Raw genomic sequence first — 144,179 nt, 5'->3', positions numbered from 1 at the left:
CAAAGGGCTGCTCTTCAGACTGACACTGATGTGCACTGCATTATACCAATGTACTTGACTTGTTGGTCTGCAAGTGCTTACATAGTGACCTTCTCTAAATTTTCCTAGAAGTATGATCAGTCAATAATCTCTATCATATGACCAGTGTTACTGCAGATTTTGCATGAGGTAAATAGACTGTGTTTACTACAACATGGTGTTGATTAGAATGATATTCTATCAACCTTTGGACTTCACCAGATTTAGGCCAAAACATATGTGAACTGTCAACATAATAATAGCCACGTCTGAAGTTTTATTAAAAAAACAAAAAAAACAAAACAAACAAAATACAAATCAAACATCACAGTTGTGGATGGACCAATAATCTCAGAATTTGCTGAATCAGGATTGTGGGCTCAGCTTATGTCAATTAAAAAATTTCTTGAATTATTGGTCATCATTCATCATGACTTCAAAATGATAAACTTATAATTTGATCTTATCATCTTCCTTGGACTTTGTCCCTGTTGGGTGTACAATTTGAATAAGTCTGATGTAAAAATGTTGCATCTGACTAAACATCAAACCCTCAACTCAAGAATTCTACCTTTCCTTGTTAAATATTCAGAAGTTTCATCAGTTAATTACCCTCAGTTCATACTCACTGATACATTACCATGATGGGCATCTTGTTATTTGAGAGTTGTTTTATGTATTTATTAATTTATTTTTTTGAGCATGAACATGAAATCAGGTTTGTTGTGCAGATGAGACAGACAAGGACAAGCCACAAAGCAATGCTTTCTACACCCTCTGAGGGAAAGTACCCGAAAACACAAGAAAGGGGAAACTCACCACCATGTTCGGCATACTTGGCATTGGACAGGATCTGCTTGGCAAATTTCAGTCCATTCTTGTACTGCTTCTGCTCATAGCATTTCTGGAGATAAGAGATAGAGAAAAAAAAAATGGAGCATGAAACACACAAGTTGTTGCTTTTGGGTTGATGGGGCAGAGAATGTATCTGCTGGTGCTTTCTGATATCATATGTCACATTTTACAAATTATTCTTTTTTTGACACTGCCTTGCTGACCTCTGAAACTCAATTGCCACTCGTATTTGGCAATGCTTGCTGATTGCAATGGTTTTATTCACTGCCATCATGGAGACGGCTATTCTACATGTACAGCGTGTACATTGCACTTAAGTTACGGAAAGATGATTTTACCATGGAGAAACACAGAAACGATCAAATCTGTTGCTTCTTCTTGAGAGTGATGGGGAAAAAAAAAGGGAAGAAAACGGAATAAGCAAAACTTCAGCAGTCAGCCATCAAGAGCGAGCATTACAGGCCACCATAGAGTGTATGATGTTCACAATGAAGCTGCAGTGCAGACGCTAGTAGCAGTTTAGTACTACATTACTACAATCAATGTATCATACAATATCTGTGAGCATCCAGCAAATTTGTTCAAGTTGCAGATTGCACAGAAGAAACAAAGTGTGATTGCACTGACATCAATGGAAAACTGAAACCTATGAAAATAAGTTACCATCAGTATATTATGTACAATGAAATATCTAAACCTATCATCTTGATACCCATGGAGTTGAGTCCTCAGTAAAGTTAATTGAGGTAAAGTGTCGCCTATTTCGATTTCATTTTCTTGATCAGTAGCAACGATTGTAGACCGAGTGTAGATGATGAGTGCAAGCATCAGTTGGTGTTCCACTTCCAATGACAAATTAAAGATTAGAAGTTAACTTGTACTTTGTTGAACTAGGGTTAGGGTAAAACACAAAATATCTTCCTCAGCTGGTGCTATTGTCAATCAGTACCTGCTTAGACAGAAAAATAGTCTGTCCAGAAGTTTTTTAACACTTTTTTTTACTTTGAAGGTTCTCTTCCAGAAACAGACTGAAGCCTAAAATATGCATCGCTGTGTGGGGGATGCTTAACCACTTTTTTGGGCGCTCTGTCTACTACTTTACTGCTGTAACGTTACATCTTCAAATATCAATGAATAAACAAAAATAAATACAATCAAACAGACAATGTTAAATGTCATGTCCAATACCACCAGGTGTGAGACACCAAATACTTAACATAACACGCATTCAGGCTGGTCGCAGTTTGATGGTGAAGCCATAAAATACCTGACCTGCACTGCAGTCAGGAGTTGCCAGTCCAGGGATCACCTCATGAACTGTGCACTTCCCCATCATGCCCATGTTCACTTCTGAATCTAACAAATTTGTACATTGCATAATATTGGTGGACCCCGAAAGGAACATAGCTTACATCAGGAAATGGAATCCCCAGATGCTATGACACATTAGAAGTTGACTTTCTCATCTGACGAAGTCTGACGTACGAACTTTATCATTGACATTGCATGTGTACCCATTCGCATTCAATTGCGCGATGACTCCTGACTCGACTAACGTGTTGTAGTAGAGGTCTATAACGTTACACACGTTTCCCCGTGCATTTCTACGGGGTTCTGCACAGTCACACGCAGGAATGCACGCTGACAATCGACGGTTTCAGTATCTGAAATGCCACAAAATATATGTCTTACCAATATCCTTTTGAAAAGAGTGTTCTCTTTAGATGGAAGGGGGTTTGACGACGGCATGGTCGCAAGGAATTCATCAACAGCCCTTCAGAACTCAATTTAAAGAGAAATCCACGAGCTTCCGTGAAGTTTTGGACATAACCTCGTGGTGCAGCTAACAAAATGGCTACTCGGTATTCGACGCATGCGCTCTCGTAATTTCGACGCTCTCCGCTCCTCTAGCTCCAGCTTTTGCTTTACATTCTCAGCTCTCGCATCGCTCTCACGTTGATGTTCATGACTCCTGAAGTGCCGGACTAAAAATAAGGCGCTCATAGGTCGTTTTCGGACAATTACATCAGTTATAATAGAGTGAAATTCCATCTTTAATTGAAAGAATACAATCTAATGTTACATAAGAATATTTGAATATAATTCAATTCAAAGTTTATTTCATTTTTCGACAAAACATACATGTGTCACTTCCTTTGATAACAAAGAATAAGGTAAACAGAGCATTGTGAGATAAAAAGACTGTACAATAACTGAGGAGCTTATAATAGTGTTATACATGAAGAGTTTGTTTGCAAAAACCCATAAGTCCAAATTTGCCAAATGGAGATATTTGCGATTAAAGGCCAAGAAAAATAAAGAGAATAATAAGAAAATTTTTGCTTCTTTTGACCATAACTTCAAAAATGTATACCTTTATATGTAGTGACCAATATATCATTTAAAAGGTATTATTTTGTACTTTATGACAGAGACCGTAAATCTTCAAATATGGACTTATCGGTTTTTGCGAACAAACTCTTCACATTGTAGTAAAAAAAGAAACAGAAGTGGTCGAAGTGAAGTACATGTATAACATTGCTTAAAGTGCGAAAAATGGAGGGACCCACTAAAAAGACAGAGCTTGTAGAATGTTGGCCCCTCTGGAAAAGAACATCGATGGAAAAATAAATTGAAGCATCGTAAATAAAAAATAAAAAAAAAGAAAAGAGGAAGAAGTCTGGAGGCCCACTGAAAATTAGATTAACAGATAAATACACTTTCATAGACGCGAACAAACATGAAACAAGACTATAGACAACAAAACAACTACTGAAGAAAAGGTTGAATATACACTGAAGTCCCAACTTTTTATTGTTGTTGTTTTTTTTTACAAAATAATTACAGTGGTCACAATAAATAGGGGCACTCTGATGTATGTTGCTATACTTCAGTTTATTGATTCATTTCCATTGTTTCAACAAAAATTGTTTCAACAAAAACAAAATACATCTTGGGCCTACATTACACAACTATTGTTTTATCATCTTGTAAAAATACATTATAGTGATAGTGATCATAAAGTATAAAATTTTACATGAAATTTAGTAAATTAACCAAGAATAAAGCAGTAAGCCGACACTTTTAGGGTTGAAAAAAAAAAGCAGATATAACAATGGAAAAAAAGTGTTCCACTGAAAAGCAAAATTTGATGTGAAACGTGGATCATATAACGCTTGATATATTATGTATCAAATATCATCCAAAATTAACTCATATAAAGCACAAGTGCAATATGTATGTATGTATATATATATATATATATATATATATATACATATGTATATATATATATTATATATATATATAAATACAAAGAAAAACAAAACACTGCCATAGTAACAGCATTTCAGTGGGTACCTCCATTTTTTTTGCAGAATATTATTGCAGTTTATATATATATATATATATATATATATATATATATATATATATATATATATATGTTATATGTATATTATACGTCTTCTCGTACTGACTCAAGACATGAACGTGTTATTCTTTGCTGCCTGTGTATCATTCCATAAAATGCATGTCCAAATTTCACAAATATTTACATTCTGTGAAAAAAAAGTGAAAATAAAGTTTGAATTTCATTGAATTGAATTGAACAGAGTGAACTTACAGATACTAGAAATTGAACAGTGGCGGATCCAGAGGGGGCGCACAGGGCGCGCGCCCCTCTTTTCTTTTCATTTTTTTTTAACAAAAGAAAAAAAAAAAATGGGGGCTCGTGCGCCTCCTTTAATTTTGTAGAGGCGCCTCCCCTTTACGGAATTCCTGGATCCGCCCCTGTAAGACCGACATGACTAAAAAGATACGAACAATAATGATACGATACTAGTAAAGAAAGAACAGGAAAAGAGAGGACGGAAGAGAGGAGAAAGAGAAGAGGAATATGTAGAAATATAGAGGAAGGTCTGAGGCGAAGGGGACTTGGGGGATAGGGAGGGGGAAATCATTAACATTTGACCTCCAATGCGCACGCACGCACACGCACACACACACACACACACACACACACACACACACACACACACACACACACACACACAAGATGTTCCGCGGTCCCTGATCATGTTCGTTATAGACCGTGCGAAGTTCAAAATTCTGACTATCACCGTCTTATTAAAAAAATAATGATAAACTGGACCCTTTTCAGTTAATCCAAAAGTGATTTGAATCTGCTCTGGGCCCTGTTTCATAAAGCTGTTAGTAAAGTTACGAACTATGATCACTTCTGATCTGCTGTAGTATACTTATCAGAATTTCCATAACTCAGCATAAAACTAGTCGTTCTTAAGTCGTTTGTAACTGAAGAGACTATGGTTCATTTGTTTTGCGATTGTGAGAAGGTTATACCAATTTGGAGATATGTAGTAAACATAACAGAAATCCACATTAATAATTTTAAGCTCTCCAATTTTGAAAAATTATTTGGTTTATTATCAGATCAGTTTTTAACATACCTTGTATTAGTTGTAAAATATTACCTTTATATTTGTAAATTTAGGAATGAAATACCAACTGTTGATTTTTTTAAGAGTTTCATTAAGAAGCAAAAAGAAACAGAGTATTATTTAGCTAAGAAAAGAAATAAGCTTACTTTACATTTCAAAAAATGGAGATTTGATTTATGATATGTTTAAATGTTACTTTAAAATTGTTTCATACCCCTTGGATTAAGTTTATTTCATATTGTGTATTGGTATGCTGAATACTTGTCATTGTATTTTGCTCATTGGAATCTCCATGATCTGTCGCTGATACAAAGTACAACCATGTGTAGTACTACATTGTAGTTAGTAAATTTGCCGGCCCTCTGTCTGGCCTTTGTTTTCTCCAACTTTGTTGGCGCGCCTTGGACATGAACTAATTGCTCAATGGTTTTGGAATTTTTTAGGCTCTAATTTTTTTTTTTTTTTTTTTTTTAACAGTCTGTAATGTAATCTTTTCCTGTCAGGGATTTCCAGGTCTGATTTAGGCTTTATGTAGTGGTTTGAATTACAATGCTAAAGATGTCTCGAGATGAGTTGAGAATGTGTAGTTTTGAGGGATGATTAGATGAGTAAATTTTGATTGTGTAGGATATGGTGTGACTTTTGTCGTTGAATAAGAGGGTATGGTCCTCTTTCAGACCTGGGGACCCCACTGGGGGAGCCATTCTCCCTGGGTGTGTTATGAGACGGGGGTCTTTGAGGAAGCTTTACCTTACTACTTATTGATGAATCATGGTGGTTCTCTTTTTATTTTATCTCTGAATTGCTCTTGTCACTTTTTCTTTTTTTTTTTCTTTTTCTCGTGTTTGCTGATTGATGATTATTTGTAAATATTGTGATTTTATGTGATTTCGAAATAAAACATATAAATAAAAAAAAAAAAAAAGTCGTTTGTAACTTAAAACTTGTAACTTATGAGAACAGCTTTATGAAACACCCCCTGGTCACGACTAGCTATACACCCATAACAGTAAAAGTATAGGGGCCTATCCCAGCCAATCCCAGCCTATACTAGGAAAACTTTGATTAAAACTGTGTGATTATATCCAAGTATGTGACTCCCGTTCTAACGAACACGGTTTTTACAAAATTGTCGTTGCAATGAAATCGAAATTCAGATCCCAAACTTTCTACAATTTTATTTGTTCGGCTTTATGATGAAATTTGATATAACGAAAGAAAACGACGGTCCCGGGGACCTTCGTTGTAACGGGAGTGCAATTGTGATTAGAATTTATCCAAACCGCTTGATAATAGAGAGAAGGAGGGATGATCAATAATAATGACAATAATGATGATGATGATGATGATGATGATGATAATAATAATAATAATAATAATAATAATAATAATAATAATAATAATAACAATAATGATAATAATAATGATAATAATAATAATAATAATAATAATAATAATAATAATAATACATTTATATAGCGCATTTTCCATAGACATACATGTTCAAATGCGCTTTACCAGTGGATTATTGATATTAACGGAACAAGTGGGTTTTTAGATGTTTTTTGAAGGTGACGAGAGATTGCTGGCTGCGGAGAGTTTTGGGAAGTTGATTCCACAGTTTGGGAGCAGCAGATGAAAATGCTTTATCACCAAGTGTGGCCAGCATCTTGGAAGTTGGGTGATTCAGTGTGATAATAACAATAATAATAATAATAATAACAATGATAATAATAATGTACATGGCGCACGTGCATAGGACTGTAAATAACCTAAGAACTACAGTATTGTGAATGCATAGTCCTGATGGGCATGTGATAATAATGGCCTTTATCCCTTGATTATAACATTGATGGTAAATTTAAGTTTTGGGAGTTGATCGGGGTGATCACATTCCCATCGGTGATAATTATCATACACGCCTTCTCCACTCTACTGTATTATTATGTATACTGATGGGATCTGACGATACTTGAAGTGAAGTATTCATTTTGAAGGACATCTAATCAGTACCAGATCCTACCATCACAACTTTTCTCTGTGATGTCACGGATATTTGGCAGTGGCATGAACAGATAATTTCTGAACCAATCGCCACTCCGGTTTACACACAATCCAAATAGTTAAAGGGAACCCTATTCCACGCTGTATAGTGTATATAATCGACTTTTTATGATATTGAAGCAAATAAAACTTCGCTTATGACGCTGCAATTGGATCGGCACCAAGAACGTGACGACCAGTGCTTCATTTCTAACGATCATAAAACAAATTATCAAACCACAATGACATCATTAAATTAGACAAGGTGATTATGATGTCACAGCTGCACAACTCTTACAAGCAAGATCCCCTTGGTTTGCAAAGATTTTTTTTTTTTTTTTTTGCATTTTTTCAAAACAATATAGCCGCTGCAACCTCGTATTGAATGTCACCACTAAGCGTCTCTATAAATCGTCGGAACTCTGGAATTGATATAAGAGACAAATTCTGTATGAATTCATATCAAGGAAAGCAAAACTTTATTTATGTGCAAACAAAATATTGAGTACAGGTAGGTAACCTATCGCGAGGTAGGCCTATAATACTTAGCAGCTGACATCCGGCCGCCAACTCATCTAGTATGTATAGGCCTCATGTTCTATTCATGTGATTAATTTTATCCTCGTTTTAAAACTGTTTAACTTTACTTTTTTTTTTAATATTTTCATGTTTACCCTTTTGTTTCGTTTGATTTTACCCCATTTAAAGTTAACATCTACTTAAATATAGTAGAAGTTGTATTCTCAATTATACTAAGTACTAGTAGATTTTTCTAATAATGTTATGACGATTGCTGTCTTCATACGTCAGAGAACCACTGCGGAGCAAATTTCGGCAAACTTTTTCGTTACGTTTCATCTGGTATGATGTGAGTATAATAAAGAACTGAAAAAATATAGAAATCGTGAACAATTTAATATATGGAAACTGGAAAAATATATCACTCTTCTGTATTGTGTATTTCTGTATCACTTTTTGCTTCTTATGGCATGACGGCTCCTATCTCTCAGCCTTTTACTGTGATGCTAACGAGGTCAATACGCAGGACTGGTCGCGGACTGGTCATATGACCAAACTCGTGGTTCAATGTGTGCGCTGCGTAGACTGTTCTCGTTGTAGCATGTAGCACACACATACATACACACGCACATACACACGATCACGAGCCATAATGAGAATCGCACGCGCGCGCGTATCTGTGCCATAGGATCAATGCAACGAGTATATTGTAGAGCCTACCCTTTCTGGTGCAGAACTCCTGGAAGAATGACTTTCTTACGGCTTTTTGAATGGAAAATGTCTACTTTTTGAAATAGTGATATTGCATTATCACAAGATAGCTGGGGGTTTCTTAATCCTGATCGAACTGTTGACGTGGGCAGCCTGACGATTCGAAAATGGGTTGCTGTTTTGGGAAGGACGACGACAAGGCACTGCAGGTTGGTATTGTTCTGCAGCACTAAATGACTGTGCGTCTGCCGGGGTGGAGCAGGCTTGCAACTTGGAGCATTGCCGCTAGCCTATTGTTGATGTTACATGCATGACAGCGACTCGTACTCGGTGCAGTGTCCATGTCCTGCTGTTGTTAAACACAAGTTTAATGCTTCATTTTGCCGTCTTTACGGAGACTTTCGACTTTTGTTCTGTATGAGTTAGAAGCATATTAATCTTGATATTAGTTCTATTATTAGTTTAGTAATAATTAATACATCACGACATGTCATCATTCATGGTCCTAACTACTCCTATTAAATGAAGTATCTGGACCTGCATGGAAAAGAAAGTGCACTTTACTAAGTCAAAACAAGGCTAATAGCTACGTTATTCCGAAAACTAATATCACTTGGTGTGACTGTGGAATGTCGATGAACACATGACATACTTGCCAAGTTTTCATTTGAGAAGTGGTAGAATCCAGGCTGCCTACACAAGCAGTGCTACAACATGTAGCTTAAAATCTAAGCAGTAGACACTGCCAAATGAAATGCAGCCATGTGGTATCTATTTATAGAGTTGGCAAGGATGTAGATCTAACGTTAAACATAACTGATGATAAACATGGTGTTGAAAATTAGTAATTAGCGTTTCATTGTTAATGCATACTAGTGTTATTTGACTCATCAGTGCACAGTTGCCCCACGGCCGATACGAGTCAACTTTTGCTATTGATACAATTACAATTGTAGTTGTAACGTGTAGGGGCGTACAATACGTATGTTAATGTACAGTACAATAAAACGTACACATTTTCTTAATTTTTGTGCAATATTGATATGAATGTTCATGATTTCACAGCAGCCTACTGGATAAAATTCTTGAATTAAAACAAACAGACTGCCTTGTTTTCTGGTGCAATGTATGTTTTTAATACACAAGTCATGCATGGTCTATTTCACTATAGACTAAAATTTGGGTTTGAAATATAATACATAACAGTGAATATGTGTTCTTATCCCTCTTCTTCATCAGTTAAACAGCTAAACAGAGTTAGAAGCGATGCACGAAACTGAACATAATATTAGTGCATTGTATAATGAAAAAAAAAAAAATGACTTGATGAGCAGACCTGTCTGTCTGGCCCATGTTTGTGGAATTTGCAAACAGTTTATTGAGTACAGTCTTGGTATACATACCCTTATGACAAAAATAAGCGTGCAATGTACAGTGTACAATGTACATTTGTACATCATGCATGCTCTTTACGTTAGTCTTGGCCAACCATCATGCAATGTTATTTGCACTTAATTACCCATGACAGCCTTGAGAACTGACATGATGGCTAATGCTATACACAATTTTGTGCCTTCAAATTTTCAGCCGGTGATAGCTAGATTAATAAAGATATCTAATGTCCACTGTACGCTTATCTCTTTTGTGAATCTGATGAAATGCTAAACTAAAGAAATTTTCAGGGGTTTTGAATCTACAATAGAACTTGTTTGCAATTTTGATTCTGATACAAGAAATTAGTATCCTCACTTTCTGCAAACTGCAAATGTTAATAGCAGCAGTGTCACAAACTTTATGGCGTGTTACTCATAAAGCATTCCACTGTTGAAGCACTTGAGTACTTTGTTACATGTATGCAAAAATAATGGACAATGTATGGTATGTTCCAATACATTGTATGCTCATATGCATGTACTACCATAGTGGAAGTGACCACAAGAGCAAAGTACATGAATGTATGTACAATGTAGGCTTTGCCTTTCCAGGTTGTTTTGAGAGGTCATGATTGAGGATGCACTCCCTGAAGCCAGCAAACTTTAATTGAAAAATCCTCCAAATGTGCTTTGGAAAACATGTTTGAGTTTTGATTCAGACTTGCCAAAAATTTTTCATTTAATAGCATGATGCATGATTAGATTTATGTACACGTATGGGTGCTCTGTAGGTGTGAAAACTCAGGTTGATTAAAGGACAAGTTAACTTTCATTAACATAAGGATTGAGAGAATGTAGCAATATTAGTAGAACACATCATTGAAAGTTTGAGGAAAATCGGACAATCCGTTCAAAAGTTATGAATTTTTGAAGTTTTTGTGGAGTCACCGCTGGATGAGAAGACTACTGGAGTGTATGGTGTCACATGCGTACAACAATATAAAGAAAATATAAAGAGAATTTCACAAAATTTCATCTTTTGAAAAAAGTACACATTCCCTTGACTCGTTACTGACATATGATATGGGTAATATTATTCCCATTGTCTCTAGAAAGAGGCAAGTCAAGTGCTCTTTTATTATGCGAAAAAAGTGAAAATATGTTGAATTTTCTTTATATTTTCTTTATACTGTTGTACTCATATGACAGCACGAGCCTTAGTAGTCTCCTCATCCAGCGGTTCCAACACAAAAGTTTTAAAAATTCATAACTTTTGCACCGATTGTCCAATTTTCCTCAAACTTTCACTGATGTGTTCTACTACTGTAATATTGCTGCATTCTCTCAATCCTTATGTTAATGAATGTGAACTTGTCTTTTAAAAAAAGAAAAACAAATATGTAATGGGCCAGATGCAGATGCTCTTCTTGATAGCATTGAAGAAAATGTCTGATGCTGCAGTGTAATTGCTAGAATTCATTGTTTCAGATGGGTATTTGATTTTCATTTTTCAACCAGTCATGTTTGAAAGATGCTTAGAAATCAAACTTACACCAAATTTGGTGGCAGGTGTTGAAAACCACTTGAGATTCAGAAAACAGTAACAATTTATGTGTTTTTGTTGTTGTTTTTGTTGCTGTTGTTTTACCCACATTTAATATCTTTGTGCATATAAGGGGCCAGGCATGCTTCTCAGTAATGATTACCGAAATTGGTGTCATTGAATAACATCCATTTTTGAGACAATGTGTGCTTTGCTACATGTATGTCTTTACATTGGGTAAATGGTTTATTCATCTTGAAGTATTTACGTGCACACAAGGCCCTAGATGACATGTCTTAAACTGTCCCTGAAAAAAATCTTTAGCTCTGAAAAGAATGATTACATATCACTAAGTTACAAGCAAACTACCTCAAAGCGAGGAGGCTCAAGGTAATACATAGATGTACTGGTATACCATAACAAGCAAATCCTTGAGATTTGTTTGAATGTTTAGAAATGGGAAATATAATAGATTTGGTTACTTTGATTTGGTGCTATAAGTAAATGTTTTGTTGACAGTGAAGTAAGCAAAAAGCATAAAACTTGCAATTGCACTTAAAGACATATATTCTTATTTCTCTTGAGTTGATTTAGCCTTGGTTAATTAAATCAATCAGTGGGGCAGAGATCCTACCCCCCCCCCCCCCCCAGCTCAACTGATTTCTATGTAGAGCTCTGCAGCTTGTACCTCAAAATAGAAATACTATGACAGTATGTGCAAACAGCTCACCCTATTGTTTTGTCTCTCTCACTGGCTTGCTAAAGGGGCTAACCCCATTTACGGTTCAGGGCTGTGTAGCTCTGCAGTTTGGTGGGGTAGCACCACGAGTGCAGCACTGAGAAGCATTTAAAAGTGGTGCCAAGCATGCCAGCAAGAAAAGACAACAAGATCCAAGTTATTGGGTTTAATTAATATCAAGCAGTCCTCATGAATATTCATTCACCCTCTCACTTGACCAGGTGAACAAGTGTGTGCAAATTCAGAAGGGGCAAATAAATGGGAGGAGATGCCCACTTAGTATGTGATTGCACTGTTTAGCCATGACCCTCACCCATTGTTTAGGTATTACTTATCTTATTTATTTTATCCAATTCTTATGTAATTTTATTTATTGTTTAGGTACCTGGGCACGCATAATGCTCCTTCCCTTCCTTGTGAAATTCCTACAATTAGATTCAAAGCTAAGGAAATGAAATGTCTTCTACATGTATGTAAATACCATGTTCTCATTAGATATTGAAAACAGGTTAACTTGAGATGTACGGTATACTGTCAGCCGAGTTATTTGGAAATAGGGCCTCAGGACCCCCCCCCCCCCCCCCCCAAATATGTGATCAATTAGTTCTGCATGCAAGAAAGTTATCACTGGTTTGGGTTGATGCCATTGCCTTTTGAAGAACAGCAGTGATCAGTGCCTTTCTAATTCTAGGGTCAAAGGACTTTTTTTTCCCCATTTCTGAAGTAGGAAGTGTAATGTGAGGAAAAAAGAGGCCAGACGTGTTGTGCTTGAGTTCAGTGGCATTTTTTTTTTTCTTGTTTGATGGGCTAAAAAGGAAGGATGCCTATTCAAAGCCTTTGAGTCCATGTGGTCACAATGCATAATGCCTTGTAGGCAAGTTAAGTGTGCACAATGTGGGCAGAGGTGTCATGTGTGCCTATTGTGTTCGGACAGTGAGTCTGGAGAGGAAGTTTGCCATGGGACAGAAACTCGGTCTGCGAAAAAGTTGCACAGTTCTTGTAGGTTTTGCTTATTTTAGGAGCTTTTGAGTGGTTGTGCTCATACCATAGATAGCTTGGGAGACTATCTATGTGCACCTAGACAGCTGATTGATAAGCAAACTACCTCTCCAAACACACAGAGAGTGATTCTATAGACTTGTTTACAATATCTCCTACTTCAGTCTTCCCTCTTGAAGTTTACAACCAGGTTTTGCGGAGTTACGATTTGTTATCTTGGTGAGACCGTCAGTTGGCGTCAAAACATTCTTTTGCTTTACGCTGTGACCCATTTTGCTCAGAATGGTGCTCTGCAACTTCTTTCTTGTGTGATGTTTTGTTTTGTTTTGTTTTGTTTTTGTTTTTTTTTGGGGGGGGAATGTGAGATTTTATTGATTTGAATGTGGGTGTATGTGTGTGTATGTGTGTGTGTGTGTGTGTGTGTTTGTGATTGTCTGTGATGTGTATACAGTTACATTACGTGTATATGCCAATAGCTCAATTTAAACCAGTTACATGAACTTCTCCTGCAGCAACATTTTGCGGTAGAATTGTTTGGAATATATTCACATTCAAGTCCTGTAATGGCCTAAAATGTGGCGCTGTATTAAACCTCTCTTGGTCTGAATATGTTTTCAATGATTCTACAGGACAGTGGGCCAAATGAAACAACACATTTATTAGACCCTGCCAGGAACACACCGAGCAGACCTGTGCACAGGTTAGTCCCAGTCTCCGTTCAAGTCCCATGTTTATATTTGTCTGTGGTCAAACTAACCTTGTTTTGATATCACCCTACAGGATGTTGATCCTAATGAGCCTTTAATAAAACCAGAGGCGAGCTCAAGAACAAGGCCAGACAGGTTAGTCCGTATCACCAGCCTCCATCGTGGACAAGATACGTAACGTGGCTTCCAGAATCCACCTGTAACTGGTTATGTTGTAAAGATTGAGAGTGGTATAACCTGGCACTCATAATGATTTGCATCTTTTTTGTTTTTGTCTGTTTCTTTGTTTGTTATAAGAGGTTTCATTTCCTTTTTGAATGACTCTGTTCTATCAGTGAGATGATATTGTGTGATCAAATACAAATTGTACCGACACAGTAGGCAGTATTTCTTTTTTGGTTCATCCGACCCTAGCTCGAGAATGTAGTAGTAGTAGTAGTAGTAGTAGTAGTAGTACTGGTGGTAGTAGCAGCATTGCCATTCATCTGTGTGTTTTCTCCTTGCATTCTGGTTATTTTCACAATTGTGTGGTATCCCTCATTTCTTTCATTGTTGCTTCCATTGAAATGCTATATCCACCTTTGCACTGATTATATATTTATACATATTTATGGTTGTGTTTGTGTTTTGTTTTGGTTTGGTTTTTGTGGGGGTAGCAGTATGTGGAATACAGTAGTATTTTATTACTACATGTATGCATGGTGGGAGAAATGGATGGTGAATGTGTTGCCTTTCTTTGTTAACTTTGTATGTATGCTGTGTACATTTTGATGTTGTATTATGTCTTGATTTATGGAGTTCAGGATGACTTTATGATTGTCCAGGTTGCAGTCTATCAAGTAGGCAAATGTTTGTCTTAAATGAGCAGAAAATGATGGACATGTGTTCACCAAAGAAGGATGTCCATATGTATGTGACAGGCTTCAAAAAGACTAAGAATGATGCCTAGTCTATTTGTGTATTGCTTATTAAGTGAGCTATTACATTTGTCATCCATTCAAGTTGCCTGATAGTTGTCAAGTACATTTCATTGTGTCAAATGATTCATGGCAAATTAATTGAGAGATATACTGATTCAACTGGCAGTATGATATGACAATTCAATGTTTACAAGCAGGAAATATCCATGTACACTACCAAGTTTGATGTTTGTACTGCTCTCTCTCCTTTTTAAAACCAATAAAGAGAATACAGAAAGAAAATGAGTGCTAGTTACATGCTCAAAAGTATAGCAAAACAGATAAAACAACTTCTGCAACAATAAACTACATGTGTGATTTTCCTTTTGATATGAGGTTTTGAATGCACCCCACAATAGCTCTTAACCATGAAAAGGAGTTTATTTTGTGTTCTGTCCTGTCCAGTGAAAGTGGAGGTGGGACTGAGCGAACCTAGTACATGAAATGTCAGTTCATTGTCTGTACCTTATCTGTCGCAAATGTGAACGTTTACAGTGTAGACTCTTTTGAGGCATAACTTTTCGACCATTATCCTAGTTATCATTAGATTTGGATAAGAGATCTATGCACTTTGGGGCTATTTTTTGCCGAGCAAGGTCACATGCCATGGTCATAGGTCATTGAAGGTCATGTGCTACAGCTTTCCTGACAGACTCCCTGTATGAAAGAAAGATATATTGCTCAGAGGGTAAAGGTTCAGGTGTGAGTTTCTTCAATTTGTCTCCCTCTACAAATTAAATTTGTTAAGATCGCAACTGCTGATCTGTAAATTAACAAACATGTCAGAAAAAAAGGAACCAGTGGGACTGAAAGTGTCATCTACTGCTTTTTGGAAGCAACACTACCACCAGGTGTCCTAGGCCTCATCTGCCTTGGACTACTTAACATAACAATGTCAGAATTTTGGAGCTTGGGTATTTGTTCCATGTTCATCGTGTCACTGCCGGCAACCAGGGGTAGCCTGGTGGTAGTGTCGCTGCCCGGAAAGCAGTAGATGACACTTTCGAGTCCTACTTGTTCCTTTTTTTCCCGACATGTTTGTTAATTTACAGATCAGCAGTTGTGATCTTCACAAATTTAATTTGTAGGAGACAAATTGAAGAAACTAAAATCCGAGACTCCCTGTATGTATGACAAGTTATTATAGACTGTGAGATATCTGCCTTTAATATTCACAATGTTATGAAAATTCACACAGTTATACAAGTACATGTATATTATGTATATGCTTTTTTTGTCTGTATGTATGTAGACTGTATCTTACTGCTGTCACTTTTTGCACTTTTACCTGGTATCTCATTCAATCTCTATTCCATTTATCCGCTTCCCATTTCACTATGTATTCCGCACTGTCCGATGTCATTGAGACACAGCATTGCACCCTTTTGTGTGTGTGTGCCAGAGTTCATTCAGCACATGCTGGACAAAACGTGACCGTGCGTCACAAAACCAACAAAAAGTTGCACGCCTTGATTTCATGCCTGGACTCAATATAGGTGAAATGGGTCGACCTTGTCAACTTTTTACTGCTTTGAAAGTTTTTTTTTTTTTTTTTTATAATAGTCATGAACAGAATTTACCTAATGAGTGTGCAAAATTTCAGCTACTTTGATAATCCCTTCATAGTGTTTTGCTATGGATTCCTGTTCTTGGTCCCATTCATTGCACAGAGTTCTGCTGGGTGAGATAAGGCACTTGAATAGACCTAAAGATTCAAAGTCTCTTTTCTCAGTTAAACAGTTTTCCAGAGGATATACTTTCTTTCCACTATGGAGATGGGTTAGCAATGCCCATTTGCATTGAGTTATCTATCATTTAAAGTTTAGAGTCTCCTCTTTCAGAATCTGCTCTTGGATAAAAATCCATGTCTGGCAACTTTTTGGCGGTTTTGTGATGCAGGGTTATGAGTGGTTGTCATTTGAAGTATCTGCAAATGTTTATGTCATTTATTCTGTCTTTTTTATTTTACATGTATGTAGTGGCTTCATGTTACCATTATACGTAATATGATGAATAGTAGCCTTAGATTACTGACACTAAGTCGTACTTAAAACAAATTGCAAGCTATGAGTGCATAATACAAAAAGCATGAATAAGCTCTTACAGCATAATCAGTGTATATGAATTGACTTGATTTTTAGATTTGTCCATGTTGAGAACTAAACGGAATAAAAAAAAAAAAGTTTGTAGGAAGTGAATTCCACAGCTGAGTCTTGAGATGTCCTTAGCATGTACGGGGACTGATGGAGATTTGTGTTGGACTTTGGTGTTGTGACTCTGTAGAAAGAATTCCAGACAACTTTGGGGATGATTTCAGGAAGATATAAGGATGAAAGTGCCAAAGAGATGCAATATTTCTGTCATACTTCAATGGATAGCTTAGTGTAAATACAATTCTCATAAACGGAATGAAATGCATATCATTGGAGATGTTTCATTTGTTTTCCTTACTTGTCTGTCTGCATGCAGTGACCAGTTTGATGCTCACAGCCCCAATGGGATTCGAAGAGGTGACCAACAATCTGAGCTCAATAAAGTCCTGCAGAGAGCAGTCACGTAAGTCCTCCTTAACTCTTTATGTGCCACGTTCGCACGCCCGACTCGATCTTTGGCGTGCCAACTTCGCATATTCTGCTCAAACGCACAAACCCGCCCAAACCAATCAATAAATTGCCAAATGTCACAGTACAACAAAAGAGTTTCTTGCGGGTCAGTTCCTGTCACACTTAGCTTGCATTTTAAGTACCCGGTAGTGATTGAATATCAACTGGTGTTCCTTACTGGATTTGGAAGTAAATTCCTGGATTCTGTCAATTTTTGTGTGCAAAAGCCATGCCTCTACAACAATGCAGGTACTGTTCTTTTGACAGAAAATAATCATAGATTTGTCAGTGCAATTTACATCAAAGTAAAGCTAGACATTTTCTGTACAACTTTGTTAATTACATGTCGAGGGTAACAAAATATCTGCTCAAGTTACATGGATTTCAAACACAGAATGTTTTTTTCAAAGCAGGACTTCAATGATGTGTCAGAATAGTGTGGCACACACAACGGGGTTTACACCATGGCACATAAAGAGTTAAAAGATGAAAAAACTCCAACACCCCCTTCTTCCCCTCCCCTAACAATGAATAAAAAATTACAAAGAGAGTGAAACTGAACGTTGATGAATGCATTGGAGACGTTAGTAAATTTTTCATTGTTTTCAGTTTGTGTCATGTAGATATGGTGCAATAGACAATGTACAGGTTTTTTGCCATGAGTAATGGAAGAATGCAATATTATTGATAGGAAAAAGATGTCAGCTTGCAGTCCTAGGTATTGGCATTAAAGGGGAAACTTTGAAGGCAAATAATAGCCTGATTTAAGATAATTGTTGTCATCTGAAAACTTGCCTGATGCAGTGATATTTTAAAAGGCAAAGTATCGTCCCCTGCAAATCAAATTCAGATAGAGAGGATGGATTTTTAGGATTGGAGATATGATTTTGTTATCAGATAGCAAAGGATTAATGTCTAGCCAGAGGAAATATTCCCCTTAATCCATGGAATTGAGCATGATTACAGACAAAACAAAATGTTTTAGACATGCTTGTATGCAGAACACTTAGAATTTAAAGGATATCATAGGAAGGGAAAAAAAAAGATATTCCCTGTACTGTGTCAATATCAAATATAATTGCTGCCATGAGACAGTCCATATTTAGATTGCCTGTATGGCCTACCACATGAGATCCTCTATGAAGGTCTTCATTCTTTCTTCTCTTACGAATGAGCATAACTTATGTTAAATGTAGGTAAAAGTAATCATCCATACCATGAGGAGCATATTTCTTAGCAGAATGGAAGCTAATTCCAAGAATATAGAGCAATTTAATTTCTAAGTTAGGTAGTCACGCCAATACTTCTTTTAACTATGCTTCATATTTTGTGATGAAATTTGTTTACTGGACAGTTCTCAAGATCATGATGGAGATTCCTTTATCTTAAATGTTTGACCTTACTGTGTGTACCTTTGTATACATGTATTCCTCTTTCTCATTGCAGAAATGTCATAGATGTCTCTGCCATAGATTCACAAGCATTGGAGCAGCATGAGTACATGGACAGGACAAGAGCTTACAGGTAGGCCCATGCAATCATTTCTGTGTTTGCATTGATAAGGCAGCAGAGACTCCAATCACAAAGCATTAATCTTAAACTGGCAATCATCCTGCCTGGCTCCCCAAGCAAACTGGAGAGTCTGATCGCGTGAACACATGCATGATATCATGTGTGTGTAAGGCACATCCATGAGTGATAAACAGGACATCCCTAATGGCTGGGGTTATGAAAGCAGTAGGGCTAAATAGATGCTCTCTGATGCTATCTTAGCTTTATGTTTGAACATGACAAGTAAGAGTGGTGGTGGTGGTAGTAATAGTACAGTTGTAGTACGGTAGCAGTTTAGTAGAAGTAGTAGTAGTAGTAGTAGTAGTAGTAGTAGTAATCTAGTAGTAATCTAGTAGTAGTAGTAGTAGTAGTAGTAGTAGTAGTAGTAGTAGTAGTAGTAGTAGTAGTAGTAGTAGTAGTAGTAGTAGTAGTAGTAGTAGTAATAGTAGTAATAGTAGTAGTAGTAGTAGCAGTAGTAGTAGTAGTAGTAGTAGTAGTAGCTGGGGCGGATCCAGGAATTCTGTAAAGGTGGGGGGCGCAACTAATATTTCTGGTGCCACTTCCGGGTTTCATTTCATTTCTTCTTTTTATTTCTTTTGTTTTTAATGAAAAATAAAGGGGGGTGGGCGTGCGCTGGTTGCACGCCCCTCTGGATCCGCCACTGCGTAGCAGCAGTAACAGCAGCGGCTGCGGTATAAGACATTCTAGACCCCCCCCCCCCCATGTTGTTTTAACAATTTAATTACTGTATATGGCAAATTTTTTCTTGAGGTTTACGTTATGGTTTTTTGCGAATGTAAAAACACATGAAAATGTTAACTTCGATTGCGACACGAATATGACGTGCACACATACATTTCCTCGTTCAGTAGTGTACTCCACAATCACAATTTTAGCCACTCACGAAATTGTTGGGAAGTCCTGATTCACGAACAGTTAGACTCGCTAAATATATGGCACACCCAGAAAGAGTTGAGGATTTCGCATCCTGATTTTTTTCAGTTATGTTCTGTCCATATCTCTCTTTGTCTGTTGTTTAGCTCCAGGGTGGCCGTGGTGGTATCTGGTCCCAAAAGACCCCTGTCAAGTTTCCTGAGGCTCCCCAAAGGAGTGTCTATGCCCTACTCTGTGCTTTCAGAAGAACCAGTCTCCATTGCAGACATCAGTCTGGTGAGTAACAAACACTGTTGCAAACTGATTGAGGAATTGCCCTTCATCAATGTAAATAAGCACCAATTATTCATTGTTCATTTCCGACAAAAGTATGAATACATCATGACATTTGCCAATACATAATTATACCAAATCAAAGGACTTGTTTATCATGATTGAATAAAATATGGTGTAAGGAAATGCACTCATATTATATGAAATTATAGTATGAAAGAAAATTTGTTAGAAATTGAGTGGACTGCTGAAAAGCTTGACATGTACAATGTAATTTACAGTCCCTTCTTGAACAATATCTAATTTCAATGTGTACTGAACTAATGGAACTGATCAAGTAGTAGCCATGATGAAAAATCATGGGCATACATAGGCCCTATCTTTAAAAAACAATCAAACAAACAAACAAACCTGAGATAAATATTTTGTATAGATGATAGAACCATTCAGACACCCTTGTGCAGTCATCAATGGCTTGCAGGTTGGTGGCAACCTCTATCACCCATGCTGAGGTGAATATATCATTCGAGAGTAGAAAGCAAAGGTGTCAGGCACATTTTAGTGGGGGTGATGTACCTTCCTCAATGCTGTGCTGAAAGATTTTAGTCAATGGGGTGAGCTGTGCATTCGTGTATTGCAGGTCTAGAAGTAAGAAGCGAAATGTAATTCTTTGAGAAGTAGTGGCAGTGCAATTCAAGGGGTGCCCATAATTTAACCATTTTGTTCTTCCCCCTCGTCCATCTTTCTTTTTTTTTTTTTTTTCAGGTGACTGATACAGCAGCAAAAGCATGGCAAGCCTCACAGGACATCCAGGTGACACATAAAGAGAACCTAGTCGCCCAGTTTACCATCCCGCAGAACTGACGTACTGTAAATGTTGTTGTGTCTTCGATTGTTTCCCCATGAATGAAAGACTATGCCAGAGGGCACTGAAAGTTGAGAGGGGAAAAACAAAAAACATAAGAGGTGTGAAAGAGCCGCAGGAGAAAAAAAAAAAAAAAGGCAATACGGAGTACGGATAGTCAAAAATATATAACATGGAAGGCTTGTGAGAGATACTCTCCTTGTAAGATATGCATTCCAGGCATAACTTTGTGGTAGGGGAGATTGGAAGGACCTCTCACTGTCCGGCAGATCTAGAGTGATGTAAGGCTGCATTCAGTTACTCTCTAGGTTCTTTCTCACTCTGTTCACCAAATACCAGCAAGAAAAGGGTCCACCAACAATCCCCATTGGTCGTCCAATTAAGTTACGTGTACAGAGACAGTTTGTTGGATTTGTGACCTTCTTGACTGGCAATATAAGAAAAAAAAATGAATATTTCCTGCATCCTTTTTGAAAGTGCTCTTTGCTCAAATGTGTATGAAGACAGAAATTGTATTTTTTTTTTTTTAGTTGTTGTTTGAGCACTCTTAGCTAGTTCAAAAAATGCTATGATAAGAGAAGTAAATTTGAATCACCAAACCGAATAACAGCTGTGAAAATAAGATCGCAGTCGGGACAAATATTATGAATAGTTTGTCTAGCATTGCTGTGACCTGCCAACATGCCACTGGAGGCCACAAGTGTGTGAGCTTGATTCATTTAAAGGTTCTCTGTAATCCAAGTGTTTACAGCTCCAAGTTCTTGTGTCGTCAAGAAGGAATCCAAATATGCTCCTCTCATTTCTAAAATGTAAAAAGTGTGGGTCTAAAGTGAATGAACCAGGAATGCCTCTGCCACCCCTCCCCCACCACAAAAAAAAGAAGAAAAATACACAAATGCGAACAAGTTCTGTTACCCCAATGACATCTTCAACTCCAACAGGTTAATATGCTTAGCTTTAACATGGCAAGGAATGGTTCTACCTGTTTTCTCCAATGATAGAGCACTTCTTTTTTTCTCTCTCTCTATCAGAGACTGGGCTTTGGTACAAGAGAAAGTTTCAAAGATAGCAAAGTGTGCATGAAAAATTATCAGACTTAAATGGGAGGGCTTTGCTCTTAACATGAAAGTATCTTATTACACTTTCATATCAGAGAACTCTTAATACCTCTCAGAAAAATTATGATCATATTTTCGACCTCTTTCGTCATTCATTTCACTTTCTATCTCTACTTGAAGTGTATATACATTTAGGACATATATACTATACTTGAATTCCATACATTTATTAATTGCATGTTTCAATAATCATGTTTTCGGTATTTCTGTTCTAAATTTGCTCATCAACTGAGGAGTAGTACACAAGAAATGTAAGCTTTGTGACCAAGATGGCTGCGTTAATCAGCTGCTTTGAGCATGTAGGAAGCTTTTAGCGGAGGCTGAGAGAAAGGAAAGGTCTCGGCCACTGTACAACGGTGATATCACGTGCATAATACTCTATTCCTTCTCACATTTCAGTTTCTTCTCGCATTTCAATGCCTCGAAGGAGGGACACACCTTTTTTCTCAGACAAGACATGCACTCTTTGTGACTTTTGGAAAGATCTATGGCAGGTTCTAAATTCATTTCACATAAATCCCATAAGACAAGGGACTTAAAACTTTCAGAATTCTGGGGAAATCAGGTTGCTTTGTCTATGCGGAAAATTTAGATTTTATATGAATAACAACATGGTCATACAACTTGATTTTTTTTTCTTTATTCTTATCGTACCCACACAAACTTTTCCTGCACTGTTGTAATGTTTCCAACTGTCTCAGTTAAAACAAACTTTATGTCGATGCAAATTCTATTGAAGGTAAGGTTCCCTCCGAGGATGATATTACACTTAGCTTCTCATTTTGATGGTATTTGTGGCTTGCCATATTTTCTTGGATCCTTTGTCTCTACATAACCTGTAAGATGGAGGTCTCTGCAGAGTTCTATTTGTGTTGCATCACAGAGTATTTGATCAAATTTGTCTAAGATATATGTTTCCAAAGTCAAGTGCCAGTAGATCTAGATTGGCCCAACTTTGTATGTGAAGCCTCCACGAACCTCAAGGTTTAATGATTAACAGTGATCCAGTAGTGGCAACGTCATGTTGGGTAGTTTTCTTTAACTTCTTGTGTGTGTTGCTCATTGGTTGTCTCGCAGAGCTCTGACATTGCTCCTGTCTTAAATCCCACAGTGGCTTTTGACTGGACATTGTGTAAATCTATTGTTTCTAAATGTTGTTTGAATGTTGATGGCAAGGAGAAGTCATTACAAAGGGCCAACTCGTACAATACTGGATATGTGTTCCAAGTTCATCGTGTCACTGCCGACAAATGGGGCTAGCCTGGTGGTAGTGTCGCTGCCCGAAAAGCAGTAGATGACAGGTTCGAGTCTTGTGGTTCCATTTTTCCAACATGTATGTTGAAATTATAGATCAGCAGTTGCCATGTTGCAAATTTCATTTTTAGAGGGAGACAAATTGAAGAAAACCCACACCTCAAACTTCGCCCTCTGCTTAATAATATCTTGCTTTTGTTCTTAACTCGTTGAGGACTGGCTAATTTTGCTGCAACACGCATCTCCTATAGACACTTGCTCGAGTGAGCTCGGGCTCGTCCTCAACGGGATAAAGTTTGTTTTTTCTTCAAAGAAATCCTTAATTTACCTCATATAGAGAATCCCATCCGGCACACTTCCTGTAGATTGAACCCGTTGGCAGAGGCATTCTCCTTGTGACTCGGGTTACCTAACGCGTTTTGCACATTTCCTGTATTGACATGGTAGGAAACTGAAAGGGGAGCCATGTGCCTGCATGTACTCCATCTACCACTCATTGCGAGATGTGTAGAATGAAGACCCATTCTCTTGTGTCATGTGCAGCTAAGTTGTATCACCCTGGTACCCTGATAAAGCAGCAGCTGCCCAAGTTGAAAAAGTTGTAATACATACAAGGTAATTTGCCTGAAAAAGAACTTTGCCCAACTAGTATCTGTAGCTAGCTTTCATATGGCTTCTGAGGTGTGTTATTAGAGAAAGAGGGAAAATAACAACAGAACAGTGGTCCGATTTTCATACTATGTTAAAGCTTAAAGAGGACAGAATTTGATTATCCCGAAATAAGAAATTTAATGTTTGATAGATGACTTTCTTAGACTTTAGAGGTAACATGTCACATTTAATTTCAGACCTTTCTGTGGATTTTAGCAGGATTGATTTGAGTTTTGGCAGAGGAAAAACCAAAACAAAACAAAAAGTGTGTTGTGCCCAGGTACACTAAGAGTGGACTCCCTCTCAGGAGGCTGTTTTAATCCCCAGGACCCTTTGCGGGTCGGGTTGGGTCTGGCCGGGCCGGGCCAAAGCCACCCTGTCACATCCCACTGTTACTCCCTGTAGTTTACTGGCCACCACCTGTACTCTATGGGCAGCCTGACATATTGTGCTGACTAGGAGAAGAAAGGGGTGGAGGGTAAGGTTAGATTACAATTAGCAGAGATGCCACCTGTTGCTTTTTTGCAGTATTTTATACTGCTTTTTGCCCAAAACACACACTCTAGGTTTTGTAGAAAATCGTCGCTGGGGCGACAAGACCTCGTATCTACAAAATGTCAAATGTTCAGGAGAGCCAAAAAACATGGCGGCCAAAGCACTGTGGTGAATGGGATAGCCTTTCCTTTGACATGCCGTGGTGGCTTCATTTTTGGAGTAAGGCAGCTGGGATTTGGACAGGACATCACTTAACCCATTATTTGACCATTAATCGAAAAAAGTCATTTTCACCAAAATTGCAGATACAAGGTCTTGTCACCCCAGCGACGAAATATTGCTTTTCACCCAAATTGTATTAGCATAATATATGCCTATGGCAGGATAGGTAAATATGCTGTTTTCCATGAAAAATATTCCTTTTTAGCCCTCAGAATACTGCAGTGCTGTGTACAAGGTTGACATCCCTGAATTAGTTATCTCTTACTGTCAACCCAGTTCATGTGTAAAGAAAAGAACAAATATTTAGTCAAAAGCATTGACTTGGTGAGAGAATCTTCACTGATTTATGATACATTGTGTACAGTATAGGAAACAAATATTGTGGGTTTTCATTATTTGTGTGAAGTCCATAAAGACTAGTGTTGGTGCACAAAGCATGTGAAAACAATTGTGGAGTGAGAAATGGGGCACATAAAGCTGATAATCGAAAGTGAAACACACGGCGACAAGAGAGGCGTAATCTTTCCATGTAATCATTTCTCTTCAAACTACCATTGCATAAGAACAAGTATACTGTAAACATTGAAGACAAATCCATCCATGTAGCTTTTAGGAATCGAGTGGTGTTGAAATCAGAGGAGCTGAAAGAGCCAGAGAGTGCACAATGAATGCTAGAGATGTGAAACTTCAGACCTCAGTGCTAGTGCATAACAAAATTATGTCTCATGAAGGTCAAAGGTCATAGAAATTGCAAAGTGTGTGTTAGTGCATCCATGAGGTGTACTCTTATCCTTTAAAAAAAGGGGGGGGGGGTTATGTTTTTGTTGTTTTTTGTTGTTTTTTAGATGAAGGGGGGATCGCTACAGAAAAAAGGAGTAAAATGCACAAATGATTATCCTATGCAGATTAAGTTGTGTTGTAGTCTTACAAGGTGTACAGACTTGCTCCCAACACATTACTGATGAGTATGCAGAGTTTTGATGGGAGTTGATTTTTGGGATATTACACGTCGTTGCCAATGTGCAACATGAGTAGATTAATAAATGATAAATTCATTCTCCTGTATATTTACCGTACCCATAGTTGGCTCGAGGTTTTTGGTTTAGTTCTTCAGTCAAGAAAATTCCTGTATCATTAAGTGATATCATGTTTTTCCATATTCTTCATTGTTTTCTCTCTTTTTTTCCCTCCCTTTAAGTGGAAGTTTATGGTGCATTAGGTCCAGTTGCTAGTTAGATTTTTTTTTTTTAACAGTTGATAACTTCATCATAATGTCATTGTATGATTTGTGCTTTATTTTTGTACATGAAATGTCACAAATTTTGTGAAACTTATTTTTTCAAGAAACACAGTGCCCCCTTTGCCATTAGTTCTTGTATTTTTAGTTAGAAAGGCATTGAAACTAATTAAAAATCATATACCTTTATGTTGTTTGCACAGCAGATGAAGAACCCGCTTTCAGAATCATGAATAAGTCACCCTTTGTGAGATACATGTACCTCACTTTCAGATCAGATCATCAATGTTATTTCCCCCAAATGCCAAATGGCAATTGACCATTTGCAAGTCTTATTTACTCAACAGGTCAGGAATTGGATCATCAGTTGTAGGCATAACCTCAAATCTCAAAGTCATATAATTGTTTGTGTATATTGTTTGGTTCAACAAGCATGGGTATCTACATGTACCTATTTTGTCTATGTACACACAACATGGCACATAGCTGCATCATCGATAACAATATCCTGTAATGCGCCAGATAGCAACATACCTGTTTTCACAGATGAGATCCCAATGGGTATATGTTTATTGTTTGGGGTTTATGTATGCTTTTTGGGGTTGTCTCTCTCATTCTCTTTCAGTTTTTGTTTTTATTTTCTTAATATACCACATTAGCTATGTAATAGCCTTTCTTCTATGTTCATTTATTCTCTGTATTGAAAGAGCAGCCTGGGCTTGAGTTTGATCACACAGACGCACAGACATTTTTCTTGCCAACAGAATGAGAAGTTCATGTTTCTCTTGTGTGTGTGCGTGTGTGTGTGTGTATGTGTGTGTGTTGTGTGTGACAGACTGATGTATCAAGCGGCACATTGTTTCCTGTGCGCTTTTGTAATTGACTCTTAAACACTACCATCCATAATTTTGTACACATCAAAGTCGGGGTTCTTGAAAGGGTGACACAAAGTCTGAAGCTTGAATTATTTTTCACAATATCAGTACAACTTCTCTGATTTTCAATTTGTGGGCCTAATGTGACATTCACCTGATATTGTGTAAAAGTGGAAATTTCCACGCAAGTGATTTCTTGTGCTCAGCCAAGTACCAGGTAAGACAAATTTTGCATACGTCTTGACGTTCGGTCATGACAATTGTGCGAGCACTTCAAACAGCTCACCGCTGCCATATTTTTTGGCAGCACATATTTTGTACTATGGTAAAAGTTAACTGGTCTGCATTATGACTGCATGTTTACTCATACCAAGGACTTACAAATGTGAAGAAAATGTCAAATAACAGAAGAGCAAAATAATAAGCAAAAATTTGTGCTCTTTTATTTTCGCACGAGTTTTTTTGTAGCTCGAAATGGGCAAAAATTCCCACTTTCACAGTAGGCTTTTATTGGAGCCCAAATTGACATAAGCGTCTGAAGAGAAAAATCACACGAAATCTCAAGGAGCATATATGTCGCAGCAGATTCTGTGTGTATTCGAAATGAAAAATTTTAATGGATTCTATAGAGTCTGTATGCCATCTTTGGCTTCTGTGTAATATGATTTTGGAAAGATGGTGGGACAGAGCTGTGGGCCTTTGCATTGTTTGTGTCTGGTTTTGTTAGCTCACCTGAGCCAAAGGCTCAAGTGAGCTATTGCGATCGCCCTTCGTCCGGCGTCCGTCGTGCGTCGTGCGTCGTGCGTCGTGCGTCGTCCGTCGTGCGTCGTCCGTCGTGCGTAAACTTTTACATTTTTATCTTCTTCTTGAAAACCCCAAGACCGATTTTCATCAAACTTGGCAGGTAGCATCCCTAGGGGGTTAGGAACTCAATTTGTTAAAATGGGCACCATGCCCCACCCAGGGGGCCCCCAGGGGGGCCCAAACCCCCAAAAATTAAGGAATCTGTAAAAATCTTCTTCTCTAGAACCAGAAGTGATAGAGCTAAGTTAATACTATGAGTTAGTACATTGATGACTGTAGTTTCAAGTTTGTTCATGGCAGAATCAGGGGTGCCCCCCTTGGGACCCAGGGGAGGGGGGTGGGGAGGGGTCCTAATGGGGCCTAAATTATACATTTTCATCTTCTTCTTGAGAACCCCGTGACCAATTTTCACCAAACTTGGCAGGTAGTATCCCTAGGGGGTTAGGATCTCAATTTGTTAAAATGGGCACCATGCCCCACCCAGGGGCCCCAGCGGGGCCAAACCCCCCAAAATGAAGGAATCTTTAAAAATCTTCTCTAGAATCAGAAGTTATAAAGCTAAGATAATACTATGAGTGAGTACATTAATGACTGTAGTTTCAAGTTTGTTCATAGCAAATCCAGGGGTGCCCCTCTTGGGGGCAGGGGGGGGGGGGGGTTGGGAAGGTCCAAATGGGGGCCTGAATTGTACATTTTCATCTTCTTCCTGAAAACCTCATGATGGATTTTCGTCAAACTTGGCAGGTAGCATCCCTAGGGGGTCAGGATCTCAATTTATCAAAATGGGCACCATGCCCCACCCAGAGGGCCCCAGGGGGCCCCCAATCCCCCCAAATGAAGGAATCTTTAAAAATTTCGGCCCTTATTGTACATTTTCATCTTCTACTTGAGAAGCCTGGTCAAATTTTAGTAGAGCTGTGAATAATTTAGATTAGTGACTGCGTGAAAGGTGAACTTGCGATACTCAGGTGAGCGCTAGACCCGCGGGTCTCTTGTTTCTTTCACTTTATTTGAATGCAATTCCTCCCCTCCCCCACACTTTAGGTAGTGCAACTATCCTTATTGTTCACCAAATTATTATATTCGTATTTACCATGTCTTGCTTCCTTTATTCATACTTTTGACAGTAGGTGAACGGCAGAGGGTATAAAGTTAAGAGGTTTTACACGTTGTAATAGGCCAAGTTTTCATATCCTAAGCAGTCATGAAGGTACATTAGACATATATTCTGACTTGAATTCTTTCAACTTCGTTTTCGTTTTTTGTTTTGCGTAGTTTTGAAGCAAAGGAGGGTGCTGAATTACATCAAGCATGTACCATGTATTTAGAAATAAGTCAGTGGCCACTTTTTTGTCATTTTACATGTATGTTGAATACAAAATATGCCAGAATCGACTTCAGTGACTTGACTTTCAGGAAATGTACAATCGTAACAAATTAGGGGTTTGCACCAAATGCCCACGCCCATCTAACACCCACTTTTCTGCATTTTGTACATTTTTCTTCCTTTAAAATGCAAATGGATAGAAATGTAATCGAGTAATTTTCTGAAGAGGACATATCTAGAGCTCGACAAATATATTTTCATGTTCACAGACGAACCGGACATAAGACAATGTTGTTTTGTTCTGTTTTCGCGGTACACCAAGTACCTTCACTTTCAAATGTCGGTTGAACATATCCTTTGAAAACTGAATGGTTTTCTTTTGTCGGCTGTGTTAATGATGTTCTGATTTTTGCATGTGCAAACAATAATCTGCAAGAAGTGTTTTTGTTGAAATGTTTTGTCTCCATAGCTCTGGGAGCATGGAGGAATTCATCTCATTGTGTCAATAGACCTTAAAATTTGATTACTTTGTAAAATATATGAAAATATTTACTGTTGCTTTGCATTTGTATGGCAATGTCCTGAATATATTTTGGGCTTACAGAGATTTCTTGCTTAACATGAAGACTAATAGCCCCTTTTTTGCGAGATGTATCATACATTTATATATATGTTTTCTTGTAACCATTAAAAAAAACATGAAATGAAAAGACAAAGAGCGAGTTATTTGAACTGTAATAAATACATTTATTAAGAAGATCATTTTTCTCTGATGTGGAATTATGTCCTTAAACTGGTTTGTACTAAGGTATATAATGTGAAGTATAATCAACAGTACAGTGCTGAGATGCTAGGAAGTTTTGGTCATATCACATCCTTTAAATACTGCATGAATAGCCTCTACCATAAGTGTTAGTAGAGCAAACTTGAATATCTTCTCACACCTGCATAATCTATATACTTCTGTTAAAGATGCATTCCCTCATGTTCTATGTTACTTGCTTGAAAGATATTTACACGGAGATAATATATTTAATCAACGTATATATGTAGATAGATTACATTTATGCCTTCACACTGGGGACTAAAAAAAAAAGGAAGACTGTTGACAGGGTCCATTGTAAATCTTCAAGGTGAATGGTAGTTATTAAAATAGCATCTATATGTTTATTTTATAAAGTGGGACACAGTATATAGACAATGAGTTTTAAGGACCTCAAATTCTCCCTCTAAAAAAAGGGACTCCCCTCCCCCACACCACATTCATGACAAGACACCATGGACAACTTAACATAATATGCGTAACATGTGCAAACAAAGGCAAGTCACAATGATCACAAAACATTTTAGAGCATTCAAAGTACCTTCCAACACCATTTTCACATGTGAATTTTGTATAGGAAAGGATGTATTATCAGGATATTCCTGGCTCCCTTATAGTACTTTGCTTGATGCTCTCCATAGTTTTATCTTCACATCACAGGAAAAACAAAAAACAAAAAAAATAAACAGAAATCACAATGTTTCATTGCACTTGTCCAAGAGAATAGGCTGTGCAGCGATAATATAGTTTGTGTGTTTGTTTTCTTAAGTTTGCATAGCTGCAAGCAGAGCAGAAGTACTGTATAAGCTGTTATTTTCACAAATCACTATTGGACCACGAATGAAAATGTCGCCATATGCTAGGATACTAACGCACAGGATAGCCTCGGTGTCAAATTGCGAAAACAGCAACTCACGAAAATGTGCATGACCTCATCACTTGCGAAAGTAACATCCTGTACAATAACATTTACTGCCTCACTCAAAACTGTGTCCACTGCTGACATTCATGAACCACAATATTCATTTTAGTATAAATCAGTGCATTACTTAACTGAAACAACAAACAAGATGGCAAGGTTACAATTATGACAGATATTCAGGAACATGAGGACATTGGGGAAGAATGATAAAACAAAAAAAGAGGATGTGACATGAAATATTTGAATATTACAAGTCAAACTAACTCAGTGGATCTAGTCTGAGAAAAAAAAAAAATGGCCATTACTTTGACTAAGACACTACATATACATCATTCTTAGCTCACATATATATCATAAACATTGCATATAGTAAAAAGAGGCATCTTGAATTGTTAAGAACAAAGCAATCAAAACTAGTATTAAATGCCACTATGTTCGTACAAGCAAATCTACAGCAGACACACACACATATCTCTTCCAATGACAATATTGACTTTTCAAACAACTCAAAAATGAGATCCCACCTCCACAGTGTATTTCATATGGTTCCAGTTCATTTTGTTTCTGGTGATATTCCTTTGTGGGTAGAAAACATGATTTGTTATTATTGCATTACTTTCTTTGAAGTAAAAAGGAAAGGTATACCATACAGTTACTCATAAATTCACATTATAAACTACTAGGCCATATGTAACATTCTACACTTCTGACCCTGTTGCTGCGTGAACAGTAATCTAATGAAGTGCTAAGTACTACCAAGCAGCCAATGTCTTGTCTGTGGACCATGTCAATGGAAACTTTCTACATAACAAACTGTTAATGATGGAAAAATTGCAAGATAATATTATTGCATACTTTTGATTTGTGAATCTTCATTTTTAAAACGTTCCTGAAAGTGAAAGGTAGACAGCACAGCTCACTTTGGCTAAATTAATACTGTATCTTGATATATTTTAGTGTTCTTCAAAAAGTCCATACAGTGCACTCCCGTTATAACAAACACAGTTATAACGAAATTCTGGTTGCAACTAAATAAAAATTCAGGCTGCAACATTATCTGCTCCATGTTTTTTATCGTTTATTTGTTCAGTTATAACAACATTTTGATATAACCGAAGAAAACTGCCAGTCCAGAGGATTGCGTTATATAATTGGAGTCCACTGTACTCAGTAGAAATCTGATAAAACTTCATTCTTTGTGCCAGCCATCCTGAAACATCAAAGCACAAAGTCCACGAAATTGTGACATTCTGGGGTTTCTTTTATGGATAACATTGACACTTGGGTAAGGAAGAAAAGGCAGAGTACAGAAAAAGTATAAAGGGCAAAAGTATTATTTTTCTCATTCAAAAAGTACAATGCATCCGATATAAATCCTGCATCATCCTAAAATGTAATGCTACACCTCATCATGTATGTTATAGTTTCCTCATTACTCCACAGGATGCTGAATTCACCAATTTTCTGCTTCTTAGTGGTAAATTATATGCTACAGTCGGGCATGAACACTGCTAATGCTGGTAGTGAACAACAACAAATGATGCTGGTAATATCGGCAAGTCTTCCAGGATGACGTCTGTACAAGTCATTCCATGGTCTTTTTCTGTCAGAATCAGAGATCTACAGATGAGATAGAAATCTGGAGGCACTTCACAGTCTGTGGCTTGACTGAAGTCCCCAAACTGCTCAGTGGCCTTCACACAAATATTTCTTTTGCCATTAGCATCTTGGAATGTTTCACCAGCATTTTGTAGACTACAGTAGTCTGTGGTTACAAGGGTGAGGGTTCAGCAATAAGGAGGCAGGCACTCTATGCATCATCTTTGGGTCTCCGCTTTGCCTTCTTCCGGCCGTACATCGTCTTCCACGTGGCCGCGTTTGTCAGGTCCGCCTTCGTCACGCCGCTGAAGTTGAGCGTCTTCAGCTTTGGCAACCGTGACAGGATGTATGAACGGAAACCAGGCAGGTCTTCGATTAGGTTGCCGTGGACGGTTAGACTGATGAGGTTTGGAAGGGCGGCAAGCTTGTCGATCTCCTCCAGCTTGTCGATGTGGTTGCCATGGAGATACAGCATCTTCAGGTTTGGGTATTCAAGGAGGACCTGTATGACATAAATGTATTCAACAACAATGAAAAAGCATGTCTTGCAAAACATTAAACAAGTTTTTATTAAAGGGATGTGGGTTTTGTTGACACCTGAAGGGTCAGTTGACACGGTAAATGCAATATCATGTGAAAACATCAACAATCATATCATGTGAAAACATCCATATCATGGAAAACATCAACAAAATTATGTCTAGGTTACGTTTCTTACCGGATCTATCTTGGTGAAGTCATTGAATGAAAGATCCAATGATGAGAGGTCTGATGGTGTTTCAAGGATTCCTTCCAGGGCCCCCTTGAAGCCCTCAAAATCTGTCAGTGCATTGTAATTAAACTTGAGTGATGTGGAGCGGTATTTCCCTTCCTTGGTTCTCACGACCTTTTGCTGACCCTTTCTTGGCACCTCGTCTCCAGCATCTGAAACATTTGAGAACATCACAGTGTATCAATTATGGAGGTGAATGGTTTATGACATCTCAATCAAAGGGTGATCAGGCTATCAGTAATAATACAGTACACATGTGGTTAGACTTCAGTGCCATGCTGCAGTATGTCCCCTCGCCGATTCATTCACAGAAAGTGAATAAAAATCTGATGGATCTCCACAATAGGCTGCTTTATAATGGTTGTTGTTGTTGTTGTTGTTGTTGTTGTTGTTGTTGTTGTTGTTGTTGTTGTTGTTGTTGTTGTTGTTTAAATGCATAGTACTTTATAATACACACAATTTTTTAATGTATTGTGTTTTTGGCAGAATAATTCAATTTTCTGGATGAAAAGTACTGGCATGCTTAAAATACAGTGCACTCAAGTTATAACGAATATAGTTATAAAGAAATTCTTGGCACAACAAAGTAAAACTTCAGGTTCCAAAATTATCATCTATATATCTTTACTATACAACTTTAACAGAAATCTTTTATAGAATAAAAGAAAAACGCCGGTCTAGAGGACATCATCGTAACCAGAGTGTGCTGTAGGTTTATTTGTTTTCCAGACTTTCCATGAATATTTATAATTTGATCAAAATTTAATTTAATACCCGCCAAAATACATTTTGGGTCATGAAACAAAGACAGACAGGGACAAATTTGAGCAGATATAGCTAGGAAATTTTTGGTTCTGAACCAAACAGCCAGCAAAATCACTCACTGTGTCAAAACCAGTTAGCCACTGTTGAAAAAACCATTCTCTATACTTGTTTGCATTTTAAGTGAGATTCTCAACCATATTTGCAGACAAAGCGGGAGTTACTACTCCCCGTCCCCATATGCATATGGGGGGGGGGGGGGGGGGGGGTTACAGACTATAAGAGGTTTTTTTTTTTTTTTTTAATTGTTCACTTATATCCGGCAAAAGCTCATGACTTAGCAATGGCATACAGTACATCATTTGATTGCATCCAATTTCAGCCTTAGATACTCACACAAGAAAACTCACATTTAGAACAAGGATGTTCTATTCCATCCCGTAGATCTAATGGATTACCCGTTAATAAGGGCGGGTTTGATGCAAGTCTGACAGATGAATTGCATTGTACTATTTGTTCATCCTACGATATAGGGGATGAATTTCATTATATTTTTGTTTGTCCCTTTTTCAACAAAGAGAGATTATTGTATTTACCAAGTAGCTTGACAGCCAGTAGACCAAGTGCATTACATATGGCCAAATTATTCAATTCAACTAATGCTTGCCATTTGAAAAAAACTAGCCAAATTTGTCAGAATTATTATGTTTCAGTTCTCTTCAATACCAAAGAAGAAAGACAGTATTTTTGTAGAAAGTAAAGTAGATGTGAATGTTTGCACACGTAGTGGTAGAGTAGTTAAACGTCCTTTACGCCTTGTTTTGTAAACATATTTATCTATATCTGTTATTTTCACACGTACATGTACATTATCACTTATATTTTTGTATTCATATATTGTAAATATGTTTGTACTCTCATACCCCGAGAGGGGGTCGATAGAGTCAATAAAATCTTACAAATCTTACAAATCCCGTCAACAAATTGCATTACAAGACAACCCAAGGCTCATGTTACAGTGTGTTCATCTCATGAGTAAGTCAGAAAAAGAATTGACAACCCTGCATGCAGCACTTACCTAGAAAGGATGTCAGGGGTATGTAGGAATAGTCCAAGGGAGGACCATATTCATTTGTTGCATCTATGGCAGCTGAAGTGTCTCGAGGTGATTTTACTCCAGACATGGCAGGTGACAGGGGAATGCAGGCTAGAGGAGAAATTAATAGCAGAAAAGCAAGAATGATTATTCCATATCGTACTTGAAGGACTGGTGGGGGTAATTCACATTTTGTCAGCTTATAACCAGAAGGGCACTTTTGCGTTCTAAGATTTGAGTGTACCCATAACTAAAGACTAAACAATCAATTTTCATGAAATAAAAAGTTTATTTAATCAAAAGTGGGTAAATTTATGAGCATTGTTCCAAATATGGGGTAAATAGCACCCTTGTGGTTTTAATTTTGATATTTTACTGAAAACGAAAGTAATTTGAAATTGACACCATATTGTAAACAAGATCAAGCTCTACAAGTAGCAACCTGATACCAATAACTCAATACCTCCAAAATTGCTGGCGATTTCATCATAGTTGCAAGGCTTTATAAGGATTATTACATAAACACAACCTCATATCTTGAAAGCAAAACTGTTTGGTGAGATGCTGTTCCCTTAGCAAGAGGTTTATACATGAATCTTCATTTACTGGAGTGGTCTAGATCTACACAGATTAGAACTAGAAGTACTCTCTTTTTCCCCTTCCTGCAAGTGCAAGTTCTCTACAAGACTACATTGACAGCATTAAATTAATCGGTACCAATACTAATAGCGTGTGGTAGCAAAGTGCTATAAGAAAATATCATTCAAACTACCAGTAAATTTGGAAACACATAGTTTTGTCGACCAATCTTTTTTTTTTTCTTTTTTAATTACGGTAGCTCCTTGTACCTTTGACATACTTTCATATGTTTAATGCATAGCACTGTTGATTAAGTATGCAGATTGTGTCTAATTAGAGATGCTCTGAAATGTGTGTCTGTTGTGAACATTAAAATATTAAAGCATCAGAGTAGAATTCAATATTATCACATATTGTATGTCTACTACTCATCGACCACCTATTTTCAGATCAACCACCCTCACGCAATGGCGTTCTCGCTTATAAAATCAAAAGTACGCATTGGACAGGGTGTAATACGCTTGAACATTTGACCATGAATACAAATCAAGAGAAATTAGGGGGATACAAGGTAAATAACCTGAGGAAAATGGAGGAAAAAGAATTGAAGAAAATCCTCATTTGTAATATTATACACATAGACATCTAATTATTGTTAACAAGTCTTTGCCATTCACTACATTTACATGTTTTATCAATGGGAGAACGGGCAGTTGATTAAAATGATGAGCTTCACCAGTGCAGAGTAAAAAAATGTCACTGGCGTTTGTCGCCAAGAATTCCACGTATAAGGTACAAGTCAACAATCTGAGCACAGCATAAATCTGCGGTATTTTCTGCCTTGAGTGAAATGAAATGACAGTGAAACTGAGGGATATTTTCTAAGATACGAGGTATCTATAATTTAGTAATTTAATCTTAAAAAAAGTGATCGATAAGTAATAGGTCCAGCTAAACACAAAGTTTCATCTTAAGCTAGGATTTCTACATGATCTAGCTTTCTGCGATTAGGAGTGAATATCATTTAGCAAGTTCTGATGTATGAATCATAGAAGGTGCCAAATAGATACAAATCTATTAAAAAATAATAATAATACTGATTTAGAGTCTTGGCCCAGCCTAAAACTTAAAGACAATTTCTTGACTTTCCATGTGATGAGTCTCTGACAGGGGCGGATCCAGGGAGGACAGCAACCGGCGCACGCCCCCTTTTTTTGTTGAAACAAAAGAAATAAAAAGAAAAAAATGGGGGGAGGGGTGCGTGCGCCCTCCCTTTATTTTTGTAAACACGCCCCCTCTTTACGGAATTCCTGGATCCGCCCCTGCTCTGACTCTACTCTCCTGTCTCGCTATACTAGCTCTGCCATTTAAATTTTACGTCAAATAATTAATACGACTGATGTCATCACTGGTCATACTGTATCAAGCAGCTCTGCCTAGATGGGGATCTAGAGTCTAACGTTAGACATTCTAGAACTTTGGTTAGTCTTCTAACGTTAGTATGGTAGCCCTACTACATATCGACCACCTTCTTTTAAACCGAACGCGTATAATTTGCGCACTGAACACTTAGTACGCACTTCTCTGCGCGCAAAGCACATAAAAATGGATTGGCTTTGAATGTAGATGAGGATGGTGTGGGAAAACGCGATAATTCACTGTTCATTAATGGTTTTAATCAAGGACAAAATTTCGAATGAATATTTTCACTGAATCGTAATGACAGCACAATGTAATGTCTATGGAAGTTTCTAAAAAGGCTTCTAAAAAGCTTCGTACAACACGGTGTTCAATACAACTCGATTTGCGTGCATTGTCAGTGCAAAAACAGCGGTCGATCCTAATAACGCGATATACCGCGGGGAGCTGAAACGAGGCCACGCAAGTTCGTCGGCGATATTTTTGCACTGAAACTTCGAATCGAAAAGGGAACAACGGCATTTGATAGAGCTGGATTTTCTCAATCACGTAGGTCAAGTTTTTTACGTGAATTTCAGTGTTAAATATTCTTATCAAGCAAATAAACATTAGGCGGTCGATGAGTAGTAGGTCCAACCCTACATGTATCTAACGTTAGACTCCGCCCGCTAGACCACATTAACAACACGTTTGATCTAGGCACCTATACAAACAGCATTTTTTCTTCTTCACCAGCAAAAATTTCTACACATGGGACTAACCCACAGCAAAAATCTTCACACCAAGTCAGTATTTACGTGATATTTTAGGGATGTAAACATGAGTTTCTATACATTACAACCACTGAACGACATTTGGAAAGCCATAAATACTACAGTGAGAAAGCTTGAGAAAGACGATGATCTCACCTCAGCTAGACATGAACAAAAATATTACGGCAGTAGCGTTCCTATCACCCGGTGTAATGTGTATGCGACGCACATTCGGTTGTTGTGGACAACGACTGTAGCATGTGAAACAAAAGATGGCGCTGTCTAGAAAAATATGGAGAGACTGGAGAAAGTTATGATAATTATGATTTTATCATTATGATTATCACATTTCACTGTAACAACACAACTCTACCAGTATGTTGGTCTTTAATCAATGCATAACAAGCTCTTTCACAGAGACAAATAGTCCTGAGTGCATAACTAATAAAGTTTTAGAAACAATAGGGCCTATTTGGCTTGATGGTTTGATGCTGTCCCTTCATCACAATTTCACTTTTGACATCGCATTTATTAGCTAAAAGTAAAAAAAAAACCGACAACAACAACAAAACACTCTTTTGGGAATCTTAACATTTTCTTTTTCATACATGTACAATTTTTTGCTTTAGCCATAGAATTTTCAAAAGTCTCTTAACAGCTAAAAGTAGGCCTATGTTCTTGATGTCTAAATTCACAACACACTCTGACAGATAAAAAATGTGTTTCTCGATTCCAAATTTATTTTGTTGTTGTTTTTTCATGTCAATATTCTTCGACTTAATGGGTTAATGTATTTATAGAAAATCAGAAATAGAAAATGAAACATATTTTGTATAAGATTAATCCTAAAATCAATATTAACAAGGTTAATCTTCATTCCCAGATTGAGAAAAACTTATATGGATTTATGACAAACAAAAAAGTACATGTTGGCATGAAAATGTCATAAAAACTGCTAAAGAGTGCTTTATTTACTCAAAATAAACTGAAATATTTACTGCCACACAATCCATCACATAGTCTATGTAGCATGCTCAGCCCAGTGCCATGCATATCAATCTACCTCTGTTATAGCAACTTTATTAAACAAAATTCGCTATCAGCGACATATGAACTTCTCTCTGATGAATACAGTCATACTTGAAGTCTGAGCTAATTAGTGATACTTCCAGTGTGCGAATGGCACAGTGTGACGTGTGGGCTATCATTGAAATTTGCGTAGAATGCAAATAACTCTAGTCTGACTTCTCTTATAGACAGCTGCTTAATTGGGACAAGGATCTCACTCCTGAGTTGTCAAAGGACATACTATGTTCACCTTCATATACATGTGGATTGAGAGAATGCAGTAATATTAGTAGAACACATTAGTGAAAGTTTGACAAAGATCCAACATGCCATTTAAAAGTCATGGATTTTTGAAGTTTCAGTGCTATCGTTGGATGAAAAGACTACTACAGCTTGTGATGTTACATGTGTAGAACGATATAAAGAAGACAGAAAGAAAACCTAGCATTTTCACTTTTCTCGCATAATAAAAGAGCACTTGACTTGCCTCTTCCAGAAAGCATGGAAAATGATATTACCCTTTTATGCTGAGCAGTAAGAACATTCAGTCAAAGGATTGTGTACTTTTTTTTTTTTTAGTTTTGTGGAAATCTCTTTATATTTTCTTTGTATTTTTCTGTGCATGTGACATCATAAACTGTAGTCTTCTCATCCAGCACTGACTGCGCAGAAACTTTAAACTTCATAACTTTTGAACAGATCATTCAATTTTCCTCAAACTCTCACCAATGCGTTCTTACCGATATTGCCGCATTCACTCAATCCACATGTATGTTTAAGGTGAACTTGTCCGTTCAATGGTGGTGGCTGCACATCATTGCATCACAGGAAACTAAATACCAAGGTACAGTTCTTATGTAGCATGTCAACACACAACAGAAAGAAAGACAAGTAGAAGCACAGGTTTCATGGAGAGGCATAGAAATTAAATATGGACAATTTATTTGAAGCATTGCCTAAAAAGAAAGACAGACTTTTCCATAGAAATCCATCGCAGTTCTCATTTCACTTGCATCTCAGAAACACAAAACTTAATTGATGATACTGAATACTAAGGGTCAAGGTAATTTAAACAGCTATAAGAAATACACAGCAAAGGCGGATGGATAATTTTGCATATATACAAGTACAGACTTCTAAGTGGTGTTATATTTACATATCTACAACTGTACACTAACAGTACAAAAGACAATAAATTATGGATTTATGATTTCTTGAATACATTAATGTACCATTATACATGTAGTACTTATTCAGCTTAGTACTCTCTTTTTTTTCTGAGGGACATTTTCACTCTCTTGGGTTTTAACTCACCTCAAATGAGTAAATCAATTGCAGAAAAAAGCAAGATGAATACACTTAAAATTGCAACAATAATATTCTAGCATCATATGGTTAAGTCTAATGTTTTACAAGGCATCAGTATCAATATGTTTGGTTTTCATTTCACCAAGAGAAATGTAAAAAGTTTGTTGACAGATGTTATCACACAGCATTGACGTACCATCTCATGCCACACAGTTTTTAAGCGATTACCACACTATTCAAAAAGTTGTAACATAACAATGTTATATTTCTGCCAAGTTCAATTTAACAATCATCGCAATGTCTAAAAAATTGTTAAATAACAATGTTGTATTTCTGCCAAACTTGATTCACTGTAGTCCTAAAAGCAAACAGACGTGCACATCTACTTTTATACTCTTCTGTTATGTTTTCTCTTCCAAGACTGTCTCTGAAATAAATTAGATTCTTTGTCTGTAGCCAAGATATTACACAAGATAATAGATTATAATCTACAAGAATATGATTTAGATGATTTGATTTGATGCCACACCAATCACATCACAGTGTAGCATACCAGTTTTGAATTAACTGCTGACATGACCTTCAAATTTGTCCTGATCCTTGTTATTATATCTCTAAACACAATGTTATACTTTGATATATAAATTCATGTAGTTTGCAGTTTTGTCACAATCCAATACAATAGACAAATCAAGTGCCTCTCAAGTCGTCATTCAGAAGAGTTGAAGTCTACTAAATATGTCTATTAATTCCAACTTAAGTGGATGAAAATCTATAACTTCAGGAGACTTTCGTAAGTGTCAGAATTCCAAAATCTAGCTGAGAAATGCTCCCGAAGGACAGTAATCGCATGATATCAAACAAATTAGTAGTTTTGGAAGGAATGCATTGCTTCTGGTTCCCCGAATGAAAAATGAATAGATTATAATACATCCCACCAATGTAATTAGCACACTAGATTTCAGTCAATGGCCAATTATTCTACTACCTGTAGTATTGTTTTTCTGTATGTGGTAGTTAAATTCTCCATTAATTAAAGCCTCAGAAAATGTACATCACTCAGATATCAGAACAAATACAATATCAGTACCGGTATACAAGATGCTCATATCCTCTGCTAAAACACATTTCCCCCTAAAACCAGGTTCACTTTGAATACATACGGTGGTATCAAAAGAAATTGACACGGTCGCATTCACACATCCAATGCTGATTTGCCACCATCTATTCATCTAGTCTCCACAGCTGTGTAATAGATATGATGTTGTTAAAGGTGCATAAAGGGGACGGTATAATTTCGATTGACATGGGGATTCAGATTTTAACTTTGTGTGAGATAATTAAAAACCACATATATGTCAAAGAGCATACAATTCTAAGAGAAATATGAAGATTATCTCATTAAAATTTGTTTTGAAATGGCTTGATATCCAAAAGCAAAGTAAAACAAAGTGGTCCTAATAAAAAGTGGGTCTCACCTTTTATTAGGACCTCTTTGTTTTTAGACATCTCAGCCATTTCAAAACCAATTTTCATCAAGTAAACATTTAATTCCTCTTAAAATTGTATGCTCTTTAGTATTTCAGAAGAGGTTTCTCATTATCTCACAAAAAAAAAAAGTTAGGAACCTGAAGCTCCATCTCAACCAAAACTATACCATCCCTTTAACCCTCTAAATGCTTTGAGTTCCACTTGACACAGAAAACCCCATAGCATTTATACACACTAATCAAAGTCACTGGCACAGAAAGGGGTTATGTCACTCCTACATGCCACCAGATTGTTCATGACATCAGACTCTGTATGGAGCTAATGTCATGTTTGCTTTTGACTTCCCACAACTTTGTATTACCGTGCAGAGGCTGGCAAAGGCACAATATGATACAAAGCTCTGAATGCTACATATCCAATACAGGTAAGTTATACAGAATATGTACACAAAGAAAAATCTGTCTCTTTGGCACACTGTATATTTTGCATTGCATTTAAATGGTGATGGTGATGATGATGATAGTGGTAATGATAATAATGATAATCACAGTAATACCTATAATTATAATAAATCATCACTGTCATCATATCAATAATAAAAGTTCACATGTGACACCTGCACAGCCACACACCATCACCACACTTTTGGTAATGATAACCATATTATGTCTTTCAAACTGCACCATATGATTTGCAGTAATTCTTCAAATATGACTTTATGTGACATGCCACATAATATCAATACTTTTTACGATTATGACACATCCAGTAAAGTGCTTTGACTTACAAAATCAAACAGTCTTCACTCTCAAAACTGGCCCTTTGGAGACACAATCTTAGAAAGTGTAATTCACATTGTTCTCAAGGCTGTAAACTGGTTAAATGTGACAGTCTTTTGAATTTCCTGGATAAGTAATTAACAGGTCTGAATGTGTCATAAAGAATTTGCAGTATGTACATACCAGAGTTGTATCTAAAAACAACAGCAACAACAAACAAACAAAGGAGCACAAGAAAAAAAAAAATGATTCTGTTAAAAGTGATATTCATTGGTTGCTCTGTCTTTGCTATTGATCAGTTTCTGAATACTGCCAAAGTGGGTATTTTGGTAAGAGTAATTTTTCACACTCTGCTGAGTAAGATAAATTTCAAGTTTTAACCGTAGCGGAACCAAGACATTACATAGTGATTTTTTTTTTTAACATAAAACAAGCAACAAAAAACAACACAAAACATAACAATCAAAAATGCTTGTGTGCTTTTTATGTTAACAGTAGTTTCTCGTTACGCAAAATGTGCTAAATTTACAGACCAGCAAAAATTTCCACTTTTACAGTACGCCATATTTCTAATGAGTCTAATTTTTCACAAATCAAGAATTCCCGGCAATTTTGTGAGTGGCACAATGCATTTATGTCAGGATTAGAGATGATATTTTCACGTATTGTTGAATTTACAAATAGCGCCAAATTCGCGAAAGTGACAACCCCTCGAAAGATATGTAGCATACAGTAGTCAGCTCGCTGTAAGGCAGCTACAATGATTGTAACCAGCAATGTTTAAGTGGTATTTTTATGAGACAATGCTGGTTTAAGCATTGACGTGCTTGGGATGGTGAGAGGACAAGTGACAACATAAGAACAAGGTAACAAGGACATTCTTGAGGTTCTGATTATGCAATATTCGTCTCAGAATACTGAAGGTAGAGAAAACACTTAAAGCACATTGTGAACTCTAAACCTTCCATGTGATTGACTTCAACATGTTTTGGTTTTATGAATACAGCAAATTGAAATGAATATAATTCTTCTCCACATTTCTTGAATACAACACACACAAAAACTTGTGGCTTCAAAGTATTATGGGCATAAACTCTGAACCAAGAGCCCTCTACTGTTTTGGGTTTCTGTAGCTTTAATGACCATGACATAAGAGACCTCTGAATGCATCGATATTCTAGGAAGTATTGACTGAAATTAGTAGTAATGATCATAGTCCATAGACTATGCTGCAGAGTGGGCAACAATCATAGTCCATAGACTATGTTGCAGAGTGGGCAACAATCAGATTACAATGAGATGCACACCAAATACCAACTGGCTGGTAAAAATTTAAATGTGGAAATGGGAGAGGGGTAACTTTTCGTCAAAAAAACTGACTGAATGTGCCCTGGTTTCCAAACTTTATTCCTCCAGCATATGAGTTACAGTGGCAAACTAAGACAGTGGAAACCACCCTAGGAATATCGGAACTGGTGTATCCCATTCTTGCTGGGGATATTTAACAATTTCAGTGTTCTTGCAAATTTAATTTGAAGATAACATCTATTATAGAGTTAGCATTGTGGGGCATTCAGTGTAGAACAGGGGAACCCCATTACAATGAGGTCGCAAAACAGCCAATTTCATCTTGTTATAACTGGTACCTTGTTGCCCCATATTACAAAAGAGACCAGTTAAAAACAGTAATGGCAAATCGGGACAAATGAATAGCTCTTGGAAAGAGGTACCTCATTGTGAGCAAGCTCCTTACAATGGGTTTCCCTGAATGACAAAAATCTGACTGAACTACTAGACTATCAAATCTCTCATCACTTTAATGAAAGGGGGTCACTCTTCTCCTTGAGGTTGAAGGTATATAGATGGATCTTCAACTTTCTTCACCCGCCCTGCCTTGACGTTCTCTGAACACATCGGACATGTATCCTCATTCTCCAGCAAGCTGAAACGAGGAAGGGTAAAATATAAGTCTGTTTAGGAGGTGCAAATAGTATGAGGCATGAATTTATATTCTTCTTTGGTGTGCATAGTCAAATAGAACAATGTACACAGTGTAGTCCATCATTTCTTATTTCTTGTTCCTTGATGTATATTTGATGGAAATTGCGTACTATTTATTGTTTGTAAGGGAATCGGCCTCGATAGGCTTCATACGGCCTTTACTGATCCCTCACGTGCTATGTTTGATTGTATATTTTTCTCTTCTGTTTGATTGTGAACGTGATGTTTTCTTTTTAGCATGTGAAATAAATTTGAATTTGAATTTGAATTTGAAATTTATGGTGGTCCTGGCATAGTCATATCAAGGATACCAAGTAGGCATTCACATTAATGAGAGGCTATATTTGCTGAAATTTGTGTGAGACACATATACAGTAAGTCTCAAAAAAAAAAAATACACTTGGGTTTTCGCATTGAAAACTTCCAATGTGATTAAACTGTCTGAATGCTACATGTACTTCAGGGTCTTGAAATATAACATCTTAGCTCTATTATTGAAGAAAACCCCATTCAATTTGGTTAGCTTGTCACAGAGAAATGTGGATCTTTGTAAAGCATATCAGAGGTCTGATTCTTTCGAATTTAGTACTTGGATGCTCTTGGAATTGCATAATGTGTGAACACAATGGGCAGAACTTAGAGGGAAGGGATTCCTGACATGCTCTACAAAACTCCTCATTTCTCTTTGACCACTGAAGAAAATTGGACGGGGTTTTCAGTAAGATGTGGGTAATTAGTTATAGTTTCACACTCTGAAACTGTATTTGGTGATTCACTATTTTTAAAGTTACCATTGCGGAGGGTCCCATTGTAATTTTTTTTTGGGGACATATGGTACGTTAAAGCACTTAGTGCATTTAGTTTTACTCAGCTACATGCTTTCTACATCTATAGGTCATGAGCACCTCAACCAATAGCAAGACAATACCAAAGAAGTTTTCAATTCTTTGAGTATGCGTTTGTTGCCTGTATTTATTGTGGAGTTTCCAATGCATTTCAGCATATAAGATAGTCTAGTGGAAAATAATGTTGTTTGGTATAAGACTGTGCCCTTTAAAGGGATCGTATAGTTTTGGTCGAGACCTAGTTTCAGGTTTCTAACATTTTTTGGTGAGATAATGAGAAACCTCTTATGAAATATGAAAGAGCATGTAATTCTATGAGGAATTCAATGTTTATTTGAAGAAAATTGGTTTTGAAACGGCTGAGATATCCAAAAAGAGCGATTCTAATAAAGTGTGGGACCCACACTTTATTACGATCGCTTTGTTTTACTTTGTTTTTCGATGTTTCAGTCATTCCAAACCCGATTTTCATCAAATAAATTTTGAATTCCTCTTAAAATGGTATGCCCTGTACTATATCATAAGTGTCTTCTTGGTATCTCACAAAAAGTTAAAAGCCCAATTCTCATCTCCACCAATACTGTACTATCCCTTTAAATTGTCAATCTATCGAAATTGGATCTAGATGGAAAATAGGAAATCTAGTATCTATGATGGAAAACAGGTCTTACCTAGTGAACTCTGAGTACAGGGCTGGAAAGTCACAGCTGGGACATGCAGACCAGTCATCTCGTACCATGTGACGACCCTGCACAGGAGACAAGAACATCATACCTTGACTACTGGTACTTGTGTGTGGAAATGGACACAATGCTGCAATTTATGTCCAGTGCTAAGAAATAAAGGAGAAGGTAAAAGATCCAAGTACAGCAATATGAAATCATGACCAAAAAAAAAAAAAAAAAAAAAAAGCCCAGGGGAACTTGACATGCACATCAGCTTCATGAAGCACTGACCTTGATGTAACCTTCCTATGGTCCCCTTGATGATATGCAATTACATGCTACCTCTTCTGCAGTCCCACAAACACATGTCAGTGTACTATTCTTTATCAAAAAGGGTACCTTCACACAATACAGTTCACCTGTTCTACACGATAGAGATGATGATTGAGGCTATGGCCTCTGGTAACCACGCCCTGGACACCCTGTGGACCACATTTACCTTTTGAATAACTGCATTCCCTGCCCTTGAAGGCTGATTCCCACCAAATCTGGTGAGACTGCATTTTGAAGTATGTGATGAAAGGAAATACTTCTTTTCACGCCAACCCCTACAACTGTCATGAACAACTGCTCCATTCCCATTTCAACCCTCAAGGGACCTGATTGATATTCTTTTCTCCCCCTTAAGGATTATCATGTTCATTTCCAATCACTTTTTGAACATTGTCACCACCATAACCATCACCACCATCATCACCACCACCAACACCACCATCATTTGGACATTATCATCATCATCCATCATCATAACCATCATCACAATCATCACTATCATCACCTTCATCATCACCACCAATGCCACCATCACCATCATCATCGTCATATCATCGTCGTTGTCGTCGTCTTCGCCATCGTCGTCATCATCATCATCATCATCATCATCTTTTGCAGAGGCTTATATTATCTAGATCCAAACTAAGAGAAGCTATTCCCCTTTCCTCCCAACTGTCTACAGAATATCATACCGTGATGATGCAGTAGGGGACGGTGTTTTTGCATCCAGGGCAGGACAACTCTGTTTCCTCCAGCATGTACTTGCAGTAGGGACAAGGTGTGGTTGGTTCATCCTCCTCGGTCTTGTCAGGTTTCCTGCAACAAAAAGTGGGTATTAAAGATCTTGTGAGTTAAATTTGCCAATGTTAGGAGTTCACTTACAGCCATCTTAAAGTCAAAGGAAGAAGAGGAATTCCACAGGACCTGGGTAGTGTGCATAAAAAATAAGTAGATAAACTATGAATGATGACAATGTTCTTGAAGATATTCACGTTGGGCCTTTCAACCCAAAGATCAAATCTAAATCTCCTCCTTGGGAAACAGGGGGTAAATAGTGAAATCTTAAGAATTGGACCTTAACCTTTGACCCTGAGCATGTGCACCAAAAAGTTGATAGCACAACTTTATCCACTCGTACATATATATGCCACGTTTCATTAAGATACCTCAAATGGATTTTAAGTTATGCTGTCCATAAAATTGATTACGGATGGAGAGAAGGACAGACGGACAGACAGATAGACAGACAGACAGAAGGACAGACGAACAAACCCCAAAAACATAATGCCTCTGACAACACTTTTAGGCAAAGGCATAAATAACCCTCTTGGAATATTCGCTCAGTGCAGAAACAGTAGATCTCATGGAGGTTATTCAAAGCAACAACCTGTAACACTAAACTGTAGCCTTTGACCTACCTGACAATGGCTTCAATCTTCTTCTTGTACTTGAGATCAATCTTGTTCCTGTACTCTGGTCTCATCAGCATGGCGGCGTAGCTGAAGGAGGAATTCTTGAGGCCCGATCTGTGACACTCGATCACTGTCGATGTCAGGATCTGTACCACATCTGGAATTTAGGATACACAAAACATTCTGCCATCATGGTATCGGCCGCACAAATTTCACAAATGGAATACAGTTACGTTATATCATCATTCACAAAAACATGGTGATAATACAGCAAATTCTGTATTACTGGTGATAGTAATTCTGTGATGCTTTTGATTGGTCGATTGATTAAGCACATACGACATTACTCAAAATTTCAAAATAATTTCAAAATCATCACATTGGAAGTCACCAGAAATTGTATGCTAAATCTCATCTATAAAAGGCTCAACACCAACTGTACAATTGAATGATATGTTTCCCTTTGAAAAATACTGTTCCAACATTTCCCGAGGCAGAGCTGGTGGTTCATGTTACTTCCTGTAAAGTTGTGATGAACACTGTCAAGAAGGAGTGTCGCTGTACTTACGGGCAGGAAACTTGCTGATGTTGTTTGCCACCCTGATGAGCATCCTAGCTCCTTTCTTGTGGTCTCCCCTCTTCACATGAATCTATATGAAAGACAGAAAGTAAGATGTTGGCATCTTTGAAATTTCAATACCTTTATATATTTGCAACTATGCACGCACATAGCTGCCATGTAAACAAGTTACACATTCCAAATTAGCGCACTACTTCAGTGAGTGCAGTATCGACAAAATTACTTCCGGCACGAATCGTTCAGTGATATTTTGGAAATGTGCAGTGAAAAATTGCCTCTTCGGACTGGCGTGTAATTACCTTGACTAGGATGTAGCTGTGTAGAATCATAAGATTGGTAGCCATCTCCGTAGGGATCTTGATCTTCTGAGATCTCAGCTCGGTGTACATGCTGAAGAGCACATCGTGGGCATTCCTGTAGTTGCCTGGGTGGCAGTGAAAACACAAATCATAATATAGCACACTTTAATACACTTCCTGTCTCAAATGAACAAGACAATAAATCTGACACTGCAAAAGAATTTCATTACATCTTTTCTGCTGACCCTTGCCAACTTGGCTGGGGGGGGGGGGGAGGTTGAGGGGTGGGGAATGCCCTAAAATATCCACATGGCTTATAATTTTTGCCAACATTCATGTGATAAGTACTACAGATGCATCCTCTAATACTTACCCTCCATATCTAGAAGATTACAACATTTCATATCAACACTTTGGTTCCAGCTAGACATCAACCATCAGTACTCTTGGTACAACTTCTAATGGTACAGAAAAATAAACCCCCCTGCCCCCAAGTAACATATCACATCAGATTAACACTTTCAGAAGGCACATCTTACAAGGTGCCTCACTGCTGCAATGATCCCCACTCTCTCCATCAATACTCACCTGCTATCTGCTCCTCCCTGGCTATGATAATAGCCGTTCTGGCTGCTTCCCGGAACTGGCTGAGGGCCATGTAGAGGCGGAACAAGTATTTGGCATCCTTGGGTACCCCATCCGTCTCACCCATCAGATAGTCAATCAGCTGGTGGGCAAGCTGGTCATCTTTGGCCCGACCAACCTGATGGGTAAATTTGCATAAGGAGAAATATTGTGTTTGTTTGCATTTTTTTTTTTTTAAATATGGCAATTCTTGAGAAATGTATACAGTTCGACCTCGATTATCCGGCCATGTCGGGACCGGCGCTCATCCGGATAACCGAATTGGCCGGATATTGGAGACACAATGTTAATGTATATAGCTGCCGTCCAAGCTGCCGTCCCAGTGCATTGGCAGCTAGGCAGGTAGCGTACCCCGCAACGGTAGTGTAATCTATGCTAGCAAATTGTAGTCCCTTCTTCACAAAAATAAATTATCTTCATGTGAAAATCATACATTTTTTACCTCATTAGATATTGAGAAACCTATCATGCACATCTTATGAAATTAGTGAAATAGATCCATGAAAAGATGTTAAAGTCACTGTTTTTTTCTCAGTTTTTGGATGCCAAAAAAAAGTCCTTCGCTGCGTGAACACGTCCGGATAATAGAGATTTCCGGATAAAAGGAGGCCGGATAATCGAGGTCGAACTGTACATGTATGTATATAATTCTTTTTCTTTTTCTTTTGTTTTTACATATGGCAATTGTTGCATGAGCAATATGACTGGACATTTCCCAATCACTTATGTCTGTATGTCTGAAACTTTTAATAACCCTGAATATAGTGTCCCATGTTGGTAGATAAAAATTGACTCCATCTTAATTTTGAACTAAATGAGATTTTCTGTTAGTTAGAGATACGTCACTTATAACGTTGCCTGAAACAGTTTCTACATAAATCATAAATGCCACTGACGGAGAATGCTGTGGTGAAAATTTATCTGCCTTGTATCGAAAGAGAAATCTTTATTGATTTAGGTTGATTAGCAGGCTATGTAAATCTCACACATTCTGGAAGAGTTTTTGAGCAAGTTTTATATTTTTTTTCCATGTTATTCAGTTTGTTACAGTGTAATAAAAGGAGTGTGGATTTTTTTTTTCCTGTAAAAAAGTTCTCGCAACTACTACGATATAGCAAAATATTCCTTTCCTAGGATACAGCAAAGCAAAGAATACAGCTTCGCATACCTGCTCCAAGTGGCAATACAGACTGAATACATTGCAAACACGACAATCACTGATACTGCTGGCATACATGAAGAAAGCTTTAACTCACTGTTTCTATTGCCATCTCAATGGCTTGGCTGTCATCTCCAGTGTTGGGACATCGTAGGAAGTGCTTCAGAGCTCTTGAGTACTGCTCGCACAGCAAGAAGAACTTCCCGGCCAAGAAGTGGTTCTTCTCATTTTCAAAGAAGAGAGCGATACTCTGGTAGTCCTCTGGGCTGGCATCTTGACCTACATGGAACCAGAGATTGGCAAGTTTGATGTCAAAATGAGTAAATAATACATAATTTGCCGTTCTCAAAACTGAAACATCTTAGTAGACCAAATCCTTGTGAAACAGGTAAGGCTGCTTCATACAACTATGTACTGAATCATTGACACAGGAACACATTTTTGCAGAAATTCATAACGGTGGTTTCAATTCAGTCTATGGCTTGATACTCAGTATATATTTGGTATAGGCCTTATTTGTTTTCATGTATGTATGTATGTATGTATGTATGCATGTGAATGTACAGTTTGAACATACACCTCTTTTATTGGAGTGCAATTGCCTGCAAATATCAGCAGAATAACGGATTAAACAGAAAGTTGTGCACACCTTTTTCACATTTCAATACAGTATGTAATACGTTCCGTTGTATATTCACACGATAATGGTCGAGTATGTGTTTGTTTTGAGTGAGATTTTTTGCACTAAAAATACATGAAAACATAAAGAAAATGTCAGCCAGTCGACATCCGGATAACAGAGAATCCAGATAATTGATGGCCGGATAATCAAGGTCCTACTGTACATGCAAACTTGTCTTGAAACTTGGGTTCAGAGACATCAGATTACAATGTACCATCATGAGTGACAGGCCCAAGGACATGTCCTAACATGTGACCACGTGAACTCACCGATGATGTCGGCATAGACCTCCATCTGATTGTGCTGCTGAGCCAGCTGAAAGGCTTCGTTGTTGCATTGTGACATCACAAGGAACTGGATGGCAGAGGCAAAGTCATTCAGCTTCTGGAAAAACCTGCATGAAATATGAAATATTCAGTGATTTAATGTTACGTTCATTTCTATCTCAAAGGGAGTAGCCTACTTGAACAAATGCTTCATAGTTTCCACAAATATGTGGAGACATTAACTTCGATCAGAGGGTGTGTGTAATTACACAATCAATTCTTCTTGCACAGTTTACATGTCAACTGCTGAATCTCCAAAACACTTGTACATCATCAGTTTAAACCCTATGTGTGCTTTGAGTGTTGAAATGAGTGCTTCGAGTGCTTTGAGTGCAGACTTCACAACTCACTTTGCAACCATCTTGGCACCTTCCACTGATCCTGTTTCCTTGACGATACGAACAGCCTCCTCCGGGTTTCGCAAGAAGTCTAACTGGATCCTGTTAAACACGGGATAAAACAAGATAGGTGGTCATTGACTTGATTTGATTCGATACGATTTGATATGATTTATATTCTGTATGCCTTTTTTTTTAAGTACATCAATTTTCTACAATTACAAACAGTCGTATATCTTAAACCATTATCATCATTTTCATCCATTATAAAATACATTTGTGATATTATTACATGAGTTACATCTTAGTTTGCATACAAAACGACTCCCCAAAAATAAGCACAAAGCTTGACTGTTTGGCAACTGATAACAAACAACATTACAATGAAGAAAAACAAGGGGGTCCAACAAGGGGGTCATGGAAACAAAAAAACAAAACAAAAAAGAAGGAAGAAAATGTTGAATATTGTCTACGCATGCTTGTCTGAAAGTCTGCCAACAACAAAATGAAACAGCAATTTCCCCGCTTCTATTCTTCCTGTATAACATCAGCACTGTGTTATAAGGCTATTCAAAAACCCGAGATTTGAAGTGCACCATTGTTCAGGATATGACGTCAATGCTACATACAAAAGAAATGCAAGGGGGCAACAGCCAAAACAGAGACACAAAATCATTTACTGACACTGAAAAGCGCCTTGAGCATTTAATCAGAGTAGAGAATAGCGCTATAGAAATTGTATGTATGTATGTATGTAGGTATGTATACACGTATGTATGTATGCATGTATGTATGTATGTATGCATGTATGTATGCATGCATGTATGTATGTATAATTTATATGTATGTATGTATGTATGTATGTATGTATGTATGTATGTATGTATGTATGTATGTATGTATAAAAACATACACTATTTGAGAGGATCTATGGTTCTGTATGACTAACATAAGCCCTGTCTTTGGTCTTTTGATGTAGCTATGGGGGGAAAGTCACTGCATCAAAGCAAATTGAATGAAGCACAAATACTGAGTCAGAGATACCACAAAATGAAATGCAGACGAAACAAAGGCATGTCTGCAACTGACCGGTGTTCCTTCGCTCAACATTGTACACATATTTCTTAGAGAGTCATCCTATCTGGACAGTTGCAGAAAGACACAAACAAAATTACAGGTACGTTATTGATGGATGAAGAGCTACAGAGGGATAATGATAATCATCCACTGCTTTACCTGATGACATTGTCCCAGTCTTTGGCATTCTGGTAGGCTAGCGCTGCATCCTTGTATTTGCCATCAGCCTCCTTGGCCTTGGCGTACTGTGTGTGGATCTTTGGGGAGGTGACCTGGGGAAGCAATTCCCCGACCTTTGACCTGCAAAGCCAAAGCAATGATAAGCAAACTTGGATGATGCAATCAGCTCTGTACTGTACGAGCTGAAATTTTTGCGGTGGTTTTATTTTCGCGAATTTCGCGAATCGCCTTTGAATCGTGAAAAGAACAACGCGCAAATAACTAAGTTCAGTTAGACCCTCGCAACCGTGAAATTAACAACATGCAAAAATGTCCTCCAAGTAGCAATTCGCGAAAATATCTGTACGCGAAAATTTCAGCTCGTACAGTATATATTTGGCACTGTGCAAGAGAGTACATTATGCATGATTCTCTGCAAGAACAGTAGGTTTCCTTTTAGTCTTACAAAATTGTCCTTATTTCTAAAGAATTACAAAACATTTACTTTGGGTAAAGTTGGCGAATGACAGACGTTAGCTTTGCAGATAGTGATACATTTACCACTGTGAGACTGGTGTCACACTGTCCCTGAAATTGGCACAGAATGGCCATATGGATATAGAATATTCAATTTTGTGCAAAGCTGGTTTCCGAACCTGGATAAAGCTGATCAATAGCCAAAGCAAGTACAACCTTTCGCTAGCAGCCTGAGAAATTCCACAAGCAGTTATACAGTGGCTTTAAGATGCCATTACAAATGGCCTGATGTTTTCACGATCGGAGCCGAATTCGAAAATTCCCTTCATTCATTGTGCGTCCATCTTTGTTCAATTTCAGGACAGTGTGACACCTGCTTAAGATTCTCAGCATGGGGAGCAAGTTTTAGCACATTGTTCAAGTATAAAGAGACTGCAGTGAAACATTAATTAGTGTTATCTGACCATCTCCAGGATCTTTGAATCAGAATATACTGTTTCCTTGGTCTCATCACTCTCTCAGATTTTTGTAATTGGTGACCGAAATAACTTGTGAACAAGTGTTTTTACCAGTTTTTGCATCGGATGTAAACCGAGGCAGCTTTGTCTGGATAGCCTCCCCTCTCGTAGAGCTGCGCCGACTCTGAGTACTGCTTCATGCTCTCCAAGATGGCAGCACAGTCACGCTTCACCGCACGTATGTTCATCTTCATCGCCATGGAGACCCCTCGCCGGATGTCACCCACGCGGATGGACATGCGAGCGACACCAGCAGCACATGTTTCATCATGGTCCCTCTCCTGAAAGTGTACCCAAAGTTTTGTGAGTGGGGGGTCCAACAAACATGAGAGCAGGACTTACAATCATGCATGAAGTGCTACAGTCTAGCATATCAACAATGTATGCCTAATTCCTTCTAACATTATGTTGGACTTCATCTATGGTCCCACAAATTTGCATTTAGTTTGCATTAGGTATAAGTGCCCTCACATTTACTATAGTTAAACATAGCTCTGTTTGGCCTCAGTTGTACCTCATAATTATGAACCTTTGCAAATCCCCCCTCCCCAATCTCCATTGCTACTCACAAAATGGTTGTTACTGCATCATACACTTTTGAACAGAATACCGCTAGCAATACTCTGGATGTTCAAGCAATACTCTACTGTTAAGACTTCATAATGGTAGAGGTATAGATATATTGTAATCTGTAATGCAAAGTAATGCATTGTTAACATGGACTTCTTAATTGCGGTGATATGATGTCACTAATAAGGATTTCAGAGCCTTTTCAAATGTGGGAAATCAATTTGAGAATGGCTCTTTGCATATTTCATATCTGATTTCATAGCACTGTTGCTCACCAAACTGCACAAAAGCGAATGAAACCAACAGTGCAAATAAAAGGACAATCGGAAATCTTGACACTCGTAGACACTCAGCTTCACTTGAGTATCTTGAAATTTGTACAAGCTTAGATGTATCCCGATTGATAATAACTTACATTTTCTTGCCTCGTGATGCCCTTCTCGTAGTGGACGAGAGCATTTGGATAGTCACCCCTGGGAATAGAAAGACAGAAATTAATTTAGTCATAAATTGGCTATCAAACATCATCTTGCTTATCACACATGGGTATTTAAAGTGGTTCTTCTTCTTGGTAAAAATGAATACGTTTCAGAAAGGCCATATCAAGATAAGAGCCCTAAGAGTTTTTGACACTCACCTGAGCTTCACAATTCAAACCTGGAGCAACTTTCCTGCAGTGTCTCTTTGTGGTTACTGGCATATCTCTAGGCCACTGAGGGCAAGCTGATTTAGCTTTACATGCATTTCCCACAGACACTTGCCCAAGTATACCACATGTTAGTCTTAAATGGTTTGACAAAATTGTACCTACCTCTTGAGGTGCACTTGAAGCAACCATCTCTGCTTTTTAAAAAAAAAAAAAAAACCTATAAATGCATCTGCCTTTAGATATGAAATCTTCACCTTTGATCTTTTCCTTTAGACTTTTTAACTTGAACTTGAAGATCCTTGGTCTTTTGCACTGACCTTTTGCTAATCATTCACACCTGATTAAAATACCTCAAGTCATTCTCATATTGTTGTCATTACAAGAAAACCGAATTCAGATAGACAACCAACAGACATGAATTTTCTAGCACCACTGAATGGCAGCAGCATACAAGTGTTTTATCAAGCCCCTTACCTATAGATAAGGTATGTGATTAATATGACTCTCATGACTACACTTACAAAGCAAATCAGAGAGTCACAGTTAACTCACTGGAATATTCACAATCAACATAATGAGCACGGTAAAGGAAACAAAAAGAAAGAGAAGGGAAGGGAGAAGAAAGGAAAAAGAAAAAAAAAAAGAGCGTCTTGAAGGAGGTAGTCTTTCCTTCCTTCCCTCCTTCGTTTTTTTGTTCTTACGTGAACTCCAACTGCTGGGCATACTCCTTTGAGATGTATGGGATTTGTTCTGGGGCCAGAGTCTTGGCCAGCTTCAGGGCTTGGTCCCAGTGCAGCAGGTCCCGCCTCATCTCCAGGGCTGAGATGGGCCGGCTGGAAGCCAGGAACAGGTCCTGGGCCAGGTTGAAGTCTTCCTGGTACATGGCTAGGTGGCCAGCCAGGAGGTTCCTGTCATCAATTCCCTACACAAGAAAGAGAGAGGAAAAATGAGCTGACTTACTTATTCTTTTATTTATTCATCTGCTTGGTGCATCCTCCTTGCCGAAGTTCAGAGGAAATGAGCATTTAGTGCTTCTGCTCAGTTGCACAGCGTTCCATTAAAATCAAAGACGCATCATATCAACACTTTCAGAGAATGCTGTGATGCAACAGAAATGCAAGTAAATACATATCATTTTCAATCTTAGATTTTTTATGTGGATACATTTTAAACTTGAAAGCAGATTGTTTGCACAATATCGTCTCCTTACAAACTACTTAAGTGCTTGGTAGAAATTATATTTCACATAATCATGAACACAATGATATGCAAAGAAATCCACAAATTGCTGACTTTTGCACTTACCAGAATCTTCTGCAGTGATAACACCATCCCTGCTTCTCCAATATGTCTGTACACTCTGAGAGCTGGTTGACAAATATTACAAATGAAACAAAATTCAATCAAACAGGACAAAGCAAACCTAAATATTCACCTACACATGAAATATAATAGGCTTGAAGAAAAAGTGGTCATGAGTGTCACAAAAATCAGAGAGGCCATGGGGTTGCCAAGGAGTTGGCATAGTTGCCATGGAATTGCTGTGGAGACAGGGCTCAATATTTGTGTGAATGTGCATGAATGTGATCCACTGTATGTGCCATCACAGTGCAAATCCTAGCTCCCTAATCATGATAAGCAAACAAGGTGCACAGCAAGGATGAGAACAACAAAATAGCAAGATTTTACATACATCTCAATCAGCACCTACAACTTCAAAATCAGGGATGCTTTTATATTCACTTGTTGGGACATGAGAAATATTTCAGCAATCAGGGAGCCTCCGGGAGAATCAGGTAAAATTGGCAGCTCTTTTATCATTTCATTGAGAAGCACCAAACAAAAGTTGGACTTCGGGTCTACATTTACGCCAGCTAGGTTATGCTGGGCGATTCATGCCGAGACGGACTCACCAAACTCCAACTCGGAGTGTGTGATGGCATCCTTGGCCAGGTCCAGCCAGGCCTCCTTGCTGTTGAGAAGCTGACACAGCGTCCACGCCTCCTTGTACTGATGGAGGAGGATGCTCTTCTGGAGGGCCGACCGGAGCTAGAGACAGAGAAATTTATGTTTGTGTATAACAATCTATCAATCCATTTATTTATCTCTCAAAACAATCATATCAATCTATTATTCATCTATCTCTCACAACAAGCTATCAATCTATTTATCTACAATGTATCTCTCCCAACAGGCAATCAATCTATTTATCTATATCTCACAACAAGCTATCAATCTATGTATCTATTTCTCACAACAAGCTATCAATCTATTTATCTATATCTCACAACAAGCTATCAATCTATGTATCTATTTCTCACAACAAGCTATCAATCTATTTATCTATCTCTCACAAAGAGCTATCAATCTATTTATCTATTTCTCACAACAAGCTATCAATCTATTTATCTATCTCTCACAAAGAGCTATCAATTTATTTATCTATCTCTCACAACAATCTATCAGTCTATTCATCTATTTCTCTATATAGATCCATATACAAACAGAGAATAAGTATGTGTGTGTTTAACAATCTATCTATCTATCTATCTCTATGTAGATTCATAGACATTATACAGTCAAACCTGCCTTAATGGCCACTGTGTATAGCAGCCACCTGCCCTATACAGCCACTAACCCCCAGGAAACATACTGACACTCTCTTGTTACAAGAACGAATTGCACAAAGATTTGCAAACAGACAGACAGACAGAGAAGCAAACACATTAACACAAACAGATAAACATACACACACACACACACACACACACTAATGAAAGGAACTGGTTGTTGGGCCCTTACTGTTGACGGTGGGAGATCTTGCGGCCGCTCCAGGAAGTTGTGTGTGCTGAGCTGAAGGCCCTGGGTCTTGCCACTCTGTGTCTGACACATCAGCTCTCCGTTGTGCAGCATCAGCGGCTGCTGGGCAAACGGCAACTTGGTTGTTCCCACCAAGATAACTGCTGGACCTACGCACAGCATGGAAAGTAAACATTATGGTCTGTCACATAACATGGAACACTAGACAAATGACACTGTGATTGCATCATTGTTTGTTTGTTTTGTTTTGTTTTTCACTTTTGGAGGTTGCTGTTGCTGAATAGCTCATCCTGTTCAAAGATTCATTACAACATCATAGGTAGTAGCTAGTAAAGTTATTGCTGCATGCTGGTACTCTTGGGTTGTATTACTTTAATTTCGGATTAAGGTTTAAAAACTATTAAGTGCCCCTACTTAGTTGAAATTGATTATCCCTGATTGCAGTTTGGCTTTTATGAGACACAAACTTGCTCCAAAGAAAGAAAAAATTCCCCAAAGATGTGCAATATTCTCTCCTTTAGAGTGTTTCTAGAATACTGATCTGTACGTACACAATCAAACATTGTGCACTGTTCACACCAATGCAAACAGACAAACCACTTGCATTGAATACAAGTTGTGAAAAAATTATAGACATGGAGCCATCTAAATTCCACTTACCATTGACAGTTTCTCTTGAGTAGAGGTATGTGTAGACCTTCTCCTCATCGTACGCCACAAAGACACCTTTGTAGTTGAAGCCATTCTCCCACAGCACGTTTTTGATTGTTGGTGAGAAGTTTGGAATCTCCAACGTCTGGTCATTCACCTGGACACGAAATGATGATGATGGAGATAGTCATAAATAGTTGTCATGGTAACAATAATAATGATGATAATGATATTGATGATAACACCAATGACAAACAAAAGGTAGTTAAAGGATTATGCACTTGTTCTAACCATCCGCAAAGAAATTGCGTAGATATATGCAGTTGATTTCCACTTTCAAATTGCATACCTGTACAAGAAAATTACTAAAGGAACAAAGAACATAATAATACATGTAAATCTTTCAGTAATGGGAATGTTATGTTTACACACTGAAATGTTAAACAATCATTTAAATGATTAACTATATTTGCATTACTTTGCATGGGTCTCCACAGATGATAGCCTAATATGGACTAAGGCCATTCTTTTATTCAGGTATTCAATTACTTATTCTATAAAGTCCAAGTTTAATTATCCCCTGACTTGAGGCACAAACCAATCACTGGAGGCAAGAAACTCACAGGATTGTAGACGAAGCCATCACTCTTGTCATCAATGAAGACAAGACGAGTGCCACTCGGGTCGGAGAAGAGGCGTCTGATGCCCACTAGGTGCCGGAACTCATTCACAAACTGCCAGTCCTCGATGAAGAAGTACATCAGCTCCCCATTCTGTGTGACAACACAAGGGTCTCATTTCATAAAAGATGTTTATGATAGCATGTCTTGCTAGAATGGCAACTTCTTGAGGCAACAGCCAATCACGAAGCAGGACTCTGGTCATAACCATGACACTATGCCATTGTAGCAAAAGTTGCTATCAAAGCAACTCTGTGTGACATGGAACCCAAGTGAGTTTCTATCACAGGTATCAAAATGATTGATGGCTCTTTAGCTCATAGTCTTGCAGAGATGGTATCCATTGCAACCTTGATACATAGCACATCCACTCACCAGGAGCTCATGGGTTAATCTACAATATAAACTACGTACCACAAACAAACTGGCTTAATACTTCCAATTTCACTCAAAACATTGCTTCAGATTGAAATAAAGTACTTAAAGCACAGGGCAAAACAATCGTGGAAGACAGATAATTTTCATTTCAAAATCATATTTTCTTGTTCAGGATTAGCAACAACAGAAAAAATGCACTAAATGCAGTGAAAAAAACTAGTAAGCAGCTCTGATTTTCTTACATTTGTGCCATAGATGAGAAAGTCGGCGGTGATGGTATGACATGTAATCTTGCTGGAGCTCTCCTTGTCAGGAAAGAGTCGTGTCTCACGGTCCTCGTTATCTCCCGCTCCTTCCGACTCAATCTGAAACAGACAAAGCCAAAAACAGTCATCGGGACATGTACAAGAAACATTTTTTATGTGTGTTTGTTTCTTTGTCACTGTAGTTCTGATTCAGTTTCTTACATAAATCTTGTTTTGTTGCATAATCACATTATGATTATTTCTTTATAGCATGATTTTATTGACCTTGCTTTTGATCATTTTTTTTTTACCTTATTTTCTTACATCTGATTGTATGTGTATGTATCATATCGTATTTCCAATGTTTTAGTGTGTTTCTTCATACCTGTTGTAATTTGTATCGGGTAGTGTTATTTCACCTCAAGCTTGAAATAATTTAAATTTGTACCAGGGCTTACAAGGAAAGTAGACCCCGAGGCTCTGAATGTGAATATCCAGTTTTGCTTTCATATAAAACTAAACAAGTAAACGAATAAGTATATACACCTACTTGTAATGAAGTAGAACACACACCTCTGGTGATACCAGACTTTAACATATGCTTACTACTTCAGATAGAGCTAGGTTGCCGGAAAACTAAGTGGGAGATATGAGTGTGCCTAAAGCCTTTTTTATTACACAAAGACTAATGATCATAATATTTTGATACTTTTTTATTTTCATGAAGTAGAGGGAACTAGAGAGTAGCTTTGAAAATGGAAGAATTTCTGTTGCAGCAGAGCTAGAAGGAGCGAGTAGCATTTTTTTTTCTTTGCACACATCATGAGGAAAGAATAGTAAACATTGAGTCTGATAGAAAATTCATCAAGGCTATTTAAGAAGGAAAAAGAAAAAGATAGAGAGAGATTATATGAAGCTTATATGCAGATCAACCTATCTCATGGATTATCAATGAATGCAGAGAAATCTAAGCATCAAACTAGATATGAAGAAAACAATGACAGGCAGCATGCATCACCAACAAAAATAGAGATAAGCGGTTTCATACACCATCTATGCATTAGAAACTTAACCCTGTCAGCAACACTAGTTACCATGCGGCACACAGTGTCAAAGGTATCTATAGGTGACAGTGCCCAGAGGGTTAAGGCAAAATAAACTCCATCCTGTTTACATGCCTTTACACCTATGGAAAGTTTACTGGACTAGAAATAATGCAGTATAAAATACTTAATAAAAGGTATACAAATCTATGCTATCTCTCAAGCAGAATGTAAAGCATGTATAGCACAGAGTTAATGAAAAAATAATACAAGGTAACATAAAAAAATGTCTTTACTGATACAAAAACAATATCACTAGTCTCCTTCCAGAAGTTTTTCAAAGACTGATTTTTGTTTTCTCTTTCTCATAAAGTGTGCATTTCATTCATACTGTTTTATCTACTGAGTACATTCCATGTCTATCTTGATCGCATGTGACAATATCTCTCCTTCCAACATGGATGCTTCTGGAAGGAAAATCTTGAAATCAGTACAACTAGGTGTGCTTCATTTTCTTTTTCTTTTTTTTTTTTAATCAATAAAATTATAGTTTGAATTTAAGATTGGGTTTTCGTTTACCTAGTACATTGTATATGATGCAGATATCATTTCTACAGTAATTCTTGAGTAATTAGGAATTTATTGAAATTCTGCAGAAAACATGATTCAAAGCAGAGTAGCTCAGAAATGTCATGGTACAGAAGGAAGAAGTTCAAGCTTGTTTGCATTAGGAAAGCTTGCGTATGAAAGGCATGACATTCAGAGAAAGGCACGAAACAAAACCTTGCAAAAAAATTGAGAACTTCCTCAGTGTATAGACAAGAGCACAGCATACTATCATGCATCTAATATTGAAAGCACCTTAGAGATGCTTATACACATGTTATCTAAACACCAAATGATAAACTATTGATAACTATTGATAAACTGTTGATAATACATAGAAGGTGTTGTCCGTGTATCTAATGGCTTGATGCTTTGTTGATTTTGTTTTTAAACACAGACATGCGAAGAATGGGAGGTCTATTTCTGCAGTATTGTACAGTCCTATCACCCAAAGCTCCCCTAGCTACACAAATGTCTACTTTAATGTAATTTGAATGTTAACAGGGTACTTATTACAGAAGAATACACCACACCACATGACTGTTATAAAAATGGTCAGTATTGAGAACCATTAGCACCGCTGCATGAAGTATTTCATCTCAAAGGAATCAGATGAATACTTTATCTAATTAGTTTTTTATGGTCCCATGGTAAAATAGAAAATTAATTTCAGAAGAAACGAATACAAAGATGAAAATAGTAAAACCTGAGGAATTATTTCCACAGCATTTTCTAGTACAATGCAGATGTTACATCTAGTAGCCTTGTATTGTAGCCCCCCCCCCCCACCCCACACAAAAACAGGAGAAATTTTGTCATTACAAGGGACCAGGGGAGCATAGCACATTCATATTAATAATCAAAAGACTCAATGAAGCAGCAACACTAATCACACACTTTCTGTTGATTCATTGATTTCCATTCTCATTAAACTGTCTACAATCTAAACAACTGCATGACACATCACTGGCTGGCAATACAAGAAGCATAATATTACCTGAATCTGTAAAAAGAAAAGGAAACAGACAAATAAAAAGAACTGTCACACTACTATCTACTTGAAATTATGTTTTCCTTGTTAACCTACTCATTAATGCTTCTTCTTTTCAGTTTGAAACAGCAATTCATCATGTAGGTTTTTACAATGATTATGTTAATGAGGGAATCCATATTATGATTTTGCAATACAGGAAAATTGGTCATAAAAGAATTACAAAAAAGAAGAGAACATGTTTCCTCTGCATCACACACACTCATTCTGCAAATATCAATACACCATTAATTCCTAGGCTAGGATACCCATAAAAAGTTGTTGTTGTTGTTTTCCTGAAATAAGACCACTTTCATTGTAGGAACTTTAGGTATTTTCACAAAAGAAAATGAAAGTCATTATCGGTATACACATCATTCCTAGCACAAATTTGACTTCATGTACATTACAGATATGAAATATTAGGAACATTTGAAAACAAGCTTGATTTGGTCCATAATTTCTCACCAGGTGTAGCTGGACCTTATTCTCAAAGGCCACGGCGGCATAATCTGCATTCAGACACATGCTCTGGATAGTTCCCAGGTATTCTCTGTCCTTCAGCTTTTCAGGCCCTAGGAGAGGCAGAGGAACGGAAAGAGATGATCACCACAAAGTATGATGAATATCACTTACAAACGACACTGGGGAGACGATGATCAGTTATGATGAAGTCATCATATGAACACAAAGACAAAGATTGATGGATATGTTATGAATTTAAAGATAATTCAAAGTCACCATTTATATCTTTTAAACTGGTGATCATAAAACTGGAGACCCCTTCAGAAAATACTTACCACACAAGAGAGTTCTATATTTTCTTTGAGAAGAAGCAATTCAATGCACAGCAACATAAAAACATTTCTCTAATCTCTAAATATGAAGCCTTGATTGCTGTGTTTTTATAACATCGGTTGGGTTTAGGAGCAAATAAACATCTGTACTGATCAAACTTACGGCATACATATCAGACATTTGAATCCCATCCTCCTTTGCTTAAAACAAAGGTGGAAAGTCATTATGAACTTGTTATAATAGATGTCATTTCGCATAGTAAATGATATATGATAAATATATTTTGATTTGGATGTCTTGGACACATTTAACAGAGGTTAGCATGGTCTAATATTAAAGTGATCAGTACAATACAAAGAAGTAGTTGATCCAATCACATGAAACCCCAAGAAGTCAAGTTTCCATCAACTACTACGTACTCATTTTTGTGTGTGTTTGTGTGAGAGAGAGAGAGAAAGGGGGGGGGGGGGGAGATGGCTATGCAATTGACTAAATTCATTGTCCCCAGTCAAGTTAAATTACTATAAACTTTCCACTTAACTGCACTCAAAGACAGGCACCAGAACCACTAGTGCCTAAGTTTAGATAAACCTATCCTCACAGTTCTGTGATGAGAATGTGAAAGTCTTCTACAAGCCTATGAGAAACTTGAAGTGATTATAATCCCTTTAATATAATGATTGCAGCTTTGGAAACATGAATTTAAATCTGCAGTATATTTCAGACATACATTCTCAGTTGAGATTCAAATGAAACTTCTTTGCTTTTTGGTTTGTTTGTTTGTTTAAGACCTCTTATGATTTAATGCAAATGATGTAAAATTTGTGAAATTCATGGAAACATGATATCATACAGATACAAAAACAAGTTTAAAGGGGAAAAAAGTTTGTTTTGAATATTAATGAAGTGACTGCTCATGGAGACAAATAACGGTATGAGCAAAATGAAAAATGGTTAATGCACAGACTGTACTGGTTACAAATTTGATATCTGAAGAGATCAATGCATTACTTCATTGTGAAATGTTAGCCTTCAAGTTGAGAACAAGTTTTGCAAAAATGGCTAAAATTTCTTTGAAAAGCTGGTGGAAAGGAAATCAGAGGCTCATATAAAATGGACAAAAGACAGATGTCCCTTCCTGTGAAATCATTTACATAATATGTGGAATGATGGCTTGCCTTACATCAAACTGAAAATGAAAATAGAGCTACAATAAAGGTGTTTAAACAAGCCTACCAATGTAATGAGCATGATACAGAAGCTGAGGATCAAGTGACTCAAATGTCTTTTTAATGACCAGGAAGGTGGTTGGAGACTCTTTCCACCTCCCTGCTACTGACCACGGATAAGGTGTTGATGATGTGCTATATACGATGGATATTTATCACCAGTGGTAGAGTTGTATTGCGGGGTCACGTCTTTATATTAAAAAACAACAATAACAACTTGCAATACCAGTAGCCATAACAACTGCTAATAAACTATCACAACTTTTTAAAGTTGCCATGGTAGTTGTTACTTAACTCTTTCTGTGCGAGGGACTTTGGACAGTGTGTACAACTCTATAATTTTTTTTATTTTTATTTTATTTTTTTTATTTAGTGCCAATCAGCACTAAAAGCACACAAAGAATTAATTGCAAGTTTTAATAGTACTTCCACCTTCTCTAGGATGGGAACCAGGGCCCCGTTTCATAAAACTTGTTATCAGTGACAAGTTGTCATAGTTCTTATAAGCTACTGAAATCCTTGAATCTGATTGGCAAGAGCAAATTTGTCACAGAAATGTGGCAGTTGTCATTGATAACAAGTTTTATGAAACGGGACCCAGGTCATATGTTTTCAATCTACCCAATGACGGATTGCATGGCAAGCCATGCATGAGCAGAGATGCCAGGTTTCTCAACTGGCTGGGAGTGCGTAGCTGTAAGAGTGTCCCCCTCCAATGGTAGGAGCTTTTCATTTTGGGATTAGTAATTGTGCAATTTGGTGCACACCTATAATGCAATTTGACTTGTATAATTTTCATGCCTGTGATAAGGAAGACAGATCTAAAAGACATCGTTTTGAGCATTTTCCCCAAATTTTCTTCAAGGGTGAATGAGTCTTGATTAGTACAATGACTTTAACTGATATGACTGAGATGACACAATTTTTAGAGACCTCTGGATTATCTATTTTTTAAGTAGCGGCTGTAATTTGTAAGAAATAGCCATGTTTCGGTATCCTCTAGCCAAACTCTTGGGAGGCATGAGAAAATGAGCATGAGTTGGGTCGCTAGGGCATGACGTATGGCAGGTCTGCATGAGGATGGCTATGATTTACAACACATCCCAGAATGGTGATGGAATATCTTAACATGGACAACACATCTATTTTCAACAAACAAATGTCTTTGAAATCTTTCAGGTAACATTGGTAACATTTTATACCCTCACTACATTTTACAATAGTTTGAGCATTAAGCATTCAAAAGTAAAATCCTGCCACAAATCTAACCAGCACCTTCCGAGGAACATCACACATTTTGGCCCAACAAAAATCATGGATCAACTTGAACACACCAAAATACGACTACCTGCTCAACATGTTACACCTGATTTGAAATCAACAACATACCAAACCAGACACAAGTTTATCGTATTCCAAAAAGAAAATTTCACTTTCCTAAAAGGACTGCTACTTTGGAGGTCACACACACACACAAACACATTTAAACAAAATTCTTGATAACGTCATCAGAATTGCTTGTGGAACAACAATAACAAATCCCTTGAATGCAATTCACTGAAAAATAAAAAATGCCTGTACCATGTAATTGAGAGGCCATAAAAGGTGCAAAGACAGACCATATACCCAAAGAGTAGATATGTACGGAGTCATAATCACATACATTCAATATACGTAAATAGTTGCCAATTTGCCACTCATCAAAAGGATGGGGTGACTATAATGAAAATAGTTCATGGCAAAGAGGACGAACAGATCTCATGACATTTAAATCTACTTAGTCAGTTCACTTCACATAAATTTAAAAAATCAGGGGGGAAAAAAAACACAATTATTTTCCTGACATTTTGATGATGAAACCTGGGGATGTAGTGTACAACAACCCCAAACATTATTGTATCTGGCACTCAAGGGGGCCTGAAGGCACTGAAAGATAACTTTTACAACTAATTTCCCCCTCCCCTCCCCCAATTAAATGAGCAAAAACAAAAACCAAAAAAAAAAACACAAAAAAACAAAAACCCACAAACTTATGAAATCACTGAAATTTCTTGTGCCAATTCAGCTAAACTTTAATAGAAATAGAGAAGGTTCAGTGAGACAGGCTGCTACCTTTCATCAAATGAACACAAGAATGTTTATTTGAATAAGCTATGCACAAAGCCCAGAAAACTTGTCACAACCACTGTCAAATGACATTAACCCATTCCCAGTGTGAACACACTGTAGCACAATCACCCTAAGTGAACAAACAAAACATGTACAAATCAACTTCCATACAAATGCTTGTGTGTGTGTATGTGTGTATGTGCTCACAAACTTTCAGGCTTTGTATGGTTTTCTACTCACAAACTTGGGTCATGGAGACCACATGAAATACTGGAAATGTATTTGAGTTATCTTTGAGGGGGTAAAAGAAATGAAAAATGAAAGTCGATATCAGCTGTGGATATGGTAATAAGTAATGAAAAACACAACTCTGTTAAATATTTGATTTTCTATATCTCTTAGAGAGATGACGGCTGAAATTTCCAGCATTTTGGCTCACAGCAGCCGTGCCTTAAGGTCCCCATTGGGGATACACCTTTTAAATAACGTTGCTTTCACGACCCCTATAGATAATAGGACAATGCAATATAACTTGTTTGTATTGCTTCTGAATCTAGAGAAAAACCCTGAATTGTCCATAATTTGGACTGTGACTTTCTCTACTATACTTCATTTTTCTAAGCCTTTTGATGAAATTTGCTTGAGAACACTTGAAGCATTGCAGCTTGATGAATGAATAGATGGATGGACAACCTTAAGAAACATGCTGATATCTGGTATCCTCAGTGCGGAGGTCCGGTTGCTTTTCTGTCATGCTTGATCAGGGATGTCATCATTCTTTTTAAGTACTTTGTAATAAGCTGATATTTCATACACAAGCAGTAACTGTGCTGAAAAAAAAAAATGCCTTGTAAGTAGCTTCCAACAAGAATTGACCCACTGATGTTAAAATCAATGCTCAGTTTTGTGCTTATCTCTCTCCAATCTATTTTTTTTTTCTTTTCTTTTAATCAGGTTTTATTTTCCCTTTTGCTTTGTTTCAACAGGTGAGCTCATAATGTTGTAGTATCAAATATACCAGTTGTCTAGACTAATGGCAATGAGTTTTTATTGCTTTGGTTACAAAAAGACACCAACAACTTCAAGGAATACCTTTTCCTTGCTGCAAATGCTGATAAATGATACATTTTTAGAAGCTACAAATCTTCACTGTTTGAAAACAATTAATTGTAGAACTCTGATTATGACTCAATTAATAAACATAAATTGCAATGAGCACGGTGTACGCAGTATACAGGTGAAGACATAAACATCGGCATGAAATGAGGAATATATTTGCAAAAGTACATACAGACAAGAGAAGGCATACATTTGAGCATACATGTATGTAGCATTCATGTAAAAAGCACCTTAAAGATTGAAATCTAGTTTACTCTGAGAAGAATAACTATAACTGCATAATGTTTAATGCAGTTAGTATACATTAGGGGATGGGAACTGGAAATAGAAGGGGTGGGGCAGAAATTGGTTAAAGCAGGAGTGATGTTGATATTGCTTTTTATATGAAATGACTGTACATAGTGTAATAATAAAGTGACGTGTTACGAACTTACACCATCCTTTCTGCGGGCTCTGTAAACTGTAATAATCTGCATATACATAAGGTAAGTCTGTGAGAAATATTCCACTCACCACATATATATTTGCAAATAATATTTGTGATTGTGTTCAAACACTGTTCTATGTTAGAGTACTGTTACAAGACCCATATTTGCTTCATCTAAGAATACCTCACAAATAACTTGGGGTACACTTTCCTTTAGATGTGTTCACCTCCGATCATGATCTCAGAGCTAAGATTAATGTCTGTTGAACACACCTTAGGAAAAGTGCATAGTACACTAAATGCACCACTCCTCTTAGATATATTTACTGTAAAAGTGGAAATTTTCACGGTCTTGAAATTTGAGGTGTTAAAATAAAAGCATGCGAATATTTTTGCTTGCCATATGTTCCAATAATTGATGTCCTGATTCCACGGAATTAAAAACTCTTCATACCCAGTTGAGCATGAAAAATCAGTCGCATGAAAATATCCACTTCAAGTTTACAGTAATAGCATCAGTCAAATAGATGATTCATGGTTTGTTTTTTTTAGATTTAAAACAAATGGTTGTTTTTGTTCGTATTGTTTTCATCAGTCACCTTAAAAGAGCTGAGCAAATATCTGATTTGAAGTACACAAAAAGTGGTGCAAAGAAAAACACACTGGTAATATTCTTTGATGATAATTGAAATTCCAAAGAAGTTTGGAGAAGACTGAAATGTGGATAATAAAATCTGTAAAAGAGTGTGTCAGATACCTACCCTTGTCGCTGAGCACATAAAACCACGCCCGGTTATTCATGCCGGCAGCCAGATGGTAGGGTCCGAGGGCAACAAACGTGGGTTCCACCTCGATACCGATGGGAATAGCTGGTTCCTGAGGCAAAAAGAAAAGTTCTTTGTAAGTAAATGACTTTAGTATTTCAATCAGGATAATACAAAAGAGATTTTGTTCTAGCTCCAGTTGAGAATTCACTTGATTGGGAAGATAACACTTTAGAAAAACATGTATGTTCTCCTCAAAAATTAGAAATTCAAACAGGTTAATTCCACATGAAATATTTCATCAGATACTTTTCACCTGTGGCTATTCTGATGTCAATCATGAAAACTGTGATTATAAAATGTAACCACGGAAACAGTTATGAGGTGTGCCATAGGCAAGTGTGATGGTAACTCCTTACAATTTCTCCTCTGCATATACCAGTACCTCCGAACAAAAAATTGGTACAATCCTGTGTCCATTACCACCTCTTACATATGTCGACTTACCATCGAATGCCAAATAGACAAAGATTGCTATTACAGATTTTCCAGTACAGGGTAATAAGCTGACTTGAAATAAAAAAATGACCTAAACAGAATTTAATGAATCTCATTTATTTTTCAAGTTTATGTTGTTACAAGGCTATAAATTCAATATTGTATGCTTATCCAGAACTGTTTTAGTATATTAAGTGACCGAAATTCAAATGCTTATGCACCTCTTATATGCATAAAAATTCTAAGTTATGCTATCATAAAATATGGTGAATACAGCATGCACTAGATAATCCTTCACAGATAGAACCTGAAATGCATTTGTATTGTAAGAGTCAAGTTTGTGATGCAAAGGAAAAGAAAAAAAAAATGATGCATTTTACTTGCAAGCAAATATAAAGAATGCAGAAGCACTAAGAGTGAGAATATCAGATAATTAATACCTGGCATGAAATGCAGAATATCTGAGATAGAAGTTACATAACCCATAGTCTCTTATACTCAATGACTGAAAATGCATGCAACTACAAAATAATATCAAATAATATCATTAATCAACATGAAAAGGAGCTGAGAAGGTTCTACCTATATTCCTGGATGCTTAAACACATTTTTTAATTTAAGACATATCAAAAGTAAAATTTCGAAGACAATTAATCACAAAAGCTGACAAACAGACACACAAGTACATATGATTGTGATTTCATGAAGACAACTTTTTTTAATTAGAAGGCAGATTTGGTAAGAATGGGTAAACTGAGTAAAGGTTTATCACATATGAAGAATAAACAGGCTAAAACTTGTTGAGAGTGAAAAGCAAAGCAATGTAACCCTTAAATGCAATGTGTACAGTGTAGCTCAAATATCTATACCACTGCCACAGCAATGGTAATGCTGATTTCTTAATCACTTATTTGAACAGTAACCTATTTTACTGTGCAATAATTGTAATCTGTGTATTTTCAGGGGTGATAGAGAAAACACATTCACATAAAAACATACAATATATCTCTGGTAGAAAAAAGCAAAAAAAAAAAATGTTTAATGGACCAGGATAAATGCAGACCAAAATAAAAATAAGATACACATGAAAAAGAAAGTAATGATAGTAAAACATCCAACAGACTCAAGTAGGTAATCAAACTTCTACAGTAATTAAAACTGTGTGATAGAAAGGATCCGAAGTCCTTGCTGATATCAAAGTGAGGCATCTGTCATAATGAATACATTTTTCCCCCTTCAAGAAGAAAGTGACGCAGAAATGAAAGAAGATGAGAAGAAACATGAGAAAGACACCATCAAGGGCCAGGACGAGGCAGCAGCTGACTCAAGAATGACAAAAAAAGAGTAAAACAGCGAGATCTACTAGTCTATCATGGCGAGCATTACAACAGAGACAAGGGCAGCTTGAGAAGATTACGCCACGAAGATGGGCTACTTGCCTTCATCCGGCCCACACGTCTCTGACATAGTCAAGGTGGTATGGTCCACACAAGGACAGACATGTTAGTGGGTGACATGGTGAGTGATGAAACAGAGTGGGCAACATGGACGTGCTAAGGGGAGGGTGAGGTTTTCAACTGGCCTATGGCCCACTTCAATATGGGACTGTGTATACAGCACAATGGACCAACAGTTTGCTCGGATTCAAAATTACTACATTCGACACTGTCTCTTTCATCTCAATAGATGCACAGTATACCACACAGATTGAGATACAAATAATTGCATCCAGTACTAGATTAATTTACATTTTTTTTAGCATCTTATTTAGTCTCTGAAAATAACATTATAGAATTCATTCATAGTATGTGCTTCAGAAGCTAAAAAAACCCCACAAAACATTAAAAACCTTTAGGGTTAGCACACGTCCATCCACAAAGATTTAATAAATCAGACTGGTACAAGGTATACTGTTTTTTAGAATGTTTCAGAACTATGTAATGTTTAATGAACTAGAGTAATCTGAAACAAAGCATGCAAATTTCTCATAGAACTCTGAAATGACTCCTTTGCTTCTTGTCTTTATTCAGTTTTGACTAAGATACTTTTGTTAATGATATGACTCACAATCACAGTAAAATGTGGTGCTCATATACATCTTGTTCAATCAAAAAAAAAATATATATATATATATGTGAGTGTGTCAAATTAAATGAACAAAAAAAAAAAAAGGATACATTTCAACAGAAACACAGAATGAATAGTGCTGGATAGTGCATCATAATATCAACTGCCTCGTTCTTCCAACTTTATTCATCTTCAACTACCATTATATAAATATTCTATTTTGAGAGAAAATGATGTAGAAGACACTTCATAAACTCCATCATACACAATAAAAAAGGTATCATATGTGCCTTTCTGAGTGGATGTTTGATGCCATAATTTCAGATATGAAAATTATTGATATTGTGATATGATATGTTGTTCATCATGACACAACTAATGGGAGTAAGAAGTCACTTGCACGAAAAAAGAAAAAAAAAATTATTGGAGGGGGCGGGGGAGAAAGAATAAGTGTTACAGGGGAAGAGGGTGGGGCCACTGGCAGCACCCCATTCTCACCTGCTCAATCAGATTCACTACCGTGACCTCCAGCAGAGAGGTCAGGTAGGCCAGTCGGGTGCCATGGGCGTCGCCGAGGATGGGCAGCTTGGTCAGGTAGACGTGGACGCTGCCCTTCTGTGTGCCAACAGCCAGTAGCTGGCCGTCCTGCGTCCAGTCCAGGTTCGTCAGACCCTTGGTCTCGTCTTCCAGGTTGATGATGGCATACACTTCCTTCAGGTCAGACAGGTCATGGATTTTGATGCTGTGGTAGGGGAAGATTGAATATTGCAACAAAGTTTCACACACCTTGTGATAGACTTTATCGATGACACACTTTCCTCACAGACCTAGCCCACTTAAAATGCTCATAACGCTAAGCCTGAACACATTCTAAAAAGCAGTTTTTTTAGTAAAATACTTCACACATTTACAAAATAATTCTATGAAAATCCTCTGACACATGGCACCTTAGAAAATAAGGAAATATTTTAAGAGTATTTGACCTATAGATAAACTTCTAAAACAGAGTCAGCATTGAAATCAACTAAAAAGACCATGACTGAAAGAAAGTTCATAAGTGTGACCAAAACCGTAATACAGAGCAAGGGTTGCAGTCAATATCAGCATCATGACCCATTGTGTTACCCTAACTAAGTCACACAAGCTATAGTTTACAAAACCGCAAAAATTGGTGATTGGTAGTTTAAAAAAAAAAATTGCACTTACTGATACATCAAAAGTTTAAAATTCAAACAAAATATTACCTAAATGTCACAGTTTACAAGTATCTGAAATTCTGAACTTTTTGGTGTTCGTGAGGCATGCTACTGCAATGTTTTGAACTGGCCTACTGCACTCAAATGCTTGAACTCCAACATCCTCGACTGCATCTATCCTTTGCAGCCAATTTTCTATAAAGCATGTTTACAAGGTTGCTAGCTTTCTAAGCAATTGTGTGATAACTTTTCTGTAATGAAAACAGAACAAATTATGAATCTCAGGAATGCTTTAAAAGTCTGAAGAATCAGAAAATGCTCCAAATCATATTATCAGTGTATGGCGACTTTAACAAGGATTTTGTGGCAGCAGGTGACATGGTATGTTGCTGGCTATTACTCTGACCTGTTGTCGCCACATGAGGCTGCTTTGTTGAGAGAGTGTGAGATGGCGATGGCTGCCAGTGAGTCCTTGTGGTTCCTGGCCTGGAACAGCTCCTGACCAATCTCCTTCATGTGAGTCGAGATGACGATGAAGAAGCCGTTGGAAAAACCCAGCATGATGTAGCCGTCTCCATACCTTCATAGAAACATCAATGAAGTAAAATGGTACATCTGAAGAGTGTCTCAGCCTAGATAATGAGCATGCAAATAACTTATTGCATCTTATTTATTCCCTAAGGTTAACCCAAGAAGCATTGCTAGATGTTGAGTTTTTTTGCAGAGTTGTTACAAACCATATCATAAACGCAGGCTTTCAACAGGTGATAGATGAAGACCAATATATAAAATTCCACAAAGTTTCAAATGGAACATAATTATTTTATTTTTACTCTAAACTTACATTCAGATAGAGAAAATAAAACCATTAAGTAGCTATGCCCTTGTAAATTTAGAAGCAGTTATTTAGCTGACAAGAAAGCCATTTATGGAGTATCTCAAGACACCCACTTAATAATGATGTAAGCCATCACTGTAAGTTTTCATGACTGCAGTGATTATAGCACAAGCCCAGGAATGACCAAACAGCAGGTATTAGTCAAATTTTACCATCGCAACTGTAATTATTGCAACTGGCAACAATTGCAAACATCTTTACAAAATGGGCAAATAAAGTTTGGGTCTATCTAGATTAAAAAAGTTGCATGACCTTTTCAAACTTGGAATCAATATCAAATTTTGTTTTTGACTCCTGTTGTTGCCTTGCAAATGAAAAACAAAAGAAGCCCAAAATATATTTTGTTGACAAAAGACAAAATGTTATTGTCATTCACTCTTTATTATTCCGTTAAACATTCCACTAGCTGTTGAGTTGATTAGCAGGTGCTAGTATCAATTTAGAATGCACCTGTTGTTGAAATGTTAGTTACACATGTCTGTTACAAGCTACAAAAAAGTGTGCTGACCCTGTCATAAGCTACAGAAAAAAAAGTATCTCATTGTGTAACATAATTTCCAGTAAACTCCCTAGATTCAGAAAAGTTGCCTGGCATATAAGATTGTGGAATCAATAAATCCTCTTGCAAACTCTCAAAATCAGGGCCCCATTGCAGAAAACTATGGTAACTTTACATTCAGTGGTACCCATCAGTGAATTCTTGGATGTGTTTGACCATGGAACATACATCTATGACAGTTACCACTGATTGTTAAGTTACTATAGTTTTATGCAACTAGGTCAAGGGGTTGGAAAGGGCATATTTTCCTCTTTATTACAATTGCCTGCTAAAAGAACAAAAATAAAATCAATATTGTGTTACTTGACAAAGGCTAGGTGAAACCAACACTCACTTCTTATTTGTTTGGCATTCCACTGGCTCATGTATTGATTGACAGGTGTTAGTATGAATTTACTTTGTTACACCTGTTGTTGTAATGCTAGGGATGTTGTGAGGCTAGCAAAATGCTAAAGAGTATGTGCACACCGTAGCCACATTCACACATACAAAATAGCAGGTTAGCGAGTGTGCTCCAAATCTTGAATTTTGGGGGTTTTTTTTGCTAACGTTCATATGTACAGAAATAATTTGCTAACTGCAGATGGATAAATCTATTGTTTTTGTGCCTCACCGCAGTGTGCAGTGCACACTATTGTGATGTGTGCTTTTAATGATGGGATATAAAAACTCGAGCTTATTTGGTCAACTGTTTACACCGTCACTGCCAGGCAAATTAGCACGCTAATTCAGAAATAAGAGCAGCATTTCGTAGGTTTGGCATCGCGCCGCTCATTGGGCTAATTTGTGAGTTTTTTTGAGTCAACACAATAAAAATGTAAAAATCTTGAGCTTGCTAGTGGGTTACAAATCTTGAGCTTTGTAAGCTGCTAATTTGTGTACCTGTGAATCCCTCTCATGTTTAAAGCTACAGAGTTGGCTTTTCAGTGTAAGGTCATCAGACTTTGAATGTCTGACTGTGAACCCCAGAGATTGTAAAAGTTGCATGACCTTTGCCACTATGGAATCAATATTTTCATTTGTTTGTAAGCTGTCAAGAGTAGCAGTTTGACCTGGCAAATGGAGAAAAAAAAAAAACAGTATTGTGTCACATGACAATAAGCTGGATGAAACTTACATTAACTTATTTGTTTACTTGGCATTCCGTTAGCCTGTTTATTGATTGACAGGTGTTTGTTTACTCTACTGCACCTGTTGTTAAAATGCTGAACACTTCACAGGACAATAAGCAGGTCCACAGACTTGATTAAAACCTTAGGAGGAAAAATCTAGGCCATTTTTTTCAAGGTACCTTCAAGGCACTTCATATCCCAACCCTAACTCTAACTCCATACTGCTCACTCATGGTGGGTGGTATATACTATCACAACAGGCCAAATAGGTGTGTGGTATATCTTTCCAGACATACGTAATACTCTACAACACTCACCACCTGTAAGCCACCACTTGTCCGTAGCGCTGTTGGAAGGCCAACTCTATTGGGTTGTCTCTGTCATCCAGGTTGTAGAGGAAGAGTGTCTTCTTCCCAACAAGGATACTTATCTGCCAAAAAAAATGTCAATCAAACACATTTTGTGGTGCACTTTCCACTGTTTCATTGGAGCTTAAATACACAAGCACTGAATTGATGGGACAATTTTACACCTTCATTTAATAGATACATTATTTCAATTGCTGTAACTTGCAAAAATTTTGATAAATGGGACCCATTTTTCATTGCATCTTCATACAAAATTGAAAATTTGCAGTTTACTGTAGGTAAAAATGTTATAAATGTACAACAGAATGCCACCAGGGGTATAAGAAATAAAAAAAAACAAAAAAAAACAAGCATTCACTGTAAAAGTGGAAATTTTTGCGCATTTTGAGCTGCATGAAACTAGCGCAACAATAAAAGTACACAAACTGTTTTGCTTTTTAAATGTTATATCATTTTATATCTTGATTTCAGGAAATCAAAAACACACAAAATTCATCCTTGCCGGTCAAACACGAAAAATCACTCACACAAAAATTTCTACTTTACCAATCACGAAAAACTACACATACAAAGGAATATAGAACAGTGGTTCACTGAAGCATACTAGGTGGCTGTTGCTGGATGCTGGCCACTATACCCAGAGACTTTAGCACATGATTTCTCTTAGGAGAAAAGTCTGTATCAATTGCATTAAACAGGTGACCATAAAAAAAATAAAAATAAGGACGTAATAGCAACAGTAACTTACCGTTGATTCTCCTGATGAAGTTCTCTCATCTACCTTCATTTCTGAAAATTGTATGTCAGATGGGTCCATTCTCACTCCAGTCTGAGGAAAAGGACATAACCGTATCAAATAGTCATTAGTGAGGGAAATAAGAAAATAAGTGTACACAAAAATAACTGTACATAAACACAAAAGGACATGATGAACAATGACAAATAAAGCAGACTTGCATTAGCCTTTAAAGTAGGGCAAAGATGTATGAAAAACATTTCTCAAATGTCCAGTAAGCATGGGAGTAGAATACCAACACTGTAAAATGAGGAATGTTCTCATGCATTATAATTTCGCATATTTCAGGAGAGCCAATATTCACAAAATCAAAATACATGCGAAAGTTCTTGTCTACACCATACGCATTTAATGTAAGAGGCAACTCGCTAAAATTTTCTACTGTGAAAAAGGCCATCAGCTCCAATTCTTGCAAATCTCATGCTGTGAAAATACCATGTTTTGCAGGAACTGCTTTTTTAAATGCATCAGACTCTCAAAAATTTCAGCAAAGTGTGATTTCTAAATAGACAGGTAGAAATGTATCATCAAGATGAATTGAAAACTGGTACATTTCTGTGGACTGATCATAAAACCAATGAAAAGATGTAGCAACAACATTCTTGGATAAAAAATGCACAACAGTCCAGGATGTACGAAATACTCACAGTAGCTATTGTGTCTCCCTCTGGGTTGCTGACAGTAATGGTCCTGTCTTCACTACCGAGGGCCAGGAGGTTCTGAGCACTCCAAGCCCCACAAGTAATCTTCTTGGTGTGCTTACCAAGGATTGGCACTTTCCTGATACCATAATAAATGACAACAAAGTCTCATCAGTACAGGGGCTCTCTTGTTTCTAATCATCATCACACAAAAATTTCGATATAGCTATAAAATTTCACTGATTAAAATTTTAGAGCTAAACTTAATTTTTGTTTATGACTGTGATTTAGTTGTTTATAAAGTACATGTATTAGAGAAAGCTAATGAGTTTTAAATCATGCTAGAATTGAAACTGTACAAAACAAATTACGCAGAATACATTGATTCATTCGGGCAAATACTCTCCAAATAGTCAATGAGCAAATGCTATGATAGCAGTGGATACTGTACGAGCTGAAATTTTCGCAGTAGTTTTATTTTCGCGAATTTCTTGAATCGCCTTTGAATCGCGAAAATAACAACGCGCAAATAACTAAGTTCAGTTAGACCCTCGCAACCGCGAAATTAACAACACACGAAAATGTCCTCCAAGTAGCAATTCACGCAAATATCTTTACGCGAAAATTTCAGCTCGTACAGTACAGTCTAGTGGCGAGATACCTGTTTCTTCAGAAAGTAACATCTGAAATGATACATGAATCGTAGGACCTTTCATTTTTAAGGCCATCTTGATCCCATCACCCACCCTTTAAATGACAGGGACGACAAGGGAAAGTTTTGGTGGCATGACAAAGGAAGAAAGAAAGAAGCATTCTTTACCGTGATGTTTGGTGGTTGTAGATGAGGAGGTTCCCCTTCACTGTGCCTATGGCCAGCTGGGGGCCAGTTTTGGACCACAAGAGGTAGGTCAGCGAGTCCTTGAAACCACTGTCCACCTGTGATGTCCGGTGGCTGTTGGCATCCCATAGAAAGACCACACTGCTCTTGTCACAGATGAGTGCCAGAGTGTCGCCATCCTTGTCCCAGCCAAGGCCAGTACACGCTCTGGGATTAATGGAGATTAATCAAGATATATCACATCATTCTGCCATCTTTTACCATGTCACTGACAATACATTTCAATCACTCTTTGTTCTTGTACAGTCTCTATCCATAATGCTTACATGTAGTATACAGATGCTTCATGATACCTTTAAGCTTTGATATCTATGCCTATACAGTATTCATGATATTTCATGAGCAATTTCAACAGGTCAGATTCATTTCACTCTCAGAAAAAGAAGAATATATTTGTGATGAGTCACCACAAAAGCCATACAATGTTGGGAAAATAGATTTTTGTGTTTTGGCAGATATGAATTCTCCAGCTGCTAAGCTCTGACCAGTCTGCTTCCTTGCTAGGAAAATATCTTTACAAATAAATCAAAAGTTAGAAAACTGTAAAGGTTATATTGCCAAAGTCTGCTTTACATGATTTTTTCTTCCTATTATGATCTTCGACTTTATATGGGTAACATAATAATGCACCATATTCATAGATCAATACACAATTGCAATTCATGTACAACTGCAAAGTGATCACTCTCAGGTGGATTATAAATGACAAAAAACAAAACAAAAGCAAAAACCAGAAAGAGGTTGGACAAAGATCATCATCCAGGCATAGTATCTGCTACTTGCTATTAGGTTGCACATATCCATCTTTCTATCTCTCTACAGGTAGCTCTCTACAATGCAGTTATCCAGGATCATCAAAGCGGGGACATACCCTGGCAAGTTGATCTCGTCGCGTAGCTCTCCATGGCGGTCGTAGATGTGAACATTATGGTCGGAGCCAGTAGTGGCAAGGTAATTACCGAGAGTTGTTTGCCAGCTGAACGTAACGGGTCCCGGTCCATGGGTTTTCTCCGACAAATGAAATACCCTCTGCAAGCAAAGAAAAAAAAAAGAGAAAAAGAAAAAATCAGTAATCACATTGCATTAGTATCAAGTTAGTGATGGGCTGCTCCCTAAAACCATGTCTAATTTTTGACAAATGTGACAAAAGAAATATCCTTTGCACAAAAAAAAAGAAAAAAATGTATTTATATATCCAATGAGTGATAGGCTGTTCCGAAAGAGTTCTTCTTGTGCCCCCATAGGTCATACAGACATCTTAACCTTACAACTCTGGAGTCCAGTATATACCCCATTTTTTTTTTCTTTCAACCCACTTTACAACATACAAATGAGCAATACACATGGTTGGAAATATCATTTCTAGTCATGTACGTGAATGTCTACTTAGTAAAAGTAGAGTTGCTACGAAGCCTAGAGTTGACTTTAAGCAAGGGTATTTAAAGTTAAGAAAACAGCCAAACTTACTTTAATAATAAAGCTACAGACAACAGACACACTCACACACACGTACACACACACGTGCGCCTTGTCTGTGTGGGGCAGTTTGCAACTCATGCGGTGGCAGATACGAGATTGCTGGACATGCTGCATGTGGTTAGTTTCCTACTAATATACTACAATTAGAACACGTCTAGCTACTGTAGGCCTACATGATGATTTTAGTTAAACTGTACGTGTCAAACAGCATTCCATATCATGAGTAATGGCAGCACAAGCTCGCCAGTTGCTCAGTGTGTGGTGGTTCACGACATGGGCAAATTTCCAGTTATTGATATTACGGCATTCGAAATTACCATTTTGATTTTTGGCATTAAAAAAAATACAAGGAAGGATTGAGATAAAATTTTCCAGACAGTCCGATTGTTACCCATTTGAATTAGGGAGGAAATAGACTAAGTTGAGAGTACTAATGATTCTTTTTTGTATGGAGACAGATGAGAGATTGAGAGAAGGAGAGAGGGAGGAGAAAGAGAGGAGAGTGAGAGATAGTCATAGATCTAGATGTAGAAGCAAAGAATGAAATTTAATCTAAAAATATACAGGAAGTCCCTCTAAACTATAGATCTGCCAGTGCAGTGGCCACTGGCCAGCCAGACTATTCAACACTTTTGAATTGAATTGAATTGAATTTATTCATTTCATTTCCATTTCCATTTCCATCTACATTTACATTTACATTGCATTTACATTGCATTTTACATTGCATTTGCATTTTTCATTTACATTGCATTGCATTGATGATTACATGTTGACACATAATATTACAGTAATATAACAACATGAATTAACAGAATATAGAGTTACTATACAAAACGGAAATGGGGTGACCCAACTAAAAGCATAGCTTGTAAAATTTGTAGGTCACCATTCAACGAGTAATATTCAGAATTATGTACAGAGTGATTGAGAATATAACATAATACAGACTCCTGAAACATATTTACATAACTTATACATATATACATCTTAAAGATAGTAAAATGAAAGAGAAAGAGAGGGAGAGAACAAGAGAAATAGAGGAAATAAAGTGAGAACCAAAGGGGGAGAGAGGAGGAAGAAAAAAAAAAGAGAAAATAAACAATGGAATTAGAATGAATAGGAATACCACATGAATGATATCATATACCATATAAAAAATGATATAAGATTACCTTATTGGGTAAAGGTGTCCAGATATTTCGTATAGGATTATAAAAAACTGGTTACATCGTAACATATTTACTCAAAAGACTTAGTTTTAATTTGTATTTGAATGTTTTGAGGCTTATGGTTTGTTGAAGAGAATAGTCTAAAGAATTCCAATATTTTGGTCCAGCAAAAGCAAGTGTATTGTGTTTAAAATTGGTTCTAATGGATGGCAGGTGGTAAGAAGAAGACTGCCGAGTGTAGTAATTGTGCACTTGTTGATTCACTTGAACAGTCTGCAGTCTACATTGGCATTCCATTAGTCTATTTCACTTAACAGTTAGACTCCTTAGACTAGAGACAGAGTCTACTTTCACTACTAGTGAATTGAGTGTCTCGTCTAGGATATCGACACAAGATCCAAAACTATAAAAGTTAAAACACAATTTTGCTGCAGTGCGTATGTCATTTAGGAAACTATTTAAACTGATGGGTATAATTGACTCTAAGTTGCTTGGGGAAGGCAAAGAATGATGCACTGTCAGCTGCCTCTGCAACTCATGAACTGTAGGCCTACAGTGCAGTTCCCTATAGATAAAGATAGCTATACCCTGGCTATACACAGCTCGCGCCGCTTCGATTCATCGTTCTACGGTGCTCTCACGGGAAACTTAGGGGAACCGAGGGGTTGTTTACCGTTGCTATCCGCCGACAGCGGCACTTGCAAATGTAACTTTATGTGAATGACTCCGTCACTCGCATAATAAAAACTGCGCTAATTTGACAATACTTGATCCCATGAACAAAGCACAAACAGACATAGCCCAATAATTATATACATACCTTCATCCTGACGGATAAACGTTCTACGACTTTGACTAGAATGTAGTATTTTTAGCAGATATTTCCATCATCGCGAAACTGAATGGATCAAGAGCGAAATATTTGCATCCCAGCATGCAACTATAAATGTTTACGCCCTCTTTTGCTCGCTCTGAGTAAGGGAGTAAACATGCTCGGTAATGGTACTCCAGCTGCAGTGGTATATTTACAGAGAGGAGAAAAATACATGTACTAATAAAATACATTTTGTACTAGTAATCTATTTTTGCTGTGGATAAATTGTTATTGCTCTTTATTCAATATTTTGATTTTCCTAAACAGAGATCAGTGATAATCATCTCAATAATGATAACTTTGACTACAGTACAACCACGATAATAGCAAACTGTTTCAACTTGTTAAGGAGAGTTAAAGAGGACCTCCTTGAGTTTCAGAATTGATAGTGACTGGGATGAGGAACGATAATGTTTTCAAAATTTATAACAAATTTCAGTGAACAAGGATGATGACATGGCAGCCTCACCATAAGAATGCATGAGTTGGGGCTCAATAAAGGAAGCAGAACAAAAGAAGAAGGTATGCATAGATTCTACACAGGTGAACTTGTTAAGCAAGCTGTATTGTAATGGAATTACACTGCCACATTTCTGAAATATGTGAGGCTCCTATGTCATTAACACTGTTCAGTGAAATTTGTTTAAGATTTTCAGATTATTGGTTTCTCTGCTCAAGGGCCAAAATAAATTCCACAAGTCTATACATGGATCTGTTGATTTATGTACTACATGATGTGAAATTATGAAAATCGTCTGGAATGCCCCTTTAAATCCTGGCCAAACATAATCACTTGTAGACATCATATCGAATTCGTTGAACTTAACGAGACTTTATAATTCAGTTTCGACCTGATTCTGACATTAACCTCTTGCATAAAAGTTAGGAACGGAGGCAACAAAATATACCACCGGTACACATATGGCTTATAATTCTTCTTCTTCTTCTTCTTCTTCTTCTTCTTCTTCTTCTTCTTCTTCTTCTTCTTCTTCTTCTTCTTCCTCTTCTTATTCTACTATACTACTACTACTACTACTGCTGCTGCTGCTGCTGTTGCTCTACTACTACTACTACTACTGCTGTTGCTACTACTACTAGTGCTGTTGCTACTACTACTACTACTACTACTACTACTACTACTACTACTACTACTACTACTACTACTACTACTACTACCGCTATTACTTTTGAATCGATGATAACCAAATAATCTTAAAACAACAGCAGCAATGGTTTTGAAATGATATTCTATTATCCAATTTGACTCAGCTTTGTGTTTTTTTCGATAAAAAGGTAAATCATAAAGTCATTTATCAAAAAAAAAAATAATGCATACATCATGTTGTCAGCAACAAAATGTGGAGAATGTGAATCTAGTCGGTCATGTTTTTATGTTATTCTCATCATTTGGAAAGACTTTTCATCACTTCGTGGAACGAGTGTCACATGACGGGGTCGATTTGCTTTCATTATCAATGTTTGACGAGGTACTCGGACATGCAGTAAATACATCTCCCCCCCCCCCCTCCACATGGCAAAGTGTTTTGCAAGTTATGGAGTCTCAATACTGCATTGCAACTGACTGACAACATCGATGTAAATGTAAGCACTGAATATTGATCAGTATTTTGGTAGTAGCCATGACAAAAGAAATCATGAGCATACCGCACATGGAATTCGAAGCTTTAGACCTCCTATAATCTCCGGACAGGCGTCAACGATCCACTAGACCACCGAGCTTCCCGCCCGACAGCCAGCTATATATTGTAATCTCGTATTAAGAAAAAAAAAATCCATTCAGTTTGATCGAATTATGAAAGAATAAAGTACTAGTAAACGTTATCTTACTCTGATTGAATTTTCTTCTTTCTTTAACAAGGATTTCAAGGAAGAGTATAAGTAGTCACAGCAGAAGCAGCGATAGTAGTAGAACATCTAGTCCTATTTCCTATATAGTAATACTCCCGGGCATGTAGTAGTAAAAATTGTAGGAATATAGTACTATACACCGAGATGTGAAAGTCAGTAACGATGGCAACACCTATCGATAATAGCGATAATGATAATGATAATGACTATAAAAATGGAGGATTTGTAAAATTCCCCGAATGAGCAATCTTTTTATTTTCAGGAGGTCTCGGGAACTGCTGCACCCCCTCTTTTCTCTCTCTACTTAAAAAAAAAAAGTAATAAAATAAAAAATATTCCCCCACAACCAAAACAAACAAAACCCACGCAACAAAACCAACAACTCCTCCCGAGATTCTGTCTGTCAGAGACCACTGATCAGTGTCAGAGACGAGGGGGGGGGGGGTGGCGATGGGGATCGAGGGAGTTACCATGACCCTTATATCCCAATCGCTTAGCAGCCCTCGCCTCCACCCCCAATACACTTTTATGTTTCCTTCGTAATAACCTTTATTGAATTCATTTTCCCTCGAATCACACATAGATAAACAATTCTGGAAACAAAGTAAAAAGTACAAGTACAGTTGAAGGGAAACTCAACGTCATTTTGCAGTATTTACTGCCATTACTTCTCACTTTCATGTCAACAACTCTTCATGAAACCAGAGAGGTGGAAGAGAGATCTCTCTTCCACCTCCCTGATGAAACCAACTCCTTGATGAAACAGGGTCCAGCCCAAGAAATGAACTGACAAGAAACACGTCATGCTTATTACTTACGGCACTCAATTAAAGTTGAATGCTTCATAGCGCCATCTACGATCGTTGCGACTGACAGCTAGAGTCATTTTTTATGCATAAAGCACATGTGTCTCAGAAATTTGAAGCCGACCACCATATGCGCGATCTATGTTATCAAGCTGCTGCGCTGATGCTGCAGTAGCAGTAGTACGAGATTCACCTCTATGGTTAACAGTAGTGATAGGAATTCTATGGTTTTAACACGTTTGGTCATTCGGAAACTCTACTGCATTTACTGCACCATCGATCGCGTTGTTCAAGGTAGCCACTTTCTATTATCCTTTTGAATTTGACTGAAATATATTTGTCCATCCATTGCATGCCACAGAGGCCAAAAGTTTCTGCGTGTGTATTCGGAAAAGTAACATATATTACTGATAATGTTTTGTCAAAACCTATTTTCGTTTGTGAATGTGATGAATGTAGATTAGAGCTTGGACTCAGTCCCAGTCGTAAATATCTATGTCAGTTAGTGCCGGGCAACGTACTAGATATTTACGTAGAATCTCGGGCCGGATCTCGACTCTCTAACGTCTGTTAGACTAGTTCTAGAGTTCATAGATGTCTACAGATAGAATCTATGGTATTACTATTACCGGACAGCATTGTAATTCCGGACACGCACATTTTTGTAGGAAGGCGTAATGACATTCAATGCGCGCATGTGCGCAAGACTTCATCAGTTCATAGATTAGCCTCGGCCTCGCTCAGGGGACAGTGCCTCACCTGCTCACAGAACGTTGTATGGACCGAAATCGCAAAAAACGCGACATAAAGTCAAACTCGTGCAAGATGTAACACGAAGAAAAACATGAAGAAATTTACATTTTGATTTACCACAGATGATATTTTAGAAGAAGTTGTCGATTTTTCACAAGGTTTTATCACGTGATCTGTTCGAAATGAGACTGAGAAAGAGAGAGAGAGTATGATAGGGCCAGGAGCGCCCTTCTCTATCCAGTATCCCTTGTCCGTGATTGTTTTGCTTGCAAAATGAAAGAAATATCTAAATCATCTTTACTTAATTTGCTTCGCCTGGAGCAATGCCTACATGCACAACGACTGTGTAAAATCACTCGTTGCAGCCATCACTTTGAATCTTTAGTGTCCCATCACCTGGTTCTTTGTAAAAGCAATATCCTACCCATTGTTCCTCTTGGATATTGGAGTAACTTCAGGGAAGGTTAAATAGGTTATTGTCCTTACACTTCTTAGTCTTGAGCCTATCATGATTGGCAACAAACATGGAGTTCTGGTATGATGTGTTTGTGTGTGTCGGCATGTTTGTCGATTGTTGCCGGGCAACATATACCACACAGGGGTCCTATGGAAACGTATATACAATGTACCATCATTACATTATACTTACTTTTTACACCAGCTGAAATATCAGAATGCTAAAAATTTATTTTCATATGAGAAAAATTGCAATCATGATAAAGTGACTATAAATGACAAAGACATACCGTACAGCTCGAGTATGTAGTATGTTATTATTAATACTATTGTTTGTATGTATTTTTAGGTTTTGTTTTGTTGATGTTTTTCCCAAAGGTACTGTGACAATAACATCTCAAGATGCCTAAGAAGAAAACAGGTGCCAGGAAGAAGGCAGAAAAGCAACGAGCAAGGCAGAAGAATATCAGGTCAGGAACAGAGGCAAGGAGTGTGGTGGAGTGGCCATGCAATTATACCATGGTAAGTATCGGTTCTCGTCAGGAGTGTTCAAATGTCTTGCACGAATGATAGATCAGAAAACAATTGGTCCTTTGATTGTTGTCGTCTACAAGATTTTATGCCCCTTCTTATTATTGTTATTGAATGAAGAAGAGAATAATCATTGTGTCAGCGTGTACAACAAGAATTGAGAGTTTGTGTGAAGATTCTCCACCTCCCTTAAATGATGTCTTTGTAGACATGGTCGGATGGGTTACTGACTAGTACTTAATATTTATGAGTGTTGCATTGCATTTATTGTTTGTTCATATGTTGTCAAAATGTTTAAGTTAGCAGCGCTGTCTTTTTCTTGGCATTGCAGGGTCATGGACGTTGTGACTTGAACTTGTTTTGTGAACTCTTATTTTGCAGAACAAACAAATGAAAATTTGTTCCAATGATGCATTTGCCCAAACTGAGACTGCTGTATCACATTTTATTGCTGTTTTCTCTCTGGATGTTTTAGCACCACAAGCACATGTGTACCTTTTGGGATGGATATCAGTTGGTATGGTAATTGTGCATTGTAAAGTGTAATGTCCACACATTTAGTTTTGTGTGGAGTGATTTGCACAGGTTAATACTAGCTACCACTTAAGCAAGAGCCCCATAAAAACTGGAGGAAAGCTGGTCCCCTCACCCCTCTCCATAAAGCAGGTGAAATAAATTGCACTTTGTAATAATTCATATGTTTGCATCAATAAACTATACAATAAGTTGTAGGTATTTTTACTGTGCGGTAGATGCATCTAAATATACATGTAAACAAATATTTTTTTTTCTCATAGCAGATTACATTAAAACTTGTTTTCTGTCTTTATCTGTTCCTATAGGAGTGTGACAAGTGCAAAAGGTAAGCATATTTCGCTATTTATGCTTTTATATTGCATACTGTGGAGCAGGATTTCTTAACTTATTTGTGACATTGCATGATACACCACCCTCATGTGATGTACATATGTTATGCAGGTTAGGAGCGTGTTTTCACATATATATTTTTTTTTGGGGGGGGGGGGGTAATGTGTACTATTTGCTGTAATGTGACTGGTATCTACCTTGCAAACCTGCAGGTTATCTCAATGAATTGTAGGTGACAGTGTCATGAAGTTAGGGTAGTCTCTTTACGTCGTACAGTAGATACGTCACTTCACACAGTAACTGGGTGAAAGAGACAACAACATTTCATCACAGTTGCTGTGTGTGAGAGTCACAACCCATGCACATAAAAGATCCCGCTTCATTCATTGCAAAGAGCAGGATGCATCACCCCGTGAAGTGGTCTTCTTCAAGCACTCACTACTGCACCCCATGGAAGACCAGCTAGTACAGCTGAATATTTGCTAGCCAGCCATCTTGTCAGTCGGAAAATGAAAACAAACAAATAAACAAACTCGCTCTCACACACATTCATCACAATAGGAAGCATCAAGTTCAAGTTCTTATTCACATGCAGGCATCTTACCCAGTCAAAGTTAATATTTATATATTTTTCTTTGAATGCAGGAAACAAAAGAACCGTGCCTTCTGTTACTTTTGTTCAACTGTTCAAAAGTTACCAGTTTGTGCCCATTGTGGTAAGATATTAATTATTATATGCATTGTTTGTTCACCTTTCAAGTCTTAACATGTTGAAATGCTTCAACATCAGTCACTTCAGTTTGTGAAATTAGTGTTTGAATTGGATCAATTATAAAAACTAACAATCAGTTGTGTAACATCAATATCATCAGCAGTGTACTTGTCACTTGTATTTCAGAAATACAGATGTATACCATTAGAGTTTATGGAAGGATTGACGCCATTTAAACTTTTTTTTTTTTTTAACATTTAAACTGGGCAGCGACGTTTTATTTGAGATTATGATTGCATTACAAATACGCCTATGTGAGATACTCGTGGATAATAATAATAATAATAATAATTGCATTTATATGGCGCTTCATACTGACGTTTCTAAGCGCACGTGGATAACATTTTGCTTTGATTTCAGACAATGAATATGATTTTCTAAATAGATTTTTCACCTTATCTCTTGTCAAATGTTGATTCTATGCTCTTCATTCATTTTTTTTTCCTCTCACACTTTTGAGAGTAGATACTTTGTTATGGCTAAAACAGACTGCAGACTCTTATGATGTCAAATTATCACTTGACTACTGTTATAGTGGAAATTTTTATGCAAATAATTTTTGTCTTCATCGAGGTAAGATGAATTTTGTGTGTTTATATCCAAAGTGTTATGTGAATTTTGCGTGCTTCTAATTCCAGGAAATCAAAACATTAAGTGGTGTTTTATATAACAAGCAAAAATGTACGTATGCTTTTATTTCACGCTACTTTCTGATCATGTGAAGTATACAAAAATTTCCAATTTTACAGTATTCATTAGTCATAAGCTGTAAGCTCTATTTCAAGTTGTGCACTCTATTTCCTCCTGTTTTTCAGGAAAGATGAAGTGCATGATGAAAACAGGAGACTGTGTCATCAAACACCCGGGTCGTTTCACAACAGGTCTCGGTATGGTGGTGAGAAGATGATAAGGGCGCTTACTTCACCTTAGGGTTTTGCTATCAGGCTAGGCAGTGTCAAGTTGTATGAAAATGTCCCTGGTGTAATGAGGAGCACAATTGTAACACTTCATTGAAAACTTCTCAAGTGACAGCTATTCACAAGTGCACTTTAGTAGAGATTTCTATTAGGACAGTGCTGCATCCCCTACTGGGGTCACAAAGAAAACAAACATCATTTTATAACAGCTTGTATGCCTCAATGAAAATCTGAATTTTACATGTGAAACAAAAAGTCACGTGTTGTTAGGTGTGTAGGATCATGTTTTTTCCTTCCATTGTTGGTATGCGTCTGCACCAACAGTCCTTCTGACATTGTGTTTGCAGGTTATTCATTTGTCTGTCTTTATTTCTGGTTTTCCAGCTATGATTCAGGTAGGAAAGGACAGAGGGAATGAAATGTGGTGAGAAGGACACAAACATTAGGATGGCCACATGCAAAGGGATCAAAAGTCGATCCCAGGGTCCAAGCATATGATCAATGAGCTTCATGCACATGCAATATGGACACAAATTGATGAAATATTGTGACCATGTGACAAAACAGAGGCAGCCTGGTCGACTGCACTATTAACTAAAATTTGAATTATAGTTTGTATATTCAAGACTTTTTATGTGTCGTCCTTCTGTGATCATCCTCCCATTCTCTTTTCATCCTTCTCTCTCATGACCAGGGTGCTATATGTGATTTCTGTGAGGCCTTCGTCTGCCATGGAAGGAAGTGTTTAGCAGTGCATGCGTGTGAATGCCCCCTCATAGATGCAGAGTGCTTAGAGTGTGACAGAGGTGTTTGGGATCACGGTAAGCTGCAATTACTGTTAAAGTGGATATGTTTGCAGGAGTAATTTTTGCGCCCGCCAGGTAAGATGAGTTTCAATTCTGCAGAATCAGGACATGAACAAGTGGAACATATAACATATAGCAAACAAAAATGTTCACATGCTTTTATTTTCAAGCTAGTTTCTGGCCACTTGAAATGCACGAAAATGTCAAAACCACAAAATTTTCCACTATTACAGTGCTGACTCCCTCATTTTTGTGTGAAGTATATCCCATAATTGTGTGAAATAAGTCACATATTTCAACCATGATGCAAATGTGGAACATTTTGTAATGAATTGTGTGCAAGCAAACTTCAACAGTTAAGATATCAATTCGTGATTTTAGGACAAACATCAACTTTCTCATTTTCCACCAGATAAATGCTTGAAGTTTCCTCGGCATTAGTGTCTGTGACATAATTAGGGTGACATAGTGACTTGTCACAATTGATGTGTTCACATAGCCTGACACAGTGTCTTTTGTTAAAATCCCAGTTGATGTGTCAGTGTAGTCTTACACATATAACAAGTGTCTTGTGTCAACACTGAAGTTGATGTGTCAGTGTAGCCTGACACGGATGATAACAAGTGCCTTGTGTCAAAGTGGCAGTTTTTGTGTCAGTGTAGCCTTACACATGAGATAACAAGTATTTTTTGCCAAAGTCACAATGGATGTGTCCTTGTGGCCTGACACAAGTACTGTATAAGCTGTTATTTTCGCGAGGGTTTAATCTTCGCAAATTTCGTGAATCACAGTTGGATCGCGAATTTAACAACACACGAAAATGTCACCATGCCCTGAGGGAAATAATGCATTTATATGAGCATTGGCGTCAGTCTGCAAAAACAACATCTTGCGAAAAAGTCTGTGACCTCCTTATTCACGAAAATATCTGTATGCAAAAATAACAGCTTATACAGTAAGTGTCTTGTGTCAAAGTCGCAATTGGTGTGTTAGTGTAGACTGATGCAGGTAACAAGTTTCTTCTGCAAGTCAAAGTTGCAGTGGATGGTCAGTGTAATGGCCAGTTTAACTTTGCTGAGATGTCAAGTGGCTTGTGTCAAAATTGTGTGTTTTGAGGTGTAACAGTTGCTATGTCTATGTGAAGGGAGTTGTGCAAGTCAAATGCCCATTTGAATAGTTACACAGGGGGACTGAAGTTGTATTCTGTATTTATGTACTTCTATTCCATTAGGTGGTCGTGTGTTCCAGTGTGCATTTTGCAAGGGCTTCCTCTGTGAAGACGATCAGTTTGAACACCAGGCCAGCTGTCAGCAACTCCAGTCTGAAAACTATAAATGTGAGTCTGAAAGAAATCAGTTTATGAACTAGAAAACTATCCACTCACTTTCAAAAATGGAGGTGGAAATTTAGATTAACTGTATAATTATCTGTTAATACAGGGGATGTTTGTCACGTAATATTAACCCTATTCCCACCGGGGGGCATTTTGGCCCCCCTTGACGTTTCGCGTGATTATTCCGCAACGCGTGATGCTCTCGCCGCGACATTTTATGACTTTTTCTTTCAAGTATCGCGCAACTTTTGAGACCAAATTTGTTGCTCCCGGGCATACCGTTTTGAAGCATGCCCTTTGAAAAAAAATTCGTCGACCCAAAAATTGCTCAAAAACATGATTTTGTGTACAAATCCAATGTAAATTGTGTTTTTGCAATTAATTCACATAATAATAAATATTTTTACTTTCAATGGCTGATAATAATTTATTTTAGCCTGATTATGCTTTAAGGATATTCTGCGACAAATTTTGAAGAAAAAAAACAAGAAAAACAAAAATTGAAAAACAGAGAAATACATAAGAAATTCAATAAACAATAAAATACATAAGGAGCAATTATGAATCTGAATTTTTGCTTCAATATTATTGTTGAGGATATTGAAAAGAATATGTTCACCAAAAATTAGAAGTCTTGGAGCTTCATTTTTTTATTTATAGGCAAAAAATTATTTTTGCATAAATTAGCATAAATTAATTAATATAAAATACATAGATTAAAATTTGAAAAATCTAACTATACAGTCTTGTAGATTACATTGGCCTCTACCTTACTGCAAATTTTCGCGAGGGTCGCGCGATCCACGGGCGAGATCTGAAGGGGGGGGGGGGGGCAAACACCCCCCCCCCCTTTAAGTCCCATTAAGTCCCTCAAAAAACCCGGTGGGATTAGGGTTAAGGTCTTATTTATCCCGGGTAGCCTCTTCAGTGTTGCCACTGCTCTACCAGAGGGCCCTGCCATTATTATTACCCCAGCGTTGCCAGGTACCAATATATACACCTGGGTCGAGAGGGACCCAGTGGGTAAAAACATCCTGTCCAAGGACGTAAGCACTGGGCGGGAATCAGACTCGGGTCCTCCGATTGGGAGTTGGAAGTCATATCCACTATGTCACAGCACCCCCACATTTGATATATAATTTTTAATGTATTCATTTTGTTATGCTACATCTTTTTTCCTGTATTATATCATTCTATAATTCACTTGGTTTTTTATTCTTTGCTGTAAATGCTATCTTTTGTAAATGCTATCTTTCTATCTATCTATCTATCTATGTAAATGCTATCTTTTTTGACCAATAGATACTGAATTATAAAAAATAAATAAATGAAAGTGAGAAAAAGTTGTTGTGCAATGAAAAAGCATGTGAAGTGTTTTGTGAATTTGAATTCTTATCCATGTCCTGGTAAAATTTGTCAATGACATAACATCAAGGGGTATCACATAGATTTCTGATCAAAGATGTAATATACGCGTCATTGGCTGTGTCAGGCTGATATGGAACTTATTACACTGAAAACTCCTGGCTTGTGCAATGTGTTCCATGTAATGGAAAATCACTTGTTGGCTTTATCTTTATGACTTTATGCAGGTGGATCTTGTAACAAACTTGGACAATACACGTGTCTAAAATGCAAGGTAAGTGGATTTCAATTTCTTGTCCAGAATCAATTCTGTGGCATTTTTGTACTTTTGTAAAGAACTGAATAGGTTTCTATGTATCGTGGAAATTATTCTATGTAACAACCAGAAAATGTACGAATGTCAGAAGACCGATGTAATTGATGACATTCTAAAGAAATGTGTGTACTTTTTTTTTTGTGCATGCAAGGGGGAAAAAAGGAGAGTTATGGTGTAGGAAAGAAGTTTGATTACTTGTAAATCATTTCTTTACCTTATTGAAGATTGATGTTTGCCAAAGATAGCATTCTTTGCAGACTAATCAAACACAAACATTTCATCAAACTGTGGTAAGATATTGGTAAAAGGAAAAATAAATACTTGCCACGTTCTGTTCATTCGTAGAATTACTTCTATTTAATACCAGTGTACTTTCATGATGTGCTTGATTCTCCAGATCTGTTTTTGTGATGACCATGTGAGGAGAAAAGGCGTGAAATATGTCAAGAATCAGCCAATACCCTGTCCCAAGTGTGGCTTCGACACCAGAGACACCAAAGATCTTGCCATGTCAAGTAAGTGCTTTGATCCAATCAAATCAAACAAATCTTAAACAAATTATAACGAGAGTGAGAAAAATCTATACTCAATAAAATTTAGTATGTTATTTTAGACTTCCACGAAGTGCTACAGGGACAAGAGAAAGTCATCTCTCTCTATAAATTTAGCAGCCTGTGTTGCATTCACCATGGATGGTTACTGGAAGAAAAACTTTTTTTTTCCTTTTTTTTTTTCAAGTTGGCTCTAATGAATAGAGTAATATCAAACAGAAGGATACAGGTTTAATCAAAATCAGACATAAAGGTAAAAATGTTACAGAAAGTTCACATGTATACATTGCAAAATGATGCTAGTTGAAATCGCATATTCTAATTACGTGACGTGATAATGTACGTGATAGTCTCATGAGTCTCCATCTGATCCTCATACAAATCTTCACTAAATGTCCTTTTTCACATAAAGTGACAAAGAAAACCATATCTTTCCCGTGTTTCAGTAACCTACAAACCATTTCTGAACTCCCAAACTTTTGCATTACTTGATGAGTCTATTCTTTTGCTGCTTCGTCGGTCACTTCGTTTAGTCCCACACAGCTTATTTTCTTTTCTTTTCTTTTCTTTTATTTAACTGAGTGTGATCTTTTATAGCAGTGATTGAGGATAATGAACATTCAGTGGAGGTTACACATCCCATCATGACAAACTAGTCAGTTTCATGGTTTAAGTGAAAACTGCATATCCACTTGTGTCAAGACTTGACACCAGTGAAATTATGCTGTAATGCCTGTTGCTTTAGCTCTATGTGCCATGGTGTATACCCCCTGTGTGCCACATTATTACGAGACAGCTACATAGTCATGCATTGGGAAAACATTCTATTTGTCAAATCTATATACTTTTATGGATTTTTGTTACGCTGGCCATGTAATGAGCAAAGTTGAAGAGAAAATGCCATGCTTTGCTCTGATGTAAATTGTATAACATATCTATGACTGTTTTTCTTTCAAATGACCAGTAGCTGCATTATTGTGGAGGCAGGACTTTTGCACACAAAACAGTGATAGAACTTGGAATTTACGGAAAAGTCTGATAGGGAACACCGCTTGACATTTAGTCAAAAGGCAAGCTACAAGTTACAGGAATGGAATCTGAGAAATGCTTTGATTATACTATGGCATTTGGTGATTTATCGATCGGTTTGGGCTGGTTTATGCATTTGAGCAGAATATGCGAACTTGGCAAGCCATCGTCTGAGTCGGACGTCCAAATGTGGCACGTTAAGAGTTAAAGGTACACAAAGGGTTGTTCTAGAAGTTGTCCTTCTATTCTCCAGTCCGTAGAGTGGAATTTGGCCGACAACAGCAGGCGAATGGAGGCGTGGATGACGACGATGATGCGGGAGGTGGAGGGGCTTCAGGCTACGATGCATTCTGGGCGAAATTGGCAGCAGGGGGTGGCAATCGAGGTTAGTGGACATAGTCAGGCTTTCTCTCCCCAACCAACAACCTCAATTCAGAACTTGATTTCTCTTGGTGATGTTTTTCTGCTTATGTTACATTATATGGTGTGTCCTTCAAAGTATCACCATGCTGACATGAATGTATAGACTGTTAGTGGTACAGAATTTGTCTTTGTTAGTATGTTTTTTTTTTTGTTTTTTTTGTAGTTTTCCATCTGCTACAGAATCTTTTCTGACATGGCTTTGTACCCCTCTCATTCGTGATCATGTTAAAACATCAATTTTTGTCTAGAATTCTCCAGCCACTGGCATAATAGATTATATGCAGTTAAAGGGACTGTACAGTACTGGTTGAGGTGGGATTCATGTTTTGAACATTCCTAAGTGAGATGATGAGAAACCTCTTATGAAATATGAAAGAGCATGTAATTTTAAGAAGGATTCAACATTTATTTGATGAAAATTGGTTTTCAAATGGCTGAGATATCCAAAAAAGTGATAGTAATAAAAGGCGACAGGCCACGCCTTTTATTAGGATCTCTATGTTTCACCTTGTTTTTGGATATCTCGGATATTTCAAAACCGATTTTCATCAAATAAACTTTTGATACCCCCTAGAATTGCAAGCTCTTTGACATCTCATAGAGTGGTTTCTGAATATCTTGCAAAATGTTAAAAGCTAAATCCTCACCTCAACCAGAACTGTACACACCCTTTTAATGATGGGTGCTGTGATATTGAGTTATCTTTGCCGGTCACAGATAATGACCGTAACCCAGGAAGAATGATTTTGCTTGTAGTCGAGCTTATCATGTCAATGCTATATCTGAGTAGAGATTCGTTACCAGTCCCTGGTTTGAGAAAATATAAAATATCCAAAGCTGTAAAGGGTTCGGTTCCCAGTGCCATTTTAGAAGCAATGACATTAAACCACTTGAAAGTGTGTTTATAATTTCATGTACCGGTAGTTTGGAATGATGGAATATGATTTTGGTACTGATAATTTGTTGTGTACTGGAACTAGGAATCTTGTTACCCCAGCCACAGGTGAAAAAACAAAACAAAAACTGTAAACTCTATAATTTTCTGTAGATTAAGTTTTGTGTTTGTGTTTGTTTGTTTTATCTGTTTATGCATAATGTTATGAATGTGAAGGACATAGAGACTTATGCATGTATTATGTGCTATATAAGATGTTATTATTATTATTATTATTGTAATTATATTATTATTATTATTATTATTATTATTATTATTATTATTATTATTATTATTATTATTATTATTATTATTATTATTATTATTATTATTATCAAACATCATTATTTAACAAACATGAGTACAGCTGTATTGCACATTGAGTTGAGAACAAGATTTTCCTTTATCAATGAAATTTATATGATATTTGATTGAAAATGCTATATCTCAGCATACTTTAAAACATGATATATTCGGGGCATGAATTTTTCGCGAATTGGAGCTGACGGCCTTTTTTGCGGCATGAAATTTTTCGCAACTGCCACTGGCATTCAGTGCATATAGTGTAGAAAAGAACTTTCGCATGCATTTTAATTTCGCGAATCTTCGCACTCGCGAAATTCGCGAAATTAAATTGCACGCGAACATTCCTCATTTTACAGTACCTGCACTCCTGCAGCAGGGCTTATGTTTATATGTTGATGTATTCCATTCCCAAACTTACTCTCTGCAGGCTATCTTTCGGAGGGTGATGATGATGAAGAGGAAGATGATGACGACGATGAAGACTACGATGAGGAAGATGAAGATGGAGAGGAAGATGAGGAAGAGAATGTTACTGATAGTATAGCTAGGATGAAAGTTAGTGGCAACTCATAGTCAGTATACTGCATCTCCAAGTTCTATGATTTCTTGGTGATGCATTCCACGGAGGATTCATCATCATATATATTTTCTTTTAAATCAGTGTTTCATTGTAGTAAAATATGTTGTAATCCAAGGAGTAGAAACATGGTTGTGCTTGTCAGGTTATCAAAGTAAAATTCCACTCATAGGTCCTAATTGCCTTTAAGAAATACAGTGAGACTTAACAAAAATTTATCAAAGTCATACCAAGAATAAGAAGGTTGTGGAATTTCAATGTTTAACTTTTTTACGCAAAAACACGATGTCACATGCATCGTATGCAAATATTGACAAGGGCTTGATTTCAGTATCTTGCGACGCTTTTCTTGATTTTTCAGTGAAATCGTCCAAAAGTAAGTATTTTTGTCAATGATTCAGCAGCTTTGTTCCCCTTTACTTTGCAGGCTCATCATTGCTTAATCTAGAAGAATATGTTTTCTCTGAAAATTAATGTAAAAAAGAGAAAAGAAGAAATTCAGTGAAATTGTGTGCGCTAGCCAGTGAGAGACTTGTTAGGCCGTGACATCATTGCATCCCATCACTCACATTTTATTGTATGTGACTGTCAATGATGTCACTAGTTTGTGCAATCTTGAGAAACATTAAAATTCCATAACTGTCTTGGATATTATCTAATTTTTATGAAATTTTTACCATGCTGTTTTATTTTTCTTCATTCATTAAAGTCTCCTTGGACATGGAGTGGTATTCTACTTTAAACAGTACATGCTGTGAGGCCCTCAAAGCAAAAAAAAAAAAAAAAAAAAGAAAAGAAAAAAAAGAGAAAAAGTCATGGTCACATGACTGTAATGCTGCTTGCGTAGAAATCCCTACTTTTTGTGGATACAGGTTAAAATAAAGTAATTCTTAAATTGTAGATGAGCAAAGTAATCTTTGTGGAAAATTACTTGATAGAACGACATCACTAATATAGGTTCAGCAGAGTCATAAAGAACATTTACGTATGCCTTAGAGGGATGGTACAGTTTTGGTTTAGATGGGACTGCAGGTTTCAAACTTTTATTGTGTTTGTGTTTGTGAGATAATGAGGAAATTCTTATGAAATATAAAAGAACATGTAATTCTTAGAGGAATCCACAGTTTATTTGATCATAATTGGTCTTGAAATGGTTGAGACATCCCCCTCCCCCCCCCAAAAAAAAAAAGTGATTGTGATAAAATGCGACAGGCCATGACCTTCATTAGGATCGCTTTGTTTTATGATGTTTTTGGATATCTCGGTCATTTGTAAATCAATTTGTCATGAAGTTTTCAATTCCCCTTAGAATTGTATGCTTTTAAATATTTCATAGAGTGGTTTCTAAATATCTTGCAAAATATTAAAAGCTGAATCCTCACCTCAACCAATACTAACTAACGTTTTGTGGACAAGACAAATGAGTGTTGAATAAGCAATGTCACGGTTGTTTATTAAGAATACCTTGTTTATGGTACCAGCTTCCACTGCATTTTAGAGGACTTAATGATATCATTTTGTCATAAATCGCATAAATCGAAATATTAACAATAATGATTGACTGAATCACCTCAAAGTTTCCTGTCTTTTGGTCTCTTGCTTTTATTTCCATGCATTTACAACGCAGACGCTGTCTCCTACATCTGTTTAACAGAAATTTTATTCAGGGAGTGTTTGCTAGGTTTTGCCTTCGTAACTTTCTTCTCTGCGATACATGTTGGTGTGTTATTACAGCAAGGAAACTCTCCTGCCTTTTAGTGTGATGTAAGATATGTGAATCACATATGTTAGAGTCTATTTTGTTCATTCTGCAAAGGCACAAGGTACTGACTTTGCTCATGAATGGTGGTGTTATGCTCTTTTGATCTCATTGATTCAAGTTACTCCCCAAAGATGCAGTTTTCATGTAAAGTTACATATGGTGCTGTATGCACAAATTCTGAAGAGCAGCGTAATGTCTGTGACAGACAAGTATTAAGACAGAAGAGTTTACAAAGATTACAACGTGCACAATCCAATACAAGACTCTTCCTTCTGTGTAAGTACAGTGCACTCCCATTATAACAAAGTCCTCAGGACCTGCAGTTTTCTTTTGTTATATCAAAATTTGTTATAGAGCAGATAAGGTTGCAGGCTGAATTTTTCCTTTGTTGTAACCGGGATTTCGTTATAACCGTGTTCGTTATGATTAGGAGTGCACTGTACTGTGATGATGGTGTTGCTTCCTCAGCAGAGTCGAGTAGCAGAACATAAGGAATTTTGACATACCTCAAAGATACTGGGAATCTCTACCACCTTTATGATATGACATGAAATGGTAGCTACACTAGCTTCATGATGCCTATAGCTGGCACTGAAATCAGGCATATTTGTGCAATGGAAATTCTGTTCTCTTTGCCTTTTCAACCATGTGTACCATCTTTTAAAATATCATATTTGTAATTATCATTATTGCATTTGAAATTTATTATAAGATGATATTGTAAAATGAAATGCTCAGCTCAGTGGAATGCATAACTTTATTATTGTCATGCAGAGATTTCATGTTTTATGGTATTTTATTCTACTCAGTTTCTGAAATGTCAAAAATGCTTCCTAAATAGGAATGTGCTCACTGGATACAATGGCATACAGGACAAGTTCACCTTCATAGACATGTGGGTCACATGTGTCCAACGATATGAAGAAAGAATAAAGAAAATTCAACTTATTTCCATTTTTTTCGCATAGCAAAAGAACACTCGACTTCTCTCTTTCAGAAGGCAGGGGGAATAATATTTCCCTTAACATACGTCAGTAACAAGTCGAAGAATGTGCACTTTATTCAAAAAGTAAAGTTTTGTGAAATTCTCTTTTTATTTTCCTTATATCATTGTACGCATGTGACATCATACACTGCAGTAGTCTTCTCATCCAGAAGTGGCTGCGCTGATACTTCAAAAATTCATAACTTTTGAACGGATTGTCCGATTTTTCCTCTCACTGATGTGTTCTGTTAATATTCCTGCATTCTCTCAATCCTTATGCATATATGAAGGTGGACTTGTCCTTTAAAAAAAAGAAGAAGATATATATTGGAGGCTAAGAGGGGAACAAGGAAATCATGTTTCTCTAGCAATCATTTTCACTTGCCCCACCCCCATGGCATATGCTCCTCCTCCAATTCCATGATGCAATGCAGAGGAAAACTGTTGTCGCCATGCCACATGGATATGTGCACACATGCCAGTCATTAGCATACTTCTGGACACAAAGCACAATACCGTATTGTGGACCCTCCACAACGACAACTTTAGAAATAGTGAATCAATCCGAATACAATTTCAAGTTATGAAACTGTAACTTATATCCCACATCTCACAGAAAACCCCATCCGATTTGCTTCAGTGGTCAAAGAGAAATTAAGAGTTTTGTAGAGCACGTCAGGAATCCCTTCCCTCCAAGTTCTGTCCTTTGTGTTCACACATTAAAGGGTGTGTACAGTTCCGGTTGAGGTGAGGATTTAGCTTTTAATGTTTTGCGAGATATTTAAAAACCACTCTATGAGATGTCAAAGAGCATGCAATTCTAAGGGGTATCAAAAGTTTATTTGATGAAAATCGGTTTTGAAATGGCTGAGATATCCCAAAACAAGGTGAAACAAAGAGATCCTAATAAACGCGTGGCCTGTCGCCTTTTATTATTATCACTCTTTTTGGATATCTCAGCCATTTGAAAACCAATTTTCATCGTGGTAAACGTTGAATCCTTCTTAAAATTACATGCTCTTTCGTATTTCATAATAGGTTTCTCATTATCTCACATAGGAATGTTCAAAACATGAATCCCCACCTCAACCAGTACTGTACAGTCCCTTTAATATGCAGTTCCAAGAGCATCCAAGTGCTAAACTTGGAAGAATCAGACCCATGACATGCTGTACAACGATCAACATTTTTCTGCGACCACTTAACCAAATTGAATGGGGTTTTCTGCAAAATAGAGCTAAGATGTTTTATTTTAAATCCCTGAAGAAGCATTTAGACAGTTTAATCATATTGGAAGTTATCAATACAAAAATCCAATGGTATTTCTTTGAGGACATACTGTACCTCTATGATTATGATTTTGTGCCCAAGATGCCAAAGGTATTGTTCCAGAGAGACTGTCTTCTACTCACCACTGATCATACAATCTGCCTCCAGCTGACACTGTGCCAGTTGCGTACATTAAAGTGATTCTAAGGTGTTGCTCAATGTCCATGTACATTTGCATTACAGTCTGCTAAGACGTGATATAATATATTGTGTAGAAAATGCCTTGGGGACAAAAATAACCTAAAATAAATTCTGTACTTGTCAGACATTCTCACTCATATGTGGTGCTGTACAGTTGTTTCAAAGTAATGCTGAATTTGAGTATGGTAATCACACACACTTTCCCTGTCCATTATTTTTAATTCTCGCAGTGCAAGTTGAAGTATGCAAACAAAGAGTACAATAATTGCATAATTTACATGAACAGCTTTACAATGGGAATCCTCAACAAATTTAAATTGTCTATCTACAGAAAAAAAATATTCTGTGCTCTACATATCAAGTATTTGCTGTCATGGATCCTTGGCAAAAGGGGCTAACTTAGTGCAAACCAGAAATGAATTAACAAGACACTTTTATGACATGCCAGCCGCTGAGCAGACTTTATGGATGACATACTCTCCACATTCAAACTGTTGCATGTATTGTGACCAGCCTGCAAGGGAGCAGTGTTTGTGTGCATCATCCTACAACGTGAATGTATTTAATATAATTATATAGACATATGTTTATATCCTTCTGTCTGTCCAGCTGTCTATCTGTATCTCTCTATCTGTCTATCTATCTATCTATCTATCTATCTATCTATCTATCTATCTATCCATCCATCTATCTATATATCTATCTATCTACTATATCTAATTATCTACTATATAAAAATCTGTCTATCTATCTATCTATCTATCTATCTATCTATCTATCTATCTATCTATCTATCTATATCTAATTATCTATCTACTATAAAAATCTGTATATCTATCTATGTATCTATCTGTCTGTCTGTCTGTTAGTCTGTCTGTCTATCTATATAATTATCTATCAATGCAAAATATTATGTATACCTTTATCTCCCCTCTTTCTCTCTCTCTCTCTTTCCCTCTATCTCCCTCCCCTCCATCTCTGTTGCGAGCGAAGTTGGGTCTGGTGTCCAGGAGACACTGAGGGAAAGCTGTAAAAAGTTAAGTTCACAGCATGAGATGAGAACAGCCCCAATCCACACAGTACTCTCTTACACTGTTGGCCTGTCATACCTTGCCCTCAAACTTTCATTTTTCAATTCAATGAAGTGTACATTCCATTGACTTACATATACAGACACAATCATGCAACAGGTAATTATCATTCCCCCTGCCTTCTGAAGGAGGTACTTCAACTTCTCTTTCATTATGCTAGAACAATTAGAATGTGGAATTTTCCTTATATTTTCTTTATATTCTTCCACTTTCGTGACACTAATCCCTATAGCGTTCTTATCCAGCAATAGTTCTACCCAAAACTGGAAAAAGTAACTTGTGTCCAATTTAATCCTTAAGTTTTACTCTTACTTTTTAATTTTTGTTTCTGCACCCACTGATCCTCTCTCTCCCTTCCTCAACCCCTCCCCCTTGTCTCTCAGAGACTCTCTATCTTTCCTATTGGGTAGATTGCTCTTTAAACTTGGAAGCCAGAGTTTTCAAATGGAAGCTTATGTTTGTTGTTGTTGTTGTTGTTGTTGTTGTGTGTGTGTGTGTGTGTGTGTGTGTGTGTGTGTGTGTGTGTGTGTGTGTGTGTGTGTCTGCGTGTGTGTTCTAAAACAAGTACTAAGGAGCAGCTTTCTTCTCGACAACAAAAGAAAAACTATACAAATAGCAAGATTGATGTGTTTCAGAGTGACAAATTTTACTACTACAATGTATAGATTCTGTCCTGGTGTATGATACACAGTACAATAGATTATGTCAAGCAAACAAGTCGATAGTGTGCTCTAGAGGTATATAGTATATGGAAACTGTTTTAAAGAGCAGCTCATCTTTCGTTGTGTTCAGAGAGACACCCTTTTAAAAAATAGATAAATAAATGCCTGTGCCATAGTCTACATAACTTTCAGATTAAGACTGATGCAAATACTATGCAATTAATACTTTGTTTTGCCCTCAAGAGACAGACCTTAGTGCATGGCTCTCCTGGGGGCAAATATCTGACCTTATTAATTGTCATATTCAAACAGGAATTGGTTTCTTTTCCACCTGATAAGCTGACCCACCAACTTTCCCTTACGCTAAGTGTCTCTAATGTGCTCATATGGGCTGCTCGTCATTACCACTACAATCATCCTAATGCATCCTACCAGGCCCATGCAGGGAGGTGGGATAGAGACACCCCCATCTTCCTGCGGATCCTTTTGATCTCTACTGTTATCCACAATACTAGTACATTGTAGATGTTGAAAAGCTGCAGCTGACAGGTGTAGTAGTAAAGTGCAGTGACCTACCATCAGCACTGCGCACCCCACCCCCGGCTTTCTAGTACGATAAATCATGGTAGGTCCATGGATAAATGTACAATATGTACCCCATCACCCTGCCAGCCCTCCCCGCCCCCCCCCCCTCCCACACACACACACACACACACACACACACACACACACACACACACAAGCACCACCACAGCAAAGGCCACCATCCACAAACCACCACATTTGCACACACGTACGATACCCGTATCACAAGAAGAATCCTGTGATCATCACTGATCACCGCCACCCACTTTTTACGATGGCGCTTCGTGCTGGAACTGCGGGCGGCTTAAGTGGTGATAGAACTCTCTTTGTCGGAGCTAAAGTACCGCAAGAAATCAAGGCCATGGTGAAATTATTGAAAAGTACAGATAAGTCAACGTTTCGAGAACTATTAAAAGGTAATCACCGTCATAGTCGCCTACGTTAATCTCAATTTGTGCCTAGTCCCACCTGTGTCATAATTTGTGTGGTTGGTTTTATTTTGGTGTCAACGACAACGGAAGACCAGGGCAGAGGCAATACTAGTAACGAGAGGCGAAGAGCTATAAATTTAGTGTAAATGTCTTATGTTTAACGATATAAACATGTCGAGAAAGCCTAAAATTGGAATATAGGCGCAATGTTGGCCAAATCGTGATATCGCCGCTCGGTCCCCTCTCGTCTCGTTCGTTCTGCGTGTGCGTCTCCACTAAATTTATGTGCAAAGTCTATGCTGAGGTTGAAAGAAGTCCCCGTGCCCGTGACGAAATGAATGGCGGTGAATGGAGCTGGAGTGGGGACCTTTTTCGCGATAATGCCACAATGTCAATAATCCATAATGGTTGTGATACATTGTCATTAAACCTTAAATTAGAACCTAGATCTATTAATTTACAATACATACCCAGGGCCCCAAGGCTTTTCTTGTTTACTCAATTTTTTATTTTTTGCTCTGAGCCTGAGCACACATCTCCAGCGCAATATGCCAATACAAGTAACATCTCTACAATAAGACTCTATGTTTATGGCATGTTGAGCTGAGGGCACTACCCCAACATACCCATGTAAGAAATTACTAGATCTAGATCAATAAACAGGAGTCCTGATGGCACGTGATGCATCTTTTTGCTTTGGGAAATATCAAGAACCTATGTTTTTCATTTTACACACGCTGCATGGTTTAGATTTTAAGGAAGTTCTGGATATCTCTTTTGTTGCCAAATCTGCTTCAAAAGACTATAGTGTAGTTGAGGTGAGTTATAAATTATTAAAATCCCAAACAATTCTTTTTGCATTAATGCATCACCATGAAGTGTTGATACGTGCTATGTGACATCCTTCTGGTTCATATATTGAGTAGATCTTGGTTAACATGACAATGACATGTTCTGCTGTGCTGCTCTATGAGTTTGCATTAATTCTGAGATAGTAGAATTTTTCTCCTTCAAGTTTGTAACAACAAATTTGTGTGTACAGTTGTTATTTTGCGACAGTCGATACTACAGTTCTCATCTAAATTGACTCTTTTAGTCAGACATGAGTTACTCAATGCTCTCTAGGCATCATAGTGAATATTAGTTATATCAAGATACTTTGATTTAAAATTCTATACACAGCCCAGTCACTGTAAAAACGCTTCGAACGGCGTCTGGTCAGGCTACTTTGATTCATGGTTTCACTCTGTGAAATGCACCTAAAACAGTTACTCCAGTATATCTTTAACAGGTAAAAACTGTACAGAGTCTGCACTTTCAAACATGTCTCTCACTCTTCATGCACATAGCTGCTGTGTCTTCATTTGAGGGCGTTGCAGTTGGAGAGGACTTCTTCCCAAATTTGACCAATGAGTGTGGCCAGTCTTGTGAGTCTCTTGCTGTTGTCTTTTCGGGCATTCTGTCACTCTTACGAGCTGCATACAGACAGCCCCAGACATCTTTGAAAAAAGAGGTAGGTGGTATTAACTTTCAATAAGCAGTAAAAAAAGATTTGGTAGACAAGCAAACTCATGTTGATAGTAACTGGGTATTGGGCAGGATGGATCTTTTTGTTGAGATAATGAGGATGATTTAGGAAAGAAAAGTGTTGTGGATTTTGGTATAGTTTAGAGAAAAGATGGTTACAAGACAAATGTGAAGAATAATCAGATTAATGGCTTGAAGAAAGCGTGAAGTGAAGCATTGTTACCCAGTGTGCAAGTTTGGTCAGTCAGGTGGATCAAGTGCCTTGACACTAGTGCAATGAATCTGAGGCACTACTGGAAATTAGTTTAACTGCCACTAGTAATAATTGATTGCACAATATATAAAGAGTGTGAAGTATTTGAAGACTGTTATCATTCACCAAATAATGAAGGATAATTCAGATTGTTTTTTCTTCCATCTTGATTGCAGGTTTTCAAAGCTGATTTAACAGAACTCAAGTGAGTATTGCAAGTGATTAACTTCTAGTCAACTCATTTTGTTTGTTTTTTTGTCCTTCGACATTTTTTATCATGAATTGTTGCAGGTATTACACAAATTAATGAAATTTCTTTTAGATAGTGTGCAATTTATGAAGGTAGCATAGTTAATTTAGAGAAAATGGTTTTCTCTCTTGGACAATGCTCAGTATGAGTGAAATGATTTCTGTGCATGCACATGAAAAATGTGTCTTTGTTGAAGAGTTAACGTAGTTACAAGACCAGGGAAAGTGATCTTGCTGTTTGAAATTTTCACCAACTTTCAATCCTTTGATACAAGAGTCTCTAAACATAAATTAAAGGAACACGAACAAAAGTGAAGGGAGCTTTGAATCTTTTTAGACTAAAACAAGTAGGGGGGAAAATCCCTTAGATATGTGGCAAAAGGGTGTGGAATAATTTTTTTTTTTCCATGCACCATATTGAATGAGATTAAAGATTAGGAAAGATGCATCATTATATTCATCAGCCCTTTATTGGTTTGCCACAACTTTGTTTACTTGTCTCCAACTTATTGTCATGTTTATTTTTACATTTGCTCACATATATACAAGGAACATGAATAAGAATCCAAGTGCCTGTGGAGGTTGAGTATACTTACAAGTCCATCTTTCATTTACTTTGTCCCAAGGATCCCTCAGGACTTTGTAGCAGATTTAGCAAGTGCAGTTTATGGACCAAAGTAAGTGTGATATTCAGTGTTGAGAAGATGTCATTTAATTCGGTTTCTATTTCTGTTACTTTTGGTGTTTTAAATTGTGGTAATGGTGGTGATGATAACGATAGTGATTGTCATAATTGGTTTTGAAAAATTGTCATCATGATCGTTATAATTGATATCGTCTTGATTATCATTATTATAAATGTCATCATTATAAGCACCATTATCATTGTTATTATTCTTATCTTTCATATCATTAATATCGTTCTTGATAAATGTAAAACATGTATACTGTAGTACAGATTTGGACATGTCAATGTGGACTCATCAAAACAGAAGTGTGTTCAGGCACATTGCACTGTACATTTATAGATTGATACAGTGCAGTTCCGTTATAACGAACACGGTTATAACGAAATTCTGGTTACTCCGAAGTAAAAATTCAGGCTGCAACATCATCCGGTCTGTGCATTCTTTTTGTTTATTTGTTTGGTTATAACGAAATTTCGATATAGCGAAAGAAAACTGCCGGTCTCGGGGACTTCATTATAACGGGAGTCCACTGTAATGAGTCATGTGAGACTGCTTGAGATCAGTATAATTCAGTCATCCACTCACAAAGTCTGTTGCTGTTTTTCTATCTTTAGGAGGACAGCTGTAGAGGATGCACTGAACAAGGGACATTCCCGCTTCCCCAGACTTGATAACTTCAGATGGCGGGTGGATGTTGCTATCTCCACAAGGTGATGTTCCTTACAAATAAGCTTTCTGTAACTTTACCTGGAAGATATTAATGTACAATGGTACAATGCATAGGGTATTGGGAATGTTTAATTAAAGGTTTGTTACATATACCACTTGGGAATAAGAGATTGGCTATTAAAATGTGTCCTGCAGACTAGTCTAAATTTCTTTCTCTCTTTAGTAACCAAGCTTAAAACATCGTAAAACATGTCTGTCCAATATCCTTCAAATGTAACTGTATCCAGAGTATATCCCTGTGAGCCCAGGGCAGGGCAGCAAGCTGGCTCAGTTGGTAGCAATGCTGCCTTGCAATCACGAGTTAGAGGGTTCAAGACCCAGTAGCTTGAGGGCCAGTTGAGCTAACATCGTGTTTCATGATACCATCTCCTTTGTTTGGAGGCTTATCACACTGTACTTTTATTAAGGCATAACATAGAGGTCTATTGTGTCAAGAGTCAATACTCGCACCAATGAAAGCTTTCACTTCTACTTCGTGTCTCATGAAAATCATGTTGAAAATTGCAGGAAGTGGCCTTTTTCACAAATTTTTTCAGGAAACAGATGGCTGATATTAACCTCTTGAAGAATTTGTGAATAGGTGGCAACCATGCTCATAGACAAAGGGGGGATCATGAGATGAAACTCACAAAAAATATACCAAAATATAGCATAGTCATATCATAAGGTAATGTGACTCATTAGCCAATAATGAAATGTCTTTGGTATCTTTGCAGTGCTCTGAGCAGATCACTAGAACCAACCATCATGGCAGAAATGAGTCTAAGTGATGGCAGTAAACACACATTCGAGGTAAGAAATGTTTATATAACACTGAAATAAATCCTTGTCATTTGATTGATTGTTTGATACATAATCATTCATGCAATTGTTGCTCCATTTACTGTGCAACCGTGGATCCATACGATTTGCTATATTTATTTATATTTATTTTAGGTGCTATGTAAAACAAATGATTATTATTTTTTTATTCCTGCAATGGACAGAATATTTCAATCGATGAAAGATGAAATTAATGATCCATTCATTGAGGTTTTGCCTCGTTGAATGGATCATTTCACCTTTCACCTCATGAAATATATATATATATATGTATTCTGTCTGTTGCACTCATAAACATTCGTTATTTGCATAATGTTGTACATAGCAGTTCTTCTTTGTTCAGGGTAGTAAGGTTTATAGTTTTTAGTTTGTATGCTGACAAAATGTGATATAAAAGAAAAACTGTGCGTAGATATTTTAGAGGAAATTTGTTATTCTTGAACAGAAAATAGTGAAGATGAAAAACCATGCCATGTTTAAGTTGATATTTATGATAGAGTAAAGTCAAATAAACAAAACTTTAAAAATGTCATGAAGAGTAGACATATATCAGAAAATAATGAAGTCAGTAGGTTTCATATGTTAAAATTTTTCCAGCTCGAAAGAGCACTTGACCTATCTCCTCCAGACGGCAGTGGGAATAATATTTCCCTTTTATATCTCAGTAACTACTTACGGGAGTCTGGATTTTCATGGAAAATCAACATACATAATATTCTTTGTACGTTTCTTGATGTGATGTCATTGTACTGTTCAGACATTCATAGGAGGCAGCTTAAAATTTGTGACTTTTGAACAGAATGTTCAGTTTCGTTCAATATTTCACGAATTGTTGCTAAAATCTATTTGTTGGCAGTAAGTTGATGTACTGTTTATGTTTTAGGACACTTCCCCTCTAGTTCATTCCTTTTAAACAAAATTGAAAGTCAAGGTTGTGTATGAACATGCTCTTGTGCCTCTGCAGTTGCCAGTCTCAAAGTTCCATGAGCTGAGATACAATGTTGCATCGCTGGTCAAAGAAATGGAGGACCTCGAAAAGAAGAACATCCTCAAAATCCAGGACTGATTTGGCATCCTCTAAATATGGTGCCTGCCAATGTTGTGCTGCTGCTTTACAACATGAGACTCTATGTACATGGATACAGGGTGCAGAATTCAAGGACTGAAGCAACCTGAAAAAAAAATCTTGTGCTTGGATGTGCACTGAGCTGAGATTGCACTCAGCGTGTAACATAATAAAGAAGCCAAGCCCTGGGATACTGTGTCTGAGATTCGCTATGCAGTGCCAAGATTACACTGTCAAAGACAGCTATCTTTATAGGATTTAGAGAGATAATTTAGAATCATTTCATGACATCCATGATTATTAGAGAAATGGACCAAATGTGTAAATGTAGCTTGTTTTCTGCATATCAGATTTCTTATTTTCTATGCTTCTGCTTTTGTTTGCACAGAAAATTTGATTATTATTGCCATAACTATTACTATGTATTTACACCAGCACTGTGTAGCAAGGTACCAGGTACCACTGTTGTGCAGGGGAAGGACATACCTACTGGAAAGTCTTGCAAACTATCATATGAAGACCATGATGTTTCATAGAGCAGACATGGACGTGCCTTGAGTTTTGATATAGAAGAAATATGTTGGCAAACTCACATAAAATTTTGTATGTGAAGTGCAAGTTAACCCTATTCTAACTGGGCTATTTGAGACCAAGTTTTTACTGAGGGGGGGTCAATTTGACCCCCCCTTCAGATCTCGGCCGCCGATCGCGCGATCGCCGCGAAATTTTGCCTGAAGATAGAGCTGGATGTCAACTACAAGATTACATCGTCATACAATAGAAAAATATTGCCTTTCTATTTTTTAATAAATTAATTATGCAAATTTGTGCATGAAATCATATTTTCACCTATAACTCCATTAAAAAGTCTGGAGGATTGCTAAATTTTTGTGTCAGAATTCCTCAAGACACATCAAACAATTTTTGTGTAAAAAAATAGCTCAATTGAAATTAATTTCTTTTGTTTTTTATTGTTTTGTTAATTTCTTATGTATTTTATTGTTTTTTCAACCTTTTGTTTTCTATTGTTTTTTGTCAAAACTTGTTGCAGGCACTTTTTCAGGCTTATCTACACCAGAATTGATTAATTTCAATGATTAAAAGTTGAAATAATCTAATTTATATCAATTTAACCAAAAAACACAATTTGCATTGGATTTGCACACGATATCATGAATTTGAGCTGTTTTTTGGTTGACATGCATATGCAAAACATTACGTAACTTCAAATGGTGTACCCGGACGTCGCAAATTTAGTCTCAAAATATGCGGGAGACTTCAATGAAAAAAGTCGTGAAACGACGCGGCAAAAGCTTTGCACGTTGCGAAATCGTGGCGCGAAACGTCGAGGGGGGGGGTCAATTTGACCCCCCCCCCAGTTAGAATAGGGTTAATGCAGAGTAATCATCCTAGTTTGTGCCAGCACTTCATCAATAAAACAGCTAATGAACATCATGTGTGCTTAGTCCCACTTTAGAACACAAGCAGGAGCTACTCGCGAGTGTTATGGAAGTTACAGTGTACACGTGATTGGGCCTTTTCATCAATGAATGAAAGGGCCCCTGCCACAAATATGCACCCTGTACAAAGCATGCCTCAGACGGGGTATTTTACTCTAGACGTCCAGAGAAAGGGATTACATTTTTACAGTTTATTTCCAAATATCACATATCTTTTTGCATTTTTGTTGGAAATCATTCTGTCTTTTATGTATACTTCTCATACATGAAACAACTTTAGTTCTAAATATAATAATGTATTACACCATAATACATTAAAATGAATGGAGCGCAGAAATCCATATTTTCTTTTATATCACAAACTGTATCGTTATCTTAACTTAAAGAGGTATTTCATCATCAAATCAGTTATAACATTGTCATTAACTGATTGGATTCAGGGATACATTGTATCAGGAAAAGGTAAGGGTACCAAGATTGAGGTCAAAATATAGAGATATTCTGTTCACAGAATAATAATGATAAGGGGGAAAAAAAAAGAAACATATATGTATGTTTATCATCCAAGTTTGCACATGGTCGTGGTTTGTGCGGAGAGTTCCCCAATAAACATTTCTGTGCAGAATCCGATGCAGGTCGAGGCTCAATTCTTGGAGTTCATTGTCTGTGCAATGACTTCGGAATGATGTGACTTTTCTTCATCAGACTTTGCAAATGGTTATGGCAGGATTGTAAGAGGATGAGAAAGAAGGTTATTAAAAAAATAAATAAATAAATTTACTTTGTGGGCAATACTGCAGAAAGTGTTTACTACTTTCCACTGGACTTATACATTGCATACATGTAGTTGCAATATAAAAGGACTCATATCAAAATCATATGATACTGATAATGATAACAAAAGGACATTTATATTACACAGCTACTATAAAAATTCTACTGAGTGTTACAAAGAACGGTCAACCTTGCTTAAGTCGCCTCACATATGTTGAATAATTGCCTAAGTCAAAGACCTTTTCAAGTCCTCTCCTCTTTATATTCTATTGATTTTAGTCCCTCATAAGTCAAGGTTTCTCTAAGTTGAAGCTATTTCTTCAGTCAAAACAGATTAAGTGAGGTTGACTGTTGTAGTCATGACATCCATGATTGAAACCTACAGCATTTGAGATTTTAACCTGGTCTTAAACTCCTATAACTGTAGCTGCTTGCCTTGTATATAGGTGAATTAAAAATCAGAAGTTTCCATCTGCATGAAACCTTCTCGCATTTCGCAAGGTGCCAAGATTCGTGAAAGTTTCTGTCTGCACAATGCACTAATGCTGCAAATGCAGTGAATGCCAGTGGCAATTTGCTAAAATTGTTTCTTGTACAGTATTACAGTATGACATGGGAGTCCATATGTGTATATTCACATAATTTGTTATAGGTTTTAATTTGATCCATTTGCATCTCATTGTTAACAGAATGTAATGTTATTTTCGAATTATGCTTTTGTATAATAAAGAGATTTAACTGCAAAGAAATATGTTGTTTGAGGTGTGTAGAGTATTGTATCATATAACCTTCAAAAACATGAGTCCACAGTGCTTTCCACAGTCCTAAGCAAATATCCAAGAGTTTCTGAAAGAGATTTCTTTGAAATGGATTCATCGTCCATCCCAATGAATACATACGTAATTAGATAGATTCCAAACAACCGTTTGGAATTATACTGCATTAGATACGGGAGGCGGACCCCTCCTTAAAATCATGTTGGACTGGGGTACTGAAGATTACATCATGCATGTATGCAGTGGCGGATCCAGGGGGAGCGCACCGGCACCCCTCCCCCATTATTTTTTGCAAAAACAAAAGAAATAGGGGGTTTGTGCGCCCCTTTTAATTTTGTAAAGGCGCCCCCGTTTTACGAAATTCCTGGATCCACCCCAGTGTATGTAATGGGGATGCAGAATATTTTTTATTTTTTTTTTTATTTTTGAGGGGGTGGTCGAGGATATTCTATCAACAGTCATGCTGGTTGGAGTTGGTTTTTAAATTTGTTGGGATGATTCAACAAAATTTGACGTGCACTGAGAATTGTGATGTGATTATTATTCACATAATCCTTATGCATGTTCCGTCTCAGCACATCCACCTGACAGCAAGCCTGGTACATAGTGTATTTGGTAATATCAATAGGAAAAGTTTGTTAATTCATTCGATGCAAAATAAAGAAATGGTTGCTTCTCCAAGGGTGAGATTGTGGACCATTCAGGGTCTATATGCAAGCTCACTCTTTGTTTGAATATGATTTATGAATTTCATAAATTGTTACACCGGGCAAGCTAATGCATTTTGCCACTTTGAGAACAAGCGAAGCGCCCAACCAGCTGAGAAAAACAGAAAGGTTATTTCATGATTTGCACCCATAAACTCGTGAGCTAACTTCAAACCGGCTTTATATTCAGTTCATTCTTTTGGGTTGTAAAATATACAGTACGTAGGTTCTTGACCTGAGGCTAGACAGCACCCAACGTGGCTTCTTGTGCGATGGTCTTTCATACTGGTGGTGGTGGCGTTCCCCCGGCGCCCGCCCCCAGCCGCGTGCCTTGATACAGCATGCATCAGAGCAAGCGCTCTTTCGCTCGCTCCCGGGGCCGGCCCGGTTATACGCGGTTTAGTTACCTACTACAACAGAGTACGGTAGACGAGTAGGCCGTTGTGTATAGTTCATGCTGTGTGGGATGTGGACACTGAATTTTGTATTTACCCGGTTAATTGATCTTTGGATAAATTTTCTCCAAAATAATCAAGTGGTAGCCATAGTGGACTTGTCACAGAGGAGGCAGTGATTTGAAATTAGCCACGCGGACTGAAATATGACTGCGTAAATTACAGCAATCGACCGTGCCGTGGAAACAACGCCGAGTCCCAGCCTTAGCCTTGCCCTTGCCGGATCACAGACGGAGTCTGCTGTTTAATGAGGAGAAAATACATGTAAATTTAGTCTAGCCGTGGATGATTTTCCATTTTGTTTCTTTGGGCTTCAGTTACATGTTTTGGAAGTAGCATCACAGACTGTTTTGCTGAAAGCCTACTACTAGCACTGCATAAGTTTCGAAGTGTAAAAGACCATGAAGCTCCCAAATGTCCTTGTCTTTGTGAGCGCCAGTTTGTGGGCGAGTACGGTCGTCCAGCTGGCAGGCGCAGGGGGAGCGGGGAAGCAGTCCGCTGGACGTAAGGCCAAGGATGGGGCTGTCAACGAGGACGATCCGGAACTTACCGAATGTATCCTTCCCGTTGAATAGCTTAGCTAACTTCAGCTGCATCACATCATGTGAACAGTAGGCCTGTATGGACATTCACCACCTCAGGTTAAGTTAGCGTCATTAAAACACGTTTGATTTTGAAATAGGCCCTAGGCCTAGAATCTAGAGAGGTTTATTAAATCAAGAATAAAGAAAATGTACTGTACTAGTCTAGTCACTCTAACCATGGATGCTAACCTTTAGACATGTAACTGTTACTGTTAGTATATAGTAGGTCTACTAGATCTATTTATTTATTTTAAGTCAATGCCAACGGTCAAGAAAAGGCAATCCAGGAGTTGTGACTAGGCCTAGGTCTACTGACTAATGTACTTGACCACACACCACACAGTTTTTAGCAATCCACCGAAGAGAATCTAAGTCCAGGGCAGGGGTGGTATTCTGAGGCCGTAACTAAATCTGTAATTAACTTCGTAATTAAGTCAAGAAGTTAACATGGGCAAAATCGGTATTCTGAGGACGTAATTAAGGTATGATTAAGTCCTCTATGATTATCTTGGGTTCCTTCCATCTAATTGTTATTCCATCCAATCAGACGAGTTGTTAGAAGCCAAAATGATGATCACGCGCGCAAATATGCCCTCAATGCGCGCTCCTCCACACACCCCCTGTAATTACAACGCAAGAGCTCCATGGGCACACTCTGGTCTTGATTACAACCCTTCACCTACGCATGCGAAGAGCTCACATAAAATGACAAAATTCCTTGAACATCGCCTACATTTCTTTTTTTCTCTGAATTCTATGGATACCATGACAACAAGACTCAACTGCTCGTCAGTTACCGAAGGCGGTAAGCATCGTTTTGGCCGAGAAAAAAACGATGAAATGCGTGATATCGGAGAAGTTTAAATAATGACACTCTTTGGTATCATTAAGTTTTCCATTAAATTTCATACTTAATCACACGCTCAGAATACCGATTTGTAATTAACTCTGTGATTAAGTCCTCTAGAAGTGCACGCGCGTCAATACACGCAAGCGCGCAAGACTTTCCCGCCAAAATGCTTGTTGTCATGGTAGTTGATAGACCCCCTACTTTATTAAGTTCTCAGAATACCAATTCGGTAAAATTAAGTGCTAATCAGACACTTAATAAGCCCTCAGAATATGGCCAGCAGCAGACCATACAACAGATCGCCCCGTGTTAGCTGGGCCCATCATTAATAGTAAAATTTTCAAATTCAGCTCAGCTGTTGCTGTGTCCATTGTTTGCTACTCGCCTATGATTTGAGCTTTTTTTTTTCGGGGGTGGGGGGATGGGGAGAGAAGAAACTTAATGCATATAAATGCGTGTATAAATGCTTGTATTAAAAGTAAAAACTTTTGTGCCATCACTTTGCATAACCATGAAGATATGACTTTGCCTTGACATTTTAAAGGGATATGCTGAAACTATACACAGTTCACATAAATTTATAAATCAATGTATTTTGTCAAGTAACATGAATTGACTATTATTATAATGATTCATTGAATTATTGTAATTTTTACTGTAATGCTTTTTAAACACAGTTGACTACAGATATAAATAGTGATAAAACATTACATTGCACTACACTGCATTGCACTGAAGCACACGCTATTGCTAGCACAGCGTATCATGCATGCATACAGTGTAGTATAACATGCAGTGGCATGGGAATGCCTATGTACACGCACACACAGTGCTTGCATTTCTCTGAGGCTGTCCTCGACTCGACGTGAGGTGGCGCTACACAACGTGGTACCCCCGGGTACAACGGTACCCCGGGGTAACGCGTGATGCATCATATGCATTTACCGGTAATAGAAAATGTGATTATGAGAAATGAAATCATAACAAGGGACCCTTAGTAGTAAAGATAATTGCAATGATTGTAAGTTGCCAGAATTGTACAGCGTTAAACCCTCTGGGCTGACTGGCTCTTTAAGCTGCTACCATTGCTACCATAACAGCTCCAATAATTTCAGACTCCCAAATGAAATGTGCCTCAGAAGTCATAATGTGAAATTACATGGCTTGGAACAAGTGTGTTGATTTTAATTTCTAAGTTATTCTTGCACTTGACCATGTACACTTGTAGTCTGTGATAATGACCAAGTCCGTTAACCAAGATGCCATTGTACACGCAACTCCTGTCATAACGAATTCCTCAGAACTGGCAGTTTTCTTTTGGTACAGCAAAATTTCATTGTACCCAAACAAATAAAATATCAATAAAGATATATAGATTATAATTTGGAGAGCTGGATTTTTACTTGAACATTGTGACAAGTTTGTTATAATTGTGTTTGTTATAGCGGGAGCACACCATTATGTCCAATCTGTGAAGAACTCTTTTGAGCATGAATACTCACTTGTATAGATTACAAAGTGTAAGATAAGATTATTTAGAAGTTCATCAGTACACCTGTATTTATTTTATGAATGATTTGTTCCACATTCCTTGACAACAGTTCTCTGCAGATCGTCGATTGTTTCTGGAGAAGAGACGTCAGCATGTGCCAGCATTACAGAGTCTGTTTGAGTCGTATGAGCATGAGAAACAATTCAAAATGGTCGCCATGCTACTACAAAAAATGGAAGAGGTGTGTGGCATTGTTAGTCATTGCTGTGTGTTCAAAATTCATTCAAGCCTGGCTAATGTTTGCTTGTTTTTTTGTGTTTTTTTTTTGTGTGTGTGGGTTTTTTTTTGTCTTGCTGAAATGTTTTTGTTTTGTATTGTTTTGTTTATTGTTTTCTGGGCCAATTGCCCCATACAGGTACAACCTCTGTCAGAGAATCAAACTTCATGGTAAATGTCCTTTGGGGAAAAAAATAGATCAGTTTCAAGTGTGGGATATCTGAGTCTCTTTCTTGGCCATTTTGAAATAATGCCTTTATTACAAAGAGATGTCAAGATGATTTTTTTTTTTTGTTTTTTTTTGTTAAGGATTTTGCATTTGAACATCTATATAATTTGATTATAACTGGGTACAGAGTTTCAGAAGTAATAGTGATTTGGATTAGGAATGTAAGATCTATTGATTTACCAGTTACTTCCTGATGTGAAATATTATTACATGTACCAGTAAAGTATCTGAAATGCACCTTTAAACCATAACTTTACAACCTTTTCCTCATATGCTATCACAACAACTTATTTAAAGCATTTGTAATATTCTTTTGCGTATCATCTCTGATTGTCAGTGGCAAATGTTTGTATTGGCGGTAAAAGAGAGCATACTTGTTTTGATGACAAATATTACCATTTACCAAGTACATGCAGCAACTAGATATGTGTAACATTTTAGTTTGCAGTCAGTTCATTGTTTGTGAGATACATCATATCTTTGTTAGCTTCACTAACCTTTTAGTGACCTAATAGTCAACAAAAATTTGTGATTAGAAACTGCAGCGGCTGCGGGCAGTTAAGGCAAGCATGTTTGCTGAGGTATACAACTCCACTTCCCGACAGTTGCATGCCCACTCCCCTTTTTGAGCAAACAAGTTCAGGTATTACAGGACTCTTCACTGAAATATCAGGTCTCTCAACTGCTGGCCCTTTCCCCATTTCTACAGCTGAACGTACAAATGTGTACAATGCTAATATGTACCCAAGTGAAAATTACTTGAGTGAAGAAGTGACTGTGCATGCCCATTGGCATTTATCAATCCTCATTGCATTGTGAAGATGAAATCCACCCAAGGGAGTAGCTACAAGAGGTTTTGAATACCCTCTGAAACTTTCTAGTGACTGCATCCCTCCTCCTCCTCCCCCCCCCCCCCATATCAGCCATCTGGCATTGTGCCTCCCTGTGAGGAGTGCTTAACAAGCTGTGATTGATGTTTTTCTTTCCAAAAGATGTGGCGATGTCACCGGTGTGTGCTCTGTGCAAACACAAACACTGAAATGATGGAATATGAGCATTATTAGATCAGTTCATTTGAGTATCTAGTGCTGTGCTGTTAAACAGTGATTGAAGAAATCATCCCTCTCCCTCATAGTCAGATTTATCTTGGCGAGATGAATAAGGGCCATTCAGGCTTAAATCCAAACACCAAAATATTTCAGACTTTGAAGATATTAGCATCATTTTTTTTTTCTTTTGAAGCTTCTACACAAAATCTCAAATTAAAATCTTAAGATTTTTTTTCTCAAGTTTGCAAGTATTCAGTTTCGCAAGTTTTTTTTTTAGTGTAAATTTGACACTGGAAATCGTTTTCTTTACACGACATCCAGTACTTCCCAGTGACTTGTGTAATTTGCATCTCAAGCGAGAAAGGGATGCACAAATGCAGTTGGATAGATGAAGAAATTTTGTGAAGTTTTGAGGCATTGGGGTTTACAAACAAATCAAATGCGAAGAGAGAGTTGTGTTGGCAAGTGAGAATGACCTTGTTGATGTTTTAAATAGTCATCTTTCAAATTTTTATGCCTTTTGTACTTACGACAAATTTGCTTTTAGCCGCCAACAGAAAGAATAATGTAGACTTACTAACGCAGACAAAAAGCTTTGAGTGCATATTCCAAATCCACTTCATTCTTAAAGTCTATAGGAAGTCAATCTTTTGATGCTAAACATGTTTTTTAATTGTCTGTTTCATTGTTTTTTCCCCATTAAACAATGAAGTGTGGCATTCTATTAGGCATCTGTATTTAAAGGTAGGTATAATTAGTGAAAAATTTTGCTAGTTGCTAGGTATGTAAGTAGGAATCTTAATATGTGAGTCAAAATTAATGAAAGTCAGGATTTTCATCAGTCCCTTTGAATGTGACTCGAGTGTGGTTGACTGTGTATTATACACATTATGTAAAACATCATTCCAAGCAGCGAAAAGAATAACATTAGAAAGTCTGATTCCTGTCTAGAAAGCAGTTAGTAATGCTTGCCACATTCATCAATTTAGTTGCTACATCAGTAAACTTTACTATGCATGGAAAAAGCTTGGTGCACCATGTTTGTCTAGACATGCCAATGTTCAAATCCCTTGTGCCAATCTTGAGCATTATCAATTGACAAACCACCACCCATTGGTTATTCAAAGTATTGTCTTGTGTGTGTAAACTTCAGCTTCTTACTAATATCTTTGAAAGAAGCAATTTTCTTTCTAAAAAGAGTAAAAGATTTGAAGATATACATCAAAATATGAATTCAAAATGATTACAGGGTGTACATATAGGCCTATATTGTTTTGATTTTAGGAGTTACATTGCATAGCTGAAAATTTTAATCTATTATATATCAGCATTTTGTTTTGAAATGGAAAGATACTGTGTGCAGATTGCTTGCTGCTGGATTTATAAGTCTGGAGTACTAGAAATGCTCAGAAATATGAATGACTGATTTTTTTTTTTCTCACTTACATGTTGATTAGGATTCTAGCAGTTCCTTTGGTCAGACTTGAAGATTTATGATGTTTGCATGCTGCCCAAGCCTGGAGTGAATAGTATGTTTATGGATGTACATAAACCATGCATGAAAAAAATTGCCAAAAATGAATAACGAGTATTCATCAAAATTTCATTGATGTGATAGGCCATTTCAAGTTGAATTCTGCCATAATGGGAGGGAAAATGGAGTACAGTGTATGTGTGGAAGATGCATTTTCATGGAAGGGAATCTTGTTTTCTCTTCACCTTTCTCCTCGATTCTCATCACACTTACAAGGTATCCATTCATCTTCTCTTTGAGACAGCATGAGTGTGAGGTGAATTCCCTGTCCTCACAAGCGTTACTGAAAAGCAAGATGTTTTCATGGCATGAAATTTTCGTGAATTGAAGCTGACGGCCTTTTTCGTGGCATAAAATTTTCATAAATTGCCACTGGCATTCAATGCATGTACCAGTAGTGTGGACAAGAATTTTGGCTGTCGTGAAATTAGCGAAATTAAAATGCACATAATGGACATTTCTGGTTTTACAGTAGCCTGTATTCCAGCACAAGACAGTCATAGTGGTTTGTGCATGATGGTCGCATTCATTTCATATAGAGTTTAATTAGTCATCAAGCAGATTGGGAGACTCTCGCAGTGTGTGGATTGTACTCATTTCATGACACGTTCCCTTTTCCCATTGGGAGGATTCCTGCTCCTGTTCATAATTCATAATCCCTACTGCAATGCTACTCATACAGTCACAGGTTTTGTTTGCGGGTATTGTTATGTGCTGACAACCACACTCTTGTATTCACAGCAAAATTTATCACCAAACTACAGCACACAAACCCTTGGTGGCAAAGTTCTTCCATTGTCTTTTGACACAGAAGCTGCCATTCACCAGTTGCTCATGTCACCACAGTAGGGGTCTCAAAAAGAGGGGGAAAATAGATTGTAGCATTTAAGATGATATGACTTGTAATGGAATCATGTACGAACATTAAATTAACCCTTTTGCATGCACAGTAATTACCTGTCTATCATGTGTGTGTAAAATTTGTGCACACTTGACTCTTTGGTGCAGAAAGGAAGGGGTTAAGTTACTAGTACTGGTGATGCCTTTGTACGGTGAAAGAAAATATTGAGAGAGAGAGAGAGGGAGGAAGCCTAAAAGAGTAAGATACAGTCTGTATGTCATTTCATTGCAAGATAAAGAGGGAGTTATGAATGCAAATTTGACAGAAACTGTCCCATTGAGTGATCAGTGTAATAATGGCATAAAAATCCTGAATATCTAAGTAAAGATTGATATTAATGCAAATACGATGTTACTAGCCAAGATAGAATACTATTACTAATTGTATTTAGTCAGGAAGGCTTTCATTTGCGATTCTTTGATATGTAGTTTTTGCCAGTTTGCTTCTGAAGTAGTACTAAGTGTTTGTCAATTCTGACTATAATGTGATCTTATGGGTAGCGGTTGATACATTGCAGTACAAAGCAATTTCTATTCCATTTTTTTTTCCCCATTGAGGTCATCTCTGTGTCAGTTTAATGTGAATGATGACAGGATCTATCATGCTTTGCCCAAAGTTACCTTTAAGTACTTATAGCTTTACATGAGTAGAAGCTTATGTCTTTCGTACAAATGCATGATTAATTAATCACTCGGTCCTCGTCTGTTTGAGATCCCTTTGAATAATTCACTGATAAGGACTCGTACCTTTGATACCACATTCTTCAGTACACCCCCCCCCCCCCCCTCATTACATGCAGTTGACCTGACAGCATATCACCCTATCTTCATTTGCAGAAGAATTAGCTGTGTGCATGAATAGGGGCTTAGATTCCTGTATGGTGTGTCTGCATTACTGGTGCAAACCATCAAAACTTGTTTTAATCTGGGGTAAGTTGTACTGGCTTAATGCTGGAAGGACCCAAAGATGCATATATCTGCAATTATATATCTTCATAGTGGGCAGACCATGGCATGAAATGAAACACAATGGTTACCTAGGGTACATTGAGTGCAGCTTCCATGTCGAGTGGCGTCTGTTTCATTTCCTAATGAATGCCACTCTGGTTGTGTGTATTCATCTCCTCTCACTTTCATCTTCCTCTCAGCCTGATGAGTATTCTTCTGCGTCATGTCCAGTATGGGGGAATTTCAGAGCTAAAGGAGCTTTTGTATCTAAATCATTAGCATGTTATGCATATATGTCATGCTGCTTCATTCAGCTCTGAGGTGATAGAACTAAATAATCCTGTACTTCATGTGAAGTGAAGTATAACTTGAAGCTGTGGTATATACATGTATAATTGTAAGTTAGATTTAGCTCACAATGTGGGTGGCAGTGCTCCAACCCCCCTTGAGAAGAAGAATCTGAGGGAAGTACCCTCTAAAAGTCTTGTTTTCCCCCTGTTTGTTTGTGGTGGGTTTTTATTTTTTGTGCCAAATGTGAGGGGGCTAGCTATTGTCCCCTAACCCCCCCCCCCCATTCCATGCCTCCTGGTGGATACATATTAGTTTTTGATTTATCAGAAGATTTAGGAGATTTTATCTCAACCACTGATTAGTAGAATCTTAGTATGAGCCTGCTGCAATGTACTGATGTACATTATGTATTGGACAAACACAGCATTGGGAATACCAATCCATTATGATGCAGCATGTGAGATCTGTAAAGTGCTTAGGGTTACCACTGCTCAGAATGGTTGACCCCATGGTTATCGAAGATAAACTCACTGCAAATTCGATGTTAATAGGCTTTAGCGTAGTCTCAGCTTAATTGCATCGTCAAAGGCAAGTGCAGAGTATACACAAGGTTGAACTGAAGTACTCAATGAAGAGGTTAAAAATTTGATGACATTTCTAGGAAGTGTTTATTCAGAACCCCTATCCAATTAGCAGGAGTACCCCATGAACACAGTGTACTGTACCTTATTACAGTGAATGTCAAGAATACAATTCTGCATGTCTATGTGCCACAATATGACTGGCTGAAAGGTTGTTTCAATAAACATTCAAAGTTCAAAGATACTACATGTTGAACATTACTGGTTACCATTAGAGAACTGTGGGGTTGGGTACAATTGTAGCTTCAACAGTTTACCAAATTTGAGAGCAATATGCTCCACGAGATTTATAACATCTTGAGAAGAAGTGAATTTAGATCCCATGTAAGCAGTGGTGGAGGTTTTCCCACAAATGAATAGGAACTCTGTCTGACACCCAATCTGAAATTCCATGAGTTGACAGATTAGGAGAAGTCAATATAACCTTAATTTGTTTTTAGACTGTAACCAGCATGGTGCATGTTGAACAGGACATCTTGCCTGAGCTACAATGATATTTGAGCTTTATCAGTGCCTATCATTGCATGATAACCAAAGGTGTATCCATCAAAATAATATCAAATCTAAAGTAAGAGTAAAGTATTGATAAATAAGGTCAGTCGGGGGGGGGGGGGGGGGGGACTGAATCACCATTTTTAACCAGCTTTTATACTGTTTATGGATATCAGAGTCAGGTGTATCTTGTGTGAGTGTAAGTCTTTGAAACTGAGCAGAGTTATGAGTGAAATATAGCAAAGAACAAATGAGTGGAAAATAGGTCCAAGAATTGAGGATGATTGGATGGATAATAGGTTGAAACCTTCCTTTATCTAAATTATATTTTGTCCTATACTGTATGTATGGAAGTCTGATTTTGTTTATTGTTTTTTTTTTTAATGAAAAGCACATTTTCCCATGACTTATTATTGACAAAGCCTAAAGGTAGTATTATTTCCCCTGCCTTCGAAGGAAGTAAGATGTGCTCTTTTATTATGCTAGAAAATTAAACATGTGGAATCCTTCTTGTAATCTTTGAATTTTCACTAAGACTGCGATATCACAAATTTTTGTAGCCTTCATATCTGGCAATGATAGCATATTTCTTTAATCTAAACGTTAGAAACTCATTATTTTTTTAGGACTTAAGTAAAATCTTATGAAAAAAAAGGAAGGTTAAGGAAAATCAGGGTAATTTTCACTATGACTTCCATGGTATGACCAAAAAAAATTAATTTTTGGAAATCTCCATTTTTTTTAAAGACTGCAATAGATGAGGCAGAATGAATGTTTTTTTAGACAAAATTGTTTCAGGGTAACCGTAAGTCCAGCACAGGAGCATGGTAATACGAATGCTGCCACTCCTTATGGACAAACCATGAGAGGAAACAGTAAAGGAAAAGACATTCTTGCATGGAAAGGTAGAAGGTGAAAGGAAGGGAGGGGAAATGGATAACATTGTGGTTCTAAGACACGAGATCCATGCAGAAGATTGAGTTGTACAGCTGCGTAACATTGAGCAACTGGTGTGATCAAATTCATGCCACAGCAGGACAAATGAGCTCCAACCGAGCCGAACCGAACTGACTTGGGGGTAGTATTGAAAACGCATTCCGCTGAATGTCACGTCTATGGTTTAGATAGAGTGTGATATGTACAGCTGTGGATGTAAGAAGACAAACGGTTTACAGACTAGTGAGATAGGAAGTACAATAGTATTACTGCACATGTAACAACAAAGATTTCATATTTGGATATTTTTGGTAACGTAATTGTTGAAACATCCAATAGTTAGCTTTGCAAAAGCCCAGATAAGAAAAAGTTTACCAATTTTGACAAGTGAGCTATACAAATGTGAGACTGTCTGTAGTCAAAGTTAGGATAAACATTATTTCATGTCTGGAAATAAGTCCTATACACTGCAGTATTATATTGTATTTAACTTGACTTAAATAGATACAGGAATATCATAACAAACAAAACAAAGTAGAAAGAAATTTTCTTGATTTATATCCCAGCTGTTGAAATGCCGGCTGCATATGTGCATACATTTGTAGTTGATATGGACAGTCACTTTATATCTTGGGAAGTTAGATTGATGAGTCTGTGTATTGCAGGGGAATACATTATACTGATGATTGACAGTTTGTAATGTTTTGTCTTTGTTATTTTATCTTTAATACAGATGCTGCTTCAGTCAAGAATTTTTCTGAATAAAGAGCAATTTCAGGCCAGTTCCACCTTTCCAACAGAGCAGACTCTAAAGGACAGTGAGTTATGCCTGCATTTTATGTTTTATAAGCTTGTCAACTCACATTGTGTTCACTTGTGTTTTTTTTTTCTTGTAAATGATATGTCTTCTAATTTTCCCAACCCTACTGGAAAATGAACAATCTCTGCATGTGGTCCACCATGCCTGTTTTTATTATATGTATGTGTGTGTGTGTGTGTGTGTGTGTGTATGTGTGTATATGTGTGTGCTTGTGTCTGTGTGTGTGTTTTACAAGGATAGCATTTCTGGTATTTTTCTCTGTTTAAAGCAATGTAAAACTCTCACTAACAGTGACATGTGAAAGAAATGCAGTATCATTTTTTTTTTTTTTTGGTATTCTTAGGACCAACAAGGTCCATGGTTACACAAAAGTCTCTAGAAATAATCTCTTCAAGGTTGTGTGTTTCATCAAGTGTTGATTAATTATAATGATTGTTCTGAAAGAGTTTATAAAAAAAATGTACTTTTAAATATTGTAAGCCGGCACTCTCAGCAATGAAGGGCAAATCTTTTTAGAAATAATTCCTTCATTGCATTCATGTTTGATGTTGGGTAAGGGAAAATGTTTGATTTGTGTTTCATTGCATTTCATTTGTTCAACCCTGAAGTCTGTAGGGGGACAGGTCGAGAGAGACATTTGTCATTATTTTGATATCTTTCCCTTATAGCAATCTCATTAATCCTGGAAAACGTGGCATTTGTTGCTGACATTGCCTTGCGATTACCTGACGTGACGCACGCTCTGTTAAAAAAGAACAAGGAGTGGAAAGACATCCTACAGTGGGCCTTCCTGTTTGCTCAGGACACTGGTTACTATGACGACTCACACCAGGCTCTCTTAAATCTGGTAAATATCTCCTTTGGTTGTAGATTTCGTCCAGTCTCACGCACAGCCTTCACGTGAAATGCAGCTGTCCAGTCTCCATTGCCCCAGTTCAAGATTAAAGTGTACACTGTGTGTATATCTACCTTACAAAATCTATAGCAGGAAGGGGAAAAAAAGGTTTAATTTCACACTAGATACTATACTATGTACAGTATGGAGAATGGTACCACTGAAATAAGTAGAAAGTAACCACTTGACAAGAAAAAAAAAATCATTATGCTGTAGACAAAAAAAAAAGGGGGGGGGAACTGGAAAACTGGCAGGATGTAAGAGTATGGTTCCAGAAAATAATACTGCTTTCAGCATTCTAATCAAAACAGAGCGTTCAGATGCTCGGTGTACATAAAAACAATAGCTAATTTGCTCACTGGTTAATTTCAACTTCAAATCACTAGTTCAAATAGCTTTATTATGATGCTATGTGTAACTTTCATGTTTCATTACATGACTGAATTTCAATCTATATATAGATGTGTAATGTCTATTTGGAATAGTGATACTGTATATATCCTTTGTTTGGCTGTAATTTATTTGAATTGATCATATTTTGTACTACTGAGATTTTTCTTTTGTTTTTTGTTTGACAGGCATCGCAGGAACTTAATTTCATCCCCAGAGATCCAAACTTTGTCAACCCGTACAGCCAATTAAGTGATCAGGTGAGTTATCAATTGGTGCAATGTCATGTAATGTTTCAATTTACTTTATTAAGTAGATGAAAATCAGACAGAACAATTCTTTATAGAAATGTTGTCAATATGAAACGTGTGGTAATATAAGAAGGTATAGGATGGTAATATATGTTTTCATATCTGGTCCTCTGGTCCACCGCTGATGTTGAGCCCTGCTTGTGCAGTTGCAACCAATATCAGTTTGTGAAAACATGAAACTTCAAAATCCCATAACTTTCTAAATGAAACTTCAATCATTCTGTTAGTGTTTGAAATTACTCTCCTCACTTTAAAGACCTAATAAAATGCTTGCAAAATTTTTTAATATGCAAAAGAAATGTAAAGTATATGTCATGATTATCAATGTAAATATGTTGTCAGTGTCGTTCCGGTTTTCATCGCTTCTAGAAACTCCCCCAAATATCACATTTTTGGAGGACCCCGTTGCAGCTTTTGCGAAAAAGATAGTCACGTGACCAACACCCCTGAACCGATTGATGACGTATAAGCACGGAGTTGTGCTCAGTTAGCAGACGCCGCTCAGCACAAGCACTCAGATTACTAGCTTGGTACACGCGCGTACACGATAGCTAGCCCGGCCAGGCCCGGGCCCCGCGGGATGTGCGCTCCCGGTCGACACACTGACTGTCGACATGTACGCATTACCACGTACATTATCACTAATTTAGCTTGCACAGATACCTGGTACCTCGAGCATAATGTCTTCCCCTATATGGGTAAACTTCGACATTGATGATGATGATGAAGACTGCAGCTCTGACGACAGCGGAGAGGAAGAGGAGGCACATGAAGTTGAAGAGGAAGATGGGGAGGGAGAGGCAGCCGATGAACCAGAGCGTTATCGTGGGGCTGCACCTTGAACCAGCTGCATCTCCCCCGCTGCCAGTGCAAGAGCGTATGAACGTTGTATGGCACCAAGCCCGAGAATAGACCTCACGGAAACGATCGCCTGGGAATAATACAGAGTGGTATGTCTGGTATGCCCCCATATAGTTTAACGTTAGAAAGGATACACTGTATTCTACATGACTGACATTGTAAGTTGTAACTGTCTAGTAAGTAGATTAGAAGAACAGGCCCAGCTCGCTCACAAAGTGAGCGGCTACTCCGGCCGCAGCAAGCAAGCGGGAGCGTCCCGGCCGTGGCCTGGCCCGTCGGCCGGCGCTTACAAGTTAAATTACCAGTAGTAGTCTAGTAGTAGATCTAGTAGCAGTCTACTAGTAGTTATAATAGTCTACTAGTAGTAGTAGTTTACTAGTACTACTACTAGTAGTGTACTATTACCACTACGGCACTAGGTCTAGTAGACTAGTAATTAGCAGAATCTTTGGTAGTAGTACAGAGGCTACACTCTAACGATTTGGCTAAAAAAAAAAAAAAAAAAAAAAAAAAAGCCTAACACGTTAACCAGTTTCCCATAGTCAGTTTCTGCAATATGATCAGTAATTTAGATGCGTCATTTTCTAAGAAAAACGATAACAAGAATGATCGTCAATTTTGGTCGAGTAGTTTTTGTTTTATGCTAAAAAATCATACTGTGGAAGGAAGCCCAAACGCCGTGACCGATGAATGCCACGGTACGGTGGGGCTGGATTCACGAGTAGGTCTAGGCCTAAGTATAAAGCAGTCGAGTCGCCGTAGTATAGTACAGACACGCAGTGGTGGTGGGGCTATCGTGAAATAGGCCCCACCGCAGTCACGCGTGCACCGTACCCGTGCGTTTATAGCAAGCAAGGGTAGGTCCTCCTAGGGTTTAGGGTTAGGTAGGGTTGTATTTATGGTTAAAATGGCCGTTAAATTAGTCGAGCCGAGGCCATATTATGAAGTCATTTTCGCCGCATTCACGAGTATTCACTGTGGAAGGCAGCCCCACCGCCGTGCTTACCTACCGAGATGAACGCCACACGGTGGGGCTGAAACAGGCGAGTCGCCGTAGTATTACTATTAGTACAGACACGCAGTGGTGGGGCCTATTTCACGAGTTTGCCGAAAATAATGGATATCCAAGCGTACCACAGTTGCAATCTGTATTATTGGCAGTATTAAATCCGATACAGTTCATTAAATATTCTTTTGTCTAAAGGCTTAGCCAACGACAATAGTGCAGCGCAGCACCTGCTATGCGCTCGCTAGCTCGCTCCCCCGCCAGCGCTAGCCAGTGCAGCCGCCGGCCGCGCGCCGGCTGTCGCTGCGCTGCGCTAGCATAGCCTTGCCAGCTCGCTGGCTACGGCTAGACTGGTCGCGAACGACTCCGTTCTTAGACGTCATCACAATTTAGAAGTGATAGTGCGCCGCATGCGGTGAAAGTATAGCAAGTTTTCCAAAACCGAGGAAATTGCATCCATTATGTTAACAAATATAGAACAAAATTCAGAACAGTAAAAAACCCCGCACAACCATAGAATTACTTAGAATTTAACATTTAATATTATTACATCATTGAGAAAAAAATGCCTAAACCATTTTATTAGGTCTTTAAGAATTGTTGATCAGGGTAGTGCTATATAAAAGGAGGGTAGGACCGTATCTTTAAAAGCTTGTCTTTTACATGGGCCTCTCTTACCCAATAACACAATGGTTTTGAACAAAGAAATTCATGTAAATTGTGCACTTGCTCATTTTCTTTCTTCACTTTCAAGTACATGTATATTGATACATTTTGTATTTACATTGATTTGGTGTAATTTATGTATCAAAGAATGTGTGATATTGGAAATAAATTCAAATTTTGAATTGGGACAGTTGTATAATTCTCTGATATTCTAAGAGTAGAGTGAAATGCTCACTGTGACAGCTGTGTAAAGGTTTAGTTTAGAATGGATATCTTTTCCCCCCATTCATATTATATAAGTGTTCAAACTAAAAATGAATGCGGAAAAAAAATTGTTGTACACTTCTGCTTTATAATTTTCTTCCAATAATTTGCATGAATTTAAGAGGGAGACATATTTTACTACTGAAGAATATATTGGCAGAAATGAACTGAGGTAGTTTTATATCAGGTCATAGTTTGCAATGATGCTGTCATCAGAACTGGAATGAGATGACATCTCTGTTCTTTCTTTTGTGTCCTTCTTGGTTCCATTCATCAAATCAGATGTTTGAGATGCCCAGCAAGCCCAAGAAGAAAGAAAAGAAGCAGAAGAAGCGTGGGCCCCGAGTCAGCCGAAGTGAACTATAAAGCTGGGGCTGACTGAGGTACCTTCATCCTGCTTTATTTTTGGGTAGAAACAACACAATTTTAAGTGTTTGTGGCATTTTAGTTCACTTGATTGCCCTAGTTTGCATCAGACCATTTTCTTGAATCTGCACCAATGATGGCAGAGGTACTATCCTATTAGATATCTGTCTATCCAGGGAGGTGCTAGAGAAGGAGAGGCAACTAAAGCTCCCCTTTGAAGTCATGCGCGGCACCGCTGAGAAGTTATGCGTTCAACTACAGGTGTTACCCATGTGCTTTGACAAAAGAGAGCATCAATAATCGGGACTAGCGCTCTCACATCTAGAAATATTTGCTCCTACTGCAATTCGCTCTCTCTTTCAATGTGATGGCAACAATGAATTTGTGTACCTTGAATTGGAGCAGCGAATCAAAATGCAGTGTAAAACTCACAATTTTAACAGCAAATAGTTTAAAAACACGCTTTAACACGCTTTAACGGAGTACTTTATTTGAAAGATCAAAATATCCCTTATTAAAAGATAGAAAATCAACATGCGGAAATATGCGCATTATAGAAAAAAATAGGTTTTTAAGAGGGCCTAATTTTCATTTCCTTTCGATTTGCAAATTACAAAGAAACTAGAAATACATGTTAATAATATTGAATTCTTTCCTAAACTATTCTAAATCAATTTGAGTATTTCATATAAAATTTTGCGGTGAAATAAAGCTTGTAATTCATCGAAAGGTGAAATGTGTTCGTCTCCAAACTTCGTCTTGCAACTAGAGCGGTGCCGAGCATGACTTCAAAGCGTAATGGAATGCTAGACATCCCATTGTAACGCCTTGAACCCAAACATGTGTTTGCATGAATTACGAAGAGTTGCCACTCCATCTCTGTAACACCTCCCTGGTCTATCTGTCTGTCTGTTCATCTCAATATATTCCTTTTTTACTCTTTATATATGAAACGAATGAAAGACATAAGAATTTTAATTGCTTCAACCCAAAGGACAAAGCATTACATGTGAATCAACTGATCAAATATGAAAGTGTGCATGTGAAATTCTCAGATTTCACTGTTTATGCACTTACAAAAACATGTGATTTCATGTGATACAATTTTATTCAATTTATCTTCATATTATATTTGCAATTCATGATGTGACATTAAATGAAATTTAGCAGTGGACTTGTGTGCAAGTTGGTGGAAGACTTCATCACATATCATTTACATTTGAAAATGTGACTTTTAAGTTAGCATTTTAGATTTTTATATTCCATAATTCTCTTTATTGATTTGTCCAATCTCTGTAAAACTTACACCCATCAGTTCGCTTAATTTTTTTGTCATACTAGGATTGCTCAATTTCCTTGGAATCTCATTCAAACAAGCGGGGAAAAAATAGTTAAGTATCTAGGCTAGTGAAGGGTACAGCTGTACTAATAAATGAGACTTATTGCTAATGTACTACAATCTTTTGCACATATCAAATTGTGTACCCTAGGTACCACATATTGTAGGATATGTGTGCTGGAAGCAGATAAGTTATGACAATTTTGACCCCTTGTAGCACTCATATTAATTTTTTTTTTTCAAGAGTATAATTATATTACTTTGAATGAGTGACACATTAAGATGTATTTTCAGTGGTATTGATGACATATTTTGATGTGGTTTTTACTTTATAAGCACTGGTACATGTTTACTCTCTTTTTGCAATGAATTGTAATATTGATATAGAAATATATGATATTCTCCACATACCTGATACAATTTATTCTCAAGCACCAAAAAAAAAAAGAATGTTTTTGTATCTGTGTGTTGTTGTTTTTTCTTCATTCTGTGAATATGTATGGAAGATGCCTTCCTAACTAATATTGACATTGCCAATAATCAAATATACGTCCAGTTGAAATAGTATGTGCCATATTCAGCATGAGTGCATCTTAATTTCTATGGCAGTGTTTGTGTTGTTCGTGAGTGGTCATGTATTGATAAAACATACACTTGATGTGAACATATGCAATAATTCAAAATAATTTAAAGTAAATTCCATTCTGTCTGGCAGAGCATTGTTAATATGCCATACTGGCTCCTGTTTATGAGATTCTGAACTTTATAGACATCAAGCTGTAATAGCGTATGATGTTTGTAATGAATGTGTCAGTGCAAAGCACTTTAAAAGATGACACTGGGCCAAATCATGTTGTTGAGAAATTACAAGTGATGTATCTTACATGTGTTCTCCTTATAACCTTCAAGAGTGAGGTTACATGGCAAGAATGGGACAGAGTTACATGATTAAGAGAAACTGTAAATGTTGAACATTCAGCAATATATACAGATGTATCTATATGAAAGAGTACATCTTTACAAGAAAAAAAAAAGGACCTAATGTTCATCTCTTTGTCGATATTGAGTTAAGTCGTAATGTCAAAATTGGTCATCAGTAGGCTTCGATACTGAATAATTCTATCATCTTTGAAAAAGGGCTTGTCAAAGGAATAGTTCCCTTATCATAGATCATTTTGTCCATCTCTCCACATGCTTGGTAACTGAAAGTGTTAATGTTTACAGATGTATTGATTGATTGACTATTTGTAACTTTCATGATTGTTGAGATCGCACAAGTTTTCTATGGATGAAATCAAGTAATGTGGATGTGAGGATTTTTGATGAAAATTCAGCTTGGTTATCTTTGCCAAATAATGCATGTGAGTGATCAAGTATTATGATACTGGGAGATCAATGTATCTATTAAAATTAGTGCCATTTCTGATAGATGCAACATTGTTTGGAAATAGAAAATTGGCTTTATTTCTTTAATCTGCTCCTCTTTGGACTGGTATTCTTCATTATGTTAGCTGCATGACATGCTTAACTTGCCTGATGTAGCAACATGGTAAGATTTATCTTTATAATCATTTTCATTGAATTTTTTTTTTTATCCCTATTGTTTTTTGGCATGGTAGCCATTGACAAACCTACTCATAATAAGGTAATGTTTCTCGGCATGAGTTTTGAGAGATATTCAATGAATTAGATAAGTAAAACTTATTTTGATACACGTGCCTTTATACATTCCTCTTCATCAGTACTAAGACTGTAGTTGTGAAGTAAAAAGTGCGTTTCTGACTTTCATCAGTTTCTGTAATCAAGTTTGTGTTATTTGTAGCATCTCTGTGGGCTTGCTTACAACTCAAATTTCAGCTTCAGATGATAAATACAATTCATGCTGCTTGCAGATGATAATGAACTCGCAAACGTTGAAACTGAGCATGCAAATTCCTACATCACATATCTATGTTCTCTACACTTTGTCTTTTGGAGCCAGGCACTCAAGACATACAATGGTAGTACATTTGGTGGCTGTTTTCCATGTAAAACTGTCACTGCTTACTCTTAGCAGTCACTGTCATCTCATTAATGTGACTGATCCAGGTACAAGTGTAGTAAAAATAAATGTCTGCTTTAGTATACAAATATATTGGGGGGATGGGATGAATTGCATTAGATTGATGTGATATTTTTTTTTTCTTTTTTTCTTTAAAAGAAAGTCCTAATTACTACAGCTGTACAAAAACAGCTAAATACAATGACCGCCTGAAGTATACAAAATGTGATATTTAAACAGACAAACGACAGTTTGATATCTTATTACTGCCTGCCAAAGTCTCAAAATGAATATTTTGATAGTGCTGTGATTACCGTTTCATTTTTATGCCTCCGCCAGGAAGTGGTGCCAGAGGCATTATGTTTTCGGGTTGTCCGTCCTGCCATCCTTCAGTCCGTCCGTAATGAATTTTGTGGACAGCGTAACTAAAAACCTTTGGAGGTATCCTAACGGAACTTGGCATGTATGTGTATTAGGGAGTGAAGTTGTGCCTGTCAACTTTTGAGTGCACATGCTCGAGGTCAAAGGTCAAAAGGTCAAGATCAAATGCAATGCCTGTAGGATTATTATTTTTTTAAAACTTGGTGTATGCATGTATAACCCTATAGAGATTCTCTGGGATTTTTTTTTTTTTACCAAAAAGGTCAAAGGTCAAATGGTCTAAGATTAAGTGAAAGTGCTGAACTTAAATTCTTCCTCCATATCTCGGGAAGTGGCTCAAGTTATCTTGAAACTTAGTACATATTTATGCATGTTCTGCCTGACAGGGATCCTCTTATGAATTTTAGGGTCAAAGGTCAAGGGTCAAAGGCCAGATGAAAATGGTAACAATTTACTATTCAATACAGAAACTGCACTTTTCCCCATACCATGAAAATTACTCAGTCATAAACTTATGAAAAGGTCAAAGTCAAGTAAAAGTCCTAAAATCCCCAAATACATGCTCTCCCATTCATCCAATTAAACGTAGGTCAAGGAAGGTGAACATTCAACACATTTGTGACAAACATGTCATTTTAATATTTTGTCAATTTTGTGAAAATGTAATCACACTGTCCACATGTACTATAGACCTATTAGGAGAATCATGCATTATGGCGGAGGCATACCAGTTGCCGTATTTTTAGTTTTTTAGTTTTTTATTTGTTTTAATGAATGGAGAAACAGACTTTCATACCATTTCTGTTGAAAGGTTCTGTTTGTTTTGTTTTGTTCTTTGTTTGTTTGTATTTGTTCTCAGAATTTTGCTGCATACCCCATTTCTGTTATTTGTCATAAGAAATTTTTTTTTTTTTTATTCATTAACTTCTTCCTCTTCTTCGATTAAGTGCAGGATGCATGCTTGAAGATAATGCACTGTCTTTCTGTAGGTGGTAGGTGGGTGGGCCAATTCACTGGGTGCTCCTTGCGATGAATGAATGAAGCGGGATCTTTTGCATGCATTAGTTGTGACTCTCTCACACATGGGACCTCCATTTTATGTCCTATCCGAGGGACAGAGTGTTTTGCCTGGGACAGTGTGATTACACACAACTCTGCTCAGTTAGACTCGAGAATAGAACCGAAGTCATTTGGATCCAGAGGCAGATCTCGAGGCCAAATCACCGCGCTCGAAATCAGCAAAATTATAATAATATTGATAATAATAAATAAATGTCTTGTCTATGTGTGTGTGTCATAAAGTGTAGAAGCCATTTTTTTGAAAATGAATATTGCACTGTCAATGATGTGCTTTCTTACATTAGTTATATTATGTGTGACCAAAAATAAAATAAACCTTTTTTTAAAATCAAGAATGAAGTTTGAATGATGCCCTTGCTTTCTTCAACTAGTCTCATATTATTTGAGTTGTGGCCAAATGCAATACGAACCTTAGATTAAATATATATATATATACACATAATATATATATATATATATATATATATACACATAATATATATATATACATAATATATATATATATATATATATATATATATATATATATATATATAATATATATATATATATATATATATATATATATATAATATATATATATATATATATATATATATATATATATATATAATCTAAGGTTAGTATTGCATTTGGCCACAACAATTATATGTGTGTGTGTGTGCTATGACGGAGATACAAATTGTACTTGTACCAGTAAGTCTGAGAAAACCTAAAGTCTAGCCATTCCCTTTGCCTAATTATCGTACAGAGTGTAAGAATTTTTCGTAAAGGAACAGATTGTAGTGATAAAGACTATATTGTATTTTGCATAACATTCATCATGTTTACAGATTGAGTAGGCATGTTTGGAGTTGGTTGAAGTTCTGAACAAATCTGAAGTTTCTAGCTTGATATTGATGTAGGCCAACATAATGATGTCAAACATTGCAGTGTTTATAAAGCTTGGATGTAAAGATAGGGTGTAAAGACAGGTAGTTACCCAAACACCTTAGACATGCCTGTGACATGTTTGTCAGCTTTCCATAAAGGTGTTATCAAAACAAATTTGTTATTAAAGCTCATTTTACGTAGTACATGACTTATAGATAATGCAGACTCAGTAAATTAAGAAAATGGACGAGTTGCGGATCAAAGTATAACTTCATTAGCATGTAGCACTTGTCATAGCAAATGAACAATACCAATATTGTAAGTCTATATTAATCAAAACAAGAAAAAGATCGTAATCATCAAATAAAAGGAGAAAAAAAGGAGTACAAGTAGTATCAATTGAACAAGAATTTTGACAAAGTAAATGGCGAATGATGTATGTCATTTCCACCTCAAGTCACAACGTATAAGGTTTGGTAATCAAGATACTTTGTTTTAGTGACCAAATGGCAAATTGAATGAATTACACAAGATCACTAGAAGAGTCTATTTTCTTTTAAAGTAACAAACTCAGTACGCCAGATTTTGTAAATTTGCTTCCATTACGTGATGATAATAAACTCCTCAAAAAAAGTTCTGCAAGTCCAATTTGACATATCATATTTCTCTCAAAACTATATCATTTCATTCAAATGTGACATAATAAGAAAGCCTGATTACTTATCTTTAAAATGACACCTCACTTGCTATGATTGGGTATTCCTGGAATGCGCAGTATGACTGAGTATGAGGAGAGGCCAAATGTGAAATTGTGCAAAATAGAGCAAACATGGTTTGTCAAACAGTGTAATTCCCATTTGCTTTGTCGTTACAGGGAAGGAATGTGCTTGAAAAGAATGCATTGTGAGATTATCGTTAGATTCCAGGCTTCATCCATGAATTAGAATAGTAGTATCTGCAGATTAAAATTAAACATAAAGGTTGACCAAACAGTCATCTAATGTCTAGGAAATGGGAGTTTTTGAAAGTGCTGTCATTTCAGCATTGCTTATTCCAGTGGCTTTTTTCATCAAAACTGTACATTATCAATAGCAGAATTGTTGCGACTTTTCACTTTTGATCTGTCCCCATACTCAGCTGTTTTGCACATTCCAAGGACACCTAATCATAGCAAGTGAGGTGTCATTTTAAAGATTATTAATCAGACTTTGAATGAAATGATATAGTTTTGAGAGAAATATGTATATGATACGTCAAATTGGACTTGCAGAACTTTTTTGAGGAGTTTATATGAAAGGAAGCATAAGATATTCAAGTAAAGTACATGTACGTCATTCAGTGTGAAACCAAAAATCGATGTGAAGGTCAATGAATGTCATTTTTTTTAATGTAACACGGTACCATCTTAATATGCATGGCAGTAATGTCTTTATTTTGTCTTTATTTTTATATTTTTGGGGGGTGATTTCCTTTTCATTAGCAGGAGTTCTCATCGTGAATAGTACATATTGGTGCATTAGGATTTGTGTGTTTAAATGATGACGACATGCAGTCAACAAATGGTCAAATCATTTCAACAGAAATCCTACCACCAAAAAAAAAAAGTATATGATAATGATACGATAGACAGTATAAAATTACATTTTGTGCTATATGTACTGAACTATACATGCTCTTTTGTTGCCCGGCTGTCATACATTTCAATTCAATTAAGTTTGGTTTGGTTTTATCTATAAAATTTCCGCATTTTATCAAATACAAATTCAATGCAAATTTCAAAGACACACAGAATAACAAGTGCAATGATTGAAAAGTTCAGATTCCGTTTCCAGTATCACAGTTTTCTCAATGAAATAATTACAAAGAGTCAATGTAATACAAGATATATGAATATACATTTAAGGAAAAAAATAAACATGTAAACTGTAAAACAAAATCATTGTTATGGAAACGAAAGGCCCAAGTAAAAGACAAACTTGTATAAAGCTGTGGGTCATTTAGGCCTATTGCTAGTCAGTAATATCGCCAGTTGGATTTTTTTTTTCTGCTACAGTACACAATGTGACTATGTATTATGAATCAACATTCACAGAATTATTAATCACAGAATACAATACACTGCACTACATTACCAACACCATATAGTAAAAAAAAAAATGATAATAACTCGTACAATTCTGAAACAGTATAAGCCCTAAGTGGCAATGATTCGTAAGGAATGATATACAAATTATGCAAACTTCATAGTGAGCATGTCCTGCATAATATTCATGCATAGATAATGCGTCTTTACTTAATATTCCTTTCCCGACATTATCATTCTCCCTAGCCCTACAAATAATTGATTTACATGCCACGGTTGCCATGGCAACTGCACGTCGGGTAGTCGAACTGGTGTAGTCCTGTTCACGCTGACTCGGGGTATGGCTACTCCATCGGGCCGATCAGGGAGAAAAGCGCCGCTGACACTCCCGTAGCCATCACAGCAAGGCTCATCTGGACTGTTCCTAATAAAGACAAGAAAAATAAATATACAGTGTAAAACGACGAATGATGAAATGAATTGTGTTGATGATGTAACAATTATGATGACAGTGATCGGGATCGATGCCATTTAGTGATCGGGACAACAGGGAACCAATCAGGGGACAGAGATATACGTACTTGTGGTTAATAGACTTTAAAGGGCGGGTCTTTTAATTTTATAATACATGATCATATGAAAATACTGTGTCAATACTATTAGAAATCGCATATACTTTTCTTCAAAGAGATCTGTGAACTTCAAAAAACTCAGTTGAAATCGCCTAAATCGCTCATTTTTCGGGTAGTCGGGAACGCCCCCAGAAAAAGCAAGGACCGGTCACGTGCCTTGTCAGGTGACACTGTGACGCACCAACAGGAACTCATAGTGCGACTGTCTCGCCTAAACTGTACTTCACAGTGCAGGGATCTTGTGTACCGGGGTGTTTGTAGGAAAGTTGGAGAAAGTATTTCAAGAAAATGCCGAGGAAGTGTGCCGTCATCACCGCAGCAAAGACACAAAAGATGGGGTGTAAGTCTGCACAACTTCCCTAAAGATGACGCTACTCGAAAAAATTGGGTTCGTTGAGAATCAATTGCTGACGCGAGCCCAGTGGGATAGATGGTCCCTTCTACTACGATGTACAATACTACGCACTAGGTTGTACAGCCTCGTATGGAGTGATCGCTTGTAGTGGGGCAGGAAGTAGTGCTGTATACTCGGCTAGGATTTGCGCCCAAAAAGAGGATCCTGCAGCCCATAGCTATCCCTGTTATCAAGCTGGGAAATGGAAGCCAAACTCATCGTCAGAGAGCTGAAAAACAAAGCGGATCAGCAGTTCTGAAGCTGTATCAGAGAAAGCGGGTATGTTTTGCCACTGTGTAGACGACTCTTATTATACAGTAGCTATCGTACATGTACCGTCACTATACACAGCCCAGTCGCTGCAATAATCGCGACAGGGTTCGCACGGCGTCTGGTCGGCCTAAAATTGCTGTATCACTACTAACAGTTTCACGGTTTCGATAGGTTGATAAGCTCCGTCTGTAGCGTTTTGAGTGGAACATCACTCAATGTCAGTAAAATTAAGATCATGGAGGGATTTTAATGTACTAGTAGTCAAGTTGTGTGCTCATTAAATCGTACTATACTATGAAGTGAACACCTCTAACGTTACATTACTAGACCTAAAATTTATCGAAGATTAGTAAGACATTCACTACAACACAGTTACATCAGTACCTGCGTGTAGCTATCGATTCTAGATACCACGTAGTACTTGTATGGGCATATGGGGTCAACAGTTACCAACTGAGACCGCGTACCAGCCAGCCAGCCGGGTTGGCTGCCTCTGTATATTTTCATCGCTGCTACATTAGAAGGCTTACATGTATCAATCATACATATTCAGTAACAGTTAATTCTATGACTCTGACTTCTGCTATGACAACCTTGCTTCCCCATTGAGCTCTAAAACTTGTAGCCGAATGGTTGGATGGTGTGTTCCAAAACATATTATTAGATTGAATTGATCCAGGACTGGCCATTATTGTTTGTCTTCACTTGCCCATTGCATTAGGCAAGTGAAATCTTCAATGTCCATTTTTTTTTTCCTTGCCCCAAAATGTTGCCTATATTAGTTGACTAATGTAATGCGATTTCATATTTTACATGTGGAAAAAAAAGTCACTTTCCTATCAGACAGGGAACTTTCTGCTGTCAGTTATTTTCAGTTGTCATCATTACAATTTCACTTGCCCTGGTTATGTGGGGAAGTACCGGTACTAATGGCAGTCATTATTTGTGATTACTGGTATTTGTTTTTCCCAAGAGTTCCTACATGCATCTAGTTAACCACATTCTTGCAGGCCTACATAGACAATAAAAAAAAAATCAATTCCTCTCTGTGCCATTATTACATGTACTTACAGGGTTCATCTGGCAGCATTACACTACAGTGTACTACACAAATTCTGACAGGCAGTGAGCTCGATAAGAGGTGCAACAGGAGATCTGCTCTACCGGATTGTGAAGATGAACAATCCTGGCTCTTCTAGCGTGAAGGTTCGTAAAGAACAGCGTAGGTATTTTATGCAATATTGGAAGAAAATGAATTCACATTACTCAGAGGAAAATATTAGAATGGCACAATTTGTCAACTACACATTTTATTATTTGTTTGTCTCTGTAGAAGCATGGCTTTCTTGACCACTGAGTACACATAAAATGATCAATTTTAAAAGGTCTAGATATACATTTTCTCTTTTTTGGGGGGTGGGGGGGGGGGGGGGGGCAGGTCTTATGCCTGTTCCACTAATCAGAAGTCATAGAAGGGAGGCAGTCAGTTGTCCATTCTGAAGACCAACACTCCACCTGCCATGATCAATGGCTACTTATGCATTCTCAAGTCAAGTCTTTGCATTGAGGAGGGCAAACCCCAATTTTTATATGAATTTGCAAAGATTTTTGATGTCATTATCAAAGTGGTGGTGTCTGTCCATGACACCTCAAGAAATGTGTTGCTAAAAACCTGTGCAAACAACTTAATTCTATCTATTTTGTGTGTCCCTTTGTTTCTTTCTGTTGAATTTTCTACAGCACAGGTTGATGATGTCCTTTCTGCTGTTGTGGAGTACAATGACAAAACTCCTGCACCCTGCCAGCCTTCAACGCCTCCCTTGTGAATGCCTTTGAGTATCATCCAAGGGAGGAAGTCATTGAACATCAAAGGAGACAATTTACACAGTCTGACAAATGATCTGATGGGTTCAGGAATCCTTGCAATTGAGATTGAAGTTCATACAATGTATTCAATACATGATACTGTGCAAATAGTGTTTAATTGTTACAGAATGATGTTTCAGAAGATTATTTTCATCTGTTCTTCTGTCAGATGGTAGATACAAACACTCAAAATTTTGTTACACATACCCTGCATTCTTATACCTTCTATTCATGAGTGATCATTTAAAGACAAGATAAGATCACTGTTGTATTGTGTCTGTATAACGTGTATGTTGCATTTCATCACAAACAATATGATGCCAACTTGATATAGTGTTTCAAAGATCATTTATTTGCCAGTTGAATATTGTCCTTTTAATAGCAAAATCACAATTCATTTACAATACAACAGTCATGTGGATACAAAAGGAAAACTGTATTTTTTTTTTTTTTTTGATGTTTGAAGCATACATGGCAATTTTTATGGACAGATGAGCTTGCATGCTAACACAATTCTCTAGAGATATTCAGTGTTGTAATGGTAAGTTTAGAAGATTTCTACATGAATGCTGTCCCACACTATGATTTTACCATTGAATGTTTGCTGTTAAGATTTGAGCTCACTCTTATGATCAAATATTAATATCTTTGACAAGGTAATTTAGAATAAAATGTGTATGCATTATAGAACACAACACACTCAAAAAGAGATGGAGAAAAAAATTGTAGTTTTGGGAAGGAATGCAATACTCTTGGTATATGAGTCACAAATTTATGAAAAATGAGCACAAGATGTGTGTCTGTAAGGCATTAGCATTTTATATAATCTTCATCTGACATGTTGAAGCAGACTGGGGCCCTGTTACTCAAGTTCTGAGACTTGGAATGCCTCCACGGGGGGGGGGGGGGGGGGGGGGGGGGGGGGGGGGGGGACCAAATTCATAATGCAATGCTAAGTCTAGTTGGGGAATTATTCTGTTGATTTCTATAATGGTTCTCCATACATAATCATTGAAGTCAAGCATTAAAAGTTAAATAAGCATTTTTTTTTTCTTTTTATAAATATGGTGTCAGGTCTCTTTATGAAAGAACAGCTGCAAGGTCACTCAGTTTAAGAAAATTTGGTATGAATTGATCTTGCTATGACTGGGACTCATTCATATCACATCTGCATGCAGAGGTACTTTTGAAAACGTGCACACAAGCAAACACCCACATGCACATATGCTCACATATACATTCACACATTTTTACACATTTTAAAATATTGTGTGAAAGATTGAATAACATCACTCACCTGTACTGTTTTGTATATTTACACGTGCAATACATGTATTATGTTATCCTGAATTTGAGTTCTGTAATTTCACTGATAGATTTATGTATGAGGAAAAAAATCACAAAGCTTTTGATTTGATGTTACATGAGAATGTCTCATATAGTATTGATATGAAATATACAGTATGTACATGTATGTGCAAAAGATAACTCTTCTGGGCTGATTTGATTTCAAATGTGGATGTCACTCATTAATGCATGCTTGACTGACCAGCTGCCATTGTTCCAATGGAATAAATCCCATTTTGTTCCAACATTAGGATATGGAGATAACACAGTGGTAGGGTTTTACAATCTCATTCCTGTAAGTACACTCCCCCATCTTTTCCTCATTCCCTGTGACTAATTTTCTTTTGTCTCCTATCTATACACACATCAACACACACACACACACACACACACACACACACACACACACACACCCTTTGCCATACAACATACATACCCACAAATACTTTCAATCAGGCATCATTGGAACACTCCCACCAATATGCAAATTGCATACAGCTAGATGTACAATTCCATAGAAATCTTACTTAAATACATTGTATGTGCATATCTATGAGGGGATATATCTATCCATTCCATGAAGGGGGCATCAGACAAACATAGGGCAAATATATCAATGATATATTAGTCCTATGTGTGTCTGATGTTGGTGTGTGTTTGTGCATGTTTGTATCTGATATGCCAGGCCTGAATATGCATGAGTGTATTGAGGGTGTGTGTATATGTGTATGTTTTTGCATTTTCATGGGTCTGTATGAAGCTAATCCATTTCTTTTTGTATATAAGGATAAATTTACACTACCGGTACATGTACTGTATTACTACAACTACAAATGTATGTATAGAAAACACAACACACTTTTTTTTCCATTTGCTCACAAAATATAATTAGTGTAATCAGCTGGAAGGAATTTTTGACAAATGTATACTGGTTCATGACAGAACATTACTATATGAGCCAGTTACATTCCAGTTCAATGAGTTCGTAACTAGACTTGGTCCTGTTCTCTAAATAGAGGCTGTGAAGCTATTGCCGGAAGGGCACAGCATCTTAATTGTATCAGATCATTATCTATTTCTTCTGACCATGACTGACAACATACATAGCTGTTCAACGTGTCAATTCTACACAATCAAAATTATCTTCACTTGTATGGTTGTGAAAGTGTGATTTTCCAATTGCTAAAACATGCAGTAGGTCTACATTACAAAAGAGAGAGGGAGAGCATAGCAAGAGTAAGAATTGAGACAAGAGTGCATTTGACATGCAGTCGAACCTTGTTATAATGAGGTCAATAGGACCAGAGATATCACCCCTATATATATTAAGATCTTGTTATTACTACAGTTTGTCATATCAGTGCTTATAATATTGAGGTTCCACTGAACATGCATCAATAAATTACAACAAAATAATACATGATCATTTGTACAGAGAGGCTGAAGTCCAACAGCATGTTTCCCAGTTGTGTGCCTTGATGAGTGGGTGTTCGAAGCTGCATATCATCAGTATGACCACATAATGGACAAGGTGTCTGACAAAGTATGCGTGTGACTTTCGCAATGTACAAACTTATCTGATGCATTTCTACAACCACGTTCCCGTTAAGCAGATCACAATGTGACAAGTCACATTCTACACCCAATATCAGTGCTGCATATACAGTCTTATTACAGCCTATGCAAAATGAAAACGTGTCACTCTTTCTGATGGATAAGTTTATCACATTTTCCTCACAGCAGACGATGGCAGTAGGACTCTCACATTTTGGCCCACAAATTTCCAGCATCATCTCACCAGTTGCCGGTGTATGCAACATGTCTTGATCACCTGATATAGAAACAAAAGTGAAACGAAATGGAATGCAAAAGGAGTAAAATTTGATAATCCTTTTATATGACATCATGTGTTCATGTAGAAATTTATCTTGAGAATAGGATTTAAATTAGACAATGTGAATGGGACCCATGGAGTATGGTAGTCATTATTTTGGGTACCTGGTACAACTGTATAATGGCAGCATAAAATAATAATAATAATAATAATAATAATAATAATAATAATAATAATAATAGTGTAATAATTGACAGTGCTTATACAGCGCATAACACAAAGTGACAATGTCCCTATGCACTCAAGAAATAAAAAATGAAAAGGTTATACAAATATATCCTACAAGGCTACATGTACTTTTGCATTATCTATGAAGACAGGTCCAATATATTTGAATAAATTACTGGAGTGCAGGACTGAAATCACACATGGTGAATTAGATATTGCATTCTTTTGATGGGTGCAATTGCAAATTGGCAGTATAAACAGCATATTGTCAAGGGAATATAAAATGGCAAATTTGCATTATTTCAGAAGAAAAATTGAAAAATTTGACAAACAAACTCACTCATTATCTGTGGCATCCGTTCTGGCACCTTCTCCATACTGTTGAGCATATTGGTGATAAGCAGCTTCCAACACCCATTCACCAAGGCAAACGGTGGAAAATCCTGGGTGTGCTGTTATACAGTTTATTTGAGCATCTGCATGTCGGCCGGTCGTTGTACTGCTCGACCTCCTCTAAGACCGGGTCAGCCTTGTGACAGCACAATGACTCCCGTGTTGTAGGCATTGGCACACAGTTCCCACATTGGCACCTGAAGAAAGAAATACAGGTAAATTCAGGTTTACTTGTTGTGTAACTTAATTAGTTTTAGTCACGTAGTACTGAGCTGCCACACAATGATAAATTGAGACCAATCCTTCAAGTTCAACATGCCAACTATTGCCACAGAGATTTACATCTACACCAGCCTCTTCAGTACTTTAGTCTTTAGTGACTTTACTGTCTTGTCCACACATTCCAAATAGCAGTAAGTCAATAAGCAGTAACTAACTGTGGCATTGGTACAAACTTGTACGTTGTAGAGAGTCTAGAGTATTATTACAACTTACAAGCAGCAGTTTTGTACTTCCAACATTTGTGACTTATACTTTTTTTCTGGCCTATAGATATACTACTAAAATAAGTGAGTTACTAAGGTTATATAGAATATAGACTCTCAAGTAGATAATTACCAATTGTTATTCCCCAATCTTGCGGGCTCGTTGTCATCACCCCGTCCCCTGAGCTTCCTCACCGCCGACTGCTCCGGGGGCGGGAGGTGCAGCGTCTGGTTCATACTATACGGGAGTAAACCCAATCGCTGTTGAGGCCGACCAACGCCAACGGCTGCTTCTCCTGCTTGATCGGGGATCTTCGTCCTCACCATCTCGCTCGACATCCGACTCTGACTCCCTCTCTGACTCACTC

The 144,179-nt window shown here is 37.3% G+C and overlaps 7 protein-coding genes and 1 pseudogene across 8 annotated transcripts in view; 4 read left to right on the top strand and 4 right to left on the bottom strand.

The window, feature by feature from the left end:
* Nucleotides 1-2,720, bottom strand: part of LOC140235062 (N-alpha-acetyltransferase 15, NatA auxiliary subunit-like) — a 24,662-nt gene extending 21,942 nt beyond the window's left edge. The window contains exons 1-2 of the mRNA XM_072315100.1: nucleotides 2,566-2,720; nucleotides 838-922 (exon numbers count right to left, since the gene is read on the bottom strand). Coding sequence (XP_072171201.1) covers nucleotides 838-922; nucleotides 2,566-2,622 — 142 coding nt within the window. The 5' untranslated portion in view covers nucleotides 2,623-2,720. The remainder of the gene's footprint in view (nucleotides 1-837; nucleotides 923-2,565) is intronic.
* Nucleotides 2,721-8,603: 5,883 nt separating this feature from the next.
* On the top strand, nucleotides 8,604-23,400 carry LOC140234591 (ragulator complex protein LAMTOR1-like). 2 transcript variants are annotated; one of them, XM_072314619.1, is made up of 6 exons: nucleotides 8,604-8,815; nucleotides 14,041-14,102; nucleotides 17,396-17,482; nucleotides 18,976-19,053; nucleotides 20,121-20,250; nucleotides 21,013-23,400. In XM_072314619.1, the coding sequence occupies exons 1-6, from the start codon at nucleotides 8,774-8,776 to the stop codon at nucleotides 21,109-21,111; spliced, it is 498 nt and encodes a 165-aa protein (XP_072170720.1). In that variant the 5' UTR covers nucleotides 8,604-8,773; the 3' UTR covers nucleotides 21,112-23,400. The 2 variants fall into 2 exon arrangements, with proteins under 2 accessions (XP_072170720.1, XP_072170719.1); XM_072314618.1 differs by lacking the exon at nucleotides 14,041-14,102 and adding an exon at nucleotides 13,890-13,960.
* Nucleotides 23,401-29,824: 6,424 nt separating this feature from the next.
* On the bottom strand, nucleotides 29,825-38,061 carry LOC140234702 (leucine-rich repeat-containing protein 51-like). The gene is made up of 4 exons (XM_072314737.1): nucleotides 37,976-38,061; nucleotides 35,052-35,180; nucleotides 33,158-33,363; nucleotides 29,825-32,941 (listed from the first exon to the last, which is right to left on the bottom strand). The coding sequence occupies exons 2-4, from the start codon at nucleotides 35,155-35,157 to the stop codon at nucleotides 32,651-32,653; spliced, it is 603 nt and encodes a 200-aa protein (XP_072170838.1). The 5' UTR covers nucleotides 35,158-35,180; nucleotides 37,976-38,061; the 3' UTR covers nucleotides 29,825-32,650.
* Nucleotides 38,062-43,984: 5,923 nt separating this feature from the next.
* LOC140234583 (WD repeat-containing protein 19-like) lies at nucleotides 43,985-81,716 on the bottom strand. Its single transcript, XM_072314604.1, has 30 exons — nucleotides 81,604-81,716; nucleotides 79,004-79,161; nucleotides 78,055-78,279; nucleotides 77,241-77,373; nucleotides 76,546-76,626; nucleotides 75,747-75,859; nucleotides 73,267-73,440; nucleotides 72,163-72,406; nucleotides 69,097-69,211; nucleotides 63,122-63,228; nucleotides 59,972-60,094; nucleotides 59,295-59,444; nucleotides 58,681-58,828; nucleotides 58,003-58,169; nucleotides 57,114-57,249; nucleotides 56,506-56,567; nucleotides 55,902-56,122; nucleotides 54,967-55,024; nucleotides 54,033-54,259; nucleotides 52,987-53,127; nucleotides 51,763-51,852; nucleotides 51,356-51,480; nucleotides 50,502-50,683; nucleotides 49,189-49,363; nucleotides 48,601-48,725; nucleotides 48,290-48,371; nucleotides 47,728-47,878; nucleotides 47,002-47,125; nucleotides 45,983-46,059; nucleotides 43,985-44,407 (listed from the first exon to the last, which is right to left on the bottom strand). Exons 1-30 carry the CDS (start codon nucleotides 81,607-81,609, stop codon nucleotides 44,296-44,298), a joined length of 4,032 nt encoding a protein of 1,343 aa, XP_072170705.1. The 5' UTR covers nucleotides 81,610-81,716; the 3' UTR covers nucleotides 43,985-44,295.
* Nucleotides 81,717-84,580: 2,864 nt separating this feature from the next.
* LOC140234725 (zinc finger protein 330 homolog) lies at nucleotides 84,581-100,613 on the top strand. The gene is made up of 11 exons (XM_072314763.1): nucleotides 84,581-84,626; nucleotides 85,920-86,063; nucleotides 86,915-86,934; nucleotides 87,585-87,655; nucleotides 88,527-88,606; nucleotides 89,323-89,449; nucleotides 90,666-90,770; nucleotides 92,360-92,406; nucleotides 92,846-92,963; nucleotides 94,282-94,413; nucleotides 96,119-100,613. The coding sequence occupies exons 2-11, from the start codon at nucleotides 85,944-85,946 to the stop codon at nucleotides 96,262-96,264; spliced, it is 966 nt and encodes a 321-aa protein (XP_072170864.1). The 5' UTR covers nucleotides 84,581-84,626; nucleotides 85,920-85,943; the 3' UTR covers nucleotides 96,265-100,613.
* Nucleotides 100,614-103,080: 2,467 nt separating this feature from the next.
* Nucleotides 103,081-108,992, top strand: LOC140234573 (COMM domain-containing protein 5-like). The gene is made up of 7 exons (XM_072314591.1): nucleotides 103,081-103,239; nucleotides 104,604-104,767; nucleotides 105,211-105,239; nucleotides 105,910-105,960; nucleotides 106,587-106,682; nucleotides 107,418-107,493; nucleotides 108,488-108,992. Exons 1-7 carry the CDS (start codon nucleotides 103,098-103,100, stop codon nucleotides 108,587-108,589), a joined length of 660 nt encoding a protein of 219 aa, XP_072170692.1. The 5' UTR covers nucleotides 103,081-103,097; the 3' UTR covers nucleotides 108,590-108,992.
* A 4,000-nt stretch (nucleotides 108,993-112,992) lies between these two features.
* On the top strand, nucleotides 112,993-128,870 carry LOC140234572 (coiled-coil domain-containing protein 134-like). Its single transcript, XM_072314589.1, has 6 exons — nucleotides 112,993-113,316; nucleotides 115,807-115,928; nucleotides 123,717-123,801; nucleotides 124,472-124,650; nucleotides 125,277-125,348; nucleotides 128,479-128,870. Exons 1-6 carry the CDS (start codon nucleotides 113,163-113,165, stop codon nucleotides 128,560-128,562), a joined length of 696 nt encoding a protein of 231 aa, XP_072170690.1. The 5' UTR covers nucleotides 112,993-113,162; the 3' UTR covers nucleotides 128,563-128,870.
* Nucleotides 128,871-142,518: 13,648 nt separating this feature from the next.
* The window catches only part of LOC140235228 (uncharacterized), a 1,776-nt pseudogene continuing 115 nt past the window's right edge, over nucleotides 142,519-144,179 (bottom strand).

The sequence above is a fragment of the Diadema setosum genome, chromosome 11, assembly GCF_964275005.1.
Source record: "Diadema setosum chromosome 11, eeDiaSeto1, whole genome shotgun sequence".
In the NCBI taxonomy this organism is placed as follows: domain Eukaryota; kingdom Metazoa; phylum Echinodermata; class Echinoidea; order Diadematoida; family Diadematidae; genus Diadema; species Diadema setosum.
The sequence above is the reverse complement of the archived record's forward strand: the minus strand, read 5'-3'. Positions and strand labels throughout refer to the sequence as shown.

Excerpts from the sequence above, each read along its gene's own strand:
- LOC140234572 (XM_072314589.1), top strand. The coding sequence starts at position 113,163 with ATGAAGCTCCCAAATGTCCTTGTCTTTGTGAGCGCCAGTTTGTGGGCG. Across the intron at positions 123,802-124,471 it reads AGAGCAGACTCTAAAGGACA|CAATCTCATTAATCCTGGAA; the intron begins GTGAGTTATGCC and ends TTTCCCTTATAG. Across the intron at positions 124,651-125,276 it reads ACCAGGCTCTCTTAAATCTG|GCATCGCAGGAACTTAATTT; the intron begins GTAAATATCTCC and ends TTTGTTTGACAG.
- LOC140234573 (XM_072314591.1), top strand. The coding sequence starts at position 103,098 with ATGGCGCTTCGTGCTGGAACTGCGGGCGGCTTAAGTGGTGATAGAACT. Across the intron at positions 105,240-105,909 it reads GCTGATTTAACAGAACTCAA|GATCCCTCAGGACTTTGTAG; the intron begins GTGAGTATTGCA and ends CTTTGTCCCAAG. Across the intron at positions 107,494-108,487 it reads GCAGTAAACACACATTCGAG|TTGCCAGTCTCAAAGTTCCA; the intron begins GTAAGAAATGTT and ends GTGCCTCTGCAG.
- LOC140234702 (XM_072314737.1), bottom strand. The coding sequence starts at position 35,157 with ATGTCTGGAGTAAAATCACCTCGAGACACTTCAGCTGCCATAGATGCA. Across the intron at positions 33,364-35,051 it reads ACCCCTGACATCCTTTCTAG|ATGCTGGAGACGAGGTGCCA; the intron begins GTAAGTGCTGCA and ends CAAATGTTTCAG. Across the intron at positions 32,942-33,157 it reads ACTTCACCAAGATAGATCCG|GTCCTCCTTGAATACCCAAA; the intron begins GTAAGAAACGTA and ends TATGTCATACAG.
- LOC140234583 (XM_072314604.1), bottom strand. Across the intron at positions 76,627-77,240 it reads AGGGAGACACAATAGCTACT|ACTGGAGTGAGAATGGACCC; the intron begins GTGAGTATTTCG and ends CCTTTTCCTCAG. Across the intron at positions 63,229-69,096 it reads TTATGTGCTCAGCGACAAGG|GGCCTGAAAAGCTGAAGGAC; the intron begins GTAGGTATCTGA and ends TGCCTCTCCTAG.
- LOC140234725 (XM_072314763.1), top strand. The coding sequence starts at position 85,944 with ATGCCTAAGAAGAAAACAGGTGCCAGGAAGAAGGCAGAAAAGCAACGA. Across the intron at positions 92,407-92,845 it reads ACACGTGTCTAAAATGCAAG|ATCTGTTTTTGTGATGACCA; the intron begins GTAAGTGGATTT and ends TTGATTCTCCAG. Across the intron at positions 92,964-94,281 it reads CAAAGATCTTGCCATGTCAA|TCCGTAGAGTGGAATTTGGC; the intron begins GTAAGTGCTTTG and ends TCTATTCTCCAG.
- LOC140234591 (XM_072314618.1), top strand. The coding sequence starts at position 8,774 with ATGGGTTGCTGTTTTGGGAAGGACGACGACAAGGCACTGCAG. Across the intron at positions 8,816-13,889 it reads ACGACGACAAGGCACTGCAG|GACAGTGGGCCAAATGAAAC; the intron begins GTTGGTATTGTT and ends ATGATTCTACAG. Across the intron at positions 20,251-21,012 it reads CCATTGCAGACATCAGTCTG|GTGACTGATACAGCAGCAAA; the intron begins GTGAGTAACAAA and ends TTTTTTTTTCAG.